A 144,179-nucleotide genomic window follows, 5' to 3' on the forward strand; every position below is an offset into this window, starting at 1 on the left:
CCCTAATGGAGGGGAAATGAGACAAATACACCCAGAACAGTTAAATCATGGTAGAAGAGAACACACGAGTAAATGTTTTGTTGAGTATTAGAGACAAGAGTGCTCAGAAGTTCAAAGAAAACAGAGATCAGTGGAGACTGCAGTAGTCTGGGTAATAAATGTTCATTGATCTGAATTGACTTGAATTGTTTGTCCAGTTCTGTTGAGACAAGTCTTGCTTTCCACTTTGGGGCCCTATCTCTCCCTGCTTAAGGGTCTAGATACCAAAGTGAGTAATAACCTGGCACTTGATTCACTGAATCATTCAACAGAGTATTTCCATGGCAGACACTGGTGCTAAGTACCTGGGGGAGTATGAAAAACAAATGAGGTCTGACCTCTGCCCTTGAAGAGCTTCCAATTTTGTTGATTAAATATGACTGAATACATGGAACAAAGTTAAGAAGCATATAAACACTATTGAGCGGTGTGATTCAGAGAGTCACACTAGAGTTGAATGGGGAGAGAAATCATTGTGGACTAATGTGATCAGTGAAGGCTTCCCAGAAGTTTGATTTATCTAGGTATCAAAGAATGGGCATACATTTAATTGATAGAGTAAGGGCAGCAGTGCACTTGATAACTGACCACAAATCTGACAATAACTCTTTTCTGGAAATAAGCTGAATGTTTTCAAACTCTATTTCTGAAAAACGGTTGCATTTTTTTCCTAGGCACAGTTCCATTCAGTATTCATTCATCCAGCTATGTTGAATAAAATTAGTCTAAGTTCAGTCACACTTTTTAGTGAACTTAATTTTTTTTTTTTAACAGTGCTGTTTGACCATAAAAGTTCAGTTTCCAGAGAATTTGTCTTTGATGGTATCTTAAGAAGCAATTGTATAGGATTCTGAATAAAGGTTTGTAGTCAGTAATGAAAGGGAAGAAGTATATTAGGGACTACCAAAAACCAGTTATGAAGCAGAAAAAGAAAATTGGACAACTGATTAGATCAGGGGTCCTGAATCTACTGGTATCTATTCAGGGCTCAAGGCTGATTCTAAGAACCTGGGTAAGTTGTTAGCAACTGTTATTTCTAAAGGATTCCATAATTGCCTATGTGTCACTGAGCTTAGTCAGAACATCAGTGAGACTTAAATATTCTATTACACGATGGAACAAAACCCCAATTAAAAAACATACATCAGGGCTTTCCTGGTGGCACAGTGGTTGATAGTCCGCCTGCCGATGCAGGGGACACGGGTTCGTGCCCCGGTCCGGGAAGATCCCACATGCCGCGGAGCGGCTGGGCCCGTGAGCCATGGCCGCTGAGCCTGCACATCCGGAGCCTGTGCTCCGCAGCGAGAGAGGCCACAACAGCGAGAGGCCTGCATACCGCAAAAAACAAACAAACAAAAAAACAACAACCAACAACAAAAAAAAACATTAAGTCAAGTAAGAAATTCAAAGATCAGAAAGTTGGTGAGAGATGAGACCATATTCTCTATTGAGGCAAGTCAGGAATCCTATTCAATGCTGGTCATGTTGCCCAAGTGAGTCTTAGTAACTGGTTCCCCCAGAGAGTTCCACTTACCTTGATTTTAAGCATAATCCTTTAAGCCAGTTATATTTCAGTAACTAAGTTTGTATATCATGATTGCTTTCAATTTCATTTTTCAATTTACCTCTTTTTCTGTACTTTTTCCATCTTCTTTCCACGCACGCAAATTTCTTTATAAACACTTGTTATGTGCAAGCTACTCTCTTAGGAAATACTTAGAGACAGGGCCCAAATAACGAATTTATACTTGCATCTATAATCATGGAAATCATTTTTTATTAAATCCTAGTACAAAACAGTCATCCCAAGATGTGCACATATGTCTACTGGATATAAAGTACACATGTTTCTATTGGGTATAAGGTGCCCACGTGTGTCTGTTAGATACTCTTGCTTATTTTACATTAGTGCATACAGCTCCATTAGTGTTTCTAAGACAGGATAAAGTTAGCTTCCTGCTTATTACAAAGCAGATGTAATTTAGAAATACAGATGTTTATTAAAGAGGAAGAATATTAAGTTTCTCCCAATTTTTAAGGGTGAAAGAAAGAAATATGCTCTAAAAATGGTCTAAGTCCAACATTATTAATATATTCCCATACTGTATAATTAAAGAGCCTCAGGACTAGATGTCAAAGCACAGACTCACAGCCAGAGTGCCTGGGGTTGTATCTGTCACCTCCACTTATTAGCTTGCCTTGTGACAGTTATTAATCCTTTATGAGATTTTGTCTTTTTATCCATAAAGTGGGCTTAACAGGTATACTACCCATTTTATATGGTTATTAAATGAAGGTACTATTAGATAGTGCCTGGAGTATAGTAAATACTCAAAAGTTATTATCAGTGTCATTCAAAGCATTGTTACTGTTCTTAGCAACTCCTCCTACTTCCTCAGTGTTTTCAGTGTCCAGAGTGGGAGGCTTGAGGATGAGGTTTTGTAAGGTGAAAAAATGATAGAGATTAAAGAATTTTTTGAGATGGTTGGCTATCAATGAATAAAAAGGACTTGTGTTTCAATAGAGTTTGTATCCCTCAGCATCACTTGGGACTGAGCCTAAAAAGGAGCAGGTGATTAATAATAAACTGTTCAGTTCCATAGTGCTCGGAACTCTCTTTCCTAAGGAATTTGTTCATTTTTCCACATGAAAAAGTTATGAAGAAATAATGAAATACACAGCATTTGCTTAATACTTAGTTATGATGTAATTTTAAATATATTATTTCCTTTGCCTCTCCTCTGTAATATTAAATGAGGTGTGAAAGGGAGAATACCTAGCATCGTGGTAGTTACTAAGTTCACTCTCAGTATAATGATAGTTTCCTGCCTTCCTTTCTAGATGAAAGTCAGAACCCAGAGATAACACAGAAGGTACTTCATAAAGAGCCCTGTGTGTGGAAGAAGGATGTCATGTCCCAGTTTGGGGCCTTGTAGACATTTAGGCTTTCAGAGGAATACCATAAGCTTATTTTTTTAATTAAAACAATCAAAGTTTAAATTTTCTTCTACAAATACTCCAGTATGGTTTTTTCTACAAGGAATCCCACACTGAATTAGAAGTCAGTACCATGTGTATACAGCTATCATATTATTTTTCCATTTTACAACTGAATCAACTGTGGCCCAGAGACTTAGAGGGACCCCAATAGAGATAAAAGCTATTGTCATGAGTTATTTGTATATTAAAACTATTCTGGTTAATTTTTTTTCTTAAAGATTTAATTTTTATTTATTTTTGGCTGCATTGGGTCTTCATTGCTGTTTCTTTAGTTGTGGCGAGCGGGGGCTACTCTTCATTGTGGTGCACTTCTCCTTGTGGTGGCTTCTCTTGTTGCGGAGCATGGGCTCCAGGCATGAGGGCTTCAGTAGTTGTGGTGCATGGGTTTATTAGTTGTGGCTCTCGAGCTCTAGAGCGCAGGCCCAGTAGTTGTGGCGCATGGGCTTACTTGCTCCACGGCATGTGGGATCTACCCGGACCAGGGATGGAACCCATGTCCCCAGCATTGGCAGACAGATTCCTATCCACTGCACCACCAGGGAAGTCCCTCTCATTAATTTTGGATATATAAAAATAATTAACTATTTTTCAAAATATACTGTGTATCTATATGTGTGAAATCCCTGTACCATGGGGATATAAGCAAGGATTGGATATCTCAGAATGCAGTAACTCAACATAATTCTCAATACCTCCATCTGCAAGGAAAAGCAATACTTTTTTTTTTTAACATCTTTATTGGAGTATAATTGCTTTACAATTGTGTGTTAGTTTCTGCTGTATAACAAAGTGAATCAGCTATACATATATGCCCATATCTCCTCCCTCTTGCATCTCCCTCCCATCCCTCTAGGTGGTCACAAAGCACCAAGCGGATCTCTCTGTGCCATGCGGGTGCTTCCCACTAGCTATCAGTTTTACATTTGGTAGTGTTTATATGTCCATGCCACTCTGTCACTTCATCTCAGCTTACCCTTCACCCTCCCCATGTCCTCAAGTCCATTCTCTGCATCTGCGTCTTTATTCCTGTCCTGCCCCTAGGTTCTTCAGAACCTTCATGAACCTAGTCATGTGGTACATGACTCTTTTTGAATTATGGTTTTCTCAGGGTATATGCCCAGTAGGGGGATTGCTGGGTTGTACGATAGTTCTATTTTTAGTTTTTTAAGGAATCTCCATACTGTTCTCAATAGTGGCTGTATCAATTTACATTCCCGCCAACAGTGCAAGAGGGTTCCATTTTCTCCACACCCTCTCCAGCATTTATTGTTTGTAGATATTTTCATGATGGCCATTCTGACTGGTGTGAGGTGATACCTCATTGTAGTTTTGATTTGCGTTTCTCTAATGATTAGTGATGTTGAGCATCCTTTCATGTGTTTGTTGGCAATCTGTATATCTTCTTTGGAAAAATGTCTGTTTAGGTCTTCAGCCCATTTTTGGATTGGGTTGTTTGTTTTTTTGATACTGAGCTGCATGTGCTGCTTGTAAATTTTGGAAATTAATCCTTTGTCAGCTGCTTCATTTGCAAATATTCTCTCCCATCCTGAGGGTTGTCTTTTCGTCTTGGTTATGGTTTCCTTTGCTGCGCGAAAGCTTTGAAGTTTCATTAGGTCCCATTTGTTTATTTTGTTTTTATTTCCAGTTCTCTAGGAGGTGGGTCAAAGAGGATCTTGCTGTGATTTATGTCATGAAGTGTTCTGCCTATGTTTTCCTCTAAGAGTTTTTATAGTGTCTGGCTTTACATTTAGGTCTTTAATCCATTTTGGGTTTATTTTTGTGCATGGTGTTAGGGAGTGTTCTAATTTCATCTTTTACAAGTAGCTGTCCAGTTTTCCCTGCACCACTTATTGAAGAGGCTGTCTTTTCTCCATTGTATATTCTTCCTCCTTTATGAAAAATAAGGTGACCATATGTGTGTGGGTTTATCTCTTGGTTTTCTATCCTGTTCCATTAATCTATATTTCTGTTTTTGTGCCAGTACCATACTGTCTTGATTTCTATAGCTTTGTAGTATAGTCTGAAGTCCAGGAGCCTGATTCCTCCATCTCCGTTTTTCTTTCTCAAGATTGCTTTGGCTATTTGTGGTCTTTTGTGTTTCCATACAAATTGTGAAATTTTTTGTTCTAGTTCTGTGAAAAATGCCAGTGGTAGTTTGATAGGGATTGCATTGAATCTGTAGATTGCTTTGGGTAGTAGAGTCATTTTCACAATGTTGATTCTTCCAATCCAAGAACATGGTATGTTTCTCCATCTATTTGTATCATCTTTAATTTCTTTCATTGGTGTCTTATAGTTTTCTGTATACAGGTGTGTTGTCTCCTTAGGTAGGTTTATTCCTAGGTATTTTATTCTTTTTGTTGCAGTGGTGAATGGGATTGTTTCCTTAATTTCTCTTTCTGATCTTTCATTACTAGTGTATAGGAATGCAAGAGATTTCTGTGCATTAATTTTGTATCCTGCTACCTTACCAGATTCATTGATTAGCTCTATTAGTTTTCTGGTGGCATCTTTAGGATTCTCTGTGTATAGTATCACATCATCTGCAAACAGTGACAGCTTTACTTCTTTTCCGATTTGGATTTCTTTTAGTTCTTTTTCTTCTCTGATTGCTGTGGCTAAAACTTCCAAAACTCTGCAGAATAATACTGGTGAAAGTGGGCAACCTTGTCTTATTCCTGATCTTAGAGGAAATGGTTTCAGTTTCTCATCATTGAGAAAGATGTTGGCTCTGAGTTTGTCCTATATGGCCTTTATTATGTTAAGTTCCCTCTACGCCTACTTTCTGGAGAGCTTTTATCATAAATGGGTGTTGAATTTTGTCAAAAGCTTTTTCTGAATCTGTTGAGCTTATCATATGGTTTTTATCCTTCAATTTGATAATATGGTTTATCACATTGACTGATTTGCATATATTGAAGAATCCTTGCATTCCAGGGATAGACCCCACTTGATCATGGTGTATGATTATTTTAATGTGCTCTTGGTTTCTGTTTGCTAGTATTTTGTTGAGGATTTTTGCATCTGTGTTCATCAGTGATATTGGCCTGTAATTTTCTTTTTTAGTAACATCTTTGTCTGGTTTTGGTATCAGGGTGATGGTGGCCTCGTAGAATGAGTTTGGGAGTGTTCCTCCCTCTGCTATATTTTGGATGAGTTTGAAAAGGATAGGTGTTAGCTCTTCTCTAAATGTTTGATAGAATTTGCTTGTGAATCCATCTGGTCCCTGGGCTTTTGTTTGTTGGAAGATTTTTAATTACAGTCTCTGTTTCAGTACTTGTGCTTGGTCTGTTTATATTTTCTATTTCTTCCTGTTTCAATCTTGGAAGGTTGTGCTTCTCTAAGAATTTGTCCATTTCTTCTAGGTTATCCATTTTATTGGCATATAGTTGTTTGTATCTAATAGTTGCTTGTAGTAATCTATCATGATCTTTTGTATTTCTGCAATGTCAGTTGTTACTTCTCCTTTTTCATTTCTAATTCTATTGATTTGAGTCTTCTCCTTTATTTTCTTGATGAGTCTGGCTAATGGTTTATCAATTTTGTTTATCTTCTCAAAGAACCAGCTTTTAGTTTTATTGATCTTTGCTATTGTTTCCTTCATTTCTTTTCCATTTATTTTTGATCTGATCTTTATGATTTCTTTCCTTCTGCTAACTTTGGGATTATTTTGTTCTTTTTTCTCTCATTGCTTTAAGTGTAAGGTTAGGTTATTTAGTTGAGATTTTTCGTGTTTCTTGAGGTAGGATTGTATTGCTATAAACGTCCCTGTTAAAACTGCTTTTGCTGCGTCCCATAGGTTTTGGGTCATCGTGTTTTCATTGTCATTTGTTTCTAGGTATTTTTTGATTTCCTCTTTGATTTCTTCAGTGATCTCTTGGTTATTTAGTAATATATTGTTTAGCCTCCATGTGTTTGTATTTCTTACAGATTTTTTCCTGTAGTTGATATCTAGTCTCTTAGCATTGTGGTTGGAAAAGATACTTGATACGATTTCAATATTCTTAAATTTACCAGGGCTTGATTTGTGACCCAAGATATGAGCTATCCTGGAGAATGTTCCGTGAGCACTTGAATAGAAAGTGTATTCTGTTGTTTTTGGATGGAATGTCCTATAAATATCAATTAAGTCCATCTTGTTTAATGTATCATTTAAAGCTTTTGTTTCCTTATTTATTTTCATTTTGGATGATATGCCCGTTGGTGAAAGTAGGGTGTTAATATCCCCTACTATGATTGTGTTAATGTTGATTTCCCCTTTTATGGCTGTTAGCATTTGCCTCATGTATCAAGGTGCTCCTATGTTGGATGTGTAAATATTTACAATTGTTATATCGTCTTCTTTGATTGATCCCTTTATCATTATGTAGTGTCCTTCATTGTCTTTTGTAATCGTCTTTATTTTAAAGCCTATATTGTCTGATATGAGAATTGCTACTCCAGCTTTCTTTTGATTTACATTTGCATGGACTATCTTTTACCATCCCTTCACTTTCAGTCTGTGTGTGTCCCAAGGTCTGAAGTGGGTCTCTTGTAGACAGCATAAATACGGGTCTTGTTTTTGTATCCATTCAGCCAGTCTATGTCTTTTGGTTGCAGCATTTAATGCATTTACATTTAAGGTAATTATCCATATGTGTGTTCCTATTACCATTTTCTTAATTGTTTTGGGTTTGTTATTGTGGGTCTTTTCCTTCTCTTGTGTTTCCTGCCTAGAGAAGTTCCTTAGCAGTTGTTGTAAAGCTGGTTTGGTGGTGCTGAATTCTCTTAGCTTTTGCTTCTCTGTAAAGGTTTTAATTTCTCTGTTGAATCTGAATGAGATCCTTGCTGGGTAGAGTAATCTTGGTTGTAGGTTTTTCCCTTTCATTACTTTAAATATGTCTTGCCACTCTCTTCTGGCTTGCAGAGTTTCTGCTGCAAGATCAGCTGTTAACCTTATGGGGATTCTCTTGTATGTTATTTGTTGTTTCTCCCTTGCTGCTTTTAATATTTTTTGTTTGTATTTAAGTTTTGATAGTTTGATTAATATGTGTCTTGGCATGTTTCTCCTTGGATTTATCCTGTATGGGACTCTCTGCACCTCCTTTACTTGATTGACTGTTCCCTTTCCCATATTAGTGAAATTTTCAACTATAATCCTTCAAATATTTCCTCAGTCGCTTTCTTTTTCTCTTCTTCTTCTGGGAGCCTTATAATTCAAATGTTGGTGCATAATTGTTGTTCCAGAGGTCTCTGAGACTGTCCTCAATTCTTTTCATTCTTTTTTATTTATTCTGCTCTGTCTTAGTTATTTCCACTATTTTATCTTCCAGGTCATGTATCCGTTCTTCTGCCTCAGTTATTCTGCTATTGATTCCTTCTAGAGAATTTTTAATTTCATTTTTTGTGTTGTTCATCATTGCTTGTTTGCTCTTTAGTTCTTCTAGGTCCTTGTTAAATGTTTCTTATATTTTCTCCATTCTATTTCCAAGATTTTGGATCATCTTTACTATCGTTACTCTGAATTCTTTTTCAGGTTGACTGCCTATTTCCTCTTCATTTGTTTGGTCTCGTGGGTTTTTATCTTCCTCCTTCATCTGCTGTGTGTTTCTGTGTCTTCTTATTTTGCTTAACTTACTGTGTTTGGGGTCTCCTTTTCACAGGCTGCACGTTCGTAGTTCCCATTGTTTTTGGTGTTGGCCCCTGTGGCTAAGCTTGGTTCAGTGGGTTGTATAGGTTTCCTGGTGGAGGGGACTTGTTCCTTTGTTTTGGTGGATGAAGCTGGATCTTGTCTTTCTGGTGAGCTGGACCGTATCCGGTGGTGTGTTTTGGAGTGTCTGTGACCTTATTATGATTTTAGGCAGCCTCTCTGCTACTGGGTGGGGTTGTGTTCCTGTCTTGCTATTTGTTTGGCATAGGGTGTCCAGCACTGTAGCTTGCTGGTTGTTGAGTGGAGCTGGGTCTTAGAGTTGAGATGGAGATCTCTGAGAGAGCTTTCACTGTTTGATATTACATGGAGCCACGAGGTCTCTGGTGGACCAATGTCCTGAACTTGTCTCTACTGCCTCAGAGGCACAGGCCTGACACCTGGCCGGAGCAGCAAGACCCTGTCAGCCACATGGTTCAGAAGAAAAGGGAGAAAAAAAGAAAGAAAGCAAGAAAAATAAAATAAAATTTTTAAAATGAAAAATAAAAAAATTATTAAAAGTTAAAAAAAGGAAAGAAGGAAGGAAAGAAGAGAGCAACGAAAACAAAAAACAAATCCACCAATGATTTCAAGTGCTAAAAACTATACTAAAAAAAAAAAGGACAGACAGAACCCTGGGACAAATGGTAAAAGCAAAGCTATAGAGACCAAATCACACAAAGAAGCATACACATACACACTCACATAAAGAGAAAAAGGAAAAAAATATATATATATATCTATATATTAAGAAAAAAGGACGAGAACAACCAAATCAGTAAACAAATCTATAATGATAATAAACTCTAAATACTAAGGTAAGCATAAAACCAGAAACAAATCTGATGCAGAAAACGAACCCAAAGTCCACCACCTCAATTTTGGGGTGATTCATTGTCTATTCAGGTTTTCCACCAATGCAGGTACAGCAAGTTGATTGTGGAGATTTAATCCACTGCTTCTGAGGCTGCTGGGAGAGATTTCCCTTTCTCTTATTTGTTCGCAGAGCTCCCAGGGTTCAGCTTTGGATTTGGCCCCGCCTCTGCGTGTAGGTCACCTGAGGGCAGCTGTTCTTTGCCCATATAGGAAGGGGTAAAGGAGCCGCTGATTCGGGGGCTCTGGGTCACTCAGGCCGGGGGGGAGGGAGGGGTACAGAATGTGGGGTGAGCCTGTGGCCGCAGAGGCCAGCATGACTTTGCAACAGCCTGAGGTGCGCCGTGTGTTCTCCCCAGGAAGTTGTCCCTGGATCACGGGACCCTGGCAGCGGCGGGCTGCACAGGCTCCCGGGAGGGGAGGTGTGGATAGTGACCTGTGCTCGCACACAGGCTTCTTGGTGGCTGTAGCAGCAGCCTTAGCGTCTCATGCCCGTCCTTGGGGTCTGAGCTGATAGCCGTGGCTCGTGCCCGTCTCTGGAGCTCGTTTAGGTGGTGCTCTGAATCCCCTCTCCTCACGCACCCCGAAACAATGGTCTCTTGCCCCTTAGGCAGCTCCAGACCTTTTCCCAGACTCCCTCCCGGCTAACTGTGGTGCACTAGCCCCCTTCAGGCTGTATTCATGCAGCCAACCCCAGTCCTCTCCCTAGAATCTGACATCTGAAGCCCGAGCCTCAGCTCCCAGCCTCTGCCCGCCCTGGCAGGTGAGCAGACAAGCCTCTCGGGCTGGTGAGTGCTGGTCGGCTCCGATCCTCTGTGCGGGAATCTGTCTGCTGTGCCCTCTACACCCCTGTTGCTGCGCTCTCCTCCATGGCTCCAAAGCTTCCCCACTGCCCACCCCTCGTCTCTGCCAGTGAAGGGGCCTCTAGTGTGTGGAAAGTTTTCCTCCTTCACAGCTGCCCCCCCAGAGGTGCAGGTCCCATCCCTATTCTTTTGTCTGTTTTTTCTTTTTTTGTTTGCCCTACCCAGGTTTGTGGGGAGTTTCTTGCCTTTTGGGAGGTCTGAGGTCTTCTGCCAGCGTTCAGTATGTGTTCTGTAGGAGGTGTTCCACATGTAGATGTATTTCTATGTATTTGTGGGGAGGAAGGTGATCTCCACGTCTTACACCTCCGCCATCTTGAAGGTCTCACCAGCAGTACTTTCTACGAATGTATTCTGAATGGTTATCAGCAACAAACAAAAACATTTATTGAGTACTGAGTATATTAGAAAAATTAGTTTTGATTAACAGTCATCTTTTTAATGTGTTTACTATTCCAAAACATGGATTATATCTCCAGATAGACCTGCTATCATAAGATGTATTACACTCGTGCCTTCTTTTCTCAGAATGTAATCTAATTCTTGATTCTTGAAGTGTGTTCGTACATTCATTCATTCAATTCACATTCTTTGATTGTTCACCCTATACTAGGCACAGTGTCCTTTTTTAAAATGTTTGGGTATTCAAGTCAGAACCTTTAAAACCCTGTTTCAGTGAAGTTATTTCACAGAATAAATTTTTTCACTGCTATTTTCTAGAGAGTGTTTTCCAGTAATTTCAGTGCTTATCAAGTTAGTGCTTAAACTTACATATCAGCACACCAGTATCTCATAGCAGGTAATGACACGCTGACCTTTTTCTGCTAAGATTTCCTGAGGCTCCTTGCTGAAATAAACTGTTAGCTTTGGATATACCTTTCCTTTAGGCAAAACGAAACCTAAAAACAGGTCTAAGTCTTTGGAGGCATGAAAGAGAAAATAACTTTAAAATAGAGGTCAAAGAATGGACGAATTATCATAAATACCTAACAGAGTCTCAAAAGATGAAGCCAACCTGTGATTCTTTAAGACCTGACCCCTGGTTGGATAGATTTTTGAGGCTTGGGGTATATCTAAAGCAGTTATAAAAAAGTTGAGGGGCCATTTTCCAAACAGTATCTCTCACAAGATTTTATTGCAGAATTGAAATTTAGAATTGCAGGGGAAGATCATGCTATTACTATGCTGAGCAATTGCTCAAATCCTGTTCATACACAAAAAGAGGAAATGTGGTATTAATTATATGTCCTGTTCATTCTGCAAAGATTTATGACTAAGCAGTTGTTCTCAAAAGTTAGCATGCATCAGTATCAGAGGACTTCTTAAACATAGATTTTTGAGTCCATTTCCAAGATTATCTGATTCAGTAGGTCTGGGCAGACAGAGAATTTGACTTTCTAACAAGTTTGCAGGTGATGGTGATACTGCTGGTTCAGGGATGACACTTTCAAAACCACCAGATTAAAGTGACGAATAGATTTCATTAGAAATTGGTTTCAGCTGTAAGGTAGAACTCAATTTTGAAAGGTTGGAAAGATCATTTGTTCTGAAGCCAGAAAAAACCTCCACTAGATTTCTAGTTTCCTGTTTCAATGACCTTGACCTCAAAAAGCTACAATTACATCACTGCAAATTAAGATTATAACATCTAACATCAGGGGCTATTGTTGTGAGGATTACTAAAACATTGTATACAAAGTACCTGATACATACCAAGTGCTTAATACGTTGTAGTTAGGATTATACTATTGGTGGTTGCGATGATACTATTTTTATAAAATACATATGCATTTATCAGTTGTCAGAATAAGTGGATCTAGTAAATTTATCACGAATAGCTGTGCTCTTTGCTACAGTGGCTGGGCAGAACACTGTTCCCATATTGGCTGGTACCTGGCCTTTCCACCCCAGATTGTTGCTTCTGATATTTTTGCAGTCCCTCAACACCTTCAGTCTAGAGGGTCATCCCAGTCAAAATGAAATCTTGTCTCTTCTTGCTTTTACCAAAAGTTGAGGCCTGAGGTTCATTGCATTATTAATAACCAACCTTTCCTTTCGCCCCCATCTTTGTGCAAAGCCCAAGCAACCTAGATCTTCAGTCATCACACAGACATTTATTCCCATATGGCACCAGACATATTCTACCAAGACCCATCTCCTATTCTCACCTCTTCTCCCCAAGCCCTTATTACTATGTCCTATGGGATTCAGGGTCTGTGATCAACAGACTTCTCTACATCCTTACATTCTTCTCCAAAGATCTATTTTCTAACTAATGGGACCATCTCCTGAGGTCCTAGCTTCCCCTTTTTGTTCCCTCCCATACTCAGTTGCATGAGCCTCAAAGCTCTAAGCCTAAGGGGTTGTATGCTCCCAGTTTTTATGTGCAAAAAAATTCTCCTTCTCCCATTTTCACAAATTCTAGTTTCTTTGGAACGTGTCATCAGATTTTACTAGTATTATTCTGCCTTGTTTTTGTTATATCTTTGTCCTCTCCCTCATTCACCAGATAAATGTCTTCTCTTCCACACGAGCCTGCCATTATTCTTAGGGATTTCAACATAGAAGCAAATGATCTAATAAGTAGAAGATGGCTTGACCTCTATAGAAGTAAGAATTATTTCCTCCATAAGGATTATTTCCTCCACCCCAATCCAGTCACTTCCTCACACAATTGCAGTCTGGATCCTGTCATCAGCAATAGCACCACATGAAGAAAGTTGGTTTTTTTTTTTTTCATTTCCCCAAATATTGACCATCCTCTGATCATCCCTTCTCTTCTGTCCATTTCATGCACTCTCACTCTTATGTGGGACTGAAGTTCTCTTATAAAAAATACTGATGCTTTCTGAAGATAAAGTCTGTTCCATCTTCTTTGTTAATGTTGTCTGGAGCATCTGTGGCAGTGATTTGCAGAGAGAAAAGATTCAGTTAACATGCAGACCTGACTTTACACATGCAGACCTGACTTTACACAACTCTTAGTATTTGATGGAAGAGGATTCAAAGCCAGAAAACTTGTTTATCTTTTCAACTACAGAAATCAGGAAATTAGATAGTATTTTTTCCTGGCTATATGTCTCTGTAAGAGGAAGTTAGCCAATTTCAGAATTTCTAGGAGAAAACAAGCAAGGTAAATATCATCAACTAATTCTTCCTCTCTGCTCCTCCGTCCTACCCCCCCCCCCACCAACAGTGATAGGCCCTGGTTGAATTGGAACACAAATATCCATCACATAGATAACCAATAAAGCAAGTGAAAAGTAAATATTTTAGTTTTTCTGAATCAGCTTGCTTTTTTAGACAAAACCCACAAGACTTGAATGATGGATGTGATGGAAATCTTTTCCCGTTTTAACTCAGCAATTAGCTCTATAAATCATATAATTCCTTAATTTCAGTGACTGAATTGAACCAATTCCACACATGGAAATGAGTTTAAGGGCTCATGGAGGAAGATGATTCTCCTTACTGTTTATGCAAAGTACAGGACCAGAGCCATGTGCCAGAATAAGTGTTCACAAAAATTTCCCAGAGGGAATTACAATGACCTTTCCTTTGTTTGAACCATGAAGTTCAACCCACCCCATGTGGTGAATGGTCAAAGAAGAGATGAACTCCTTCTGAGGTTGATGTGGATGGGGGCTCTCGGGCAGTTCCAAAAGAGTGGTTAAAGACTGTACCGTGACCTCCCTTATCCCCTAACCCCTTTCTACATTTTGGATAGAAAACAAACAAGAACAGAAGATGAAAACTATAGAAAACTACCTTGAAATGACAGATATGGGCTGCTAATGTTTTAGAGCTGTCTAGTTGCCTCAGGAAAGATTATTGGAAAAGATTTTTTTTTTTTTTTAAAGCTGCTTCTCCTTTATATAATACAGAGGGGGTAGGTCAGGGAGAGTTAAAAGAGACCTCAAAGAAATACCTAGGAAGACAGATGCTTGATGATCAGATTCTATTTGTTGGATAATAGGTTTTCTAGGTGTATGCTAGGATTATAAGCCAGAACTCCCTACTGATAACTATCAAAGGCTTCATTGGATTGAGAGAAACAATATTTATGAAGAATTGCTTGAATGTATTACAGTCCATCCATTCCCTTGGATGCTCTAAAATAGTCCGTCCTTGAATTTGGCAGAGACCAACAGACAACTCTTCACCTAGAATACAAGACGTTGTTCTGCACCCGCCCTCTCACCTCCACCACCAGCTCCACACTGCCTGGGTGATCAGCCATTTGCTGAGTCATGCTTTGGTACACTGCCCTTGGTCTTTGTTGAAAAAACTTGATAAAATGCAAGCCAGGGAAACAGAGAATAATCTGCTGTGAGGACACTGTTCACAGGGCTCATTATGAATACCCTTGGGAAACAAAAACCTCTTATCTCAGTATCAAGAAAAAATTTTGCTTGTGTTGATTCACTTGTTTGTTTTTATATTTTGGATGTGATGGAGCATGCAATGGATTGTTTTCCCCCTTTTTCACTGCCTGCTAAAAAGCTTAGAATTAACTTTTATGCCTAACTATAACATAGTGTAATTGCCTTATTTATTTTAAACTTTATTTTTTTGTTGTCAATAATCTGCTTCTGGTACAAATGAGAATAAAATATATTAAATATTTAAGATAAGATAAACTACTTATGTTGATAAGGGAAGTGATCCAGGGTGCTGTGCAATTAGGTGATGCAGTCCACCATTTCCTTACCATGCAGCTTTCCCCCTGTACTGGTGTACCACAGTGCCACAGGAGGTGGTCTAGCATAAAATAGTTAAGAAATGTGCCTGGAATTGGACAAGACTTTAATTTCCAGATTCTTGGGGGTTTAATCACGTTATTTTAGATTTATGCCCTAATCTCTCTGAGTCAAAGTTTCTCTTTCTATAAAGTGCAGATTATAATTATGCCTACTTTATGATTGAGGATTTGATGCAGTGGGATGTTTAACAAAAATACTTAGTATCACCTTCATTTATAAATATACTTAACACAGTGACATACACACATGATATACATATAAATTATGAGATGATATAGGATAATATATTATAATGATATAATAATTATTTAATAAATGATAGCTTTACTACATTGCTTTTCTTCTTTACTGTTGTTGCTTTTTCGTGCATGAGCTCTAGGTGGCATTATATGAACTGAATTCATTTCCAGCTCCTTTAGATGGACACCCCCACTGCCACAAAGGAGACTTCATTGAGGGACAATTTTATACACAATGCAATAGAAGTTTTATGGGAAAACATGGGTTATAAGATCAGATAAGTTTGCAAAACACTGTACAAAGCAAAGTAAAAACTAGTCTATTTATTTAAGTAATTTTCAGTGTCTTCATTATGTTAGTATATACATGAATTCTTCAAACCAGGGACATAGAATGCAGCCTTTAACGAACTTATTTTATTGCAATAAAAAAAAAATCTCTCCAGAATCATTCAGGGGACTGGATTTCTGGAGAATCAATTTTGGTAAATGCTACACCATGCTAAAATTCCTTTTCTAGTGACCTATTAAGGTGCTTGAAATTCTCACTTCTTTGTGATAAATCATTCCTTGAAGAAGAACTGAAAAATCACACCTACTTACATCAAAACTTTTAGGCCTCAAAGTATAATTACCTGAGAAGTTTACAAGCTCTCATGTAGGATAAAAAAAGGACTCGGACAGATGGAAACACAGCATATTATCCAGCAGTATGGGTCATGGTCAAGAGAGCAAACCCAGATGGAGGAACCACGGAAGTTGGGGCATAGCATGAGGGCACCATGAGAAGGAGGTGGTGGAAAGGGGAGGAGATATGGAAGAAAAGTAGTAGATAGGAGAGCCTTGGACAGACTTTATGAGCTGCATAATGACAGGTCATGGACAGATGTGAAAACTACCTACTACATATTAGGTGGTAATGGAAGGGTTAAATATCTATCCCTGATAGTTTAAGAACTCCTTTTCCACAAAAGGGCATATAGAGTTAGCTTTTTTTGGTTTTTTTTAAACATCTTTATTGGAGTATAATTGCTTCACAATGTTGTGTTAGTTTCTGCTGTATAACAAAGTGAATCAGGTATATGTATACATATATCCCCATATCCCCTCCCTCTTGCGTCTCCCTCCCACCCTCCCTATCCCACCCCTCTAGGTGGTCACAAAGCACCGAGCTGATGTCCCTGTGCTATGCAGCTGCTTCCCACTAGCTATCTATGTTACATTTGGTAGTGTATATATGTCCATGCCACTCTCTCACTTCGTCCCAGCTTACCCTTCCCACTCCCTGTGTCCTCAAGTCCATTCTCTACGTCTGCGTCTTTATTCCTGTCCTACACCTAGGTTCTTCAGAACCTTTTTTTTTTTTTTTTTTAGATTCCATATATATGTGTTAGCATACGGTATTTGTTTTTCTCTTTCTGACTTACTTCACTCTGTATGACAGACTGTAGGTCCATCCACTTCACTACAAATAACTCAATTTTGTTTCTTTTTATGGCTGAGTGATATTCCATTGTATATATGTTCCACATCTCCTTTATCCATTCATCTGTCGATGGACACTTAGGGTGCTTCCATGTCCTGGCTATTGTAAATAGATCTGCAATGAACATTGTGGTACATGACTCTTTTTGAATTATGGTTTTCTCAGGGTATATGCCCAGTAGTGGCATTGCTGGGTCGTATGGTAGTTCTATTTGTAGTTTTTTAAGGAACCTCTATACTATTCTCCATAGTGGCTGTATCAATTTACATTCCCACCAGCAGTGCAAGAGGGTTCCCCTTTCTCCACACCCTCTCCAGCATTTATTGTTTGTAGATTTTTTGATGATGACCATTCTGACTGGTATCTTTTACTCTCTCCACTTGTCAGCTAACATCTGTAGTTAAAACTAACTCTAACCGTTTTGATTGGTTAGAGTTAGAACGGTTACAGTTAGTTTTAACTACAGATGTTAGTTGACAAGTGGAGAGAGTAAAAGATCCCAGTATGTAAGCTAATGTTTCTCATCCCATGCTGCACATCCACAGCACCCAGGGCACTCTGTAAAAGAACCAAGGCCTGGCTGCAGTCCAAACCAATTAAATCAGGATCTGCAAGGCTGAGGCCAAGACACTAGTAATTTTTAAGCTTCCTCAGAGATTCTAATGTGCACACATGGTTAGAACCACTTCCTTAGAGAAGAGACCATCGGAGAAATAGTGGGGAGTAGAGAAGGATAGTTTCTTCAAACTGGCACTTAGGGATGAAGTGGTTTCCTTTCTACCAAAAAAACTGTCCACAATTTATAAATCCCAATGCAAAGATAGAGAAAATTATGAAATTCTTTGAATGTACTTCACAAGCCTTTATCTGCTATACCTTTACTTTATTCTCTTACCAAATTGCCAAAGGGCAGTTACTCTGTGGATATGAACCATCTCCAGTCCCACGCTCCACACTTTAGAATCCTGTTTACCCTGCGACTAGTTGATGGAGTGAAGATGAAATTTCTCCCCAGAGTTCTGTCATCATATTTGCATGAGTCATCTTTTTTGGAAAATCCAGCTGATTATCAAATAGCATCAGTTTTATTTTAAGATTTTGGTGGCTTGTGTCTTTCCCTCTTCAGATAATCTTCAGGTTTCAGCTGAGAGCACCTGGAAGAAATGATGGATTTAGGGATAGTATTTAAGTGATGGTGACTTGAGGTAGGAGGCACATCAAGGGGGAAAAGGAAATCTGTCAAGTATAGGGCCTTTCTTCAAAGTGTACCTAAGGCTCTCATAATGGCTGATTCAATGATAGTGATGTATTTTAATGAGATTTACATGACTGAGTTTCTTTGCCACCTGGAATATTGATCCTTGTTTGTAACTTCGTCTTCCTCCAATGAACTTTCTCCAGTGAAATGATTGCTTTGCTTCTTAAACAATCCAAGGGGAAAGGAAAAAAAATCCAATAACTGAAGGAAATTTGATAGCCTGTACCATGATAATAGTCCTATACCTATCATCTAGATGAATTTTGATGTGCTGGGGAAGAAAGGAAAAAAAATTTTTTTTTAGCCGATTGTAGTTGAGTCTTTTTTTGCCAATGAGTGAAAAATAGCAAAGAGACATACCTATACTCAAAGTTTTACCTAAGAGAACATTTTTTTTCATTTAAAAGAGTCATGAAAACTTTAGAGAGGCAGAGTATAATTATCACAATATGTATCCATCCATGTCACTGAAATTTTATACCATGCCTTTTTATTCTTCTCTTGGCTGATTCCTACCGTGGCAAGTATTTCTCCTTGGGAAATAGTGGGAAAATGGAAAGAATGTCAGTATAAATACTGTATTAGTTAAAATTAAAAACATTTATAGTTGGTATTAGCCTTAAGTGACAGTCAAGTGCAGAATGGCTCCTTTGGTAATTTCTAAACAGCCATAATAACACAGAAGCTCCAGTGATTTGTTTTTCCCCATTAGAATTATCTCCACATCTTCATCATTTATAGATATGACCTCCCAAGACTAGGAGGCACAAAGTGGCATGTTCTTCTATATTAACAAGATATGTCCAACCAAACTAATTTATTGGGATTTGTTCAGACAAATTAAACCAGTATTTCTCTCTGCGTTCCTCATTTTTATTTTCTATCTTAGCAGAAGCATCCATTTTATCAAACAGTATAAATCCACCATTTAACTAGCTGTGATTGTAAGTAATAAACTTTTTTCTGTTTCTGTTAACTTTTTTCTTCTTTCTGTTAAAAGGACAGATGTAAAAGGAGAGAGAAGCGTATTGATCTAAGTATTCTGATCTTTCATTTTAAAGCATAAAATTGTATACATTTATTCAGAACTATTTATTAAGAGCGTATAATGTACTTGCTGCTATTTTAAGTCCTGGTTCCAGAGCAGTGAAGAAAGTTGAACAGAAACCCCTTCCCTCGTGAAACTTACATTCTGGTACTATTTTTTTTTAATGGGAGATAAAGTTAAAGGAGTTGAAGAAAACAGGTCTCAAGAGAATTGTTAAAAGTATGATGTTTAAGGTGTGATGCCACATCATAGACAATAATAGTATTGTTAATAGTAGTTGGCTCGAACTATGGGCCACGAATTACTCATTAAATAGAGCTTTTTATTTAATGATCACAGCTTCTTATGAATGTGGTACTTTTAAATTCTCATTTTGCAGTTAGGAAAACTGAGAAAATTTCAGCAACTTGCCCATAGGCATGTAATTAAGAGGGACCCCAACTCATAGAGACTGAACTTCAGATCTGTGCTCTTTACCCCTTCAGTTTGTGGCTCCCTTGTGTACAAGGATCCGAACCAAGGTACAAAACTAAGTATTTTCATATAAACCTAGTATTTTACCTGCAGTGCCAGGTTTTAGTTATTTTAAATATTAACCAAAAAATTAATTATTATTAAAAATCATGTAACAGAAAAGGATATGGACAATTAGATAAAGGGCCCATATCTTCAACTCTTGAGTGTCAAAGAATTGTCCAAATCATTGTCATTATTTTAGAATCCAATAATATAACACAGAGCACAAACTTTTTACACAGCTTAGTACCGTATGAGATAAGCTTACTGTGTTTTTCCATTATTTTTCTACTTACAATCCAAATATTAATTGAGACTCTGATCTAAAATTGATTAGTATTTATATTGCCAATCTGTACCTTTCAAATAAGATTGTTTCATGACCTTCATTGTATTCTCTCTTCTTGCCTTTGACTTACAGAATGAAGTGAGGGGAAAATTATAGAATGATTATGATTCATGTAATAAATGACCTCTGCTGGGCAGCCCTGGTGTTAGCCAAATCTAGTATTTATCTCAAATTAAGCCCCATTCCTTTCTTCCTAGTGGGAATTCCAAACATTTTCCATGCTTCTTTAGCCCCCAATCTAACTTCTATCGTTGCTGTTCTCCCCAAATAGCATTCATTGAAGTCATTTAACACGAATTCCTTCAATTACACATTTATTTTGAAAATGTTTCTGTATTTTTCAACATGTCATCTTGCATCCTTTTTTCTTTGACACCACATTCTAACGTTTTTCAGCTATTTCTCCCCCAATTCCTTGAATTATTCTTTTTTATCTTTTTCTTTTTTTTTTTTTTCCTGATATTTAAACAGATACTGGTGGAGTTATTTTTTTAAAGTAAGGAAAGGGCTCTGGGAGTTTTGCCTTCTTGAACACTTTTCTTCAAAACCTTCTTGGAATCTTTCATACTAACCACATGTTCCTGAATCACCCCCGTGGAACCCTCAAGTACTAAGGAACATAGTTTGAATACCACTGCATCAGACCACACTCAGACGTACTCTAACAGGCTTGCACTAACTCTTCAGGGGGGATCACAGTATGCAATGGATTATAAAGGGCACAGTGACAAACCCTGGGTTGAGCAGGAAGCCAATCCAATTACCCAGGAGAGATCACCCTAAAACAGTCCCATCAACAGAAGTAATCTATTTGGGTTACCCAGTCATTCAGTTTTGTTACCCTGTGCCATTTGCTTTTTTTTTTTTTTTTTTTTTTTTTTGCAGTACGCGGGCCTCTCACTGTTGTGGCCTCTCCCATTGCGGAGCACAGGCTCCTTGACGCGCAGGCTCAGCGGCCATGGCTCACGGGCCCAGCCGCTCCGCGCCATGTGGGATCTTCCCAGACCGGGCAAGAACCCGCGTCCCCTGCATCGGCAAGCGGACTCTCAACCACTGCGCCACCAGGGAAGCCCCATTTGCTTTTTTGAACTAAAATTCTGCATGGTTCTTCTCTATTAGATTCCTTCAAAACCAAGTTGAAGTTCCCCTAAAAGTAGCTGATCTGAAAATGTAGGATCCACAAAGTAGGGAGAGGAACCTGTTGATTTATGCTTGCTTCTTGCAGTTTATTCTGAATTTTCTAAAAATTTGATTGCTATGTTTCCCTGCATTTGCAGGGATCATTTCAGTTAACCAAGTGGATTTTCATCTACCAGTTAAACTGATCCTGTGAGGCTGGTAAAACAGGAGGAAATCAAGGTGAAGTCAGTAAAAGTTGCAGGAAGAACTTAAAACCATTGCTCTCTGTGTTTATTCAGCTCAGTGGTTTTGTCTCTACAAGAAAGAATTGTTTTATTGGCATTTGCCCGCCTCCACAATGATGTTTCTCTTGCTTGTCTCACTTTTCTGGAATACAGTAATACATCATTGATGATTTCAAAATGACACTGAATCACGAGAAAAGATAAAATATGTCATTCTTATAGTCTCAAAAAAGGGAAAGTTATATGATATGTATTTTAGAAAGTAGCTAAAAATTTAGCTTTTCAGGAAAAAAGCTCTGTTCCTTGAAAGTCACATCTATGAATATATTGACTAATAGCATGTAAATGAATTGTATATTTTTTATATTGATAAGTAATGAGTTGTCATTTATTACTTGCCTATTATTCATGAAGCTAGACAGTAACCACCAAGCCTGACAATAACTCCAGAATTAAGTATTAATATTTCTGATTTACAGGTGGAGCTTGTATTTTTCTTCATTTTTTCTACAGACTTATCTCTTTTTTTCCCTTCAGTTTATCCTCCAGCTTATCCTAAGCTCTCTACTCTTTTGCCTAAGAAACAAATCCTTCTGGAATCTGATTTCTCTCTGCTAAAATATATTTTTCCTGATTCAGCTGCACTTCCAAACTACCTTGCCTTTATTGCTAGTATCACAAAACAGGAGTATCTATTCCACCATGGTTTCACAATACACTCGGCCACACCACACCATCTGGTTTTCCACAGTTCTACTCGACTGATACTGCTCTCTTAGAAATAACTGGTGGCCTTCTAATGACGTCTTCATGACTTTAATTCATAAAATTATTGAACACCACCTTCTACCTTTTTTAATACCTGTACTCATCTACTTCTATAAAGTACAAGTAATACCTGTACTTCCTACTTCTATAAATTTTCTATTGTAGATGCCTTGTAGCTTCCTCCTCTAATTGCTTAAGTGTAAATTCATCCTTTATTTGAATATCAACCTTGTCTATTTTTGCCTCACACTTTGCCCTTGAAAGTATCATCCACCTTCAGAGTTTTAAGTTCTACTTTTAACTTCATGACTCTCAAGTCCGTATCATCAACAGCTCCACAATCACAACAGAAGTGATGTCATTACCTACTTTTCCAAGCCTTCTTGTTTCCTTTTACTCAGTTTTGAGTCACCATCACCTTTACTCTCTGATTCACTTTTTAAACTCTGTCATTTCTCTCTTAACCACACCACTTGTTTCAGTGATCTCTCTTTTCTTCCCAATGCTTCCCAGGACTATTATAATAGCTTCCTAATTGGTGTATTGATTTCCAGTCCCTTGTTTTTTCAATCTGTGATTTATATCACCATCACATTTCTCTTCTTAAACAAAGAGTAAAGTTGACAATTTCCGTTATCAAAAGCCTACATTGTTTATCTCTTCTACATGTTTATGTATAATTGAATCACTTTGCTGTTCACTTGAAACTAATACAACATTGTTAATCAACTATATTCCAATATAAAATAAAAAGTTAAAAAAAAGGGCTTCCCTGGTGGCGCAGTGGTTGAGAGTCCGCCTGCCGACGCAGGGGACGCGGGTTCATGACCCGGTCTGGGAAGATCCCACATGCCGCGGAGCGGCTAGGCCCGTGAGCCATGGCCACTGAGCCTGCGGGTCCGGAGCCTGTGCTCCGCAACGGGAGAGGCCACAACAGTGAGACGCCCGCGTAACGCAAAAAAAAAAAAAAAGTTAAAAAAAAAAACCCTACATTGTCTCCTATTACATAGAGAATGAAATACAAGCTATTTGGCCTACCATTTAAGATTCTTTCTTATCAGGTCACTGAAAACTTCCCTACCTACCTAACTTCAGTCATCAGAGTCTTTAACTACTAGCCCTTAAATTGCACCAACTTTCCTATCTCACTGATTTCATTTATATTCTTTTTTATATGATTTTATTCCCTTAGCCCTTCTCATAGTTCTCTCTCTCACCTTCCTCACCTTCCAAGACCTAGTTAAATCTATTTCTGACATTCACATACTTTGACCTGGCCTAGTACGTATTGTGTTGAATGAAACTGAATAAAATATTTTTTTTTTTCTTGAGTACATTTTTTTTTTTTTTTGTGGTACTTGGGCCTCTCACTGTTGTGTCCTCTCCCGTTGCGGAGCACAGGCTCCGGACGCGCAGGCTAAGCGGCCATGGCTCACGGGCCCAGCCACTCCGTGGCATGTGGGATCTTCCCGGACCGGGGCACGAACCCGTGTCCCCTGCATCGGCAGGCAGGCTCTCAACCACTGCACCACCAGGGAAGCCCTTGAGTACATTTTGAACAGTGGAAAAACCTTTTTTTGTGTCTGTCAAAGTGACAAATATCAACTCTAGGAATTAGTTGCCAATGGAATAGTTGTGATTTTAAAAGCACTTTAAGGAAGATTATAGTTAATCTCTACCTGGAACCTTATAATACTACAAACAATAGTTCATCACAAACTATTTTTCAAATGTATTAATTTTGAGATACTGATAAGGAAGTTTCAGAAAATGAAATTTAAAGATATATATACATATATATATAACTACAGTGATGTATTTCTATCTATATCCTTAATATATTTGAGGTTAACAGTAAAATTGCCTGATTATACAACCTAATTTATATGTTAAAAAGAAGGTTGCTTTCTACATTTTAGAGCTGAGTTTGAAGTTTGAAAATGGTAGTAAATATACACTGAGATAGAGTACACTCTGACAGAGTGAAGTTTTGTCTTGCCATGAAAACTCGGTCTAAAGTTTCAGTAGCTAACTCTGCTGTACTTATAGTCCACATTAATCACAGAAATACATACATACTTTCATTACTAAAATAGTGAATAGATATCATAAATAATAATTAAGTAAAAATAATCAATACAACTGAAAATTTTCTCACTGGCCATCCTTTTCCCCACATCATTAGGTAGTTAAAATTGCTGATACCAAATAAATGATAACTTCCCCTGAATTTTAAGTCCATGGATAAAGATTCTCCATTTGCCACTTGACTCACTTCCTTCTGTCATGCATTCATTTAATGCATATAGTTTTAGCTTTTTACTTAGTAGGAGTAGTTTCTAACTCTGGGTTCTAGTTTTAGATGTGTCACCAAGTTATCTTGAACTTACTGTTTCATTAACCTGTAGTTCAGTATCTTCATCTATGGTAAGTTTGATGTGAAGATGAGGCTGTGAAGAATAAACTGGCCTTAGTAAAAGTCTTTGAAATGTGAAATTGTGTGTGTGTGTGTGCGAGAGAGAGAGAGAGAGAGAGCGAGAGAAAGGGAAAATCAGTGAGAACTGTAGTTAAAAATAAAGTAGTTTTGACAGAAGAAGATTAATCAACTAAATTAGAAATGCATATCTAGCAAGCAGCATCTATTAGATTGTCTTACTCACTCTCCCAGAGTACAATTTGTACAATTACACAATGGCATTCTCAAGCAGTTACTTCATCATGCCTATCCATAGCTTGTCTTCTCATATAAATTGTCATGTGACCATTTTACACAGAATACTCATCACAGTGGGACTGGACAGGTGCTGGAAGTTGAGTTCCATTTCTCATTTGCTCTCCACAAAGTCCAAAACGCACTGATTTTGTGAAGTAGGTCTTCTTTATTGTCTGGAGCTTGGAAGCCTTGCTAATTAGCATTTACCTATAAGTAATGCAGGGGTTAGCTGACATTATGTAGTTCTCTGTGTGATGCTTTCACTCGGTGTAAAGTTGAAAGAGGTGGTAAACAATCTCTGTACAAACCATGTTATCTGGAAATTATATTAAAACCTTTATTAGTACTTTAATGCCAGAATTGTGTTTCCATTTGTCTTTGCAGTTCTAGTCTCATTTACAGGAAGTTTAATAGCAGTTTCTAAAACAGTCACTTTCAAAGCATTCAGAACCCTCCTATGCTGTTAATCCTCTCCCTATTTGCTCTATTTCCCATTTCAGAGGCCCTTCATGTTCTAAGGGAGCCATAACCCCATATCCCCAGTGGGGAGTTGGGGGTTGAGGATGGATAAACTGAAGCTAAGAGAATTGGGAACACATTGCCCACAGTCTAATTTATACAATTAAAACCACTTCTTCCACCAGTCATAATTTGTCATTAGGGATCTATATCCAGGGTTAGACCTTTTGTTTTCTACCACTAAGTCATCAGAATTCCTTCCTAGTTGTGTGCATTAACTTCTAGCATTCTTCCATCCCCATTCCCTGAGACAAGGTTGAATTTTGTCTGAACCCCATGTTCTCACCCTTTTGTGTTCCAATTAGCGGCTAACAGCAAAGGACCACCCTGCCCTTTTTATTGTCAGAAAAGACCCACCTCTACCCTTCCTCAATGACTCATCTCCATCCATCTTCATGACTCCCTTAAGACTCACAGATGGCTCCCTGTTTACCTGCCTCTCTAAGACTCCAGGTCTCCTTCCTTCCTTATTTATTTATTTTTGAGAAATTCCTCATTAATGAATGTTTTCCCTATTGCAGTAGCCTGAATAAAATCATCTCCTTAGTTGTCCAGTGCGGCATTGCAACATTTTATCTTTTACAGCTGCAGCAAAGTTAAAATTAAAACAAAAAAGGAGAAGAAGGTTGTCTAAAACACACATGCAGCCAAAAAGATCTATATCTTTTTTTCTCCATGGAACTTATGAGGCTGCTCTAATGGCATAAAGAAATATTTCACTGAACTGGCAACATATAGAATTATGGAAAACATATTATTGCATATGTATTTGTGGCATTAGATGTTAAAAGTATAAATACACGAGAAAGAAAAGACTTAAGGAATTTCACATATTAAAATAGTATACTGTAGTTTGAAAGACATGTACATTTTTTTTTCTGAAATTAATGAGCTTTAGCAAGTTTTAATGCACCTTGAACAGGAAAATTTGGAGAAAATCTTGCTAACTATAGGGGGTTTATGACTTCTTTTCAAACTGCTTTCTAGGTTTCTGAAATGCATCATTAATATAAATGTTTATTAGACATTTTTTTTGAAATCTAATGTGGAAGAGATGATTCTGTGTTTAAAATACGTATCACTAGTCCTTGGCATAAAGTAGGGATTAATTAGATTGAAGCAACAAAGTACTGTAGAAATCCATTAACTTCAGTGAAAGTTAGGAAATATATAATGTTCTTATCTCCCATCTTAAAAAAGTATATCCAATTTGCCATGTAAGAATAGGCACCTGAGAACAAATTGTGTTTGGGAACAGCCTCAGTGGAATTATAAAATTACTAACAAAATTAAATCTCATTACATCATTTCAGAACCTGATTGATATAATGAAAAGAGCCAGTGATTAAAGATATCTAGAAATTATAATAGACTTGATACTAACAGTAAGTAATATTTTTTAGCTGAATTGTTCCTTTTTTATAAATTGTTATTGGTCACCCATTATGTCCCAGCTCACTATATAAATATCCTAGGGACACCAAGAAAAAAATAAATAAATCATTGTCTTTCAGGGGTCATTTTAAACATTTGAGACAATGTTAGTAAAAGTATAAACAACAGAGAAAAGTAAGATAGGGCAATTGCCAAATGATTGGTAATAGAAAGCATTTGAGAAAATGGAGTGAAACATGATATAATGTATGTAAAGAGCTAAGCAAAGTGCCTGGCATTGAGTGTTCAATACGTGATATCTAGGAACATCATATTTAAATCCTAGGAAGAACACCTAGGGAAAAGGAATTTATATGCTTCTTGACTGAAAAATAATTTGACTCTGATAAACTAAGAGGAAGCAACAGAAGACAGTATTCTAAATAGTAAGAATAGAAAAAGCAAAGATATTGAGGAACAATGTCTATAACATGAAAGTTTAGAGGTTCTTAACTACATCTATGCCCTTTATTGTATTTTAAGGATAGCCATAAACTTATCCACTGCACTGGAAAACGGAATCAATGATTCTCCAAGGCGTGCTTGGGTTCGAGGTGAATTTCACAGAGTAGACATGTAATTTGAAAATGACCCTGGAGATTCTTCTAGTTCTTTGCTGTTGAAATTCACAGGATTTAGTAAACCATTTGTAGGAATAGTTGGAAATAAATACGTATATGTAGGTGACAGAGAATAAAGGTCAGTAAATATCCATCTAAGGAGGGTGGACTACCAGCAAAGGGAAGGCAGGATATATTTGTGGGGGAGGAAGACGTACAGAATGGCAGAGCAGGGATACACGTTTGTAATTAGCTTTGTAACTAGGTTGGATGGAGGGAGGAGAGGGTCAACGCAAGAAAATTTATTAGGAGACTCGGGATACTGGAAGTATCTAAAATTAAACATACAATATGAATATCTTCACAGTTTATAACTGGCAATGCTGCCGCAGTTTATAACCCAACTCTGGTGCTCCAGTTGTCAATTGCTGAGTAACAAACTAACCCACAGCTTACACTTAGTGATTCTGTGGGTCAGATATCCCAAAAGGACACAGCAGGGCCTTAGCTGTAATGATTCAAATGTCTGAGGTGATCAACATCTAGGAACTGGAATTATTTGGAGGTTTTTCACTCATTCTGGCACCTGGGCTGGGATGACTGGAAGGGTAGCCTCAGCTGTGGAGTGGGGCACCTAATCAAGGCACAACCTCTTCATGCAGCTTGGACTTCTCAGAATGTAGGGTCCTGTGCACCTGGGTCCTGTGGTGAGTGAGTGAGCGTTCTGAGAGATGCAGGCAAAAGCGTTAAAGCTCCTTCTGATGTTGTCTTGAAGTCAAAGTCATGTGACATCATTTCCTTTGAATCATATTAGTCAAAATAATCACCCAGATTCAAGGGAAATGAGCATAGACATCACCTCTAAATGGTAGAAATGTCTAAGAATTTGAGACCATGCCTTAAAATTGCCACATGTAGATAATAACAGAAAAATGTGTATAATATGAAATAAAGCAGTGTTAACCATTGTTTTCAAAGAACCTTTGAAAATGGCATATTACTTACTTTTGATATTACTCATGCAATTCTGTAATCCTCAGGGTTAGGAGGCATATATGGGACATGAGATATTAGCAGTGCCAATAGAACAGAATTGTTAATTGACAATTAAAACCCGTATTCAATTCAAAAGTCTCTTATTAGGAGCTCAAGGGTTAAAGGAGACACCATTTAAAAGACTGAAATTTCTTAGAAGTGCATGTTTGAAAATATGTCTGGCCCTGCAAAACAAAACTCATACAGTTTTTTAAATGATGCAATTAATTATCCAGATGTTTCAAATACCGGTGTTTATTACTTCCACAGTATCACCCATCATTTGGTTTACATTTTTCTTTACATTTAGGTGTTCTGAGGTGCAAATTTAGGTGAAGAATGTGGCCCACCCTTAAGAGAGCCCATCACCATGTGTTTTGTTTGGGCACGAAAAATGAGAATAATCTAAACCTTTGCCACTGAGAGAGGTAAAGGGTTCCCATCAATGGCCATTAAGTCTAAGTAATGGGGTTTTAAAGAGACAGCTTGTAGTGTTGCTCTTCAGGAACCTCGACAGCAGTTGTGCTTTAGCTGCAGGTGCCATGATCCAGCAGTGTAGCTTTGGCTCCACTCAGGCCCTTGCCTGTGTCACCACTGTTTGAGCCCCCTCTGTGGTGTGCATCTGTTACCAATTCTCTTTCAAAGAACATCTGCTGCCAGAAGAGGCAAGCTTTTAATATGCTGATTTATCATTGTCAGATACAGGGTTTCATGGCTTGCATTTGAATATTGTATTTAAGGTGCTTTTGTGATTACAGATGTTTTACATATAAATTGCTTTATATTAGAAATATCATTTTTTTCAGTATTTTTAAGGAAACTTCACATTCACGTGTTTTACATTTTAATATCATCTTTTGCATTGCTGAGCACGTGTGAATTGCTTTTTGTCTGTAATGGCAGTCGGTATGAGCAACAGCATCTGTGATTGTTGCTGCTTCAAAGGAGAAAATTAAATGTGGATATAGCTCTTCTTTTCGAGGGAGCCAGAATTCATTAATTACTAAGGGAAGCTTTCATTGTTATTTTATCCCTCAAAAGGACAGAATAGGTCACTACATAAAAATAGCTTTCCACTCCATAACCTTTGCAAACTAGAAAACGGTGTCAAGTTTCACACTTTTCTCTCACTTGTTTCTGTAGTCTTAAAATAATCTGAAAGTCTTTGGTACTGTATGGTCTTTGAAATAATAGCACCATCTACTGTCAGATCCTGAATTCATTCATCGTGTAAAGGAAAAAAATGAAGATGGAGGAGGTGCTCTGAGTCGTTTAATAATATGGCAGTAAGTAAATACTATATAACTGAAAAATGGGAAAATTCTTACTTAAAACTAGAAAATAAGACTAATGTGGAGTTCATCATATTAAATAAGCATTGTGGGGCTTCCCTGGTGGCGCAGTGGTTGAGAGTCCGCCTGCCGATGCAGGGGACACGGGTTCGTGCCCCGGTCTGGGAAGATCCCACATGCCGCGGAGCGGCTGGGCCCGTGAGCCATGGCCACTGAGCCTGCGTGTCCAGAGCCTGTGCTCCGCAACGGGAGAGGCCACAACAGTGAGAGGCCCGCGTACCGCAAAAAAATAAATAAATAAAATAAATAAGCATTGTGAAATACCTTTTTTCAAGAAAATCCATAATACAGTATAAAAATTATAGATAAGGTAATGTCCTTATTATCATCACTGTCATTATAATTTTAGTTTCCCAGTTCCTTTAAGCTTATTGTATATTCATTTAGATGACAGTGAGGGGTAGGAGAGGTGGATTTAAAAAGCACTGTCTTTAAGAATTCCCTACCTCTCAGCAAGGCGTTGATGCTTCCTTTCTGCGTGGAGAGCCAGCCAGCTCTCAAGAGCACCTCTCGTAGTGGGAGTTGCTAGTAGGCCTGATTGTTCCCTGTCCTCAAATCCTTTCCCCAAAGGAGTAATGTCATTTCGTTAAAGAAACTCAACTGTCTGGGTAAAGGATCAGTGAAAATATGTCTCAGGGCTCTCATAAAAATAAGCTACTAGCTATTTCAAGAGCATAGTGTGAAATTCCGGACACCTTCCAACCCTCCTTCGTACTGATTGCTTTCAGTGAGCGAGAGGCCAGTTGTCACCGTGCCTCCTGCACAGTTACTTCCTTAACCTCGTAGCTCCCAGAGGACTGTTGTGCCTCCCACCCATCTGTTGCAGACGGTACGTGGCTCTTCCTGCCTCTGGAATTGGCATCAAGTTATTCCATCTACAGCAGTACTTCTATGCTTTCCGTCCAGTTTATTATCTCATTTTGAAAGCAATTCAAAAGGTTTATTTTCTCTACGTGGCCTTCTGCTCCCTATCTTTCCCCTTTCATTCTACTTTATTGTTATTTTTATTTCAAAGTGGAGCCTGAATTAAATTTCCTCCCTTTAAAAATTTTTTATCTCCACAGTTTTTAATAACCAGTGGCCTGTGCCTAAAATGTGGAGAAAATATATATTCTCATGATTGATATTTCTTTTTCTGGTCGATTTTTTTGAGATGCTACAAAACATAGTAAGTAGGAAGTAAATGACATCATTAAAATACCAACCATGATTCCATAGTTACTTACCAAATATATTTTAACTCTCTCCTATCTGCCAAAATACATGAAACACAACCTATACCTTCAGAGGTGCTTACAATCAACTATTTCCTTATCCTCTTGTTTTTTTTGTTTTTTTTTTAAGGACGTTATTATCTGTTCATCTGCATTGTAGCAGCCAGATACTGGCAAACTACTCAGTTTTCTACCTAGTCTAACCTTATCTCAATTATTATTGTAAACTATAGTAAGGTAATATTTTCAGATATTAACTGTGTTTTTATTCACTGGGAAAATATCATGGCTTTTTCATGCACCGTATATAGGCAGAGAGTGGATATAAATGGAAAACAATAATAGTAATAATAATAAAAAACAATAACAACACATTCAACTGAGTTGCCAAGTACGCTTTTTTCTTAACTCACTGAAGAAAACAATAATCATGAAAGTCAATACATTCAATTCACAGGGCTAGGGCTTTTCTTCTTCTTTGTCTTCTAAATGAGGAAAAGGCATTTGAGAATCAAGAAACCAAGATCCAAAAAAAGCAGAGTTGTAAGATCATCAGTAGCAAGTGTATGTAATGATGATGCATGATAATTTAAATGCTAGTTTCCCACTCAAATGGAGTAATAGATCATTTGCTCTGGGGAGGAAGGAGAAAGTTGGAAAAGATGATATGGCTGGGATTCGAGTGAGGTGAGCAAGCCACTCAAATAGGGTGCAAAATTTAAGGGGTCACCAAAAAGCATTAATCAAGATGTCATATTTTAATGCAATTTTTTAATCAAAATTAATGCAAAAAATTCATCATGAACAAAATAGAAAAATTTTAAATAAAGACAAAAACCCTGTGGATGAATGAATTTCTCTGAAAGGACCACACGTCATGACTCTATCCTAAGTGAGTCTCAGGGGAAGGATGAAACCATAGATGGGATTAGAGTGAATTGGGGAACAGTAAGCTTTTGCCTCAGTCCCATCATAGACCAGGATACTCTAAGCGTTTTGGAGAAGCCATGCCTACATACAAGACTAGTTTGTTGATTTCAGGGAAAGCCTCAAGTCCCTGACTACATCATTCGAGAGAGTAAACAGCTAGGGGTTTTATGAGGTTCAGAAGGGCTGAGAAAGGCCAGACGAAAAAAGGGTTCTGAGCCTGGAATAAGGAGAAGTTAGATGGGATGACCCAAGTGACTGGCTGTGTTATGAGACCACAGATCCAGACTTGGCAGCAGAAGCCCAAGCTGATGAAAACATAATGGAAGAAAAACCTCAATGAATGCCATCAGAGTAAGGCAGAAAGGCATGCCAACAATACCTAAGATACCTGTAAATTTCCCCAGCACCTCAGGAGTAAAACCACTTTGCCAAAGAGTAAGAAAAAAAGAGCTGTGCCTTTGACTCAGTTGTTACTGTCAGGTGGTGGAACATGCCACTTCAAAATATACCTCTTTGACGCAAGGATTATTTTGAGCTGATTATTTTGAGAAAGAGCAGACACAGGAGAAGCTCTGAAAACAAAGTAGAAGTTACCCTTTTATGAGGGAAATTTACATTCATAAAGGAAATCTCTATTTGTAAGGTTATCTCCCTCTCTGAACCTGGAAGAGGAGAATGACAAAATCAAGAGAAATTCTTATGGATGGAGGTGTAAACTTAAATCTGCATAACAAATCTTACACTTGCTTACCATACTTTTTTTTCTGGTCTCCCCACAATAACTGGCCACTCCCACACCCACTCTTTTGTCTTTAGTTGAAGATTGTATTTAAGCCTGAATTCTAAGCCACTTCTGAGAGTTACTCATTTTTCTCTAGGTATCTTCCACATATACATGAGGTACACATGTTAATTCATTTATGTTTGTCTTTCTCTTATTAATCATTTTTATGTGGAGTTCCCAGCTGAGAACTTAGAAGCCTGGAGGAAAAATTTTTTTTTCTTACCCGACATTACCCAAAAGAGACTGAATTTTAATTGCAAGTGACTTGGAATAGAAATGGGGTTTTAAAAGCTAAATTTAGTTTTAGAAAATCTAAAACATAATAATTCTATTTGAATTTAGTAACTCAAAAATGTGTTCCTCAGAATATCAGCATCACCTGCATCATTCTTAGAAATGCGCAATCTTGAGTGCCTCACTAAGTCTACCAAGAAGAATCTATGTTCTAGCCATGTCCTTACTGTGAGGGGAAAAAAAAGAATTCTAACAGAAGACCCCTCCGTACTAATGTAGAAATTATGTGTGTGTGTGTATATATATATATATATATATATATATATATATAGAGAGAGAGAGAGAGAGAGAGAGAGGACATCATTTTAATATTGGGTAAGCATTATGAGAGGCCTATGCAGGTAAGGTAATATGTATAGCAGAGAAAAACTAATTTTCCCTTCACCCTTCTAGGTTCTTGGCTGATACTCCCCTGTATTGAAAGACAGATAAGCAAAAGAGAAATAAGCAGGAATTTAATAATATATATACCTTGGTTATACATGGGACTTACACAGGAAAAATGAGTAGATTCCCAGAAGTGGCCAAAGCTACCACCTTAAATACCATCTTCAGCTAAAAACAAAAGAAAGTGTTGGAGGTTGGGCAGGGAAGCCAGTTAAGGGATGTTAGCAGGAAAAACAGAGTCAACAGGTAAAGGTAAGCTTTGTTACACAGACTTAAGTCCATGCCTTCTCCACTGAGAGAAGTAACTCTTGATTTAGTCCTTCTTTTCTTCCTGGTACAGAGAGGGAGACACCCTTAAAATAAAGATAGCCCTTATAAATGTAAATTTCTTTGTTTAGTATTTTTATTGATGTATATTTGCTTTACAATGTTGGTTTAGTTTCTACTGTACAGCAAAGTGAATTATCTATATGTATACATATATCCCCTCTTTTTTTGGATTTCCGTCCCATTTAGGTCACCACAGAGCATTAAGTAGAGTTCCCTGAGCTATATAGTAGTTTCTCATTAGTTATCTATTTTATTTATAGTATCAATAGTGTATCTATATCAATCCCAATCTCCCAAATCAGCCCATCCCTCTTTCCCCCCTTGGTGTGTAAATGCCTTTATAAAAGGTAATTTCTACTCTGTTTTCAGAGATTTTCTTCTTTCTACTTTTTCTCAAAAATAATCAACTCAAAATAATCCTTATTCCAAAGAAGCATATTTTGGGGAGGCATATTCTGGTACCTTTCATATGAAAGTGACTACAAAATCTGGACAGAATTTCACACAAATTTATATAAAAAGCAGGAGAGAGAACAATTAAAACTTCTCTTACTCCCTTGAGAGACAAGAGGACAATCTTTGTGATTATGGCACCTGTACCCATGCGAGACCCCTGAGTTAAATCTGTAGGTAAATGTTCACAATTCCCAAGGGTCAGAAGACCAGGCTCTTGAATTGTATAATCCAAACATCAAGTCTTTTTATCAGATCTCTTATGTTTTCAAAGAGACACTCTTAAGGCAGTGGACTCCTTTCTTAAAACAAAAATTATTTTTCCCTACACTACACAGTTGATGTTCATATTCACACTTGAAAAGCATTGTGTTACAACAGCAACCTAGGTTAATACCCAAGTCTGTGGTTACAGATATAAGTCTAATGGTCCAATCGTCTTTCTTGCTTGACTTCTGAGAGGTTTCCAGTGACATTGGTAAGACAGTGATCTAGAACTGGGTCAACAAACTTTTTGGGAAGGGCCAAATAGTAAATATTTTAGGCCACACAGTCTGTTTTACAACTACTCAGCTGTGCTGCTGTAGCACAGAAGTACCCAAGGGAATGAGCACAGTTATATTCCAATATAACTTTATTTACAACAACAGGCAGCATGATAGATTTGGCCATAGTTTTCCAAATCTTGTCCAGAATGTTCTATGGAATTGTTCTTCCAAGTATAAGGCAGTGGTAGCTAATGAACACGGTTGTCTCTCCTCTAGAATCATTTCTTCATAATTCTTAAATTCTCTAGCAGTCTTTTGGCACATGGCCTCTACTAGCATAGAGTCACTCATCTCTGGGTTGTGCAGTCTTAGCACACACGCAAACAAGGATGTGGCTTTGCTCTTCTCAACTCCAGATTATAACACATTAAAACATTTAAAATGCCCTTTTACTTATGCTGCTAATGAAAGTCCTTGCTGTCAGCTTCTTACATGTTACAGTGGATGTGTGGCATCCTTAAAATCAATATAGAAATATTTCATAGGTTAAGTACAGTGTGCCAATTGTATAACTTTTGAAAAAAGAGCTTAACAACATTAAATAATAAAGTAATAGTACTTGCAGTATCTTTCGAATATATAATGATTTCATATCTATCTCTCCTTTGTTCCTTTGTCCTTTGATTGTTAAACAGTTGGGTCAGGTAGATAGGAAAATATTTCTGGGATTTTGAAAAATTAAATGAGATGGTCAAGGTCACAAAGCAAATAAAAGTTGGGCGTTGGCTTAAACCCATGTGTTCCTACTTCCTATCCTAGTCTACTTTTCACAACAACATAATGTCTTCAACTAGTAATAGGACTATATATTTATGTGGTTGATAAAATCTGTAGTTAAAAGCCACAATAGTCTACTAAAAATCTCCTCAAATTCATTCGTAACCTAGACAGAACTGTTACGTGCGTTTCTATTTTCTTTTATCTCACCTTATCTCATGGCACATTTCCTTTCTACAGAAAAGATTTAAATTTGTTTTCAGGGATCTATTATGCACATTTTATTTTTATAAAAATATAGCAGATTATCAATTGGTCGATAAGCTTCTCCCTTTGAGTAAGTTGTATTCTTTGAGATACTCACAAATGAGTTAATTTACCCAGTGAAGTTGAGAACAAACATTAGTCTTGCACATCCCTTTAAGATGTATTTGATCTCTCATATTCACACCCACCTATTGGAGATCATCTGCTCTAATTACCTAATTCTTCTCTGAGCAAATATTAATTGCATCTGAAAGTATATATTATTGAGCTTTAAATTCCATTAGGAGGGTCTAAATTTTTTATCTGTGTTCTCTTTCTCTTTCTTTTACTGCCCTATATATCTTTGGAAGATATTTAATGAAGTTGAGACAGAGACTTTAAAATTTTTGACATGATAATCTTCCTTCAGGAACTGGGAAATCTTTCAGACACAGTGGTAAATATGGATAAGGTATGCAAAGAATGAGAGGGGTCTCTCTTATTATCTTGCTTCCTTCTCCCCAAAATACTCTCAGTTCTTTTAGAAAAAGAAGATGTAGGTACTGGAAAATGACATTATAATGCAGTTCTTTCTTGTTAGCACTAGTGTGATTCTTTTGATACTTGCACGTAAAAGTCTCCCAACGTGTTTATGCTATAATGAATGGAAATGTATTCCCTCAGAAACCTTTTAACTTTCTACTTAATAGGGGGATTCAAAAGGAAAGTGAAAACTGAAAAAGACTGGAAACAGTAAACTAGAATTATAGGCACAGGTACACAGTTCTTATGTGTATAATGCACTTAGGTTTTATCTCTGAAATGATTCAAGTTCTCTGTATTGACTACTCATTTTTTTTTCTTTATGTATTTTTGTCTTGTTTCGGAAAAGAAATTTGAGTCATCTAACAATCAGAACATGAATAATAAAATGTTGGCAAAAATAAGTAAGAAGCAAGAATCAGAAACAGGGGAAATATAAATAGAAGTAGATAGTTATCACTGGGTAGAGTTGATAAGAGAAGCAGGTGGAAGAAAAAGGAGTGGCAGAGAACCAACTAAATCCATGCCCTCAGGCCCTGTGTTCCTTGAACTGGTGATCATTGAACCTTAAGTTAGACTCATGTTTACTAACAGCTAGAGAAAAAAGCAATATAGCTGTGATTATTGTAGAGCAGAACAACATCATTCTGTAGGTGATCAAAGCTGCATTATTGAAACAGGAGGGAAGGGGACAGGGCACAACCTTTAAAAGAATGACATAGCCATAGTACATGACAAAAACTATTTAGAACCAACTGGGTCCAAGATGGCAGAAGATTCAACTTCCAGTAGACCTTGAGCCTCATTATACACTCATTGTAGTATATTAGCTAAATGACACACCTACCAGTGCCATGACAGTTCTGAAGCTAACCATAAAAGATCAAAAAATGGGTGGTGGCCCAATTCCTGGAAATCCACGCCCCTTCCCCAAAATAATTGGAATAATTCTTCCACTCATTAGCCTATGAAATTACCCAGCCCATAAAAACGAACCACGCCATATTTTGGGGCTGTCTCTCGCCTTCTGAGATGGCCCACACTCTGTCTGTGGAGGGTGTTTCTCTCTAGATAAATCTGATTCTTACCTATCACTTCGTCTCCGAATTCTTTCGCGACAAAGAAAGAACCTTAAATTTACCAGGAACATTATGACACTAAGATCTAAAAGCAAAAACAAGTTACCTTAATATTTGCACTCAATTATGTCCCCCAAAATTCATATGTTGAAGTCCTATCCCCTGGTGTGACTGCATTTGAAGATAGAAACTTTAAAGAGGTCACTAAGATTAAATGAGGTCATAAGGATGGAACCCTAATCCAACAGGATTGGTGTCCTTTTAAGAGAGAGTAAGAGACAACAGGAATGTGTGAACACAGAGAAAAGGCCATGTGAGGATGAAACTGAGCAAGACCCTGTGGGGCCCTCCTGAGTACAAAAGCCTTTCCATGTCACTTGTTTCTCATTTGTAGGAAAAAGGCTTCAGCCACAGAGAGCTTCCCTGAGTTCCAAAGGGCATATTCAAACATTTGCTAATTAGGGAATGCAGAAACAAAGGGAAGGCAGTCAAGAAACAATAGTGCAGCGATGGGGCAGGGTCCTGGTTCCTCCTTGGGGATGTGAATAGCAATTTTCACATACTGAAGAGCTGGGGCCCCCACCCAGGTGGAGGATGGTAACATCAGGCTGAGCATAAGCCCTTGACCCCAGACTGCTCAGAACCAGAAGGCAGATGATTGAGATTCCTGGAACACCACCCTGTCACCTCACCACCAAGCAGTCAGAAGAAAGTCACACATCCAGCTGCCCTTCCCCCAAATTTGCTTTTAAAAGCTCTTTCCTGACACCCATCAGGGAGTTCGAGGGTTTTTGAACATAAGCCACCTATTCTCCTTGCTTGGCCCTTGCAATAAACCTTTCTCTGCTCCAAACTCTGACGTTTCAATTTGTTTGGCCTCACTGTGCATGGGGCACACAAGCTTGGGTTCGACAAAATAGACTCCGTGAGAAGGTAGCTACCTATGTGCCAAAAAGAGAGTCCTGGTCAGGAGCCAATGCTGCCTGCCTTGATCTTGGACTTCCAGCCTCAGAACTGGTAGAAAATAAATTTCTGTTGTTTAAGACACCCAGTCTGTGGTGTCTATTATGGCAGCCCTCACTGACTAATACACTTAGAGACAGCAATATGAGCAATGTGGTAAATGAGTTCTCAGTTAGCATTTCTATACATCAAATAGTAATATTTTTCACGTGATAGATTACTGGGATTCTTTTGTAAAAGCTAAGGATAACACATTAAAAGGCCACTTATAGGAGACAGTTTTGCATGAATCCAAGTAAATATAACCTCATATAAGGTTTTTTTGCTCTAACTCCATCTAAGGATAGAATTTGGAGAAAAAAAGTAAACAATATAAGAGCATAACCTCCAGATAGATAGATAGATAGATAAAGGTTGAACAGATGGACAGATTTAAAAATATAAATTTTCTTGATCTAGCTTTGCATACATGGATATTTCATTTTTATATCATTTAAAATGATATTTGTTATTTAAATAATATTATATAATGTAATAATATTTTATTAATAATATTATTTAGTGACAATATTTTATCAACTTTCTGAGGAACTGCCAAATTCTTTTCCAAAGTGGCTGTACCATTTTAAATTCCCATCAGCAGTGTATGAAGGCTCCAGTTTTGATTCCACTCCCAAGTATCTACCCCCCAAAAATGAAGATATGGGTCCACACAAAAACTTGTACAATAATGTTCATAGCAGCATTATTAATAATAGCCAAAAATTGGGAACAACTTATGTCTATCAACTGATAAATGGAAAAGCAAGATGTAATATATCCATACAATGGAATAATATTCACTAATAAAAAGGATGGAGTGCTGATTAATGATCCAACATGGATGAACCTTGAAGACATTATGCTAAGTGAAAGAAGCTAGACACAAAATTCACCTGTTATATTTGAAATGTCCAGATTTAGGGCAAACTTGTGGAGACAGAGTGCAAATTTGTGGCTACTTAGGGCTGGGGCAGAGGTAGGGAAATAATGAGAATTGACTTCTTACGGGACAGGGTTCCTTTTGTGAGGAGGAGGAAAGGCAAACATATTCTAAAATTGACTGAGGTGATGGTTGCACAACACTATAAATATACTAAAAAAACGTTGAGTTATACAGTTTTAAATGGGAGAATTTTATGGTATGTGAATTATATCTCAATAAAACTTAATCTTTAAAAATAACGTGATACAGAATATCTGAAAAATTCACATTAAAATTTGGCTGTAATTTCAACAAGACACAAGCAATCACTGTATATATTTAGTCTCATTTTTGCTTATGTAGGGTTACTTTTTTAAAAAATTAGATTATAATACACTGTAAAATAGTAAGAAGTACCCAATATATATATTGGTCTTCGTCCCCAGTTCCCAACACAGAGCTCCTAAAATCCTTGTAAATTTCTAAGTGATAAGAACACTAGGAACATTCTTATTCTAATATCTGTCTTTGACCCCATCCCTGACACAGGGCTTCTAAAACCCTTGTAAAATGCTAAGTGATAAGAGCACTAGTAGCATCTTTTGTTATAAAGAGGCCCCTCTGGGTGGGCTCCTGGATGGCTTCTGGATGGGGGCTGGTCACCAAAAAGACCAAGCCATGATTAGAAGCTTGGGATTTTCAGTCTCCCCTACCCCAGTTCTTCAGGGACAGGAGAGGGGCTGGAAAAGAAATTAATAATTGATCATACCTATGTGAGGAAGCCTCCATAAAATCCGAATAGTATGGGGTTCAAGGAGCTTCCAGATTGGTCAGCACATCACACCAGGAGGGTGATTTGCTCCAACTCACAACCAACTCCACTGGGTAGAAGCTTCTGGGCTCAGGACCCTCCTAGACCTCACCATATATATATCTTCATCTGACTGTTCACCTGTATCCTTTATCATATCCTTTAATAAACCAGTTAATGTAAGTGTTTCTCTGAGTCCTGTGAGCCGCTCTCTAGCAAATAATCAAATCCAAGGAGGAGGAGGTCACGGGAACCTCCAATTCCTAGCCAGGCAGACAGAAGTTGTGGGTAACCTGAACACCTACTACTTGCAATGGGCGTCTGAAGTGAGGGTGGGCAGTCTCTTGGGACTGAGACCTTAACCTGTGGTGTCAGACACTCTCTCTGGATGTCACAATTGAATTAAATTGTAGTTGGTGTCATGGAGAATTGCTTGGTGTGGGGAAAAGTCTCCACATACTTGATGACTAGAAGCAAAGTGTTTTATGTAAGTAGTAAAGGAGACTTACAGGGAAGACAGAGGTAGTAAGAAAGAGCTGGGTTTTTTCCTACACAGGAGATAGATAAAGCTGAGTACTTTAAAACATATGCAAAACACTTTTAGCTTTTCTTTTTTTTTCTTTTAGAAAAAAACCATGATAATTTCTTATACCACTAACCATTCTTCTGTAGGAATTCATGGTGAATTCTTCAAAGACATGACAGAATCATCTAGAAGGCCAGCAATTCATACTGGCTCTTCACATTAAGAACTCCCTTTATTCTCCCTACTCTGGGAATCCTGTTATTGTGAGCTATGATTATTAATGGAAGTGTCAGATCCTTTGTGTGTACTTGGTTAGAAAAAATGTTGACAACCACTAAAAAGTAATTGAAGAGCATGGTTGTTTTGATCAGTCTGTCCAAAGGTAAGCGTGATTGCCTACCCAGGAGTTTATTTGGGTGTCCAAACAGATGACATAATGCACTCAACAATGAATATGAATAACATGAATTTAGTACAGATCCATCTTAAGTTGAAAATTGTAAGTCAAAATGTATTTAATACACCTAACCTACCAAACATCATAGTTTAGCCTAGTGTATCTTAAATGTGCTCAGAAGACTTCCATAAGCCTACAGTTGGGCAAAATCACCTAACACAAAGACTGTTTTATAATCAAGTATTGAATACCTCAAATAATTTATTGAATACTCTTCTGAAAGTGAAAAGCAGAATGATTGTATGGGTACAGAATGGTTGTAAGTGTATCGGTTATTTACCCTTGTGACAGCATGGCTGACTGGGAGCTGCAGCTCGCTGCTGCTGCTGCCCAGTATCATGAGAGTATCGTAGAGCGCATCACTAGTCTGGGAAAAGATCAAAATTCAAAGTATGGTTCTACTGAATTCCTATTGCTTTGGCACCATCATAAAGTAGAAAAATCATAAGTCAGGGATTGTCTGTAGTCACAGTAAGCTGGGGCTTCTCAGGAGGGTAGGGGCTCAAACAGAAGTCTGATGAGCAGTCAAGCCAAGGGCCAAGGGTAGGGTTTAAAGTGTGGAAGGTAGCTTGTGGTTTCATTGTTGTTAGGGAGTGGAGCCCATGTGGGCTAGAGGCTGCACTACTCAAAGTTCCTTTGGCGTGAAGAGACAAAGGGTCTTTGTTGACCTTTTTATCCAGTTTGCCCAGATACAGAGCAGGCAGGGAAGAGTGATGGGGATCTAAAAGATGTCAATGGTGAAACATCAAAAACGGTCAACTTCTTTATTACAATGGCCAAGACAATATTTTAGCAAATATTGTTATCCCATATATAAACAGCCATAGAAATATTTGTATAATATTACTAGAGAATCTTCTTTGAGGCAATATGATATCCTTTTAAGTTAGTCTGAATGAATTAAATATAAAATATATCTCTTAATTAGACAAAATAAGTTGCTATATAGGTCTACGGGACAGAAACTCAATAAAATTTGGAGGTCATCTTCCTAAGCAACAACTTTAGTTTCTGTGAAAGTAGCCTACAACTCTTCATGTCTATGTCCTGAGCCACAGAAAAATACTGATAGAATCTTTGAAAATTTTATTGCCTTTATCATCCATGTTAATGGAGTCTAATCCATAATTACAATAGCCACTTCTACCCCCTGTAACATCACAAGTCATCATACACCTGCCCTAGAAGTAACTGTATTTAGAAGGCTATGAGAATAGTTGCAGAAGCAACTTTCCCTTACGACTTAAATGTCTGTCCATTAAAACTTAGGGCAGGAGTAGTAGTCAGTATACATTTTGAAAGATGCCAACATTCCTGAAAATTTTATCATTGATATTAATTCTTTTCTTTCTGTAAACACATTAGCTTGGCAAATGAAGCCTTCCATGATGAAAGCACAATTGATTTTAGCATCCTTCTAGCTAATCCCCTTCCTACCAAAATTCAGACATGTTATACATAGGTATTTCCCACATGTGTCATGCTGTGACACCTACCAATTAATTTTCTTATGGTATTTTCCCTACTTAAAATACCAATCATTGCCTTGCTCATGTGACAAACAATTTAAAACTCAGCTTGTATGTTCAAGCTGAACATCATTTCTTCCAAAGCCTTTCTTGACCATCTCAACAACTTTGAGAGTCAGTGGTCCTTTGTGTATCCACTTTATGCTATTTATCTATGGAGTTCACTTGTTTATATCTTTGATACTCCCTTTCATGCTATGAGCTCCTACAGTGTTGGGACTGATCGTTTTTACTTATGCCCATTATTTAGTACAATGATTGCTGTCTGTTAGATGTTTGATATTAGGATGGAGGAAAATACGGATGAAAGGAAGGAAGGAAGGGAATTTAACCTCATCAAAGGTTAAATTTGAGGGCTTCCCTGGTGGCGCAGTGGTTGAGAGTCCGCCTGACGGTGCAGGGGACACAGGTTCGTGCCCTGGTGTGGGAAGATCGCACATGCCGCGGAGCAGCTAGGCCCGTGAGCCATGGCCGCTGAGCCTGCGCATCCAGAGCCTGGGATCCGCAACAGGAGAGGCCACAGCAGTGAGAGGCCCGCGTACCGCAAAAAAAAAAAAAAAAAAGGTTAAATTTGACTTCCATTTTGATAAAAATAGAGCTCCTCACTCTTCTAATGTAACTATACTCTGCCAAATTTCATTCATATTCTCAAGTGCATTCTACGTCAGACTAAAATAAACAAAGGTGTCTTCAAAAAAACTCTGTTGTTTGTCCCTTCTACATTCTAAATTTGTACATTTTCCACCCCTCCATCACCACAATCTTGTTAAAGGCTCCCAGGTCCCTCAAGCGACCCACAGTTTCCATGGGGTGCACTATGCCTTCTTTGGGGATTGAACTCTCTGTGGATTAAATCTCTCTCTTTTCTTCATTATTTTCCCTTTCCATCAGTCAAAGCTTGCTCTTCTTTTGACATATATTTTAAGGGGTCATCTCTCAGCAGCTTGTCTTGGTGAAAAGTGCTCTGACATTAAACTGATTCACACAACATGCTGTCCTCTGGATCATTTTCCTGGAACAAAGAAAAATATTTTAAATGTGTAATCTCAGTGCCCTTAACTATGTGGCAGGAGATAATTTTCCAAATTTGTAACTAATATCTACGTGGATTACATCCTATAATGCTGTTTAACTATACATTAATCTTGCAACAATAATAGCAACAATTTATTGAGTATGGAAATATAATAATAATGTGAGTATGAATAATAATTGAGTATTAGTCAATCGATATTCAACATATAATAGTAATTACCTACTCTTTGTTAGCCATTGGACTGAGTCCTCCATACCTATTAACTCATTTAAAGTTCAAATCAACCCTGAAAGATAAGTACTCTTTACCCCCACATTATAGATATAGAAACCAAGCCCTGTAGAGGTTAAATTGCTATAACTCACATAGCTGATAAGTGGCAGAACTGGTATTTAAATCAGAGCCTCTCTGACTCCAAGCCCTATAAAATATTACCACCCTGATTTTAAGGAATCTTTGGCCAACCCACAAGACAAGGGCAGTACACTCATTGCCAAGCCTCAGCACTTGCAATGTGTGGTACTCTTTCATGAAAATGTTGGCAACTCTTTATTTCCCCCCAGCAATAGTCTGAATTTGTTTGATTTCCCTAACAGCTTCTCTAAATCTGTTGGCGAGGGAAAGTTCTGTTTACAAGCTAGATATTTCCACCCATGCATCCCTATGGCTGTGACGTTAGTCATGGTTGGCTGTAGCTCATTTTATGTAATTTGCTGCTGAGCTGGTTCACCCTTTCCACTTATTTAAGGTCACTGATTATAGTAAATTTTCATTAATCTATAGTTATGTAACTCTTAATTTAAAAAATGAGAAAATAGCAAATCTTCTAGAGATCATTAAAAGTTGTATTCTCACGGGTCCAAATTATTTATATATTTTTTCATGAACACATTACTTATGATTAAGAGTAGTTTTAACTGTACTTTATATGCAAAATTTTAGTAATGATTTGTTGTCTGTAATATTGGGCCCAAGTTAGTTTCTCATTAGTTTTCTAATTTTTTTTGGTCATTACTGCTGCTTTGTTTTTCTGAGTTTTGCTTGGTCTCGATGTTTGTTTTTGGACAGGAATGCTTAATTCTAAAGTTCATATCTGTTTTTCCCCTGCACAATTATGTTTTATATTTTAAAGGATTAATTTTTATTTGTTTATTTTTGTTTTTTCTACATTCTGCAAGCAAGGTCACTATTATGTCACTCCTGGGTATATGTACCTCTTTCCAAAATCCTCTGAATTCTCAGCTCTCTGGAGGAAAGTTTACAGTTCTCATCTCTGGGGCAGATCCACTGTCCTCAAAGTGTGGAAATCTCTACTCTAATTTCCTCATTGCATTATGTAGGGCCAGGGCAAAAGGAAAATGTGGAATTCCACGTTCAAAAAGCAAGGGAGAAAAAGTGCCACTAAAGATACTAAAACATAAATACTAATAATAAAGTTTTCTCTTTCCTCTCCTGTCTATCAATATATCAAGATGCTTACTTGCCATTTACTTTTGTTCTAATTAAAGAAACACTAAAAATTTAAATTATTAGCCTGAATTTTATTGTTCTTCATATTGTGCAATGACAGTTTTAAATGCAAATATGTGTTTATCTCATAAATGGAAGTGTCAAAATTAGACAATTCATGTTTCTTAGCTCACATATACATATGTACTTCATTCTCATCAAAAACAGTGGGAATTCTATACAAAACTAACCTAACGGTCTTTTATTTTACTTCTTGCTATATGCATATTCTACTAACATTCTTTATCTTCTACTTCCTGAAGAGTAAGGAAAAACTGAAAGGAAAAGGAACTGTGGGTTGCCCTATCTTTTTCCTTTCCTTCTGTGTCATCTTTTTGAGCAAAAGTGGTTGGCTAACATAGGCAAGTAATATGAGTATAAATGGCATGGACATATATACACTACCAAATGTAAAATAGATAGCTAGTGGGAAGCAGCTGCATAGCACAGGGAGATCAGCTTGGTGCTTTGTGACCACCTAGAGGGGTGGGGTAGGGAGGGTGGGAGGGAGACGCAGGAGGGAGGAGATATGGGGATATATGTATATGTATAGCTGATTCACTTTGTTATACAGCAGAAACTAACACACCACTGTAAAGCAATTATACCCCAATAAAGATGTTAAAAAAAAAAAAGGATACAATAAGATGCCTTCGTCATTGGTGGTACTTAGAACACTGATGTCTTCTTTCTGTATTTGAAGCAAGATCTGATTCAAATGTCATGTTTGGCCTCTAGAGATGGTCAGTGCTTCTGCTTACTCAGCATAGAGTTATTTGTACTCTTGAGCCTTGCTGGACAATGAAGCACTGTGTATCTACTGGAATTCTGTGCTCACATGGCAGCATGTCCTCTATATGCAAATGGAGTAAAAACATGCATATTGCATATAACACCTTTGCCTGTGTGCATGCTCCATTGCCATGCTTCATTTACAAAGCACAAGATCAAAGATAAGATTATTAAGAAGTTCAAGATGGTGGCAGCCCAGCATTAAGCCAAAGGCAGGGCCCTTCTGAACGCAGGTGCTGTACAAATATACAAGTTGCCCTCCGGGGAAGCCTATCTTGACATAGTCCTCCTAGCCCCAGTGGCAAACTTATACTGACTGTTTCTACATCTGTGTCTGTTCTGATCTTAACTGCATCTTGTTTAGTTTGGCTCTTAAGACACTCTTTTGCAAAGTCACGTTTAACCCAAATGACACCTTTGTGAAACTAGAAAAAGGTACCTCTTTCTCTAGGCAGACCCAGTCCCATGATAAGGCAAATAACCAATTCATTCCCCACTGAACACCATGGCTGTGGGCTCTTCTGAAGGATATTACATGCACATGCACACTCATATGCATTTGCCTTACTATGTTTTAACTAATATTTATGGACTGTTAAAGCCAAGAATTAACATAGGGAGCAGGTATTACCTCTGTGGCCCTGCTGCCAACAACTTGCATCTTCTTTAACAGAGACTTTTCTCTTCCCTCTGCTGCCCTGCCCCCTAAGACATCAATTTTCATTGTGCCTGGTCTTTGTGTCCTGTAAACAATTAAGGTACCTTCTAATGCTGTTACAATCAGTTGATTAAACTGGCTTTGGAGCCCTCTGGAATTCAGCTACCACAATTCCTACCACCTCTGCTGCCCATCATTATCGGCACAGAACTATTGTTGAAGATTTCCTGCTATTAGCGCTGATGGTCTGTCTGAGTTCCTTTTGGTCTGGCGCTTTCCTAGCTTTGCCTGTCTGTCGTGGACACTCTCCCCTTGTCTGAGTTAGCGTGGTGACTGCTGCTGCCTTAAATGCATTGCTAACACCAACTTCGTTGGAATTTAGAATGTGACCTGCCTTGGGGATATGCAGTTCTACCTCAGTCAAAGGGAAATTCAGAGACAAAATCATTATAAAAGGGAAGGAAAAGTTTACTTGCAAAAATGCAAGAGAGTCAGATATTACAAAGACTGGCTTGCCAAATAAAGAAGCCAGCTAGCATTTAAAAGCAAAAACACAAAATTTGCAAGGTTACCAAGTGTACATTATCATGTCCATAGTGGAATAACCTCACATGATTATCATATTCTGAAAGATCATATCATATCTTTAGACATCACCATAGCAAAAATCAGGGACAAAATTGTCTCTGCTAAGAAGTTCAGGTTAAAGTAGATGCTCAAGATTTCATTTGCAAAACAGAACTCAAGAAAATGACCCTGTTATTTTTCATTTATATTCAAGTATAAAATGCTTTTTCCTCACTGTGCATCATCTCAAGTGCATAGTAATATTCAAAGCAGAGAAAACTGTCAGCTTTTGCTTCCATACCTCTCAGCATTAGTATTCTTTGGACAAATTCTGAACAGATAAGATACATAAACAGATGTAGCATCGGGGCATCCATAATATATCAGTAGGTCTGTCTTTTATTTACAGCTTTATGTCATCAGGGTCCAGACCCTTCAGACAGTCCTTGAGAGAGGAAAGTATATGATTCTTCTCACCTCTGGGCCAGATCCATTCTCCTCCACAGGTTTTGTCAGGCAGGAGCTATCTGGTTCCAGGATCTCATGGAAGAGGGGCATATGCACACGGAGCCCAAATAGGCTTAGAGCTGGTGGTCTACCTTGCTTTCCCATTAGCAGACAAACATTTCTTACTGTTATCGAGGTGAAATTTTACTTACAAGACCCGTTGGTTTTTCATTTGACCGCTTTGTTGCTTTCTCAGAAGCTTAAGTGTCTATGCAGAAATGAGAGACCCGGTGATTGGTAATGAACTTCCGAGTCCCTGAGTCTGCGAGCACTAAGTCTCATTAAGTTTAGGCAGCCAGGATCACTGGGCTTCCGCAAACCCCGGAGTTCTTTAGGCAACAGGACCCCACATTTTAGACTTTTAAAGTGGCAGAATAGTGAAATTTCATCCCTGTATAATTCAACCTTGTCTTCTCAGACCAAGAGCATTCCTTCTGTAACCATGATACCCTTGTAACATCCAAGGTATTTAATAGTTACATCAGAATATTGTTCAGTCCATATTCAAATTTACCCAATTACCCCCAAAATGCCCTTTTATAAAAATTTAGAGTCCAATCAGAGATCACATATTGTGTTTGGTTTTCATGTCTGTTTAAGCTCCTTGAAGTAAGAAGCTGTATGTAGAACAGTACCACTAACTGTTTCTTTGTTTATGTTTTCTCATTCATGACATTGACATTTTAAAGAAATCAAGCTAATTGCTGTTCTTTAGAATCTTTTATTGATCTATCTATTAGTGTCCCGGTACCAACTTGTTAAATTATACATGTTCTATAATCTGTTTTAATATTTGGTATTAGTTCCCTTTCCCCATTTCTCTCATTTTTCAGAGTTTCTTATATCTTCTTGGATATTTATTTTTTTGTATTAACTTTAGAATCTAATTTTCTACCTCCAGGAAAAAATTCTTGTTGGAATATTTTTTAGGATCAAATTAATGTTATGTATTGGCTTGGGAAAATTGACATACAAGCTAGGCTCTTAATTATAAATTCAGGGTCAGAAGACCCCTTAATCTTTCAAAGAGGTAAGACTTTTCCCCAGCTAGCTCAGAATTCATTCTTTTGCTGACACTCTTGAAGAAGCCAGTGCTAAAGAAATAATTAATTTTATTTAATTTTTTATCATCAGACATACAAATTAGAGGGAATTGTATAATGAATGCTCCAGAACTCATCACCCAGCTTAGACAATTATCAGTGGTTATTTCTTCTCCTCTGCCCACAGTTTGTGTCCACAGTCTGGTGTTTTGTTTTGTTTTGTTTGTTTTTTACTTATGTGTTATAAACATGTGATCTAGCTTTGCTAAAATATCATCTCCTCAAGGATCATCAATATTTTAGTTTTTTCTTAAAATTTAAATCATGGCTGTAGTGGTCAAAACTATAAATGCAAACCAGTGCATTAAATTAAGCTGAAAAGTAAGTGATTCACTTGAATAAACAATTATTTCCAAATAGTAGACTAGAATGACCAGTTGTTGGGATAGATTACATAAGTAATTTGTTGTTTCAAATCCTTTCTACAAATCAAATAAAATACAAGTTATAAACGGAGGTCATAGTTGGAGCCTCTCATAATATGACCACATTTTGCTTAGGGAAATATCTTTTAACATTAGGATACTGATGGTGAAGCACAGGCATTTTTGAGAAAATTATTGGCATCTATCAGAGTTTTCACATTTAAACCAACAACTAGTTGTCTCATCACTTGTACTGAATTCATGGTGTTCATTGTTCTCACAACAAAGTAAAACTAATCCATACCCTTTATGGCCTCTACTTACCTTTTTACAAGCTCTGTGGTCCAGCTCTGTGGTTCTCCAAATGTGTTGGTCTCTCTTCATCTCTAGGCATTTAAGTGTACCCTTAAGTGTGCATCCTTACTGTCCCCAATTTCCTCTACTTCTCTCACTTAATTTGACTAGTAACAATTTCCCACACAAATGTTTAGATTGATATCACTCCTCCTGGAAACCATCCCTGACACCCATATCCCAATTTAGTACATTTCAAGTGTCGTTTTCATCTTCTGCAGACTATGTGCTCCTTGAAGAAAGAAGCTGTATCTAAGTCCCTTTATTTGCATCTTCTAATTAAATTCTCCATATAAAATAGAACTTATAAATATGTATGAATGAATATTATAATGAAAAGGTTTTCTCTATGTGAAAATATAATGCAGGGACTGTGATTCAGAGAATCTGGTAGCCCTTTGTCTGCCCAGAATGGACTGGGTGATATACAAGTCATTTCTTTCTCTATTGTATTTTTGGTAGCTCTAAAATGAGAATCAATATCAGTCATGTAAAACTTCCAAAATTGCTGTCATAGTTGGATGTATTAAAAAATACAATTGTAAGAAATTTGGGAAAACAATAAGTGGAACAGTATTAACCTCAACCTTAGACTCGAGACCCATTATATTACAAGGAACAGGCACAGTACCTGACATATAGAAGTGTTCAATATGTGTTTGTTCATGTCCCTCATATATCACTTCACAGCTAAACTGATATGTTTAGAGAGGCATGCATTGAACTTGTAATTATTGCAGTATGTCTAAAAAGCTGTGCTACAACAAGCACATTTTGTATGAAGGCTTTTCAAGGATAAACTTTGAGAGGTATCTCCCTAACATAAATTGGCACAAACAACTAGATTTTTGAGTAATTATGTAGTATACCTATACACATACAAATTATTTGGGGGGAAAACAGTTTTTATTTTTTGGCTTGGCATGTTTCTATTTGAAAGGCAAAATATTTTATGGCTGTAGCTTTACTCTGTAGCTGGCAGAACTAGTGGAGAATTATCATGCTTGATGAAACACTACTTCTCTTGATCAAACAAATGTATATCAAAATGAAAGTAAGTGGAGAGATTACTGCTTTTTAGATTAGTGTCTATTATCGATAAACAGAGTTTCAAGTGCTCTAGCTAATGCGATTTCTTTGCCGTTAAGGATAATTTATTGTTCTCTTGTATGAATAGTTGTCAAATCTTTATACAATTAGTCAGATAATTCTTTGCACAATATTTAGTAGCTCTGTAAAGAATGAGATTTGAAATGTATCGAACAAGGGAGTACCTTTTAACATTTCTTCTCAGATAAAATGCTTGCTGCTTGAACATTTGATACAGATAAAATCAGATAATATCTGCATGTGGCAGAGTGCCCAGTAGCTATTTCCATGTGGCTGCCATCTTGTCGATTAATCACGCATGATCTGTATGAATTAATGACTCTGATATGACCAAATTGGTCATGTCACCATTAATACCATGTCAGAACAGGTCCAACAAATCGAAGTATTTAATTCTGGATTTGGCTACACACAAGCTTTTCTGGCAGTGAGTGAGGTCAATGGGATGTGTTAGTGTGTCTATGGGGGTGGTAGAGGCAGGATGGGGGAACCACAGAGATACAACAGAAGTGCAATAAAACAGACCATGGCAGCATCTTCTGGTTAACCCTTGGTAAGAATAGGCCAGGCAAAGGGAGGGTGGTGTCAGGGAGATCAAGAATGAGTGACAGATTGTTATCCCAGAAGGCTGGCTAAGAATGAAACAATAGATGATGCAGAGATCCTAACAAATGGGATTTGTCACAGAGCTAAATTTTGGGGTCAAACTTCTAGATCACCTGAAGGGTAAGCAAGAACAAGGCAAACCACAGTCTTATAGGGATTAGCAGTCCTAGGAACAAGATGGTGCTTTATACATCTCAGAATCAAAATATAAAATTCAAGGAAGAACATAGAGAAAAATTGACTTGCTATTTCAAAATCTGAATTATGAACAATGGCTTCTTAAATAGTCCTTGACCAGGAGAAAAATTTTCCCAGGGGCCTGGGTTTAGATGAAAGATCTAGATGTAAGAATACAGGGAACAGGTAAGACACACACAATGCTGAAGATACACTATCAGAAGTTTGCTGATAAATGTTTGACATTTATAACATTTGCTGATTTCTGTAGTATAATACTCCCATCATGGCTGATTTCAAACTACCATCATGTTGAAGACTTGCTCAAAAAATTCCTGAAAATGTGAACAATTAGCCCTTGTGAGCCAGGAAAAGCTAGTTCCAGCACACTACTCTTATGGTGGATGAGTCTCTATCAGGCTAAACTTATCAAACAGTTCATTGAACTTTTTTAAAAATAAAATTATCAATTATTTTTAATGAATATTTTAAAAAAGATTTTAATCACTCATAAAGTAATTACTGAGTACCTTCTGTGTACCAGAGCTTGTGCTGGCCATTGCTCAAGGTTCTTTGAGTCCAATGGAGCATTTATGACAGAAGGTCATGGGTTATATTGTATATAGGGAATTAACAATCCCTGAATTGTTTTAAATTATGGATGGCTAATAATTCAACTAGAAAATTCTTGTACTTAACCTACTTTGACATTAAATATATACAGATTCGTTTCAACTCCTTCCTCTGAAAATAAAATCTAATTCCACTTTCTGTGTATCTGCCCTGGTATTAGTACTTGCTTGACCTAACTTAGGGCCTGGTATGGCATAAATATTTAATAAATCACTGGTGAATATGTCAAGTTTTTTTAATCTTTTAAAATTTGGGTCCCTTATGACATGCAACTGGTTTCCAAATAGCATGCCACTGTTCATAAAATTATTTTCTGTATTTGGATACATGCATTTTTTTTTCATGGAAAGAAGCAATAATTTTCATCACATCTTCATATTAGAGTAAATGAAAAATAAAGTTTTCTCGTTATCTCCTCCTCTCTCCCCCATAGCATAAAAGCTGTAAGTAGTGTTCCATTTTCTAAACTCTCGAAGTGTTGTATTTGTGATTTTATTGCAACCTCACTGTTTTAGAGTTGTGTAGTCATGCCTTTTTCTCTCCAGGGTCCCCTTACTTCCTGGAGAGCAGTTTCCATGTCTTATGGTCTCTGGGATCTCAGTCCTCAGCACTTATTAGTGAGCCCAATGCATGGTGTGTGCTAAATATCTTTGTCAAATTTATTTAAAGTTACAAGTTTTACAACATTGCAATTTATAACCAACAAGCAATAAAATATATAATGAGTAAATATGGTTCTGTCTAGTAGACATGCATTCTTCCCTCAGAATTTCCACTGCTTCAGATTATATTAATGTTGGTGGTGGTGTTTACATTCTGCTTGAAGCATTTCTAACTATAACATATCCAAGATATAACCTACTATCAAGTTAATATAAAGTTGTGAAGATAAGTTGTTTAAGGAAATTGCATAAGTGAAACTTACTGAGATCAAGCTGAAAATTATGACAAAGTGATAAGTGGACTTATTTGTATAAATATGGGGCAGGAATTTAGTGATGGTTTGTTACAGTGGAGACCCTACCCAACTTGAATATTAAGACCTCAAAATTCACCTAGGGAAATATGCATTGCCCAGTCCTCATATATGATGCAAGAGAGGAAAGTTGCAACTTGAGCCTTGATTTTATACTCACAATACAAAGATGAATAAACAATACACACAAAATCAAACAAAATTGAATAAAGAAAGTATGGCAGCTTAAGGACAAGAATTAAGTTCAATATATACATGATCAGATTTCTAAAAATAATTTTGCTCAGAGATAAAAACAAGCAAGGGGCGGTGTCAAGATGGCAGTGTGGGAAGACACAGAGTTAGCGTCTCCCCACAACGAGGGTGCCTGCCAGCTGCTGGTGGGGGATCCTGATGCCCAAGGAGATGGGAGGAACCCCCAAATGAACTGGTAGGATGTGGGGGGACAGAGTGGGGAGGAGAAGTGGAGGCAAGACAGGATCAGTACCCCTGAGGCCAGGGAGATCAGGAGAGGCAGGCAGGAGGGGCCCTTTGGGAGGAGTGGGAGAGAAGCGGAGGGCATTTGCTCAGGCCCAGGGAGCCTGCTGAGCTCCCAGGCCGGTCCCCTGCCCTCCAAGGCCTCCACTCCCCCCGGACGCATTGGTCTTGGAGTCATAAGAAGGAGGCTGAGGGGAAAACAGGAGAGGCAGGTGGGAGGGGCCCTCCAGGACCAGAGGAGCAGGAGAGAAGAGGAGGGTGTTTGCCCTGCCCACTCGAGCCCAGGAAGCCTGCTGGGCTCCTGGGTGAGGTCCCCCGCCCTCTGAGACCAGGGGTGGGGGGCACGCCTGTGCCCCTTCTGTTCCATTAAGCCCAAGCCCCACAGCCCCCAGGGCTTTTTCCAGCCCTGTGGGTCCTGAGCATAGGCCCCGCCCACTGCCCAAACCATGCCCTTGCTTAGGCCCTGCCCTCCACAGCCAAGGACTTGTCTCCTTGTTTTTTTCCATTTTTTTTTTTTTCTTTTCCCTCCTCCTCTTTTTTACTATTGTGGTACTGTTGTACCTTCAGGTTGTTGATTCATCTATATTTTTACATTTATATTCTAACATATCTGTTAGTTTCCTAGTCTAATTTTATTTTTTATTTTGTAACTATTCTCTCTCTTTTTTTTTTTTTTGCCACCCTACACGGCTTGTGGGATCTTGGTTCATGAGCCAGGGGTTGGGCTGAAGCTCCTGCAGTGGGAGCTCCAAGTCCAAACCACTGGACTAACAGAGAACCTTAGACCCCAGAGAATATTCATCAGAGTGAGGTCTCACAGAGGTCCTCATCTCAGCACTAAGACCCAGCTCTACCCAACAGCCTACAAACTCCAGTGTTGGTAGCCTCAGGCCAAACAACCAGTAAGACAGGAATACAATCCCACTTACAAAAAAAAAAAAGAGACAGCAAAAAAATATGTCACAGATGAAAGAGCAAGGTAAAAACCTACAAGACCAAATAAATGAAGACGAAATATGCAATCTACCTGAAAAAGAATTCAGAGTAATAAGAGCAAAGATGATCCAGAATCTCGGAAATAGAATGGAGGCGTGGATTCAGAAAATACAAGAAATGTTTAACAAAGATCTAGAAGAACTAAAGAACAAACAAACAGATGTGAACAACACAATAACTGAAATGAAAAATACACTAGCAGGAATCAATAACAGAATAACTGAGGCAGAAGAACGAATAAGTGAGCTGGAAGACAGAATGGTGGAAATAACTGCTGAGGAGCAGAATAAAGAAAAAAGAATGAAAAAAATTGAAGACAATCTCAGAGACCTCTGGGACAATACTAGACACACCAACATTTGAACTATAGGGGTCCCAGAAGAAGAGAAAAAGAAAGGGTCTGAGGAAATATTTGAAGTGAGTATAGTTGAAAAGTTTCCTAACATGGGAAAGGAAATAGTCACCCAATTCCAGGAAGCACAGAGTCCCATACAGGATAAACCCTAGGAAAAACACACCAAGACACTTATTAATCAAACTAACAAATATTAAGTTTAAAAAATATATATTAAAAGCAGCAAGGGAAAAGCAAAAAGTAATACACAAAGGAATCCCCATAAAGTTATCAGCTGATTTTTCAGCAGAAACTCTGCAGGCCAGAGGGGAGTGGCAGGATATACTTAAAGTAATGAAAGAGAAAAGCCTACAACCAAGATTACTCTACCCAGCACGTATCTTATTCAGATTCAACAGAGAAATCAAAAGCTTTTCAGACAAGCAAAAGCTAATAGAATTCAGCACCACCAAACCAGCTTTACAACAAATGCTAAAGGAACTTCTCTAGGCAGGAAACACAAGTGAAGAAAAAGACCCACAAAAAGAAACCCAAATCAATTAAGAAAATGTAATAGGAACATACATATCAATAATCATCTTGCATGTAAATGGATTAAATGCCCCAACCAAAAGACACAGATTGGCTGAATGGATACAAAAAGAAGAGCCATATATATGCGGTCTACAAGAGACCCACTTCAGACCTAGGGACACATACACACTGAAAGTGAAGGGATGGAAAAAGATATTCCATGCAAATGGAAATCAAAAGAAAGCTGGAGTAGCAATACTCATATCAGATAAAATAGACTTTAAAATAAAGACTCTTACAAGAGATAAGGAGGGACACTACATAATGATCAAAGTATGAATCCAAGAAGAAGATATAACAATTATAAATGTTTATGCACCCAACGTAGGAGCACCTCAATACATAAGGCAAATGCTAACAACCATGAAAGGAGAAGTTGACAGTAACAAAATAATAGTAGGGGACTTTAACACTCCACTTACACCAATGGACAGATCATCCAAACAGAAAATAAATAAGGAAACAAGCTTTAAATGACACAATAGACCAGATAGATTTAATTGATATTTATAGAACATTCCTCCCCAAAGTGGCAGAATACACTTTCTTCTCAAGTGCACACAGAATATTCTCCAGAATAGATCACATTTTGGGTCACAAATCAAGCCTCGGAAGATTTAAGAAAACTGAAATCATATCAGGCATCTTTTCTGACCTCAACGCTATGAGACTGGAAATCAGTTACAGGAAAAAAACTATAAAACACACAGATACATGGAAGCTAAACAGTGTGCTACTAAATAACCAAGAGATCACTGAAGAAATCAAAGAAGAAATTAAAAAAAAATACATAGAAAAAAATGACAACGAAAACATGATGACCCAAAACCTATGGGATGCAGAAAAAGCAGTTCTAAGAGGGAAGTTTATAGCAATTCAGTCTCACCTCAAGAAACAAGAAAAATAAACAAATAATCAAACCCTGCACTTAAAACAATTAGAGAAAGAAGAACAAGGAAAACCCAAAGTCAATAGAAGGAAAGAAATCATAAAGATCAGAGCAGAAATAAATAAAATAGAAATGAAGGAAATGATAGCAAAGATCAATAAAACTAAAATCTGGTTCTTTGAGAAGATAAACAAAATTGATAAGCCCTTAGACTCATCAAGAAAAAAAGGGAGAGGATGCAAATCAATAAAATTAGAAATGAAAAAGGAGAAATCACAACTGACACTGCAGAAATACAAAAGATTATGAGACTGCTACAGACAACTATATGCCAATAAAATGGACAACCACAAAGAAATAGACAAACTCTTGGAAAGGTACAAATTTTCCAAGACTGAACCAGGAAGAATTAGAAGATATAAACAGACCTATCACAAGTAATGAAATTGAAACAGTAATTAAAAATCTTCCAACAAACAAAAGTCCAGGACCAGATGGCTTCACAGGTGAATTCTATCAAACATTTAGAGAAGAGCTAATACCAGTCCTTCTCAAACTTTTCCAGAGAATTGCAGAGGGAGGAACACTCCCAAATTCATTCTGTGAAGCCACCATCACCCTGATGCCAAAGTGAGAAAAAGATATCACACACACAAAAAAAATTATAGACCAATATCACTAATGAACATAGATGCATAAATCCTGAACAAAATGCTAGCAAACAGAATTCAACAAGACATTAAAAGGATCATACACCATGATCAAGTGGAATTTATCCCAGGAATGCAAGGATTCTTCTGAATATGCAAATCAGTTATTGTGATACATCACGTTTACAAATTAAGGAATAAAAACATATGATCATCTCAATAGAAGCAGAAAAAGCTTTTGACAAAATTCAACACCCATTTATGATAAAAGCTCTCCAGAAAGTGGGCATAGAGGGAACCTACCTCAACATAATAAAGGCCTTATATGACAAACCCACAGCAAGCATCATTCTCAATGGTGAAAAACTGAAATCGTTTCCACTAAGATCAGGAACAAGACAAGGATATCCAATCTCGCCACTCTTGTTTACCATAGTTTTGGAAGTCCTAGCCATGGCAATCAGAGAAGAAAAGGAATACAAATTGGAAAAGAAATAAAACTGTCATTGTTTGCAGATGACATGTTACTATACATAGCAAATCCTAAAGATGCCACCAGAAAACTACTAGAACTGATCAATTAATTTGGTAAAGTAGTAGGATACAAAATTAATGCACAGAAATCTCTGGCATTCCTATACACCAAAAACAAAAAATCAGAAAGAGAAATTAAAGAAACAATCCCATTTACCATTGCAACAAAAAGAATAAAATACCTAGGAATAAACCTGCCTAAGGAGGCAACAGACTTATACTCAGAAAACTATAAAACACTGATGAAAGAAATCAAAGATAACATAAACAGATGTAGAAATATACCATGTTTTTGGATTGGAAGAATCAATGTTGTGAAAATGACTATACAACCCAAAGCAATCTACAGATTCAATGCAGTCCTTATCAAACTACTAATGGCATTCTTCACAGAATTAGAACAAAAAATTTTGCAATTCAGATGGAAACACAAAAGACCCCGAATAGCCAAAGCAGTCTTGAGAAAGAAAAACGGAGTTGGAGAAATCAGGCTCCCCAACTTCAAACTATACCACCAAGCTACTGTAATCAAGACAGTATGGTACTGGCACAAAAACAGAAATACAGATCAATGGTACAGGATAGAATACCCAGAGATAAACCCATGCACATATGGTCACCTAATTACGACAAAGGAGGCAAGGACATACAATGGAGAAAAGATGGCCTCTTCAGTAAGTGGTGCTGGGAAAACTGGACAGCTACATATAAAAGAATGGTACACAAAAATAAACTCCAAATGGATTAAAGACCTAAATGTAAGACCAGACACTAAAAAACTCTTAGAGGAAAACATAGGAAAAACACTCTTTGACATAAACCACAGCAAGATCTTTTTTTACCCACCTCCTAGAGTAACGGAAATAAAAACAAAAATAAACAAATGGGACTTAAGTAAATTTAAAAGCTTTTGCACAGCAAAGGAAACCATAAACAAGACAAAAAGACAACCCTCAGAATGGGAGAAAATATTTGCAGATGGAACAACAAAGGATTAATCTCCAAAATATACAAACAGCTCATGGAGCTCAATATAAAAAAAACCAATCCAATTAAAAAATGTGTGGAAGACCTAAATAGACATTTCACCAAGGAAGACATACAGATGGGCAAGAGGCACATGAAAAGAGGCTCAACACCACTAATTATTAGAGAAATTCAAATCAAAACTACAATGAGGTATCACCTCATGCCAGTCGGAATGGCCATTATCAAAAAATCTAGAAACAATAAATGCTGGAAAGGAAGAGGTGAAAAGGGAACCCTCCTAAACTGTTGGTGGTAATGTAAATTGATACAACCACTGTGGACAACAGTATGGAGGTTCCTTAAAAAACTAAAAATAGAACTAATCTTATGACACAGCAATCCCACTACTAGGCATATAATACCCTGAGAAAACCATAATTCAAAAAGAGACATGTACCACAATGTTCATTGCAGCACTATTTACAATAGCCAGGACATGGAAGCAACCTAAGTGTCCACTGACAGATGAATGGATAAAGAAGATGTGGCACATATATACAATGGAATATTACTCAGCCATAAAAGGAAATGAAATTGAGTTATTTATAGTGAGGTGGTTGGACTTAGAGTCTGTCATACGGAATGGAGTAAGTCAGAAAGAGAAAAACAAATACCGTATGCTAACGCATATGTATGGAATCTAAAAAAAAAAAAATGGTACTGATGAACCTAGTTGCAGGGCAGGAATAAAGATGTATACATAGAGAATGGTCTTGAGTACACGGGGTGGGAGGGGGAAGCTGGGGCGAAGTGAGAGTAGCATCTAGCATCGACATATATACACTTTCGAATGTAAACTAGTTAGCCTGTGGGAAGCAGCAGCATAGCACAGGGAGATCAGCTTGGTGCTTTGCGATGACCTCGAGGAATGGTGTGATAGGGAGAGTGAGAGGGAGGCTCAAGAGGGAGGGCATATGCAGACGTATGTATGCATATGGCTGATTCACTTTGGTGTACAACAGAGGCTAACACAGTATTGTAAAGCAGTTATACTCCAATAAAGATTATTTAAAAAAAAAAAGTAAGAAAAGACTCAGGGAGATAAGATTGACTGATATGGCCAGATTGACTTCAACAAAAGAATACAGGTCACCGGCAAGAGGCAAAAGCTGGTCTTCAGTCTTTCTGGGGCTCCATAAACAACCTCTGCTAATGTTACTGAACTTTTGATTATAGATAACCTCACCCAGTAAGGTACCTTCATGTTATAAATCAAGATGTTATTTAAGGACTTTCTTCTCATATTGGTCATTTTCATATAGCTCTTCCAACCTAAGCCAAAGAGAAGAGTTAATTAATATCTATATATCGTATATGGCATTCTCCCTGAAGAGGTGATGATGAAAGAGGGGGTTATAAAAGAACACCTCATCTTACAGTGCTGTGCTTATTTTGTGAAAGGTTAGAGCCACATTTAGATCCTTAAGCCCTAGATTTCAATTTTAATTTAAGCATTCTTTCCTGGTGACCTTTCCCTTTTACTGCAAAAAGACAGTGTTCAGTTTGACACTTTTGTTCTTCAAAATCTACCCGCTACCTTGATTTTTAAGTAAGAATTGAGAGAGCCTATCAGAGTCTGTTGTAAGGCAGGCATTTTTTCTTTTCTCCAGGGCTTTTGAATTGTCTTTATTGGAGCAGGCATTATTTGGCATAAAGCAAGCAAGTCCTAAGAGCAGTCTTTAACGGAGTTGGGTTGTTAATAAAAAGAAAACAGGGGAACACCACCTTGTCAGTGATGTGGTATGTACTGTCTCTCAGTCCCTACTCATTTTGTAGCCTGTCAGGTATCATGCACTTGTTAAGCATATGGGCTGATAAAAATATATGTTAATTTTAATTAACACAACATTCAGTACTCTATGAGTTATAGGTGAGTGACAAATTATTCAGTAATACTTATAGTATACTTACTAAATTTATTTTTTCTGAGCCATTAGAAAATTGCAGCAATTCACTGATTTACACCATTAGTTTTAAGGTGGGTTGATTAGAAAATATGAGCCTTTCAATGCAACTACTATTTGAATACCTAGTTAAATGTCTAATAATGGCAATTACATGTCATAGTTTGGGTTATTATAATCTGTTTTGCAAATGTCCTCTGCACAAAAATATCATGAAATTTTTAAGAACTTTGTAAGTTTTTACAACATTAACAGTTATTTATTGAGTACAAACATGAGCCAAGACAATACTAATCAAGAGACACACAATAAACATGATCGGTGTGGTAGCTGCTTTCAAGGAGACAGTGTAACAAAGGCCATGTGCCTCTGATGCCAAAATAATCTAGCTGAAAATGGAAAAAGAAATAATCACCCAGAAGTTTGTTCATCTGAACCAATCATGTTTCCATTTGACTGAGTTTTGTTTAGTTTAGGAGAAGGCTATTTGTCCAAAACTATTTTGTTCAGTGGAAAATATTTTCTTTTACAGCCACAAAAAAAACCTACCAAGCATTTTCCCTATAGTAATGATTGTCTAGTACTCAGTAAACATTCTTTCCCTTTCCCTTTCTCTTTCTTCTCTCTCCTCCTCTCCTTTTCCTCCCTCCCTTTAACAAATAGCCAATTAGCACCGAATTTGTTCCAGGCATTATGTGAAATACCTGGGATTTAAAGTATGGTACCTGGCCTTATGGAACTACTATCAAGTTGAGATGGCATAGGGAGATCTCTTTGAAAAAAACAGTGTACTTGCTTGCTTAAAATAATTACTTATATTAAACCTCATTGTAAGGACTTGAAATGGAACAATAGGGAGGTGATGAATTCTGCATGTGGAATCGGGGAAGCCTCTATAAAGGTTTCTTCACTAAGGTGTTCTGAGAGACATACGGGAATGTTCTACTCACCAGGCTTACAACAAACTGGGTCTTGACTGAGGCTTTATCTTTGCTTACCTCCTCACTCTCCTACATGCACACAAACCCGACCACCCCTTTCCCCTTCAGCAGTTTAACTACAGCCCGTGTTTAAAGGTTCAGTCCAAGTTTTATTAAGACTTCCTTGAAGCCCATAGAAAATGGTGCCGCCTTCTTTGTGGTTTCCTCTTAGATTAGTCAATAACACCTCACACTAGTTTTCTCATCGTTTGTCTGCCCACCTAGACAAGAAACTGAATAGATGGTATAGCCCTGTGGAATCTCTTGGTTCTCCCAACAGGAAATTTAGTAGTTGATAACTATGAACAACTAGTTTGATTCTTTTCCCTGAGAGTTTGACAACTAATCATCTCTATTCTTTATTTCCCTGACCCTAATCCTTACATGACATGTATATAGTCTGTTATAGTCTGTAAGTAATAAGATTTCTAACCAATTAAAGAGTGCTATGTGTCTTCTTTTGCATGAGAAGATATATCAAGAGAAAGGATTGGAACATACTGATTGTCATATCGCAAACCAAAAGTATGGTCTTGGTCTTTGTAACTTAAATGCCTTGAAAACATTTTAGTGGAATTCATCCTCAGTGGTAATGGAGCTTGTTCTGGATTTAATAGGATTCTTTGAGTGTAAAGTGTTAGAGAATGGCCTCAAAGAAAGATGATTCGTACACAGAAAATATTGTTTGTACATAGTCATTAGACATCCCAGGTACATACTGACTTGCCGGAGGAAACTGAAAATGTCACTGTTTTGATGTATTTTTTATTTTTTGTTTGGGCTTTTAATCGTTCCCTTTCTGAAGTACAAGGAAGAAAAATTGTGAGAGATTTTTAAAAAGATGAAAAATTTGACTTCAGGCCTCTTTCTTTCCTAAAGTTGCAAGTCTTTTAGTGATCCTATTTTAAAGTAGATGCACATTTATTCTGCTAAGGAAAACCACGGCATACTTTGATAGTATGTCCTTCCTGCAGCTATTCGCTTCCTTAAGGAGAAAGTATAAAAGGTTTTTCAGACTTGAAAGATTTGGATTTAGGGGGTCAGTTTATTATAGTGCCTTTATCTCCCCCTTCCTTCTGCCTGCACTGAGCATAAAGACATTTCTTTAGAAGTTTAGGAGGAAATGACCTTTCCCCTGGGTTGTTCTTGAGCTAACAGCTGCACACTTCAGATTTTCAAGATAACACATGCAGCAACACATGTGAGGAAAGAGGTCCTGCCCTCACTTAAAAGTTCAGAGGCTGTGGTAGACAAATGTGCCCGTATCAAGTGGCTTCTGAAGATGCTGGACCTGTACTGAGCTCACCAGGTTAAAGGTTGGCAAATATTAGGAGGTTAGGGTGAAAAGACTCAATAAAGACCTTCCATAAAAGTTGGCCAAAAGAGAGATGATCTAAACAAGGTCAAAGAACAGAAGAGTTGATCAGCAGGAAACACACACAGTGGTCACAAATCAAAGTAGAGAGAGGAATTGCTGAATGAGATGTCAGCTGATATTTTTGCTCCTCAAGGTATTAAAATTGTAGGTATATAGTGGAAATAAAATATTTTTTACAGTGACATAATAATGATCTACATGAGTTCAAATTGTGTATGATTCAGGACAGTTTTGCTCTAGGAAAAGTCATCAGGGACTTGGGATTTCAGGCTGCCTTATAAGTGAGGCTCACACATCATTACTTTTCTCTCCCTACTTAGACAATATAACCTCTGAAATGTAGAAGATGAATCTAACATATCAAACTTCACTGTGTCATTTAATAACAACCTTTCAGTTTAATAAGAGTTGTTCAATTTTCACAGCCTTCCGGGGCACACAGATTACTTTACCATATTGCTATGAATTATAATAAAACAAACATTTTTAATCTTCCTCCCACATTAGAGAAATTAAGCATTGAAGAGCATTGAGGGAGTCCCAAAATTGTTCTTCAGATAGCCTCTAGAATAATCTCTCTAAAAATACAGATTTTGTCTTATTATTAATAGTATTTTCCATCTTCCTTTTCCTTATAATAATTAAGAGAAGTGATATATGTGAAAGCTCCAGTAAAATGCAATGAACAAAGCAGTTTCAATAAATACTGATTCTTTTCGCTTCCTTCTCCCTGTCTTGAATGACAATATGCAGACTAGATCAAATGTAAATCCTACTCACCACGTTAGCCAGAAATGAAGCATAAAATATAAGCAGATTTCTTTTAAATGCACACCTGAAGGAGTCAAAAACAGAATGATAAGTGTGAAATAGTACTGGGACTTTAATGAAGTGGCAGTAAGGATTTTTTAATTGGGAAAAAATATATATGAATTGGGGTTTAATGGTCACCAAGTGACAGGCAATGAGGGTTTTGGTTTAGAAAAGCCAGGAAGCAGGACTCCTGCTTAAAACATTGGTCCTAGCAAAAGACCACATCCTCAGAGTAAAAGTGGTCTAAAAATAAAAACAAATCTCTATATCCATACAAGAAACATTGTATAAAACATTGGTCCTAGCAAAAGACCACATCCTCAGAGTAAAAGTGGTCTAAAAATAAAAACAAATCTCTATATCCATACAAGAAAACCACTTGTGTCAAAGGAAGCTTGACTCTCTTGTCCTGACTCTCAACTGAAAAAATAAATCTCTCTTGAGAAACTAAAAATTAACAAAATATTATTTAGAAATTCAATAGAGAATGAAACAGTATAATAAACACAGTGGAAGAAATAAATGGAAAAGCTAAAGATAAATTTGAGTAGATTATCCAGAATCCAGCACAGAGAGATAAAGCAAGGATGCCCACTCTCACCATTCTTTCTCAACATAATATTGGAAGTCCTAGCCAGAGCAATTAGGCAAGAAAAAGAAATAAAGTTCATCCAAATTGGAAAAGAAGTAAAACTGTCACTATTTACATTTGACATGATTTTGTATATAGAAAAACCTAAAGACTCCACCAAAAAACTATTCGAAATAATAAATGAATACAGTAAAATTGCAGGGCACACAATCAATATAAGGCATGGTATTGGCAAAGAAATAAATACATAGTTTCAGAGTCTGAAACTGACCTTTTTATTTGTGGAAACTTGGTATAAGACAGAGTTAGCACAGCAAATCAGTAGATAAAGTGTGAACCATTCAACAAATGGTTCTTGTAAAATTGAATTTCCACATGGAAAAGATTGGATTCATATCTCATTTCACATACTTAAACAAGATGCAAAAAAGGCCAAACCATAAACAAAATGATTGATAAATATGCCTAAATACAATTTTTTTGGAAGAGGGGGAAACTTCAGAAGCAAGCTGGAGATTTGGTAAAGTTCTATTTGTGCAACATACATATCTGATGAAATACTAGTCTTCAGCCTAGAAATCAATATAAACAAGAGAGAAAAAAAGAAAAGAAATATGAGTAAATAATACTAATAGGCATTTCTCAGAAGAGAAATTTCAAATGGTCAATAATCATATGAAAAGACGTTCAATCTCATTAACAATCAGAAAAATGCAATTTTAAACCAAAATGAGATAGAATTTGCCACCATTCAGCTTGACAGCATTCTAAGCACAAAACACCAAATGGTTATGAAGTTGTAAAGCAGTTGGCAACTCATACACTACACAAGGGAGTGTAAATTGGTAAAATTACCTTTCAGAAAACACTTTTTCAGTATCTAGTAGAGTTAAAGGGCCGTATCCTCTATATTGCAGTACTTCCTCTTTATGTATCTATCCTAGATAAATTATTACTAGGAAATTAAGGAGAAATATACAAGAAAGTTTACTTAAGCTTTATATTTAATAGCCAAAAAAGAAGTGGGAGAGGGTACAAAACAACCTACATCACAGGAGAATGGATACATAATTTGAGGTATATTTATAGATTGGAGGGGTTAAAAAGAGAAAATAAAAATAAAATATGTATGGACATGGATAAATCAATATATCTAAATCAAAAATCAAATAACATTGACCAAAAAAGGGAGAGGGTTGTTATATGATGAGGTATACAGTATAATACAAATACATTTCAGAATCACAAAATAATTCTATATATCATTTATGCATAAATGAAATTGCATGGGAATAAAGGCTAGGAACTTCAGAATGATGGTATTCATGGACAGGAGCAGAGGGCAGGGGAAAAGTTAGGAAGTTTCAACTCTTTTAAACCATTTATTTATTTCTCCTAAAGGATTTCAAGTAAACATGTCAAAGTACTACATATATGTGTATGTGTGTGACAAGTGCATGCTATGGGGCCTTTGAGTATCAATTATACTTATTCCTAGCTTTTTATGTTGAAATATTTCAATTTTGAAATTTAGTAACAACAGCAACAGCGATAATAAAGGTAAGGGTGGTGCTGCATTCCTGGAATTTCTAATATCTTAAACCTTAAGATTGAAAGTATCAGTTTTGATGTTCAATAAAAAGGCAACAAAATTCTGAATTCTTCTAAAACAATGGAAATTTTATGGGTAGCTGTTTACAAGTTATAAAAAGCCATGATATTCATATGAATATCATTCCAGAGTTATAAGACATATCAAATCTTTCATGTCAGTTGAACTAAATATATTTTAAATTTAAAGACTTTATAGTAATAGTGACTTCATTAGAGAAAGACAATTTGTCCACCCATCTTTATTATTAGGATGTTAGCTAGATTATCTGTAATTATGCCAAATGAATAGGGTCTCTAGACTCTTGAAAAAGATAATTTAATCAATGAAAGAAATTTTATAATTAGAGACAGATAACATAGGGGAAAAGGGTATGTATTATGTTTGTGTTCAAATTCCAGTTTTGCTACTCAGCCATGTGATATTATAAAGCTTGATTAACTTCTCTAGGTTTCCATAATCTCATTAATAAAATAGAAATATCTATTTCAGTTTTTATAAAGGTAAATGACATAATATATACAATTTACAGTTAAGTTACTGTTGTTTATAGGCATTTAATAAGTGGCAGCCTTTTTTCATTTATTATTTTATTTACTTATTCATCCTTCTTCTTATGTGGAAATATTACACATAAACCTTATCAAAGGCAGCTGGGAGTCTTTCAAATTGGGAAAAGTACATAAAGAGCTAAAACTGATTTTTGAAAGTTGATGGCTAAGGGGACAATTAATTTGAGAATAAAATAAAAGATTATTGAAAGAATTTCCTGCTTCAGCCTGAGTAGAACAGTATTAATGATGAACTTAACAACTGTAGTATTGTAGCTGAATATAAGTTGAAACAGTCTTGTCAGTCACAAGTTGTAAACAAAGCCAGAGACATTTCATAAGTGAGAAAAAGATAATAGGTTAATGTTTGGAGAAAAAAGGTGGTAAAAAGTTTAAGGTGATGAAAGAGTAGATAGCTGTTTTATTTCTTCTAACACTTGCTTGCTTTAGCTAGTGCCTTTTATATTTTAAGCATGGTTTAAAAATTTAAATCATATATATGTTGTTGTCTATTTAAACAGTTTATTTCATTTTTAAAGGAGAGGAGTGTGTGTAATTATTAGATGCATTATCTGTTTTTAAAATCCATGCCTGAAATAATTCTAACTGCTGAGCCTGTAGTACTATAATCAAAAACATCAATCAGAAGCAACTACCACTCAAAAGAAAAGACAGATGGAGCTCAATTTCTCTATGACTTGCCCTGGAGCATCAACCCTTTTTAAAGTAATAACAACAAACAACAAAAAAGATCATTAAGGAGAAAGAATTATCAAAGGAAACTTGCTATAAAGTGGTATCTTCTAGAAAGTGGCCTTAGGGTGTAGGTCCTAAGAAATGTATTACTAAGAAATCACTGAAAAAGATTACAAAGTTTTGTTTTGTTTTTCAAAGTCTTCCTCATTTACACAATCACAGAGGCTGAGAGGAACCTTAGTCCAAAGGTAACATAGTCCATATTCCTGAATCCTGGAAAGACCAGGCTAAACCACATGAGCTTGAGAGTTCTAACAGACTCCTGAGGCAGTCCTTTCCTTTGCTAAAAAACCATGGCTGGGAGAAAGTTATTTATAAATTTAAAGGTCCTCTTTTGATTATCTTCCTCCCCTTCAAATGGACCTTCCCTATATAACATACAACTTTATTTCCCGCTGCCACTATCCCTCCAAAGATGTACTTCTATGATCAACATAGGCACATAAGCCAAAGTTGAAAAGCAAGTTCAGAGACTATAAAAACAACGATGTCTTCTTTAGTATCCCAGCCACTAAACACACAAAGCTTGTCTTACCTCCAGGTTTTCAAGCATGTCAGTTCTCTTATAGAATCTCCTCCTTTCTCATTGTAGTCTGGACAAATTTTTCTCAGAATTCTAGATTCTGGTCAAGACTCAAGTTTATTATCAAGCTTGCGTGACAAATTTTTATATTTTTCTGTAATTTTCCTTTCCTTCAATTGAGGCATTGTTTGAAATACAAACATACATACACACCACTTTAGAAACATATAATTACAGATCTTTCTTGATTTATGATGAGATTACTTCCCAATAAACCCACCATTAACTTGAAAATATCTTAAGTTGAAAATGCGTTTGGGACTTCCCTGGTGGTGCAGTGGTTAAGAATCTGCCTGCCAGTGCAGGGGACACAGGTTTGATCCCTGGTCCAGGAAGATCCCACATGCCACAGAGCAACTAAGCCCATGCACCACAACTACTGAGCATGCGCTCTAGAGACCGTGAGCCACAGCTGCTGAGCCCTCGTGCCACAACTACTGAAGCCTGTGTGCCTAGAGCCCATGCTCCACAACAAGAGAAGCCACTGCAATGAGAAACCCAAACACTGCAACGAAGAGTAGCCCCCACTGGCCGCATCTAGAGAAAGCCTGCATGCAGCAACGAAGACCCAATGCAACCAAAAATAAATAAATAAAATAAATAAATTTATTTAAAAAAGAATATGCGTTTGATACACCTAACCTATCGAACAATATAGCTTAGCCAAGCCTTACTTAAATGTGCTCAAAACACTTACATTAGCCTACAGTTGGGCAAAATCATTTAGCATAAAGCTTATTTTATAATAAAATGTTGAATATTCATGCAATTTATTGAATACTGTGCCGAAAGTGAAAAGAGAATTGGTTGTACGTGTATCGGTGTTTCCCTTCGCAGTCATGTGACTGACTGGGAGCTGCTGCCCAGCATCACAAGGGAATATCATACTGCATATTGCTAGCCTGGAAAAAGATCAATATTCAAAGTATGGTTTCTACTGAATGTGCATCACTTTTGTACCATTGGAAAGTCAAAAAATTGTAAGTTGAGCCATCTTAAGTCAGGGATCATCTGTATATAAATGTAGAAGCAACTTTTGTCCAGCTCAAACCCAGAAATGTTGCCTTTTAGCACAGTGAACGTCAGGACATAACTTTCCATTAGACTTTGTATGTGGGTTGGCTAGAAATATTGTTGGACATTCCCATCCTTTCATCAACAGGGTATAAAAGTATAGCAGACTCAATAGCTGTACTTTTGAGTGCCCTACAATTAGAATAGGAGCAGGTCCCATGTCAACCCACCTATGGAAGTATATTTTCACCTGAAATAGAATAGAAATTTGGTTACCTTGAGTGAATTTTCATGCAAGTTGTTAGTGGAGTACCTGAAAGGGCAGAGAGAGCTGACACTCCTCCAAGCTGAGAGGACAAATTTTATGAATAAATTTATACATGCTTAATGATCAATGCCTACATGTATGAAAGAATTCATTCCGAGACTTGTTTCTTTCCTTTCCTACCTTGTAGTAAAGTTGAAAAAAGGAAATATGTAATCCTCACCCACCTTCAACTATTGGGGGTCACCAAAATCTTACGAAAATCTACCAAACATACTCCAGCAATTGTGAATGACCAAATTTTATGATTCCATTCTTACATTTCCAATCATCAGATGTCACAGGTATTGTTAGCCTAGAACACACAATGTGGCACTTATTACAGAAATACATCTGTCCTCTTCCCTTTTGCCATGGTTATCTATCCCTTCTACAAGCTTCCTAGCTCTCACAGACACCTGCTTTATCTGTTTTATTCATTATTTCACTCCTGTTTAGTTTTCTCACCGCCAAATTGAAAGCAAACTGAACTGGTGCGGGTAAAAATATTATAAACTCTAGAGCCACATGGCACTAGATTCAAATTCTAACTACACAGTTTCCTAGCAGTTTGACCTTGGGCAAGTAACTTATTCTGCTTATGTTATGTTCTATGTAAAATGCATACAATTATATCCAATGTACTTGAACTTTCTGAGGACTCAGTGTGATGGGTTGCGCAAAGCGCCTACCATAATGATTGACAAACGGTACACTCTCTAAAAGTATTGGTCACCTTCCCTTTTTCTTCACATGGTACTAAGCACAAAGTAAGAACTTCATAAATACTTGCTGACATTGATAGATGCAAATGAATTTTTGTTCACTGTGGGTTAAGTACTATTTTCATTTTGGTAAGATGTATTTCATTATTACCTCCAACATTGTATCACTGTTTTCATGTCAAGTGATTGTGGGAGTAAACATAGACCACTGATTATTCAATACCCATTTTTCGAAGAAGGCATTGCTACCAATAAGCTGAGTCATCAAACAACAAGAAGAAACAAATGACCAGCATCTTTTCAACTACTTCACACTTGTAAGAATAATGTGCTTAGCATAATAATCACTGACAGTGGTCTACCCAGTTGACCCTAGAACAGGTGGGGGTTAGGGGCGACAGCCCTCCATGTAGTGGAAAATCCCTGTGTAACTTGTAGTTGGCACTCCCCTCCCTAGCCAAGCTTCCTCAGTGTACATGGTTCCACATCTGTAGATTCAGCCAATAGTGGATCTGAGTCCTGTAGTATTTATCATTGAAAAAAATCCATGTTTAAGTGGTGGCTTGCAGTTCAAACTCATGTTGCTCAAGGGACAACTGTATATTTTTTTTTTAAAGGGAATATGCTCCTCTTGCTTGTTTCATTATATTTCTTAGCTAATGTCAAAAATGCAATTAAACTCCAGATATAAAAAAATTAAACAATGACTTTATCGTAATTATGCTAAGAAGAGCAACTAAAAGAAAAAAAAATCATTCACTTAGAATCAAATAGTTTAAATCATCTAATATTTATGAGAAGGCAAAATGTATGTAATTTTTACTTTTACATCAACCTAACTTTCAAGTCCATACATACAAATCAAATGTCAAAAGAGCCAAAAGCATTTAAACAGATAAAGTGTGGTACGTGTCCATTTTCCTTTCTTGCTTAGTGGACCGTAAGTCAATTATAAGCTCTACCTTTTCTGCCTAAAATGACTTCTGTAGCATCTGGGCCAAGGTTGGTATCTTCAGAGCTAGGAAAGTCGCTAGCTTTGACTGCTTCATATTCCCTGTCTCATCTTTCTCTGTTCGTCATTCAGGCCCAAATAATGTAATCAGGCAGGAAAATTATAGCTGTGTATCACACCAGGCGTGATGAGCTTGATTGCTGTGATATGCTATTTCTTCTGTTTGTCACTATATCTTTGGAACTGACATCTTGGGGTGAGAATATTTGTGTATGCGTGCAGGCTTGAAATATGTGGCTTTTAAAAAATTTATGTCTAAGCCACTTTAATAATTTTTAATATTTTGTATACATTCAATCCATATCAGAAGTAATTCATTTTAAAATTAGGTTTTTTTCTTAAAAATGTACTGTTAATTTATTGATACCAATTATGGCATGGTACTCAAATTCTCAAACACTGGATACGGATTATGGTCGGGGAATTGACATTTTTTCAATTTTTGCATTTTGGGATACAGATTTTATGACAGTCAACATACTTCAAGAAAATATTGCCATTGATAAGAAAATACTCAGCACACAGCAAGCGCCAAAACAAACTGGCCAAGACCAAATACACAGTTGGTGTGGAAAATGATAGTTTTGTTTTATTGTCAACAGGCTAAGAATATATTCGGGGTGTGTGTGTGTGTGTGTGTGTGTGTGTGTGTGTGTGTGTGTGTTGGTTTTTAGGCTGTGTATTAGGAATGATGATTATGTTGGTATCCTAAAATTGTAAAGAATTCTCATATCTCTGTCAGCGTGCTCTCTCACACAACTTAAAGTAGACATCAACATATTTAAAGCACAGAAGATGGAAATCTGTCTATCCCAGTATAAAAGAATTCTTAAGTATATTTACCTTGCTATTCTTGACAGTGGATAAGTGGGTCAAAACTCTGGTTTCAAATCCTAGCTCCTCCCTTATTAGCTGTGTGATACAGCAAGAGCTATATCAGGATACACACTGTGTGTTTGAATAGATACAGATATAGATATAGAAATACATATAGATTTCAAAAATCTCCAAAACTATTGTAAAATGATTAGGCTACCTGTCAAACTGGTAAGATTATGAATAAAACCTAGGAAGTATTTCCCATAAAACATGAAATCAAGAAAGTAGGTTGCCGATGGAAGACCCAGTATTGGGAAGGCAAAGTATTGGCTACTGGAGTTTGGCAATGTTCTGTATTTGACCTGGGTGTTGTTTGGTGATGACTCAGTGAACTATGCATATTTGTCCACTTCTGTCTTTTTCAAATGTTTCAAAATAAAAAACAAAAGTTTTGAAAGAGTAATGTTGAAAAAAAAAAGACAGCTGACATTTGTAAAGCACTTAGGACATTGCCTCAGAGCACAACCTCCCAGTGTTATTCCATGGGTTCAAATCCTAGTTCTTTCACTTTCTGGATGTGTGGTTTGGGGCAAGTTACTTTAATTTCTTTTGGCTTTAATTTTCCATCTGTACTAAAAGGATTATCATTGTACCTTCATTACACTTTGAGGTTTAAACGAGTGAATCCATGTAAAAGTGATTAGAATAGTTCTGGCACACAGGTATTATTAGATATTAATGTCATCAGCATCTTCATAACCATCAGAGCATCAGAAGTGCAAAGGAAGGAGAACAGTTGGGAAATAAGTTGGACTAAATAGGTGGAAATTTAAAAGTTAAGAGCAGGTTAAGTGCTTTGTGCTTTATTCTGTGACAGTGCGGCACTCAATAATATTAATAACACTATTTTTAGATGGTATTATCATAATTTTACAGATGAGAACCTAAAACTTAAAGGAATTCCATGTCTTGCCCCTAATCACACAGCAAGCAAGTGAAGAACAGTCATTCAAACACTTCAGAAAGCTTAATGTGGCAATAGGGTGTCAAATGGATTGGAAGGGAAAGAGTCAGCCAGCAGGAGGGCAAATTAAGAGACTTTCAAATATTCCCTCCAAGTGAATAAAGGCTGTGGTAGTGGGCATAGAAAATTGGGGATTTGAATCAACAGGGTTTGCAAAGAGATCTACTGTGGCATCAAGAGAATAATCAAAGAGGAGTCCATGCTATTTAGGGCTGGGAGCCTGGAAAAAATGGCGGCGCCATCAACAAAAATAGGGATCACAGGAGGAGTAGCGTTTGCACTGGGAGATGAAAAATCTAATTTAGACAAAGTATAATCATGGGGTCCGTTAGCACACTCATCATCGTAATGAGAAACGTTTATTAAACACTGCATTATGCATGCCTAGGCTTAACAAAGCAAGCTCAGTGGAGCTGCCGGGGCCAGACTCACCGCCAGAGGAAGGAAGGTAAATGCTGCTCCACGGAGCACAGTGGGATGAGTGAGGGAAAATGAGACCAAAAGTTTGACTCGAGCATTTGGTCAGCTCCCTCATGGTGAAGCCCTGGGCAATTTAGAGGCTTTTTGGAATCCATGGGAAACAAAAGGCAAAAGGAAGCTTCTGGCAAGATGGAAAGAAACCCATGACAAATTTTGCCTGTGATGTGTCGTGTCAGAACTCCCTGAGCCTGGGCCAGGTTCTCTGGAGCCTGGGCTCAGTATCGGAGCTGGCTACCAGGCTGCAAGAAGGATGCTAAAAGGTCTGTCCAGGAACGAAGCTGGAATCTAGCTGAGCTGTGAGGCGAGAGCAGGTGCAAGGCAATGAGGAAGCTAACTCACCTAGGCGAGAGCAGGCGGGCTGGAACCAGAGAGAGAAGGCAAAGCAGCAGCGTGTGGAGACCTTCCACAGCGATGTGGGCTTTCAGACTGCGTCTTTTTTATAAGGAGCCTCAGGACTTGGCTACGACTGATAAGAGAGTTTGTTACAGGAACTGAGCCTGTTCAGACACGGCAAAAATGGCCAGAGAATTCCAGGGTGGCAAACGGACACACAAATGAAGGTGAGGAGGAAGGAAAAAAAAAAAAAAAAAGGGACCGTAGCTCACATTGTTCTCGAATTAAGCAGGAACCCCAAAAGACACCTTTCTAAATCTTCTCCAACTTATTTTTACCCTTCTAACTACTTTGTAAATCCCAGCACCACCACCCCTTTTTAAAGAAAGCCTATCTTGAAATCTTATCCTTTATAAATGACACTCTCTTCTACAGAGCTCTTTCTCCAAGATTTGAAAGTTGGCATACGGCTGTGAAGAGGGATGTTTGAGCTCCCTCTGCCTGTATCAGTGTGCATGTCACAGATAACAGAGGACTGTCTGCTCCCTGGCTGCCAATCTCCCATCTTTCATCTGCCCCAAATTCACAACAATGAGGAAGAAAGGAAAGCAATTTAATTCTCAATGGTACTTCATATAGCTGCCATAAAACATCATTTCTGCTTTATACCAAGTAAGCAGTAATAACATAGGAACACTGAAAATTGTCAGTTGGATGGTAAAAATGGTGGAGGGAAAGTTTTATAGAATAAATCTGGGTAACAAGGAAAAAAAATATATATGTCACAGTGGGTTTTCATCAAGGATTCCAAAAACACCCACTTATCCTCTGCAAAGAGCTTGTTACAGCTCATTTTCTATCTGTGTATGTAACTACATCCCAAGATGACCATCTGTCAAGCCTGGAAAGCATAACATTTATAATATTGTTTTCATTCTTGACTAAACACGTAAAAAGCACAAAATCTAGTTAGAAGAATGGCATATGTGTGTGCGGATTTTCTCAAAGCCATTGCCACAGGCTCTTGCAGGCCCTCGTATAATTTACAGGCTACTGGTGGGTTTTGCTTTGGGGGTTATGAGAAAAGTAAAATGAATCATTGGCGTTAGTCTTCAGGGGGCTCCAGGAAAGGCATAGGAATGACAGATGTTACCTAACTCTATGTAATCTTCACATTTTCATTTTTAAGTGTCTCATTATCAGCAGCTGCAGTTTCAGTTTTCCTCAACCTGGAGTACAAAATCCCGAAGCCTGGCTAGATAAGTTCCCGGCTTCCCAGCCAAAGTTCCACTCTGTGGTGGCTTGATTCCGATTTGGATGAGGATGCTGCCGGCTAGGCAATTCACCTTCCGTGGCTCTAGTCAGGAACTGTAATGCCATTACCCATCTCTATTCCTTAACCCCATGCCAAGACCCACATCTGGTATGATCCCAGTATTTGGCTTTGAGATAAATGTATTTCTTTTTCTAAGGCAGGTTGTTCATCTTCATGTTGTAATTCTCAAGAAAGATATATCCTAAGACAATCTGTTAATGTAGTTGGAAGCAGATGGGGAGAAGAGAGAAAAAAGAGAACTGGTAGCTTTCAGTAACATGTTCTTGCTCCTTAAAACGTTACTTGAGGTCTTTGTTAGTGACAGTTTTCCCTCTGTAAGTGTTCTTCCCTGGCACCCGACTTGGCCTGACACCCCATCACAGTAGTACAGTGGACATGGATTTGTAGTCCAAAAAACTTGACTTTGGATACCCACGCCTGCACTTACCAGCTTTGCGATCTTGAATACATCGTCTCATTTTTCTCCGTCTACTTCTTCATTTGAAAAATGGTGATAAAAATACCTACTTGGAAGGATTTTATGAGGATGAAATGTGTTAATGTATGTGAAGCATCTACGTCAGTGCTGCATTCAATAATCCACCCTTAACACATTATATTTATTGTATTATGGTAGTTATTTAACAATATTTTCTGATGTACTCAATAATTATTGCCTGAGATCAGAAGTGTTGGAAGCATAGCAAAAAATCAGCTGCAGGAATGATTCTGTAACTCCGCTTGCACTTCTAAAGTGTGGTATTTTCCTCCAGGGGCTCCTCTAGGGCTTCCTGTTGTTTTCCTTTGCCATAACTTAGGGCCATGAGAAGAGGAAATCAGGAGAAAAAAGCATTACTCTCCTGCAGAGAAGCAGCTGAGAATCTCTCTCATCCTATTAGGCTACGTAAACCTGTTTCCCCGATAGCAACACTCATATGCTTTCCTGTGATACACCCGTACCTTCTATATGCCATTATGATTTTATCAAGGTAATTTTAAAAGAGTCCTGTGTATTCCTCAAAGCACTTTTCAGAGCAATACTTTGTGTAAACGGTCAGTTAAGTTATCACTTCTCTTACTTTTTCACTTCATTTTGGGTGTTCTGCTTTTTCCTAGAGCAGTGTTCCTCAGTTTTGGTTACACATTAAATTCATTGGAGGAGAATTTTTAAGTGCCATGCCCGGGTTTGCACCCAGAACTTGGTATATCCCAATCGCTGGAGATGAGGTGCAGCCATAGGTATATTCTAAAATCTCCCTGGGAGATTCTACTGTGGACACAGGGTACAGAATCACTATTCTGAAGGGAATCACCTATTTTTTCTGGGCTAATAGCTAACCTAGCTGACTTATCACTTTAGGTGAACAACCTATAGCTGGGATGGAGGCTTTATTGGATCCTTAAGGCCATGTGATAGGTGAGTCGTATTTGTTGAGAGCCTGTACACCTCCCTGGACTTATTATTCTCATTGCCTAGATCTCTTAACAATGAAATTTTCCCACTCAGATCTCACCTTCCAAGGGCTTAAGATTTGTTTGTTCTCAGGAATCTGATAAACTAATTCATGCTAATAAGAGAAGGGGGCAATATGCACATTTTAATTGATATTTTCTGAGGATTATACCCATTTTTTGTTGCCAATACAGTCTAATGGTGAGAATTTGGTATAAATAAAAGAGTAAAGATAGCTAAAGCAAGTAGAGTTTATGAGATATTGGAAAGCCTGTAATAATAAAAAACTGAGGGCTTCCCTGGTGGCGCAGTGGTTGAGAATCTGCCTGCTAATGCAGGGGACACTGGTTTGAGCCCTGGTCTGGGAGGATCCCACATGCCACGGAGCAACTGGGCTCGTAAGCCACAAGTACTGAGCCTGCGCGTCTGGAGCCTGTGCTCTGCAGCAAGAGAGGCCACGACAGTGAGAGGCCCGCGTACCGCGATGAAGAGTGGCCCCCGCTTGCCGCAACTAGAGAAAGCCCTTGCGCAGAAACGAAGTCCCAACACAGCCAAAAATAAATAAATATATTAATAAACTCCTACCCCCAACATCTTCTTTAAAAAAAATGAACAACTGACTTTGGTACAGTGGGAAAAGCATGGAATTTGAAGATCAGAATTTGAATCCAGTCTTTCATTCAAAAAAATTATTGAATTATAGTCACTCTTGCAAGCTCTGGATACACAGACATGAATAAAACGATTAAGGTTACTACCTCCACGGAAGTAGCTAGACAGAAAAGAATAACAATAACCCTTCTGCTCTGCTCCTGCCCCAAAGCAAAACATTTCATATTGTGATAAATGAAACTAAAAAGTAACTAATGAGACACCAGTAAGTGGACTAGAGAGTGAAAGGAGCAGAGAATGTGGAGGTGGTTAAGAGTGTTCAGGGAAAGGCTATTTGAGGTGATGCTTGGTTGAAACCTAAGTGATGACGTGAATCCAGACATGCAAACATCTGGTGGCAGAGATCCCCAAGCAAAAGGAGACTGGTACAGAGACCTCAGGCCAGGAACAAGTGTGAAGTGTTAAAGGTACAGAAAAAGGTCTACTACATCCAAAGGATATGGATAAAGTATGAGTGATAAAGGATCTCCTCACTATCTTCCTCCAGACAGTCTCAGCCTGATCTCATTTAGGTATCTGCTAAGTGTCACCCCATCAGAGACAGGAGGTTTTCCTTGACCATCCTACCTTTAAAAAAGATCAGTTACACACACACACATGCACAGGCACAGGCACACAACTCTTCCCCTTTAGTTTTCTCTTCCAACCAATATGCCAGTTCCACGTGAGTAGGTACATTATGGATCCTTAGGGGCATATGCTAGGTAGAATAATAAATATTTTTTAGCAAATGAATGGGTAAAAGAGAAAGGCAGAAGTCACTTTTGGATATGTAGCTCGTGGTAAGGAATTTGGACGTCATCAGAGTGTACTAAGCCAGGTTTTGCTGTGGTCTAAGACATAGTTTTAAAAGGTCACCCCGGTTTCTGTGAAGGGAAATGATATGTAGGGAGATAGGAGTAGAGCTAGAAGTAGAAGTTAAGAGCTTTCTGCTGTCATCTAGGCAAGAATAATGATGTTTCGGGCAGTAGCATTAGCAGATCTGAGTAAAATCAAGTGGATTATTTAGGTATTGGTAAAGTTTGAAATGCCTAGCAGACATGTAGGAGGAGGGGAAGAGTTGTGTAAATAGATGAAGGTAGTGGAGGCTTCAGGGCCTGAAATAGAAATGTGGGATGTGTTACCCTTAGATGGTATTTAACAGTCGTCTGACTAGTGAAATCATCCAGGGAGAGCTTAGATGGAATACTAAAGAATGTCGGGTACCAAGGCCTGGGTACCTCCATCATCTGGAGGTTGGGCAGAGGAGGAAGAGCCAGGCAGGCAGACTGAGAAGTAGTTGTTGAGATAGGAGGAAAATCAGAAGAATCTGGTGTTGTAAGAGTCAAAAAAAAAAAAAAAAAGAACATGATCAGGTGTGTTGAATGATTGATGCTGGAAGGAGAAATAAGATGAGCATAGAGAACTGACCAATGGGTTTGGCAAGATGCTGATCTTCAGGCCATCACAATAAGAGACATTTGAATAGAATCATCTAAACAAAGATTACTGAATAGAGAATGAGATGGGTATTGGAGTCTATGTGCTTAAGTCCACTTATTAACCGAATAAGCTTGGGAAATATTTTGAGGCTCAATTTCTTCTTCTCTGAACTGGTAGTAGCAATATAGCAGGTGCTCTCCTGACTTCACAGAGTTGTGAAAACTTTATGAGAACCATATATATGAAAGTTTCTCTCCACCACCTTAAAGCATATGCAAAATATGTACTATTTTTACTATTATTATTTTGTGGAGGATGGATACTGTTATTCAGACCACATGATAAATTGGGACAAATCAAAATGAAACATTTGGTATACTTGACATTTTATTATTCTTAAAAGAAATCCCTTTTAATCATATTTGAAAGAAAATAGCCAACAGTACAGATGTTAGTTTCTTTCCTTCTTTATATCTATCTTTTAAAGTCATCATTTGGAACCTAGTGGCAGGGCAGGAATAAAGACGCAGACGTAGAGAACAGACTTGAGGACACGGGGGAAGAGGAAGCTGGGACAAAGTGAGAGAGAGGCATGGACATATATACACTACCAAATGTAAAATAGATAGCTAGTGGGAAGCAGCCATATAGCACAGGGAGATCAGCTCGGTGCTTTGTGACCACTTAGAGGGGTGGGATAAGGAGGGTGGGAGGGAGACGCAAGAGGGAGGGGATATGGGGATATGTGTATACATATAGCTGATTCACTTTGCTGTGCAGTAGAAACTAACACAACATAGTAAAGCAATTATACTCCAATAAAGATGTAAACAAATTTTAAATAAAAATTAAAAAAAAAAATTAAAGTCATAATTTGCCCAAGTCTTCTGAAGCATCTGAGGGCACACTAGTAGGAACCAATAAGTTGAGTTTCGTCAGTCTCTAAAACATCAGGTGAGATGGAATGCTTGTAGGTGACAACAGAGGAATAATATGTCATCAGCAATACTGCCCCAACTTCTTGGGTGAGCAGTATGACATGATTACCAGTGAACAGAGTGTTGATTGTGGAAAATGGCCCTTAATGTAGTTTCCCAAGGAGGTGGAAGGGATTTTCCAGAGCAGTGGATCTTGGCCTTGGCAGCAAACTGAAATCACTGGGGGAGGTTTAAATAATACTGATGCCTGGGTCTCAGTCCCAGAGATTCTGATTTAATTGGTCCCTGGTGCAGCCTGGGAATTGGAATTTTTTTAAGTTCCCCAATTGATTCTAATGTGCAGTCAAGGTTGAGAATCACTGGAGTAGAGGCAGAGATTTATATGCACAAAGTAGCCCAAAGAGGACATTCTCCTATCAAGGCAATCCAATAAATCCTCAGGTACAGCCCAGGCTCTTTTTGCCTTGATTTTGTTGCCATACATTTTGTCGTTTCTTTTTTGCAGAGCACTACATTCTGTTGCTCTTTAAAGGCAGTAGTAACTGAAAAAGAATGATTAAAAGAATGATCAATGCACAGTGTTTATAGAAAAAAAGAAAAGAAAAATCCTAAGTTGGCTTTTAATACAACAGTTTCCTTTGCTGGGCAAGTAATAACAGCTCAAGGGAGAATGGACAAAACTCTACACTAATAGCTTTAACTTATTAATTTGAAAGTTATTTCCTTCAATTCCCCATTGGTGATTTTTAAAGCACCTTTTTCATTTACTTTACCAGAGGCTGCTCATATTTAATCTGAGGTTACAGTGATTTCAACATTTAATTCAAAAAGAAGTACATTTAAAATTTTTTCTCTATTTATATTCCCTTCAATAAACATGTGAAGATATGTCTAGCACACTAATTTCCACAATAATGGAACAGTTTTCAATTTCAATAGGGTTAAGGTTTTATAGCTAAGTTTTTCTCTGTGTTTGAATATTTAGTTAATATACTGGATCAAAAAACAATGTGTATTCCATTTATATTATATGCATCATTAGACTATTTGGTTTAAAATGTGAGTAGAGAAGACATTGAAAAGTACATGGAGTCTCAAAATTTTGAACTACTTGAGGATGACATAGCTTAAGTTAGTAAACTGTCCAAGTTATAGCTTGTTTTAAAGGAAATGCAGTCAGACATTCAAAATCATCCCATCACTAGCCAAAATGAAAAAATACAGTGATTTTAGCTAATATTTACATATGTCAAGTATGTTCTCTGCACATATAATCATTATATAATGAATACATATAACCCTCGTATGAACCTTGTGAGGTAGGTATTTGTGTATCCATTTTACAGATGAGAAAATTGAGGAACAGAGAGGTGAATAATATATTCAAGTTCCCACAGCTGCTAAGATGCAGGCTAGGATTCCCATTCAGGCAGTGTGGCTGCAAAGTCCACATCTTAATCACTCTTCTGTTTTGTGTTAAAGAATCCACTTTGCATAGAAACAATCACATACTGACACCCCCGAGGTTCACTCCATTTAAAATACATTCTAATGTACTATAAAAGATTGAAATTATCTGAGCCACAAATATTTTAATCTCATTGTATATTTGACTAAAGTTCACAATAATACAATAGATGTTTCCTTGACGAAGAAACTGACTGCCAGCTGTAGGCTGAGGCCTATGCGACAGCAATATCTTGACATTGTCACCACATATACTCCTGTTCTTAATTTTACAGATATGAAAAGTCAGTTGTGTAGAGGTCACTGTGCTATACAGTAGATCCTAAATGATTCACCTTGCTGTATGGCAGAAAGTAACACAACATTGTAAATCAACTATACTCCAATAAAATTTTTTTAAAAATTCAATTGTGTTTGTGCACTCAGAGCTTATCAAGCTGTTGGAGACTAATTTGTTCAATAAAGCTCCAGAGTGACAATGTATCCACTGTATGTTAGGGGTTATATTTATCTTTGTGAAGATTACAGTATTCATGTCTTCTGCTTAGGGAGTTTTCAGTGCTCCTTGGAAACTACATCCAGATAATGTGGTTTCCTGTTGAACATAGACTCAATGCAAAGGAAATTGAATGCCACTTTCCAAAATAAGGATCTTTTAAAATAAGACATAAATTACTTTTATTGTAGAGAACTAGAATAAACAAAAATATACCTCAGAAAAAACTACTTCCTGAAAGATTTACTATAAGTATTTTAAGGTATTTTTTATATGTTAAAAAAAATAGTTAATATAAAATAATTTTATTATAAGTTAATTTTCATCTGATGACATAAACATGCTCAGTAGAAGTAATTAAATTATATAATTTATTATAATTACACATTATATAACTTCTTCTGATCATAAAAGTAATTCAACAAGTAATGCATGCTCATTATTAAAAAATGGAAGTTTCAGAGAAACAAAGATTTCTTATAAACTCTAAACTTTGATTCAGTCCACAAATATTGATTGTGTACCTGTTACGCATTAAGCAGTGCAGAAGGCACTCAAAGAGATGTCAGAAATATAAATGTTCAATTAGCATACATCATGATGTGCTATTATGACATAATCATAAGATGTATGGGAGCATAAAAGAAGGAAACCTAACTCAGAGAAGGCTTTCAGATTCAACAACATCCAAGCTGAGACCCAAAGATAAAACAGAAATTGATAGAGGAAGAGTGTGTTAACTTATTTAAGCATACTTAGGCAGGCATGTTGAAAAACAGTCTGGCAGTTTCTCAAAAGGTTAAAGATAGGATTATCATATGACCCAGCAATTCCACTCCTAGGTCTATACCCGAAACAGTAAAATCATGTCAGCACAGAAACTTGTACATGAATGTCCATAGCTGTATTATTCATAATAGCCAAAAAGTGGAAACATCCCAAATGTCCATCAACTGATGAATGTATAAATAAAATGTGGGATATCCATACAATAGAATATTATTTGCATAGAAAGTAATAAAGCACTGATACATGCTACCATATGCATGCACCTTGAAAACGTTATATTAAATGAAAGAAGCCAGTTACAAAAGGCCACGTACTGTATGATACTATTTATATAACCAAGAGCCTGGTTGATATAGTTTCTCTTGATTACAGTAGCAATGATTTGCAAACAACTATTATGAGAGGAGAGAGATACTACCTTTCTTAAATAAAGGTGATAAAGGGAGAAAAACTGGAAACAATTTCATAAGATAATTTCTGCTGTGTGATGTGAGACACACTCATGAAGTTTGATTGGAGAAGGGCTCCGAAAGAGAAGGTGGCTGATTAGAGGGAAAATGCAGACTAGCATGAAGATCCTATCAGGAATTGATCAGTGAGGATTTCATTTCATGCTTATTGTCTGTGCCAGACAGACATGGTGCGGTTATGGTGCTGTGGATGTAACAATGATAAGGAAGCTGGACATGATCTCTGTCCTGAAGAATAGAGGCATTGTCTCTGACAGAGGAAGACACATGTACAAAACCTCAGAGGTGGTGGGGTGAGTATGAGAAAGAAAAGGAGAGCCCATTTCAGTAATTAAAATAAATTTGATGTACTTGGTAAGTTTGATAGAGTGCAAAGTTAGAAGAGGTGAGACATAATGCTAGCTTGCATCAATATTTGCATCATTACAGTAGAAAGGGTACAATATGAGGCAGACAGGAAGACTTTGAAAAGCATGGGATGAAAGGGATATTAGAATCTGTGATCAACCATACTGTCTTCCTTTCAGCTTCAAACTTTGAAAGTAAAATTTTAAGAAGTCCACACTTCCAACAGATGGAAAGAGATAATGATCTAACTTGGAACAGCCCTTATTTTCTCTACTTGTTAAAAGTTACTTTAGACCCTGGAATTTCCTGGATACACTTTGATAGCAGATTTGATTTCCTGAGTAACAAACTTGAATTTTGAGGTAATTTGCCACTTGTTTGTATGTTTCAGTTAGAAAAAGAAGTATAATTTTATAAGAAAGAATGAGTCACCAAAAGAAAATGATTTTTTTAAAAAAATTAAGGTAATATTTGAGACATAGAAAATGTGGGTGTACAATTAACAATGTTTAGACACCCATAACCATAAATTAAAAATTCACCTGTTAAAAATTCTTTGCAATTTAACCCAGAATCAAAATCATGCCTGGAGAAAGGAGACAATGTATTAATATATTTGTATAGAGTATCTCCATCATGGCAGTTGTAAAACTCTGATGAGTTTACACACGTCTGGTGAAGTGTTGGCACAAGGTCCAACAGTGTGTATTTTATTCAGAGCTGAGGAACCTTCCAGAGAATAATGCCACTGTGACTTCAGTTGAGGTTGATATGTGTGGTCTAAACAATCTCTAGGAAGCCTATCTCTGTGTCTGATTCTGGAACTTGAAGTCTACTGGTCAAGTAGTCAGGAAAGGGTGATAGAGATGATATTATCCCTTTTTGTATATTTGACTGTATTAAAATAATATGCCCCTATTTTGAAAATGTCAGTCAAAGTAGGTGTTTCAGAGCAGTCCCTAATGATGTTTTGTGCTAAGCACTTTGGCCTAGAAGAGCTACACCTCATTAATGGGTCACAGTAGCACCAAGTTCCCTAACCTTGTGACTGTGGGGAACAGGCTAAGTTTTGGAGAACATGTGAGACTCTCCCAGGAAATCAAGAAATATTTGTAATGCACATGTGGGGATTTGCAGAAGACTGGACCTTCTCTGTGAGTAAAGTTTATGCTGTAGGGGCAATTCAGGTTCCTTATAATTTCTTTCATATATTTTTCCTCTGATACTTAATAGAGAACCAATAAGCTAGAATTTTAAGTTTTGTTCTTTGTCAAATGACAGCAACACGCTGATGGATAATGGACTGATGAATGAGCCAGTAAATATTTCTTTGGTATTGAATTTTCTAGGTTATTTTAATTCCCTAACATAGTTAATAATACCCAAGATTTCTACTTACTATGAAATACTCTGCCTCGTAGAGATATGAAAAATAAATGTAATGAGACATTGACACTCAAAAAGAATACACGTATCATGGAGTCTGCATACAAAATAACAGTGCTTCACTATAGAAAATGTAATGTAGTGTTTACAAAAGGAATTCATGGACAGTATTTTAAAAGTAGAAAGATAAAGGAATTTAAGGTTCTCTCATTTGAACATCAAAGGATTTACCCCTAAGGTTTACAGGACAGAATGCAGGCAATGCGTTCATCCTTTTCATCTTCAAATATCACAGTTGATTTCAGAACCCTTTTGAAGGGTTGCCAGTTTTACTAATGTGCAACAGCCCCTCATCCAGAAGCACAGGTTTGCACCAAGGATGAAGTGACTTTTTTAACTCTCACAGCAAAGCAAAAACTTTTCTTCCCCAAGTTGCTTACTAAAGATAAAAATGCATAGATATATTGTACTTAGTAGGAGATACTAGGGAAGATTAGAGAAAGTTTTATGAATTGGGAGTAAATTAAAATGTGTAAGGTGTGTGTCATTTTTTTTTCCTAAATCCAAATAAATAGGAGAATTCGTTAAAGATTATCTCCTATCACATTTTTCCTTGCTGAATTATAGAGTTTAATAAAATTCTCTTTCACTTCCTCAAAAACCGCTGATTCCATGGGAATTATACATGAGTGCACACACACACACACACATACACACATGCATATGTGTTCTTGAGAAGAAAAGCTTTGCATGTATCTAACTCTCTTGGTAGTAGAAATAGATTGCTGTTATTTTATTAAGTGTGGAGAAGGTAGAACTCTTTCCAGTTCTACTTTGCATATTTTTTTCATAGAGTACATATAATACATTTTCTCTAAATTTGTTGACCATGAGCAAGCTCTCTACAAAGGCTTGTGTTATCCTGAGTTGGCAGACAAAATAAAAGTCATTTCTTAAGCCCTACCTGGGGAGTTGGGAGATATAAATGAGCTTGTCAAACACTATATAAAAATCCAATAAGTCAACTGAAGGAGGTTTGTTTGTTTTTTTATTTTTTTTTAATATTGACTGGATGAAAATGTGTCTCTTTGGAAACATTGTCAAATATGTGAACTGTGTAAACCTGGCACTTCATCTGTTGCTCTTTGTTTAAAATAAGCAACATAGAAATTAATAGAAGGGTTTACTCTTCCTCAATTTATTTTTGAAATAAGGAAATATACTTGATTAGCTACAAAAGGAATAGAAATCGCTCTAGGCCCTTTTGATGAGATCATGCATTATGTACCCTTTCTTTACTTCTCCTCCCATCCTCACTTGCTCACAGCATTCATAGAACCTTCTAGAAAGCTGGGGCACTGTAGCAATTTCACTCTTCACAGGAGGTACCAGAAACTCTCAAAATGTTGCTCTCACAGTTTTAATAGTCTGCCTCTGAGATTAATAGAAAATTAGTTTTCAGAGACCACCAAAGACTGGAAAACCGTATTCCTTCTCTAAAGGAAATTTACTGACCGACTGGAAAATGCTTTGACAATTTTATGCCGTGTTCTCAGTCATGAGGAGGTAAGCTTGAAGGTGGAATTTTATCTTACATTTCTCTTTTATATCCAATTCCTGCTTGTTATTCATTTAACCAACATATATTGAGCCAGGATTATTGATTTAACATTGGAGTGGTAGAGGTGAATGACTCATGGGAAATGGCCTATTACGCAAAGAGCACATCTTTAGAAGCAGATGAACGTAAGTTTATGTGACAGCCTCCTATCTATTGGTGAATGACCATACTGACCCTCAGTTTTCTCATTTGAAAGATGGAAATTAAAAATAGACATCTCATAGGATTCTATGTGGTATCAGGTATGAGGGTGCAATTTGAAGAAATTGAATAGAGATAGGGAAACTGGAGGCAGATGTGCTTCCCCAGATGTGTGGGGAACGTGCTTAGCTAGAAAGTTTGGGTTTTACTCTTTAGGCAGCAGCAGGTGGCTGAAGGATTTGAAAGACACTGGCATCTATGGTTACTTTGAAAGCAGTGGCAGGTTGGCAGGTTAGAAAGTAAATCAGCATGCTCCCAAAGCACCACAAGATACATCATAAAAACAAGCATATGGGGCTTCCCTGGTGGCGCAGTGGTTGAGAGTCTGCCTGCCGATGCAGGGGACATGGGTTCGTGCCCCGGTCCAGGAAGATCCTGCATGCCACGGAGCGGCTGGGCCCGTGAGCCATGGCCGCTGAGCCTGCGTGTCCGGAGCCTGTGCTCCGCAGTGGGAGAGGCCACAGCAGTGGGAGGCCCACATACCGCAAAAAACAAACAAAAAAAAACAAGCATATGCATACAAGTTAGATTACCCAGTATTGTTTTAAAAATCTTTGTCACGGCTTCACTTGATGATGGGAACAGTGATTTTCAAGCTTACTCTTGCCACAGAATCCTCTCTTTTAATGAAATCTTAGCCAGGAGCATAAACAAATAAAATAGATAAAAGCAGAGTGATCCTGTTGAAGATGAATAAATCAAAGGGCTTTTCAGCTGTAAAGTACTAAGTATTCTCTTCATCGTATGAATTTCCATAATACTCACTGTCTGCATCTATTACCTCCTGCCAAATTAGACGCACCCTGAAATTTTATTTTTATGTAACTCTATAGTATCCCTTTAACTAAATTGTGAGCTCTCTGTGACAGGGATCACAACTTCTAAAGCTTTATATTTCCCCCAACATGTCCAGCAATGTCTTTCACATAGTAGATGTTTCCTACTATGTACATGTTTTCAAATTAATTGAATATAATGATGAATATGAAGGCTTAAAAATGAAAATTCAATTCATTTATCTCTACATTTTTAGGAAGTATTCCCTTAGGTTCCTTAGATCCACACAGTTAAAAAAAAAAACAATCAAAGTGATATGTGTCAGAAATATCAAAGTAATATATGTCAGAAAAATGAAATGGGTGTAAATTTATCAAACGAATTTCTCAGGAAACTAATGCGTAAAATCATCCTTGATAATGCTTTACATATGATGTGGGCACATAAAAAGTAGTATAGTAGTTATTCCTTTTAGATTATGGCTCAGATAAAATTCTTACTGAACTGGCTTACCTTTCACTGGGGGAAAAGCCGGCTTACTGTCAAACATTTGTAGTTCTCTGAAGAGAGAGGAGGCCGGTACAACTGGCTTAGCACAAGTAATCAGGGCTTCAACTAAGAGGATGGCAGTGAGGATGAAAAGGAAAGGGAAAAGGCAGGAGTTGTTTTCTTCCTTGTTCTTAGCTCCATATTAAGCTAAGCTCGTACTACACACAAAAAAATAGGCACACGTATTTAGATGAGAAATTGCCTGCAATTGTCACATTTGACAATTTGATTTGATTTTGTTAAGTATTATTTTAAGACTTTCAGCAAAAACAAGTATATTCAGTTAAATAGATTATTTCAGTGCCTATTATTTCAGTTAAAATAGATTCCCTTGGTAATAAATAGCAGGAGTATTATAAGGATCCATTATGAATTTTAAACAATTCCCCACAGAGAAACGTACCCACACAGACACAGATGCACGTGTGCGCGCGCGCGCGCGCACACACACACACACACACACACACACACATTCCTTGCTTGCCTGTACAGAAGTTAAAGAAACGATCAAATATATGGAATCTGTATTTCATTTATTTTACATGCTCATTGCAAGTGGTACTTTGCAAGGCTTTGCAAGGCTTTCCAAATAATTGGATGATTTATGTTGGCAAACCTCCTCAAGTATCTTTTGAAAAGGTTCACTGGAAAAGTGATGGCAATTAAGATTATTGTAGCCACATTTCATATTTTGTTTATACAAGTTAGCATCTTATAGGTGCTCTATTCCATTCAGAAATGTAAAGTGTAATCTTGAGCTCTAACTACTTCTCAGATGTTTTCATACAAGCATTCAGTAATCTCTGTAATGACATAATTAGAGCATGTCTTCAAGAAGGGGTTTTAGTAACTTGTGCTGCCCCCTTCAATGGGCTAGAGACCACAAACAGGATTTGTACACCTTGCCTTTAAGAATTGTGTGTTCCTTGAGTGAGCTTTGGTCTTTAAGGTGCTGTATATTTTTTAACTTCTTCTTTTATTTTTGCCTAAATATTTTGTGAAATAATGTAAAGTCAGAGAGCACATTTCTAACAGTTTAGTGAACACTCCAGAAGCCCCTTTGCACAGAACACTTTCGGATAAGACCCCCCGCCCCCCCCCCAAATTTACTGGTCTGAATAGCTTATATTTTACTGGAACCTCTTATAATTACTTAGAAATTTCAAGATCATGTGGCCAAGATATTAGCACCATCTTCATTAAAATATAAGAAATATGAAATCTTCCTTTTGGAATCAAATGGGATTTACAATAAAGCAAAGAGTTAACAGCCAAGATATAACAGTTTCTTAAAGAAAACAGCAAAGTCAAATAAAATGGTCTGGGTTTTGAGACAAGAAGGCAAATTTGTTTTGGTTTTGCAAAGGAAATTATGACTTTCTGAATAGTAACTTCTAAATTTCTAATGTAAAATGAAATAGAGATGGTGGAAACAAGGGCAAAAGCAAGCAACAAGTACATGTGAGACTCAAAGGGTAAAAGTGCAATCTCTTGAAAATGTAAATTGGTAAAATATATCAAAATTTAAAGTACTTCACCTGCCTATTACACTTTTGAACTTTTCCTCTATAGGTATATTTTCTCAGATACACACAGATGTACAAAGATTCCACTGAGGCATTCCTTACAATGATTTATAAAAATGGAAGTAGCTTAAATATACAAAAGTTGGGAAACTGTTAAATAAAATGTAGTACCGTATATCCACGTGATGGAGCATTATGTGATCATGAGAAGAACAAGAGAATCGCAACAATAATAAGGTTACCAATGACATTAATCATCTTTAGTTGCTGTGTGTATTTAGGAAGTGGCATAGTGTAGTTTTGAGGAGAGTGTTCTGGAGTCTGACCGCTTGGGATAAAATCATATTCCTATCAATTCTGAACTCTGTGAGCCTCAGTTTACCCATCCACAGTGAATTTAACTAAGTTTCTATTTTATAGGTTGGAGAGAAGATTATATGAGAAGTCTGTTCAGTACATAATAAGTATTAGCTATTATTATATTTACTAAAATAATATTCTTATCTTTACCCTTACCATATGAGATAGGTAACATTATTATCCCCATTTTTATGTATGAAGGATAAGGTTGGTTACCAGAAAGTCACCCCTTCGACAGTCAGCAAATTAAATAATTGTTGCATTCATCTTTTCAATAATATTTATCGAGAATCGAATTTATATTAGGCCTTGGAGAATAGGATCGTAAGAAAACCTGCAAAATCGTTATCATCCTGGAGCCCACATTTTAGAAATAAAAGTAAAAAATAAGCAGTTAAATATGTAATGTCAAGGAGAGTAGTAGTAAGTGCTATCAAGAAAAATGAATTGGGGCAGTGGATAAAGTGTGATGGGGGAAAGTCGACAGAGAACAGGGAACTATATTTATAAAGGGGCTTGGAGATGATTGAGAAGAGATATGTACTGAGAAGTGAGGCAGACTATGTAGTTGAAGAAGGGGCCTCCCAGGCTAAGGGAACCACAAGTGCAAAGCCCAAAATGAGGGTGTTTTCAGTATGTTGAGAACCCAGGCTTCAACTAAAGCTCTGTGAGTCCAGAGTGCGAAGATGCACAGACACTGATTTGGAAAGATATCCAAGACACATCCAAGAAGTGAATAAGCTAGTTGTATACAGTATGGATTATGTTGTTTATATCGTAATAAGTGTTTTCATGTAAAAATCTATACCTATGTTTATATGTCAATGCATGCAAAGATTTCTGGATAGGCAGGTCAAATTATTGTTATTGCCCTTGAGATCCCTGACATCTCTGGCTTGAACTGCTGACATTCTGCTGTTGAATGTGGCCCAAATACTTGTTCTCCCCACTGCTTGTGGGCTGCTCCAGGAGATGGCTCAGAGCTCACTTGTACTTCTTTGCAGCTTGTGACTGATCTCCCTCAGTCTGCTGTTCTCACAAATGTCACTCATCTCAGGCACTTGACAAATGCCTTCTAATGCTGGACAGCCTGTGCTTAATTTATAGTGTGGGTAAGGAAATGTCTCCTATCACTTTATGGTCCATTCTCTTTATAGGGGTGCTACATCAGAATGACTAGGGTCCCAAGGCTTAACTACTTTTTTTATAAGCAATCCTTTCTTGCTTATTGTACGCATATGCTGCAATATTGGCTGAGTCAAGGATGTATTCAAATGACACGCCATGATACCCTCCTTTCTAAATTCACCCCAGTTGCTGAGTCCTCATGGCCATATTTGTCTCCTTCTCTAATAGTGACCGTGTCCTATGGGCCCTGGTGTCCTGCCTACCACTTAGTTTCTGCTGCTCTCCCCCAAATTCACTTTACATGTTCACGTATTGCCAGACCCCCAAAGCTCTCACACAGTTTTTATCTCAGCAAACTCATAAATATCGTGAAAATCAGAGAATATATATAGGTATAATGGTGATTGGAGTATACAACTGATCTCTTTATGATCACCACTTAATTCTCTCATATGTTGGAGAAAATAACAATTTTCCTAGAGCTGGGCAAAATTCCATAGCATCTATGGCTTGGGTTAAGGAATTGGAATAGTCTTCATTGAGGAACTTGGCAACCAAAGTTCAGCAAGAATCAAAGGCACAGGTCTTCTGATCTTTGATATCATCACATAGGGCTCTCACAGGATGTGTGTCTGCCTTCCAGGAGAAGCACTTAATCAGGCCATTGCTCTCCCTCCTTATAGAGCAATTGGCAAATAATCAGACTACTTACATGCCAGGCAGCCAGGGTAGGACATCAGTGCTCTACAGGAATTATCTGGTAAGGCATCATCGTGGCTCTTCCTGCTGCAGAAAAGAAGCCATCAGTCCTATGAGAAGTTCAATTATGATGAGCCCAGTTTGGATGTAATAAGGTATGAGTGGGGAAATAAGGGTTCCCTAATAGCTCAGTGTCCAGAAACCCAATGTAAGCTCCCAGGGTGATTTTCAGACAAATCTGCTTGTTGTGCCAGCATACTTGAGTTCTGTGCTTGTCCAGTTGTCTTTCCTGCTATAAATAGTCCAGAAGATTGAATAACGTAATATTAGGATGACAAGTAGGTCAGAATAATTTTGTTCTGAAGTAGAAGTTTTAACTTCTTAGGAATTGTGGATCACATTAAGAATCAGATGAAAGCTTTAGATGTTATCCCCTAAATATGAGTTTAGGCAAATAGACCAAGTGTTCTACATTATAGAATTTTGGGGGGACATTAACATGATACTTCACATGTAAACTTAATTTTGTATGAACCACACTGTAAATGTCCAACCTAATTTAGAGTCCCAAGCCTTCTCACGTTAAGAAGATTTCATTTATCAATTTACACAACTCATATTAAAAATTACAAAAATATCTAATATCTGTATAAGTGGTCATGTGAAATGGTATATAAGATTAAAGTTATTCTTGATAAAGCTTAATTGCAGTTGTTTATTGCATAAATAGCAAGAATTCAGATTTGATAAATCATTCTTTTTTAAAATTAATTAATTAATTTATTTTTGGCTACATTGGGTCTTCATTGCTGCGTGCAGGCTTTCTCTAGTTGAGGTGAGCAGGGGCTATTCTTCGTTCTGGTGCACGGGCTTCTCATTGCGGTGGCTTCTCTTGTTGCGGAGCGCAGGCTCTAGGTACATGGGCTTCAGTAGTTGTGGCATGTGGGCTCAGTAATTGTGGCTCACAGCTCTAGAGCACAGGCTCAGTAGTTCTGGCACACAGGCTTAGTTGCTCCGCGGCATGTGGGATCTTCCCGGACCAGGGCTTGAACCTGTGTCCCCTGCATTGGCAGGCGGATTCTTAACCACTGTGCCACCAGGGAAGTCCTGATAAATCATTCTTGAAAAGCAACTCATTGCTTTTCAAGGTTGTGGTTCTTATTTTATTAATTTTATTGCATGACAGTGAAATACATTAATCCTCCCTCTCAAATTAAGATTTCACAGAGACATATATCAAGAAAAACTGTAAAAGTTTTGAAAATGAGCAAAAATGAGTAATGGTTTATTGTCCAGAACACTCAGATCATTTTAGCCTTTCATGGCATTCAATCTGTTTTTCTTGGACATGTGATTTTAAATATTTGTGTATAAGATCCTCCAATTTCATAGCTCCTATTTAGTGTCATGATCTAGGAAGATTAAAAAAAAAGGTTGACAATTTTAGTTATTTATTATGTTTTAAATTTAAAATGTGAAAGGCCCTACTCTAAGGTGGTAGGATTTACCAAGACTACCATCCTGAAGTTTTCTGCACTTAGCCAGTTGCAATGTTCCTTGCTATTATATGTTTTGTTTGTATATAGGAAGTTTAAGAACACAATTCACTTGCTACCAAATTCAATGAGACAAGGTTATCCTGGGCACACTTTTCTTTGAATATTGCTGGATGTTATCAAAGACAGAAAAGAGTAAAAGTAAAAATTATATTCACAAGATACATTTTTGTTTCAAATATATATTTATCACAGGTGGTATTTATTTATTTTGCGGTACGTGGGCCTCTCACTGCTGTGGCCTCTCCCGTTGCGGAGCACAGGCTCCAGACGCGCCCCAGTGTTTTCATTACAGTTGCATTAGTGTTTGTTAGATGATTGGCATTCTGATCATTTGGCTAAAATTCAAATGAGGTAACAGTCCTATTTTTTGATTTCTGTGGAGTAACTGAATCTTCAGGGAAATGGATTATGACAAAGTACAAATTCATTTCTGTTCTTTCAAAATAACAAGCTTCAATTAAATGTTAACACCCCAGGTGTTTTACATCTCTTCAACATTATCACTTCAGCTATTGAGACAGAGGGATGTCAAAAATCCAGATGCTGCTTACATTTCCTTTGGAATTCAATGAAGAAAATTAAGAAAACTATCTGCATGTGAATTACTTTCAACAGTGGACTGCATCTTGACACTGATTAATTGCTAAGCAAAAACCATATTCACTGGAATGGCAGTTACATGCAAATATCAGAGGCCAACTGAAGAAGGCCTGGAATGACATACTACTTACAAGAAATTTAATTTTCAAGAATTAACTGCAGCATACTGAGATAGTAAGGCTTGGAGAAAAATAAACCAATATAGCTTAGAGGTATAATTTTATTTTCTTCTTTTCAAATTGTTTCTCACTTCATATGTCCATGAAAATGATGTACATCTTTTTTTCCCCCCAATACAAGGCATTTTTATTGATCCACAGGACTTTTCTGAAACAGGAATAGCTAAGATCTATTATTTTCTCTTGGATTATGAAATCAAGAGTAAACAGGTGTACTAAAGAGACAAATGAGAGATTATGGAATTTAAAATATAATGGGTCCCTGTAATTATAATTTCTTTTGAGGAATGTGAGGCTGACACACCAGTCTAGTGCTAATATAACACCAGCACATGATCAAATGCTAGAACTTTCAAAAAGAGAAATTTCTGAGGGGGATCCGAATAAACCACTCCAAACTATGCTTATATTCTGAGCTGAAGGCAACTGAGAAATAACCGACGTAGTAAGAACCCTCTTCCTTCCCCTTTCTGCTTAAGAGTAGGGCATACATTTCTCTTTGTGAATGTGACATAAATTTCCGTTTGTAAAGGTGTTGCCCTTCCCATACCCAGAAAACTACAGATGACACTGAGATAAGTTTGCTTAACAAAGCTTACTAAAAGAATCTTACCATATATTTACTCATCTTATCACAATTTCTATTCCTTTGTTAAAATGGTATATAAAACCTTTAGTCTAACCACTTCTTTGGGTTTTTCATTTCTTTTCTGTGAATCCCCTGTACACATAAAAATTTAAACATTACATACAATTTGTATGTTTTTTTTTTTCCTGCTAATCTGTCTTTTGTCAATGTAATTCATTTACCCCTTCAAAGAACCTAATGGGGTTAGAGGAAAAGTTTTTCCATTCCTAAATTCCATGCAACTCAACGTGTATTAAACAATTATTTTCTATTAAATTCTTTTTAAGCTCTAGGAGTACGTAAAAGGAAAATTCTGCAACTGTATGGTCCATTTTGAGAATAATGTAACCACCAAGCGTAGTGTGGCGTGACTGAAACAGAGTATATACAACATCAGGACTAATTATGGCAAATTCATGAGTTGGATCATGGCGGACCTTAGGCTATAGAGTTTTGTCTTAAGCAGATTTCCAGAGGTTCCCAGCCTGGAGCTTAACCACTCATTTGCTCAACAAGTATTTACTTACTTATTTATTATATAATCTGTATATTTATTATTTATTATACTTATTTATTATATAATCTGTATTTACTGACCACATATTATGTGTCTATCTCTCTTTTAGGTGCTAATAATAAGATGAAACATCACAGACAAATTCTCTGCCCTTAAGGAGCTCACAGTATATCAGGAGAACTAATAAACATTTATAGAAAGTTGATAGTATTGTTTATAACAGGGAGTGTTTAGGGAATATAAAAGAGCTTGACATTTTTGTTGATATCCTGGAAATAAAGATACCAAGGATACACTTGAAACTAACACAACATTGTAAATCAACTATACTTAAATATACATAAAAAAAATAACCAAGGAAAACTTCCAGTAATTTACAACATATTTATTATTTGTCTTTTCATCTATATCCAAGACTTATTAGTGCATGTTATTAATACAAAGTGGTATGAAATTATTGTACCAGACCCTAGAGGAAAATGTGCATCAACCCTGGCACAATAGACTGAATCATAGGAACGCCAGCCTCATTACAAATCTAATCTGCTACTCTGCTCAAGTGGTAAAGAAGGAAAGTTGTAAAACAATATCTGTAGTTTGCAGGAATGTTTTCTCCTTCATGATCATAAGCCTCCTGGTCCATGTATCACTGGGATGATGGTCCTGATGGGGTTCAGGACACACTACCCAAAATATGGTATCTTGGCATATATTTTTTTTAACATCTTTATTGGGGTATAATTGCTTTACAATGGTGTGTTAGTTTCTGCTTTATAACAAAGTGAATCAGTTATACATATACATATGTTCCCATATCTCTTCCCTCTTGCGTCTCCCTCCCTCCCACTCTCCCTATCCCACCCCTCCAGGCGGTCACAAAGCACCGAGCCGATATCCCTGTGCCATGCGGCTGCTTTCCACTAGCTATCTACCTTACGTTTGTTAGTGTGTATATGTCCATGACTCTCTCTCGCCCTGTCACAGCTCACCCTTCCCCCTCCCCATATCCTCAAGTCCATTCTCCAGTAGGTCTGTGTCTTTATTCCTGTCTTACCCCTAGGTTCTTCATGACTTTTTTTTTCCCTTTAATTCCATATATATGTGTTAGCATATGGTATTTGTCTTTTTCTTTCTGACTTACTTCACTCTGTATGACAGACTCTAGGTCTATCCACCTCATTACAAATAGCTCAATTTCGTTTCTTTTTATGGCTGAGTAATATTCCATTGTATATATGTGCCACATCTTCTTTATCCATTCATCCGATGATGGGCACTTAAGTTGTTTCCATCTCCGGGCTATTGTAAATGGAGCTGCAATGAATATTTTGGTACATGACTCTTTTTGAATTATGGTTTTCTCAGGGTATATGCCCAGTACTGGGATTGCTGGGTCATATGGTAGTTCTATTTGTAGTTTTTTAAGGAGCCTCCATACTGTTCTCCATAGTGCCTGTACCAATTCACATTCCCACCAGCAGTGCAAGAGTGTTCCCATTTCTCCACACCCTCTCCAGCATTTATTGTTTCTAGATTTTTTGCTGATGGCCATTCTGACTGGTGTGAGATGATATCTCATTGTAGTTTTGATTTGCATTTCTCTAATGATTAATGATGTTGAGCATCCTTTCATGTGTTTGTTGGCAGTCTGTATAACTTCTTTGGAGAAATGTCTATTTAGGTCTTCTGCCCATTTTTGGATTGGGTTGTTTGTTTTTTTGTTATTGAGCTGCATGAGCTGCTTGTAAATTTTGGAGATTAATCCTCTGTCAGTTGCTTCATTTGCAAATATTTTCTCCCATTCTGAGGGTTGTCTTTTGGTCTTGTTTATGGTTTCCTTTGCTGTGCAAAAGCTTTGGTGTTTCATTAGGTCCCATTTGTTTATTTTTGTTTTTATTTCCATTACTCTAGGAGATGGGTCAGAAAGGATCTTGCTGTGATTTATGTCATAGAGTGTTCTGCCTATGTTTTCCTCTAAGAGTTTGATACTGTCTGGCCTTACATTTAGGTCTTTAATCCATTTTGAGCTTAGTTTTGTGTATGGTGTTAGGGAGTGATCTAATCTCATACTTTTACATGTACCTGTCCAGTTTTCCCAGCACAACTTATTGAAGAAGCTGTCCTGTCTCCACTGCACATTCCTGCCTCCTTTATAAAAGATAAGGTGATGATATGTGCGTGGGTTTATCTCTGGGCTTTCTATCCTGTTCCATTGATCTATCTTTCTGTTTTTGTGCCAGTACCATACCGTCTTGATAACTGTAGCTTTGTAGTATAGTCTGAAGTCAGGGAGCCTGATTCCTTCAGTTCCTTTTTTCGTTCTCAAGATTGCTTTGGCTATTCGGGGTCTTTTGTGTTTCCATACAAATTGTGAAATTTTTTGTTCTAGTTCAGTGAAAAATGCCAGTGGTAGTTTGATAGGGATTGCATTGAATCTATAGATTGCTTTGGGTAGTAGAGTCATTTTCACAATGTTGATTCTACCAATCCAAGAACATGGTATATCTCTCCATCTATTTGTATCATCTTTAATTTCTTTCATCAGTGTCTTATAATTTTCTGCATACAGGTCTTTTGTCTCCTTAGGTAGGTTTATTCCTAGATATTTTATTCTTTTTGTTGCAGTGGTAAATGGGAGTGTTTTCTTGATTTCACTTTCAGATTTTTCATCATTAGTATATAGGAATGCCAGAGATTTCTGTGCATTAATTTTGTATCCTGCTACTTTACCAAATTCATTGATTAGCTCTAGTAGTTTTCTGGTAGCATCTTTAGGATTCTCTATGTATAGTATCATGTCATCTGCAAACAGTGACAGCTTACTTCTTCTTTTCCGATTTGGATTCCTTTTATTTCCTTTTCTTCTCTGATTGCTGTGGCTAAAACTTCCAAAACTATGTTGAGTAAGAGTGGTGAGGGTGGGCCACCTTGTCTTGTTCCTGATCTTAGTGGAAATGCTTTCAGTTTTTCACCATTGAGGATGATGTTGGCTGTGGACTTGTCATATATGGCCTTTATTATGTTGAGGAAAGTTCCCTCTATGCCTACTTTCTGCAGGGTTTTTATCATAAAGGGTGTTGAATTTTGTCAAAAGCTTTCTCTGCATCTATTGAGATGATCATATGGTTTTTCTCCTTCAGTTTGTTAATATGGTTTATCACATTGATAGATTTGTGTATATTGAAGAATCCTTGCATTCCTGGAATAAACCCCACTTGATCATGGTGTATGATCCTTTTAATGTATTGTTGGATTCTGTTTGCTAGTATTTTGTTGAGGATTTTTGCATCTATGTTCATCAGTGATATTGGCTTGTAGTTTTCTTTCTTTGTGACATCCTTGTCTGGTTTTGGTATCAAGGTGACGGTGACCTCGTAGAATGAGTTTGGGAGTGTTTCTCCCTCTGCTATATTTTGGAAGAGTTTGAGAAGGATAGGTGTTAGCTCTTCTCTAAATGTTTGATAGAATTCGCCTGTGAAGGCCATCTGGTCCTGGGCTTTTGTTTGTTGGAAGATTTTTAATCTCAGTTTCAATTTCAGTGCTTGTGATTGGTCTGTTCATATTTTCTATTTCTTCCTGATTCAGTCTTGGCAGGTTGTGCATTTCTAAGAATTTGTCCATTTCTTCCAGATTGTCCATTTTATTGGCATAGAGTTGCTTGTAGTAATCTCTCATGATCTTTTTTATTTCTGCAGTGTCAGTTGTTACTTCTCCTTTTTCATTTCTAATTCTATTGGTTTTATCTTGGCATATTGAATATTTTAAGGTAAAGGCATTTGAGCAAAAAGCAGAAGGAAGAAAGTTCTCTCTGACCTTCCCCTTGCCTTTCTCCCCTGAAATAGGTCATAAAGCCCTCATGTGAGTTATACCCTGTCTATGTTACTGAACCAAACTTGGGTCCACTTGCCCACATGCAGTAAAGCCAATCTACTGACACCTGGTTGTGGTGAAGGAAAGTGCAGCATTTATTGTAAGGCGCCATAGAAAGAGTCTGGGACAGCTAGTGCTCAGGAAGCATGAATTCCCTAATGGGTTTCAGCAAAGCATTTTTAAAGACAAGGTGAGGGAGGGGCATCCCAGGGTATGTGATCAGGTCATGCATGCACAATTCTCTGATTGGTTGCACAGGGATTAACATTATCAATCCTTAAGGTCTGGGGGCTATGTGCTCATGGTCATCAAGTAGTTAATTTCTTCCATTCAGTGGGGGTTTTAGCATCTGTAAAACAACTCAGGAAATGTGCATCAGATACTATTATCTAGGTACTTTAGAGAGGAATGAAAGCAGAACATATGGGGGAGGGGTCTGTCCTGGAAAGACCCCATAGGGTCCTGCTCAGTTACATCTGTACCCAGAGGAAAGGAGCATCCTTATTTCTGAAGAAAAGAGACACCAAGAAGAATTCCAGCAAACAGGCCTTGCTAAGTTTCCCCCAATTTACTACATTTACCTCGTACTCTTTGACTTATCATATTTCTCCAGGATTATCCATTCTTTAACAGACCTAACATAAAAATACTCAGGTCTGTTTCTTCAGGTCTTCATTTCCTTATGAAGCCTCCAGGGTCACATAAAACTTGTGTTAAATAAAGCTGTGTGCTTCTGGTAATCTGCCTTTGTCAGTTTAATTTTCAGATCCAGCCAAGAATCCTAAGAGGGTCCAGGAGAACTTTTTTCCTCTCCTACAGTCCAACTGCTCCTAGAATAGTCAAGATTGTGTATGCTTTCCAGAAAGCCCAAGAATTGACATTTTCTCCAGCTGGAATAGCTCTTCCAACAAACCAAAAAATTAAAGTATTTTCTATAAAGTATTTATAGTTCTCCTGTTTCAAAACTTACGTTAAGTACTTTGGGGTACTTTTACTTTTTAACCACAGGTGGTCCTTGACAAATATATTTTATTTTCAAAAATTCAAACTCTTATAAAAGATGTGCTGTTCTTCCTAAATCATACTTAACATGCTGAATTGAATCTTTCAGTAAAGAAAGAACAGAAAATGCTGGTTATGGTGATTTGTCTAATATAAATAAATGTTTTACATAATATCTTATTTTACAAATAAGTGATACGTGGGAAAATAAGCAAATCAAGATCCTATCAGGAACTTCAGGATGTGTCTATATCCTGAATAATACAGTAATTGCAACTCCCATGGTTGAAAAGATGCTTTTCTTTGCTATTAGTAGCATCAGCTGCCAGCTCCCCAACCAGAACAACAAAGTAAACTGTTGACTGAGGAAAGTTCAGTTTATTATAATAACTTATTACAGTAAGGGAGAGTATCACCCTAAGAGAGACGTAGTTTATTAAAGGCGGAAGGTGGGCAAGAGGTATTTCTAGGGCTTAAGGCGTTAGTGATTGAAATCAGGTGTTTAATGCCTGAATCTGATTGGGTTTGGGCACAGTTTTTGATATAATGGTTTAAGATCTGTGACCAAAGACAAGTGAGGGTCTTAGAAAAGTGTTCCTCAGTTTTTGGTTTTCAGCTGAATGATCTCTTTGCCCATTTGAGTAACCTCTTGTCTTGAGAAGAGGGCTGTCTACCTGCATAAACAAACAATTGTCCCAGAAAGAGGCTGGTTGAGCTTATGTTTTTCAGATAATTAGGTGTGAGGGCAGTACCTGAAACAATTCATGAAGCGATTTACTGATTTACTCCTTTACCTTCTTAGGAAAAAATTTTCCAGAGTAAATAATAAAGTCATGTAGATGGAGGCAGCCTTCCACTTTTAGTCCTTTAAGCTCTGGGCCTGCAGGTCTTCTTTGTCCTTACTAGACTCACAAAAGTAACATGAGAAGCGGCTCCTAAAGAGAGTAAGGTTTGCGTCCCATGATCCAGTAAGAACAACAGACACTCCTAAAGTAATTGCCAACTGTGATCAACATGACCAGCCCTGGGCAAAATCGTAAAGAAAGCAAAGTTCTACCACTTTTTTCAGTAACTTTGTAATTTTATTTCTCCTCACCCTCTTAGATTCCCACAATTTTTCAGTTATGCCATTTTCTTCGTCCACCAAATTCTTAGATAACACTTCCCCAAGATCTTCCTATGAGAACCTGAATAGAAGCCAGTAAACTTCCTTTTTAGTTAGAAGAACTCCTTGCTTTCAGTATTTTTACTTGGTAGTTGCTGTACTACTTTAATAAATACTTCAGAAAAATATGAACATACATAACTACTTGCCACAATTTGTTCTATTAAACAGAAAATATAACATGCAGAATTCATGTCTTTGGGGAGGATGAATTACTTAGTAATGCATAGTATACTCTCTAGAAATATTTATTAACTGCATAATAGATTAAATACTAAATTTCTTCAATATTTTTAAGTTTTGATTTGATCCCTTCAGTTTTAGTTGGCTTCAATAAAATTTTGAATTTGTGTTTTAAGACCAACGTAGGTTGGATTATATGATCATAGCTCATCAGTCACCTTTTGGTTGTTCTTTAGAGTAATGTAGTGAGAAAGCACTGGATTGAAAGTGAGGAAATCTTGGTTTTAGTCTTGATTCTGCCACTAAGTGACTGTGGAAATCCATATATCGCTTAATTATCCTAAATTCCAGTTTATTCATTAATTGAAGAATTGGACTAAGTGATCTTTAAAACTAATAGTGGCTCCATCTTCTCTGATTCTAAGTTGTGTAGCATCTGAGCTGCTTAGGTGGGAACAGTCTTTGTTTTCTAACATGCATTTGTTGGTGATTTGTGCCAAATCTGAAGTGTCATTTATCATACATAGCTGGTTTATCCTAGTTACTTCTGTACATCTGTTTAAAGCGTCTGCAATGAACATTTCATAGCAATTCAGGGAGGGTTAGAACATTCTGGAAAAAACAAGAAGCCTCATTTGCCAAAAGCACATTGATGAACTTATTGAAATAATGAAGATTATTTGGGAGAAGGGGAGGTGCTGATGTAATGAACTGTTCAGATTAGCTACTCTGAATGGACTGTTCAGATTAGCTACTCTGGCTTTTAGGTCCATCTCAGTGAAGATAAACTAGTGTAGAAATATGCTTGTCTTCTAAAGCAGAGATAGCTGGGGATTAGGAGGGAAGACTTGATTAACTCCAAATATTACTGACTCTCAGGTCTAGCTCAGTGAGAATGATGTGGCATTGGTGTAAAATGTTAAGGTGACCAGCAATTAAATGGAAAGAGATACCTACCTTCTATATCACTATAAATGGTAATAGTAAACATAATAAAACAAAAATTTCAAAACAGAGGCAAAATTCAGCTTTAGATCTTTATTCTACCACAGCCAGATTTCAGACCAGGAACAGGAAAAAAGGGAGTACTTCATCACTACCCACTCTTTTGCACTTCCAGGTTATATTTTGTTTTCTTTTATTAAAAAAAATATTTTATCAGTCTTTGCTCTATGTTAGGAGCAAAAGGGATGAATAGAATCAAACTCCATAGCTAAGGAATTAGAACTCACTAGGTCATATAGGCCTAAAGACTACACATATAGTGTATGATAGACTGATTTTAAAAAAGTGAGTTTCATGCCCTGAGTATCTAAATCAAGGTCTAGCGCTCTCTGCTTGTAGATCCTTCACAGCTGCTGCCTGGAACATGACAAGGTGAGAGAGGACGGGCAAAGATAGAGATAATGGTTGCTCCTACAGTGGTCCACACAACTGAGTATTCCATTGCTGGCCTTTGAGCCCTCTGTGCTCCCGGTAAGCACCAACACCTCCATGTGTGCCCATTCTTGATGACGATTCTGCCTTTTTGCAGCAAGAATCTCCTTCAGGCATTCTCAGTAGTCATTTCCTTCCTCAATTCTCCTTCAACTATTTTGGACTTATAAGGAATCTCACAGTCTGTGGGCCAATAAGCGTCCTTCTTGTGTTTTTTTGTTTTTTCTTTTCCTGTTTGTTTGTTTTGCTGTGATTTTGGATTTATTGCCACTCTTTTGAAACATTTGGAGAGACCAGGAACATAAGGGAGATAGGCTACAACATGTGTTCAATCCATCATTTGGCAACCATGGTAATCAGATAGGTAGAAATAAAGTGAAAGTGGAAATGATGTTAAAAGCAAGTTGAGGGCTTCCCTGGTGGCGCAGTGGTTGGGAGTCCGCCTGCCAATGCAGGGGACGCGGGTTCATGCCCCGGTCCGGGAGGATCCCACGTGCCTCGGAGCGGCTGGGCCCGTGAGCCATGACCGCTGAGCCTGCGCGTTCGGAGCCTGTGCTCTGCGGCGGGAGAGGCCACAGCGGTGAGAGGCCCCCGTACCGCAAAAAAAAAAAAAAAAAAGCAAGTTGAAGAGCAAATAAGCATACAGAGAAATTCCTTGTAGTAATAAACAGAAATCATGTGTCAAGATAAGAGGCTTAGAGCACAGGAATGAAGGGAAGAGTGGTGCCGTGGAGCACCTGGGTCTATGTATATGTAATGGGTATGGCAGGCTACCATGCTTGTAATACCCCAAATCACAGCTTCACTCACACAAAAGGATAAACATTTAAATCAAACTACCTCAAGATAAAATAATCTCATAAATTATTTCATAAATAATGTCAACTGTAAACCCCAACAGGCCCTCTTGCTCTCTGATTATCTATGGTTGAACTTGACATCCTAGACATTCTCTACAGTCGTGGCGTGCCCCAGCATTTTATCTCTCATGTTACCCCCTCTCCTTTAAGTTGTTTTGACTTTAAACTTGTATCTGAGTAAGTTTTAAAACAAGGAATTAGGGAGGGTTTTATTGTAGGGAAAGGGCTGAGTATTTTTCACAATCCTGGACAAGTCAGTGCTGGGCTCTCTGTCTTATTTTTATCTCAGTTCAGATTATCTTGAAGGTAAAAAATATTTGTTGCATTAGACAAAACCCATATAGATTATTGGAAGTTTAAAAAAAATCTATCCTGCTTGGTAAAATAAATAAAATAATTAATAATTGTATTTATTACAATGCCAGTACTATATCTACATCTATTTCTGCATCTGTATTATAGCTAATCTTATTTGGTTTCCATTTACAGACCTACCTCATATGACTGTTCAATTATCAATTCTTCTTTTTTTGTCACAACCATTCTGGAAAATTTATACGATTTGGCGATAAGGTCCTTTCATTTTCAGAATAACACACTTTTCACCCTGCCCCCCCCCAAATATACCACATCGATATTCTGAAGGAAGTAACATTTTGGCTCTCAGTCAAGAAACAATTGCACTGATACCTGTTTTCTGCAAGTTAACCACTATTCTTACAGAGTTGAAAAGTATGTTAGTTAATAGTTAAAAGGTAGTTTAATAAAGATAACCACCCCTAGACAATTAGATAATCTTCATTCAGGTTAGGTGCCATAATCAGTGCTCAACATGACATTGAAGGGAATGATCTCTTTTGCTTATGTCAGTGTCTTAGATAACACATTTTTTACCCATCCCAAAAGTAGAGAATAAAAGTCTGTGTTTTAAAAGTGTTTATGTTTGTGTGGGCATAGAGGTTGGGGCAGATGAAGGCAAGACAGTATTAGGATTATTAAACCCCAAAGGCAGAATTAATATTTAAGTTTTGATACCCAAAGTAGTATTTTTTTAATAAATTTATTTATTTTATTTTATTTATTTATTTTTGGCTGTGTTGGGTCTTCGTTGCTGCACGCGGGCTTTCTCTAGTTGCAGCGAGCGGGGGGCTAGCTCTTCGTTGTGGCGCACAGGCTCCTCATTGCGGCGGCTTCTTTTTTTTTTTTTTGGCGGTACGCGGGCCTCTCACTGTTGTGGCCTCTCCCATTGCGGAGCACAGGCTCTGGACGCGCAGACTCAGCGGCCATGGCTCACGGGCCCAGCCGCTCTGCGGCATGTGGGATCCTCCTGGACCGGGGCATGAACCCGTGTCCCCTGCATCGGCAGGCGGACTCTCAACCACTGCGCCACCAGGGAAGCCCGCAGCGGCTTCTCTTGTTGCAGAGCACGGGCTCTAGGCACGCGGGCTTCAGTAGTTGTGGCACGCAGCTCAGTAGTTGTGGCTCACGGGCTCTAGAGCGCAGGCTCAGTAGTTGTGGCGCACGGGCTTAGTTGCTCTGCAGTATGTGGGGTCTTCCTGGACCAGGGCCCGAACCCATGTCTCCTGCATTGGCAGGCAGATTCTTAACCACTGCGCTAGCAGGGAAGCCCCCAAAGTTGTATTTTTGAGAATTAAGCAAGACAAAAAAGTTTGGAAACAAGGTTATTTCGAGAGAGATATTCCTTTATGTATTCATTTAACACAGCAAAGAGAGGTCTGGAGAACACTGTTGTTGCATTTCACCTAAGGAACATCCCAAGAAGAGAAATGGAGTAATATCCACCACCACCTACAGCGCTGGTGGATTAAGGAGATGACAGGGGACAGCGTGGAGGAGGCAGGCAATCAGGTATATGTAGTGGGGGATGAATTATTTTCATTTAAGGGAATGCCGAGACCTCAGGAGCTTCTGCCCAGTTTCTCATCAGGTGTCCTGGCAGAGTCAGCATGGTAGACATCCCTAACATCCCTACAGACAGCCATATAGGAAAAGCTTGGTCATACAATATACTCAGTCAGAGAAAGGGTCTGGATTCTTTTCAGTCAGTGCTTCTTTACAGTTTTTGCGGACAGTGGTGGTATCCAGAAGTTCTCACACACCACTGCAGGGCATCAGTCAGGTACAGGCAAAAAATTCCTGTAACTGTACCTGATCCTAGGGCTAGATGGAACTCACACTCATACCGCAGTAGGCTCACTTCATAAACATTGAGGGCCAAGATGTGCTTGGTTTAAAGGAGTGCTGCCCGCACCCTGACTAAGCTCGAGAAAGGACTGTTTCCTCGTCACAGATTTTAGCAGAAGTTATCAACAGGTGGCTTTGAGGTGGGAGGTGAAGACCACTTACACACAGCAGTCGATACCTCATATGAAAGTCCAGGTCAGCTATGCTGCGGGGAAATCCAGGGATGGAGGAGGGCCCCAAGGAGGGGTGGGGATGAAGGTAAAGAGAAACTTACGGGGATTGGAGACATGTGTCTTTGTTTTTAAAGCTCAAGCCTCCATACACTCAGATACCATCTAGGAGAGAAGAAGACTGGAATAAAATTCTGAAATCTTATCCAACGGTGTCTATACAGTTACCTAAAAAGACTTAAAATGTAAATCAGACTAATTTTACTGAATTAGAAGTGTTTTTTTTTCTTTCCTTCCCTAGCTCAGATGGGTCAGAACGTGATAAAAATCAGATTGCTATGGCAATTAATCTATATTTCTTTTTTTTCATTAATTTTCATTGGAGTATAGTTGACTTACAATGTTGTTAGTTTCTGCTGTACAGCAAAGAGAATCAGTTGTACATATACTGGGTTGGATCCCTAGGTCACTAGTAGGGCTTAGAGAGATAAAGCTGTTTCCCTTAGGGTGGAGCACATCCCAGGGAGACTTCACCCAAACCATTCATAGGTACCACCTCTGCTGAGCAGAGGAGACAAAATAAGCACATCAGTGGTGCCAGAATTAAAGAAGGGGTGCAGAGACCATCAGAAATATAAGGCAACTCAGAAACAAGGGAAAAGAGGGAGAATGAGAGAAGAAATGTAAACCCTGGGAGAGAACCTTAGTCTCAGAATAAGACTAAACTACAGACTTGAATGAGAAATCAGTCACTGCATGTACACAAATTAAACCCAGAAATGACTAAATTAAATTGACCACAATAAGCAAGCAGATAACTCTGAGTCAGAGTTTGAAAAACAAAGAATAATACCCTTTTTTTCCAGTACCCAAGTTTGCACCGGAGTTGTAATTATTAAATATCTATACACTTGCATTTCTTATCAAGGTAGGTGAACTAAAACCTAAATTGTAGTTTAGCTGCTTACATCATTATGCACACCATTGTGTGTGTGTTATTTTTCACAAGCATAAGAATGCAGTGAGGGAGCCCAAGCCTATTATTGCATCACTACCTGCCAACTATTTTAACTTGAAGTAATTGAAAGTTCTTTTTTTTCAATTTTTTTATTCTAATGCACAGTAGTATGTGAGAAGCAATGACCACAAAATAAATGAAAAAAAATCCACTATAACTGAGAGATAATTATATTTGTACTAAACCATAAGAAAGCCCAGCATATACCTGAGAAACAAAAATTATATTTACGAAAGAAAAAGAAGGAAGAAAAGGGAGGGGACAGTTTGACAGAACAAAGCAGCATATAGCTAAATGGGAAAGATTTGATTTGCTGAAGACCAGCACCTCATGCCTATTTTGAAAATTATTACCCCAGAGTTTTATTCTTTATTAAGACGACAGATGCTCTTTCTTTACACAAAACTATACAAACAGTAATTACCTTTTCAGATGCTGCCAATAGCTGATAAGAATGAAATTTCTTTTCCCACACATGGTAGGCCATCCACATTAGTAGAAGGATGCTACTTAGTATAAATCAAGTCATGACTTGTTTAATTTGGATTAAAATATACATAATATAAAAATAACATCTTAAAGTGTGCAATTCAGTGGCATGAAGTACATTTAGAATGTTGTACAGCTATCACCACTATCTAGTTCCAGAATTTTTTCATCACTGCAAAGGAAAGCCCCACACCCATTAAGCAATTTTTTCCCCATTCTCCCTTCCTCCAGACCGTGGCAACTACTAATTTACTTTCTGTCCTTATGGTTTGTCCTATATGGGATATTTCATATAAATGGAATCATACAATATGTGGTCTTTTGTGCCTGGCTTCTTTTAATACTTAGCATAATGATTTTAAGGTTCATCATGGCTGTAGCAAGTTTTAGTACTTCATTCCTTTTTATGGTATAATAATATTCCATTGTACAGATATACATATTTTGCTTTTTCCATTCATCTTTGATGGACATTTGAGTTGTTTCTGCCTTTGGCTATTGCAAATAGAATTGCCCTGAATATATGTGTGCCAGTTATTATTTGAGTACCCGTTTTCAATTTCTGCATATGCACTTAGAAGTGGAATTTCTGTGTCATATGATAATTCTGTTTTTATCTTATTGCGGAACTGCCAAATGGAAGCTCTACCATTTTACATTCTTACCAGCAATGTAGGAGGGTTTCCATTTCTTCACATTCTCACCAACACTTATTATTTTCTGTCTCTTTTTGAAAATTTTGTTCATCTTAGTAGGTGTGAAGTGGTATCTCATTGCTGTTTTGATTTGCATTTCACTAATGACGAAGGATGTTGAAAATCTTTTCATGTGCTTCTTAACCATCTATATATCTTCTCTGGAAAGTACCTATTCAAGCCCTTTGCTCATATTTTTAGTTAGATTGGTTGTTTTTTTGTTGTAGAGCCATAAAGTTTTGAACGTGAAGGTAAATTAGAAACCATCTTGATGAACATGCTAATGTTGCAAACGAGGAAACTGAGACGATGGGAAGTTACATGATATGACCAGATTCACCGAGTTGTTACTGAACCTGGGACTCAGATGCAGATGTCCTGTCCCCTACATGGTAAAGCTGTCTCTAGCTACATCCTTTTGTATGCAATATCATAAAACCAACAGAGGTTTTTAAGATGGTTGACTGGGATTAGAAGCACAATCCATAATATTGAAAGAACCATGACCACCTGAGGCAGTCTAAATACTTTACAATTATGAACACATATTTTGACTTAGAAATGAAATTTAGTGTTTAAGGAGTTAAAGGTATACATGTAAAACACAACATCTGGATCCCTCAAATGTAAACTATCTATTTTAATTGTCATTTTGTGATTTAGGCAATTACCAAAGAAAATGCAAATCATAAACGGATTTTAATGATCACAGCCTAAATCCAGAGTTTAAAATGGCTAACAGACAAAACAAAATAAAAATGGGAGATTAATTTATGTTGTAACATATATAATATAAAGTATTAAAAATGAGTTCATTCTTGTCATCTTTAATATGTGCTTAAGCCTTTTTATTCAGCTTTAAAAATTTTTTCAATTAGTTATAAAACAATGAAGAAGGGCACACAATAAATGAAAAGCTTAAATTTGCTCTTTAAAAAATGGTTGATAGCTCTCCTGAGATTAGACTTCTTTTGGCAAGGTATTAAGTGGAGTGCAAGGAGGCCAGGCCTGTCCCACTCTGGGCTCTAAAGCCAAATTTGCTGTTTTGTGTCAATCAAAGTGTGGAGGGAACATCAGAAACATTGAGGCCAAAGGTCTAAAGCCACTGAGATGGGAGATGAAAGATGGAGCTAATCAGATGCTTAGATGGTCCAGGAACCAAAGAGTGGATTTAGGATGAAAGCACTCAGCTATTTCAGCCACAGCAAACAGAACAGAGCGTGACCTTCGGGCTGGGAAGAGATTTTGTGTCAAGCCCAGAATTTCTCAGAAGTCAGAGATTACAAACGGAGGACCGTTGATAAAAACATGGACAGGAGTAAATTGCCGTAGTGCCTCATGACCTGAGAGGTATATTTGCCCTGCTATTCTTTCCTGTATAAGAGAGATCATCCTTTAGCTCAGCTACCAAAAAGCATTCTAACATTTTCTCCTGGAGTCTCATTTTTTCATAACTTGAACATAATCAAAATTTGTTGTTCCATTTATATGAGAAAGCCTTACTAATTATCAGCAGTTATTCTTCATCTTGGACTTCTTCATAATTTGAACAATATAAATAGAATTTGGGGACTATTCAAGCATTCCCAAGTGGCATCTTCCTTTCAAGGGAGAGGGAGTAGGGAAGCAGCAAGGGAAGCTAGAGATGCTACCTATGAACTGGAATGCAATGGGAATCACATTTCTTCCAGTTAGATAGTTCATTTGCTTTGAAGACAAGTGAGTAAACTGTGTAGGGACTCAATTTACCATTGAACTCTTATAAATTTCTCCCTATAGATTATGTAGACCATCAGTTTTAAACAACGGGCTCTACCTTTTAAACACAAAATATGTTTTCATTTGCTATCTGGCCACATGAAAACAAAATCGTGTATTTGGTTGCTGAAATTAAAATATGAACACACTTATTTTGCTATGGAGAGTAGTATAATTCATTCATATATTTTCTCTGCTACCTTTGCAGGCATTATTTTATTTTTACATTTAAGTAGTTGTCTTATGTCCAATTTATAGGTCCAACTCTAATTCCTAGATATTATTGTGTAATGTCCCCACAGCTTCCCCATTTGTCAGCTAAAATGTAGTGCAGAAGGAAGGTATATAGAATATGCAAAGCTGGGAGTAAACTTGCTTGATGTATCAATTTTTGCTCCCCCCAAAATGATGTAGGATATATAGCATATTGTATATGCAAATCCAATATAATATGCAAATCCAATATCGAGGTATTACTTGCTGTATAGAAACACTATTTGTTCAGATATCCAGCTTTCAAAGAAGATGAGCCTTGCTCTAGTTCAGAGGTAAATTCTGATTTTCCTAAGGTTCCAGCACTCTTCAATAGGAATTTCTGTGATGACAGAATATTCCTTTTCTACACTGTCCCTATAGCAACCATTAGCCTCATGGGGCTGTTGAGTACTTGAAATGCGGCCAGTAAGACAGCAAAACTAAATTTTATATTTTATTCAAATTTGATAAATTTGAATTTAAATTTAAATAGGCACTGGCTATCATATTGGACAACCTATCACAACTAATCATGGCAATCCCATTTCCATTGCCAATAATTGGATTGACATCAATTATTATGAAAAAATGTTGGCCAAAAGATGGGAAGAGAATGTTGCTGGCAAATGAAATGGTCTGTTCTTCTACTAGCAATGCCCTACCTAGCATTGTTGCCTGAAACTCTGACACTAAGTTTTTCACACCATCAATAGTAACATGTCATGGAGCAAGGCTCCAGCATTACTTCGAGACATCCAGTAAATGAGATAATGAATTTTTCATATTGTTTAAGCCATTTTGATCTGTGTGTCCTATTATTTGCAGAGGAAATCATCATAGCTAATATAAACATCTAGATTATTTGATGAAATTGTCAGAAGAAGTATTTTTTTAATCTTTGAAATAGACTAAACTATTACTTGAATTTTAATAAAGATGACTTTTTTGTATATAGTGTATATCTTTGCTACGGTAAGGGTAGAGTACTTATGTAGCAACAACAACAGTGAATATCATATTCATAAAGGTATTCATATACCTTTATGAATTATCAATTTGTTCGAACTTAAATTGATCTTAAAATCTTATGAATAGGTAGCACAAGTGAAAAATATACTATTTTGTACATGAATAGATTGAAATTAGGAGAGGTTAATGAGTTCAGACAACTCTTAATAATGAGGATATATCTCAATCTTCGATCTTTATTTTTTCAAGAAAATACTCCTTTTAATTAGATTAATTTCTCTGTAATTATCCTCTGTGTAAGTGGATTCCAAGAATAGAACACAGATCATTTATATATTTGTATATGTAATGATCTAGTTGTTTTTGTGTTCAGCATATCTCTAGCTGTTTGTAAAACCAGAACATTTTTGAGTCAAGTCAGTAGAGTGGAAAGTGTCATATTGACGAGAAGAGCAATATCTGCTTTAATTATATTAAATACAATTTGGGGGAAAAAAAATCGAAGTAAGAAGTGGGTTTCTAAATAATCTATAAAATAAAAGATATAAACGTCTAAAGTTACATGCAGTGAATGATTCACTAAATTTAACAGCTAAGAAATTTAACAGTTAAGAAATTCAAGAGATCTAACATTTACTACTCCTAAAATTAATTATTCATACCGTATGTATCTGCTATTAGTTGCCAATGTTTAGGTAGAATTTAGAAAGTGTGTTTAATAATGGGAGTGGTAGGTTTTGCTTTTGTATCTGCTTGCATTCAGAGAAGTAAATGTTGGTTTCCTTGACTTTCAAGGGGAAAAACACAATCTTTGAACAGTAGCAGAGGCTTCTTAGTGTAGGTGTTACTTTTGTAAAACCCTAGAATGGCTTGTTGAGGGAGACTATGCATCTCTTTTTCTAAATACATTTAAATATATATTTGATCCTCATTTTTCTGGAAAATGATGTTTTCACATGATGTGCTACATGAAGATAATGCAATAGACTAAAAAATCATTCAGTGTTTTTCCCAGCCTTATGATTTTATCATTTAACTTTATCATTATCAATATAAGGTGATCAGCATATTCAGGTGATGTTGGAATTTAAATATTTTAACCCTTCTAGTTTACCACTGAGAAGCTTTACTAATTTAGCTCATAGAAAACAATTCCAAAATGCTAATGTGAGACTGACTCAAGTGAGGGTAAATGAAAAAGGAACCTTTGCTATAGAAGGAACCTATCTCTAGGTATCACTAAGATATAGCAACACTGAGCAAAGAGCTATAAAAATAAAGCTAAGTAATTATAATAATTATTATTACTAAAACAGTGATAATGACATAAGAGATAATATCTATTAAACTTTTCTTTGTGCTATGCACTAAGTTTTTTAATTAATTTTGTATAGCAATCTGATGAGGTAGGTACTAATATTATTCCTGTTTTATAAGAAACTAAAGGGTAAAGGAATTAAACAATTAATTTTAAATCATGAATAATAGTGGGAAAGCTGGAGTGATTGTTGGGCTGGTCTTCTCTGTTTCTTTCCCTTTTCAACGGCAGAATCCTGGTTCTGCCATTGTCCAGTGTTTGAAAACAGTGTTGTTGTTTCTTTCATTTTTCTTATCATGTACAGTGGAAGAGTAAGTCAGGATCCTGTGGGAGGGAAAGCAATCTCAAAATGGATTTGAGAATTCCAAGATCAGTGAGAAATTTTTTCTCACTTCCCATTTAGAGTCAAGAGACAGGCTAGGCTGCACCACTCTCAAGAGAAAATGGCTGGGCAGGGAAGCATGGTTGATAGGGTCAAAGATAGCCTCACAAAGATTTCTGTGCCTTAGAACAGGATGCAAGCTGGGGATTGATTTCTATACCTTAAAACATGGCACATAACTCATGAAAGAGTGACTAAAGCTGCATGAATGAAGAGGTATTTTAGCTAATACATTGCTCCCCAGTTGACTTCCCATCTAACCAGTATTTTGGTAGCATGTAGGCCTCCGTCACTCAAAATTTAGACAAAGCCCTGGGGGAAAACGATCCAAAGTTGCCTGTGTTTAAGATTCTGCTTTGCTGAAGGAATGGGAACTTAAATTATTAATTTGTATAAAAACAAATTTTACTTTGGCATTTCAGAATTGTGGACTTACTGATATCTAATTCACTGACTTGGTGTAATTTCTAAAAATTGTAAACATAATGATGATATTTGGCCTGATACCTGAATATTGTAATCAATTTATATATCATCTCTGGGTTTAAAGGTTAACTTAATATGTGATGGTTAATGTAAGTGAGCAGCTTGAAATGATTAAGTCAGTATTGTGATATTCTGATTATTGCATACAGTAATGTAGGATGTGATTGCATCCTTTAAAACCCAGTGTAAACTCCATAGCTCCATATGACAGTATCCTTAGCACCTAAGGAGGTCCCTGGTCATCAATTAATATTGAGTGAATACATACAAAACTGGATACACAGATATATATATATATGCCAAATATTTAGTCTGGTAAGAGAAAAGTTTGTGTGAATAGTATAAATCAAGTTTTTCTTTACTTTTTGTTTTACCTTCATTTTAAAATGTTCTTAGGAATCAGAAAACTCATACTGGGTCTTTTTCAAGTAAAATACTGTTCTTGACTCCTCTTGAGTCATATGTCCTCAGAATTTTGCTGGATGAAACTGATAAATCTAATAAATTAATTTCAAAGTGGTTAATGAGTAGTTTTATATTTACTATTCCCTAGTAATTCCTGAAGATTATTCTCTCTCTTTTTTTTTTTGGTAACATGGGCTTTTTTTTTTTTTGGCTGCGTTGGGTGTTTGTTGCTGCGAGCGGGGGCTACTCTTTGTTGCAGTGCATGGTCTTCTCATTGCAGTGGCTTCTCTTGTTACAGAGCATGGGCTCTAGGTGTGCAGGCTTCAGTAGTTGTGGTGCACGGGTTTAGTTGCTCTGCGGCATGTGGGATCTTCCCAGACCAGGGCTGGAACCGGTGTCTCTTGCATTGGCAGGCGGATTCTTAACCATTAGGCCACCAGGGAAGTCCCTGAAGATTATTTTTATCTGTAAGCAATATCTCTAATACATGGAAGGTAAGATGAACATAGTTTGGGTTAAGAAGTTTTTCGAGAGACCTTACAATCACTCTATATGAGCAACTTTTCTGACAATCAGTTACTTGACTCAAGCTAACAAAATTAAATATACATACATTATTCTTATAGATATTTCAGCTAATGGACAATTTTTTTTAACCAAAGTCTACCTGCACACTCTCCTCCCAATAATGCCTGAGGTTTGTGAACATGATCATGAAAACATATCTCCTACATTTCCTAAACCTTTTCAGCCTGCCTTTCACTGAGGAAGATAGTAGATTATTTGTAGATGGGGAGACTTGTTAAGTGGTTTTCATTTCTATCACTGTAGTTTTACATTTTAGTGATTAAAATACTTGGCAATGAATTGGTATTTTTTGAATTTGGAAAATATGTATGGAAAATATGTATTCACTGCCATGTTATCTAGAAGTTTCACAATTATACGTCATACTTATTTAAAAAAATAGGTATTTATGACCAAAGGGGAAACGGTGGGGGAGGGATAAATCAGGACCTTGGGATTAACATACACACACCACTATATATAAGATAGATAACCGGGACTTCCCTGGGGGTCTAGTGGTTAGGGCTCTGCACTTCCACTGCAGGGGGCACAGGTTCGATCCCTGGTCAGGGAACTAAGATCCAGCATGCCACGCGGCATGGCCAAAAACAAAGTAAAAAGACAGAGATAACCAACAAGGGCCTTCTGTATAGAACAGGGAACTGTACTCAATATTCTGTGATAATCTATATGAGAAAAGAATCTGAAAAAGAATGAATATATGTATATATATAACAATCACTTTGCTGCACACCTAAAACTAACACAATAATGTAAATCAACTATAATCCAATTAAATTATTAAAAAATAAATGCACCAAAAAATAAAATAAAAATTAAAACATTTTAATCAAATGAATATGCATCTCGTCGTGTAAATTAAGCCTACATGGAAAAGTATATAGAAGTGGCACAGGAGAAACAAATAAAGATAAGAAAAACCTTCGACTTTCTCACTGTAACAAAAGATTGCTACTGTGCACTAGAACAAAAGGATAGCTGTTTTAAGGGCCAACTGGAGAAAAAAATCCAAAAGAGTAAGTTTAATTTTTTTTAATTGAGTTTCATCAGTGACATTGATTAAATCCCTCCCCCCCACCCAAGTAAAATCATTGTTATAGCTATAAATGATGGGGCTCCTGTTTTGAGCACCTACACTTCCAACAGGTAAATGACTCTTTAAGCTGTGTTCATGTTTTCTTTCAAATCCAGAATAAGAGGAAATAGGGCTATAATACTTAGTGATTTAGAGCAGACATAAGGAAAAGCACTACTCCCTGGTAGTTTATATACTCATAGATACGGGGTTATGTGACCAAGGTGATATACATCTGGCCCTGCCCAGAAGCCAAGTGATGTAGTACATCATGATTCTGGGTGTCACCAAATGAATGGATTGGCAACAAGAGACATTATTGTGTACTTTGGGTGGTGGGTCAGGGGGCAGTTGTGGAACATACTGGTTTTATTCTTATCAAATTAAGCATAAATACCAGATCTGGGATTCTTAATTCAGTGTCCTAAAGCAACAATGGATGAGCTTCAGGAAATCTATAAACATGTTGAAATTAAGTATACACAGTTGTACATGCATACATATGTGACATTTTTATAATGGAAGAAGATCTATTTCTTTTACAGCATTCTTTGTATAGGCTATAGTCAACACGTATACACACACACAAGATTAAACACCAAGGTAACTTGGGTATTAAGAAAAGGATGATTCACATTTTTTCAATGTGTTGTAAGCTATTAAGAAAGGAAATTATTCCACAACTTCTGGTTCTCATGTTCCAACTTACTTTTCCTTCCAAGCATACTCCCTTTCCCTAAGGAAATTCTGATTTGGAAAAATAATTTTCTAAGTACAAGTGCACTCTCCCTGCCTGTGACTCCAGCCTCCCTCTCACCACAGCTTTGCCTCCGTCAGGCTCTCTGCCCCAGGCCTATTGACCCCTTGCAATTTCCAGTGTGTTTTGTGTTCTCTCTGACCTCTTACCCTTTGCAGACACAGCTTTCTCTGTCTGAAATACTATCTCCACTTCTAGTCTTCAACTGATTAACCCTACTTGTCCTCCAGGATTCCTCTCTGGTGACCTTTGACCAAGTCCCTGGGCAAATCTCTGTCAATGCACATATCAGACTGCACTGAAATAATCTGCTTTTACATTTTTTTTCACTCTTACTAAATTACAGAGTTTCTTGAAATCATATGTGTTTAGTACTCTATTTACCTCAGTAAGCTCACAGTCTCTCACAGCATCTGGTACATAAAGAGTCAGTAGTCTTTATTGAGTGTTGATGGTTTAGAAGTGAGTTAACCAAAAAGGTTCAATGAGTTTTCTTTTTAGGGTGTATGTGTTTTTAAACAAAGGAAAATATAGGCTAAAGGAATTAATGACTACTTTTGGAACTGATTTCATGCAGAAAGAAGCAATGTAGAAAGATATCTGGTACTAAGGGAACCTTCCTGAAACCACTGAAGTGTTTAAATTCGCATCACATAGTTGGTACCTTAAGAGACCTAGACCATCTTGAATCATTAATCCCATATCCCGCTTGAAAGTACCTTAGAATTCACAATTTTTGTAAACAGTGTAGTTGAAGTTCATAATGAAGGGATGGAATTTATATTTTGTCAGACAGCTATCCTAGCAATATTATTTTCTCAAATTAGAGTTTAGACAGATTCCATCTACTTACTCTCTTAATAGTTTTCTTAAGACCAATGATTTTCAACTGGTTGTGCAGTAGATACAGTGATGTTCCTAAGCACCTGCCCCTTCAGAACTGGAGGACTTAGTCTACAGTTGCTGGTAGTGCTGCTGCCTGATAGCTTTCAGCTGCCAAACTTTCCTGTATTTGCCCTCAATTGAAGGAAATCTACTCAGCCATAGCCTCACTCTGTCTCTGGGGGAAGCCTACACTCAGTGAATGGTTGATGGGAAAATAAAGGCCCTGCCACTCCTCAACGACAACTTAGAAAGGCCATTGTAGTTACAGAGATTCTTATGGAATTGAGTGACCTTTTTCAAGACTGTGTCACAGCCCACCTTCTCCCTTGCCCAAAGATGCTTTGCCCCTCACCATCCCTTGCCCCAACAGGAGCTAATTTTGGGAGTGTTTCCTATCAGACTCTGACTCTTGTGTTGAGATTATATTCTAATGGACAAATTCGTAAGTAAAGGAATCAGTTGGGAGGCTATTTTGTGGGAGTGATGCTGAAAGCTCGGCCTCTATGCAAGGGTGCTGAATCAGATCTCAGAGACAGAGCTTTTGGATGAGGTGAAAAAGAACAGCTTTATTGCTTTGCCAAGCAAAGGGGGACAGAGCGGGCTCCTGCCCTGAAAAACTATGTGTCCTAACCCAGGAGGATTTGATGAAGAGTTTTATAGCAATGGTTCAAGGGTGGGGTTGCTGATAAAACTGGATGTGTGCAGGGCCTGATCTCCTTTAATTTCCCCTCAGGTGGTCGATCTCCTAATCTTGATGAGCTTTTCTGGTCCCTTTAATCTTGCCTCATGTGGTTTCTTGGCTGCCCCTCCCTTGATTAGCAGCTGTTCGAGTCTGCCCTTTGGAACTCAGGGAAGGTCATGGAGGCTGGAGTTTTGCCTACAAGAAACATGAGACAGAAAGGCTTCTATGCCCAGGAGCCCCACAGGGTCCTGCTCGGCTTCAGTAGCGGTGGAGGTGGTGAGAAGCGTTTGAATTTTAGATATATTTTGAAGATAGGAACAACAAATTTCTTCACAGATTGGTTGTAGGTTGGGAGAGAAAATGAAGATTCAAGGATGATTCCACATATGTTGGCAAAAGCACTGGAAAAATGGTGAGGCAGGGCCTATAACTGGAGCAGATTTGGGAAGAGATAACTGAGAATTCATTTTAAAATATGGTGAGTTTGAGATGTCAGTTGGACATGCAGTGGCGATATCAGTAGACAAGATTTATAGGTCTGCAATCTAATGTAGCACTATGGATGGGAGATGTAATTGTAGAAGTCTCTGGCATACACTTATTTATTTATTTATTTTTTTGCGGTACGCGGGCCTCTCACTGTTGTGGCCTCTCCCGCTGCAGAGCACAGGCTCTGGACGCGCAGGCTCAGCGGCCATGGCTCACGGGCCCAGCCGCTCTGCGGCATGTGGGATCTTCCCGGACCGGGGCATGAACCCGTGTCCCCTGCATTGGCAGGCAGACTCTCAACCACTGTGCCACCAGGGAAGCCCTGGCATACACTTATTTTTAAAGCTTTGAGAATAGGTGAGATCTCCAAGACAATGAGTATAGATAAAAAAGAAGAGAAGACCAAAGACTGGGACTTGGAACACTCCAATTCAGAGACTGGGGAGAAGAGGAAGAACCAGAAAAGAAAATTGAGATAAAATGACAATTGAGGTAGGGTAAATACCAGGAAAAATAGTCTTGGTAGAAGTGTGAGAAAGTATATAAAAGAGAAGGGTGTGGGCAACTACTTCACCTGCTTACTTACAGGTCAAGTAAATTGACTTTAGTTACTTTGATGGTGATATTGATGACAGTATTTTTAATAGGGTGATGAGGTAGAAAACATGTGAGGAGAGAAAATAAAAACATCTCTTGCTAGATATTTTGCTATAAAGAGGAGCAGAATAATAGGAAAGTAGGAAAGTGTCCATCAACAGATGAATGGATAAAGACGTGTTGTATATGTATACAATGGAATATTACTCAGCTATAAAAAAGAATGAAATTCTGTCAGTTTCAACAACATGGATGGACCTAGAGGGTATTACGATTAGTGAAAAAGTCAGACAGAGAAAGACAAATACTGTATGTTTTCGCTTACATGTAGAGTCTAAAGAATAAAACAAAACAAATAGAACAGAACAGAAACAGATACACAGATACAGAGAATTGACACTTGGTTGTCAGAGGGGAGAGGGATATGGGGAAAGATAAAATGGGTGAAGGGAATTAAGAGGCACAAACATATAACATATATATTACAAGGATGTGATATACAGCACAGGGAATATAGCCAATATTTTATAATAACTTTATTTGAGTATAGTCTATAACAAAGATCGAATTACTGTGTTGTAACCTGAAACTAATATAATGTTAAAAGTCAATTATAGGGCTTGCCTGGTGGCGCAGTGGTTGAGAGTCTGCCTGCCGATGCAGGGGACATGGGTTCGTGCCCCGGTCTGGGAGGATCCCACGTGTCGCGGAGTGGCTGGGCCCGTGAGCCATGGCCGCTGAGTCCATGAGCCATGGCCGCTGAGCCTGCGCGTCCGGAGCCTGTGCTCCGCAACGGGAGAGGCCACAACAGTGAGAGGCCCCCACGTACCGCAAAAAAAAAAAGAAAACAAAAGTCGATTATATTTCAGTTAAAGAAAAGAAGGAAGGATTTCTGGAGGAATGAAGTTGGGTTAAGCAAAAGAGAACAGGGCCCACTACACAAGTGAAGAAAGTGGCATTAGATGTGAGCATGATATTATAGCAATAATAATAAACATTTTTTCATGTGCTGGAAATAAGCCAATGTACATGTATAAAGAACTATTTATGGAGCTATGATTACAAATTATAATTTGCAGTCATCTCTATAATTTTATCTAGAAAAATGTACAATATATTCAGATAAACAGCTGATTTTTTTAAGTGTAAAGTGAGGGAATTTCAAAGATTATTTGAAACTTTTTTGTCAGTATTATAATTTTAGCATGGTTAAATTATACCCTACCTTTTTAACATACAATGGGTCCAGAGCAAAAAAATTATATGTGCCATTAGAAGTGTAATTGAGAATATAGTATGTTTTTCTACTACATATTAATTTAAGGTAAACACTATACATCACATGTTAATGGAGAAAAAAGTGAAAAATGTGCCTAGGAAAAATAAGCATATTAAAGATTTTATTTTATTAATGTTCAAAAATAGAAATATAAAATGTTTTGCTTAAAGTTAGATCTTAATCATATATCACACAAAAATTAAATGACTGCTATTTCCAAAGGCATTCATAATATATTACCAAGAATGGGAATTTAATGTCAAAACAGATTGGGAAAAGGAGTTAGCATCTCACATATATCCTGAATTAACTAATAAGTTTTATGTAAACCACTAAAACATCAGTCAGATTACAGTAGCGAATTCTGTAGCACTGGGCCATACCACTTACAAATAGGAGCATCTGGCAATGATTAACCTGAGTGGAAATTTCCTTTTCCTTTTATTATTCATATAGGTTTAAACTCAATTTCTATTAACATTTATATTTATTCGAGGGCAAAATAAAGGAGACTACATGTGAAAACACTGTCCTTTTCTTCTACTTCCTGCCCATGTGTTAAAAGATTTTATTTTAGTTATATCTTGGCCCCATTTCCTATTTAGGTTAAATTTTCTTCTTTATGGATTTGCTAAACACAAACACAATAATCTTGACTACTCTCACTTACACCAGAGGTGAATTATTACCATTAAGTGAAGGAGTATTGGTTGCAGTAGGAATGTCCTATTTGTTAGGCAAAGCATTCTGTTCCTCCCAAGATCTGCTTCTTCTGTTAATATAGAAAAAGGGCATTAGAAGGTATTACTTTGCAGGTGGTATAAAATTTGCAATTTGTCTTGACGCTTGCTTGCGATGTCAATCCATATCTTTGTAGAGATAACTCCAATCAGTTTGTTCATGTGAGTTTCTGCAGAAGGAGTGACTGCCTCCTGGTCATTTACTCACTGTTGAACATGTGGTACAATTTCTGCAATTGCTAGCAACACGGAAGAGTGGTCAAAATTATGGTAAACTGAGATGTCTAATTTTTGCTTCCCAAGAGGTGTTGGTGAGTTGAATTACATTTATCAGGGAAGAAACAGAAATCTATCTTTCTATATGTATGTATGTATCTATCAATCTATTTATCTAGTCTGTCTCTCGTGATGTATATGATATATATTATCTGCTGAGGCACTTCCCCTAATCTCTTATTTTTAAGAATTCCTGCTTACAAACATTCACAGTAACTAAGCACGAAGAGGAATGGGTGCTAGCATTCTGTCTGGGCATTTTACCAAAAAAAATCCATTTTTGAGCATTTGAATGATGAGTATTCAAAACACATCTGCAAGATTTGGGGATGAATTTTGTATTAAATCCTTAAGACATTGCTTTTTAAAAATCCTTTGGTCATGTTTCTTCGAATTGAAAAGTCCCCTTAAAATTGAAAAGCCCTTTTAAAACAGCACCATACTTTCCTTGCCATTTCTGCATGGTCAAGCACTGTCAGGCTTCTGGTCGCAGTGGCATACTGTAACCAAGAAAAGAAATAGAAAATATTATTCTGTTGGTGAGATGCTGCATTTATCTATAGGTCCTGACCAAGCAACCCCATCGTTTTTATTCTTTTACCATTTCTGTAGACCTCTCTCTCAGACTGGAGCCTCTTACTCATTGGATAATCTAAACAAGAGTCATATTAATTATATTTGCTTCTTCAATATATCGAAAGTAAGAAGAGAATGATGAAATTATGTATTGGAAGATAGTTTTTAGGCAACAGGCTAAATCTTGAATTACTTGTTGCCATTAACATGGAAGGCAAGTATGGGAGCAGAGTTGAAATTGTATCCTTTAAATAAAATAGCCTAAGAGAAATAGTTCTATATTTTGCTGAAACATCTCTTCAATATCTACTTAGACTGATAGCCAGGGCAATTTTCTTGGTCTCAAAGATTTATGCTAACTTTTAAAGCTTGTGTGTGTGTGTGTGTGTGTGTGTGTGTGTGTGTGTTTACATGAATTCATCTACCAGCATTTGAAATGAAAACTTCTACCAGTCTCTTACCATATAACTCAAATACTATGCATAATATAAAACCACCATATAGAAGATTCACACACTATAGGGTGTAAATATCAAACCAACTGTCTTGAAATATTTAAAGCCATATGTGGTAACATATGCTTGCATCAGTAACCTAGATGTAAACTGAATTTTTGGTTCAGCATTCTTATCCCCTGGCTTAATTAACCTGTTTGACAATATAAAAATTTATGAGTGCATTTCAATGATTGCTCACATATTTTCTTGTAAATTCTCTATGTTTTAGTAACAATATGAACTCAAATTCTTTGGCAGAATATGTTCCAGTTGGATATAAAAATGTGTTCTGAGTTGGGGAAGGCAAGATGGGCTTGAGACAGTGATGTCATCAGATACTTTTTGTCCATGGTTCATAGAAGCTTCATTCCCTCTTGTGAAAACTAGCATGATATCATATCACGCATTCTGATGATAGAAGGTAGTGACAAACAGGTTACAGATTATTTAAGTAGTGGAATGGGAATGTCTCAGATTATGAATTTACATTAATATTTTAATTAAACCCTATATTTTAAGAAATACATTATTTCTTCAAAAGTTTAAATAAATAGGAAGGGTGAGCCTTTAAACTGTGAGGCAGCTCTGAAAAAACCTGTACGCAGCCCAAGAGGGAGTTCAAGGGCAGTGGACACCATGCCTTAAAATACTTAACCATATTTAGTCATTGGCTGGGACCTGTCCAGGAAGAGTGTGTATTTCCCTCAGATACTGAAATGGATCCCAAAGGTACAACAACTCAAGGCTGTTATCTGACTAAACTCTATGCAACAGGTTCATTCTTGAAGGTATATCTGAGTGGCATACCTCCCTTGCCTTCACATTAGTAAATGAATGATTTTTAAAAATTGTATTTAAATAATACCATTTATAATATAACAAACATTATGTGATACTAGGTATAAATGTAACAACAACCACAAAATCCTACAAGATCTTTATGATAAAAAAAAAAGTAAAACTCTGTGGAAATCATAATAGTATAACTAAATTTAGAGGTATACAATGATCATGAATGGCAAGAGTCTACAGAAATGATTACTCTTTAGATTCAATAAGACTCAATCAATATCCTAGCAAGATTTTGTAAAATATTTATGAAATACCAGAGCTCAAGAATATCCAAGATGGGGGATTAGTTCCAAGATGGTAGAGTAGAAAGACCCTGAGCTCACCTCCTCTCATGGGGACATCAAAATTACAACTATTTATAGAAAAACTATCAATGAATAAAGACTAGAACCTACCAGAAAAAACCTTCTACAACCAAAGATATAAAGAAGGAACCACAACAAGATGGGTAGGAGGGGTGGAGTCACAATATAGTCAAGTCCCGTACCCCCAGTGGGTGACCCACAAATGGGAAAATAATTACAATTTCAGAGGTTCTCCCCAAGGATCAAGGCATCTAAAGCCCACGTCGTGGTCCCCAGCTTGGGGGACCTGCACCAGGAAGATGAGCCCCGAGAATGTTTGGCTTTGAAGGTCAGCGGGGCTTACTTTTGGGAGTCCCAGAGGACTGTGGGAAATAGAGACTCCACTCTTAAAGGGTGCACACAAAATTTCACATGCTCAGGGACACAGGAACAGAAGCAATAATTTGAAAGGAGCCTGAGTCAGACCTACCTGTTGATCTTGGAGAGTCTCCGGGAGAGACAGGAAGCAACTGGAGCTCACCCTGGGGACAAAGACACTGGAAGTTGCTATTTTGGGAGCTGAGGCCAAGTGACTGATTGTGCAGGGACATAGCCCCACTCACCAGCACACAGGCTGCCTTATGACCCTCTGAGCCCACAGCCACCCCTGGACATGGCCCCACCCACCAGAGAGACCAGGACCTGGCCTCATACAGCAGTGTGCAGGCGCAAGACCCCAGACACCCAGGGCCCTGCAGCTGGAGATCTCAGGACCTACCTTAACCCATCAGGGACAAGCAGCAGCTCCAGAATCCCCAGGGCCCCAGCCGTGCCCACCAGCGAGCCTGCTATAGCCTCACAGCTGCATGGACACCAGCTCCAGGACAACAGCAGCCCCACAGCCTACTGTGGCAGGACCAAGCCCACCATCAGTAAGCCAGCATCAGCCCTGGAACCAGCTGTATTATCTAATACTTCTTATGGCTGTATGTTGAGGTATAGCCCATTCTAGTTATTATTTTATAGCTGATAAATCTAGGAATTAAAGGTGTTCAGAGAAATATTTATAAACTAGTTCTTCTGACAAGTCCATAGTCTTTACCACTTTTTCATACCATTCCTTTTAATCTTTTAGATAATATAAAATCTGTTTTCTCTATTATTCAGACATGTGAGGAATGTTGACTATAAAATAAATGTGCTAATGAGAAACAAAATATACCTCTGTAAAGAACTAAGCATTTGTAAATCCCCTTTCCAGCTCTTGGGACAGTGAGTTCTCAGACATTTAGTCAACATTATACCAGTTGAAATGTCAGTCATGGGCTCATAAATAGAAAAACAGGACAGAAAGAAGCGTCAGTTAAAACTACTAAGACCTGATGTCGCAGCCAGATGGCTGACCTTTCTCTTCATGCCATCTTAGGGTATCCAGATTCTAATGTCCTTATTTCTGTCCCAATGGCAAGGCATTAGCATGGTTGGATCAGCCCACACCAGACTGATGTACTTTCAAACTTTATGCCAGCTGGAAAGAGATGCTCACAGTTCTGGACCCCAGTTCTGTGCTCTGAGTCAAGCTGTGAGGATAAGGCGAGAAGCACTTCCTGCATTGTAATGTCTTGGCCACAAAGAGAATATATCCCCTCTTTCAATATTGCTAAGCTGTTTTCTCACCCACAGGTATATTCAGTGATGCTGGGCATGGACAGGAGGTCTGTTAATTGAACATGTCACTAGACAGAAAGAAATGGTTACAGGCTCATGATCTAATCTGTAGGTAATCCAGGTTTCCTACTTCTTCTAATGCTCTTTTCTGAATGCTCTTTTTGACAAGTCATTCAGTGTTTCTCTCTCACTATCAGAGTGAGAAATTGTAACTTATAAGAGCTCAGTATCTGTTAAAAAAGAAAGAAAAAGAGATAAAATTAGGCAGATGTCTAGTGAAGAATTAACTCTAATCAACAGGTCTGGCCTTAGTCCTGGCTCCTGGGAAGTAACTTTTAAACCTTCGACATTTCCTGAGTGAATGGAATGTCTGTGTCAGTCATGGTGGGTCTGTGGAACCAAACCTAATAGCTTGTGCTAACAAGATGACACATGGTAGGCTCCTCAGAACCCAACTGATAGTTTAGGCTAAAGAAATAACCCACTGTAGGGATTGGCCACTCCACAAATACCAACCAGGTAATTAAAAAGTTGGGATTTGGGGCCCCTTGAAATCAGCCTGACATCCAGGAGTTGCAACTAGAGATTTAGTTCAGTCATGTGGGCAGCAACTCAGTCAACCATACCTGCCTAAAGGAGCCTGGATAAAATCTCTAGACACCAAAGCTAAGTGAACATCCTTGTTTGGCCATACATCATTCACATGTTGTTACACTTCGGTGCCAGGAGTGTAACATATCCCTTCAGATATGGAAGCTTTGTATTTGGAAACTTCCTCCCAGTCCTATATTCTGCCCCAAGTGTGTTTCTAGGGTGGTAGGCATATAAAAATTATTATAAAATAATTTCTAACAATAAAAAAAGAAAGACAATGACCAAGTAATTCAACCTTTTTTCTTATCAATATATTAATTCATATTTATTATGGCTTGGGCACTGGGTTAGATGCTCAAGGATAGAATATTGAAAAAGATAGACGTACTCCCTGTACTATAACACTAACGTAGGAGATAGTCTGTTATTCATTTTGATGAAAAGACAGTTTTAGTATTCTAAGATAACTTCCTTGATAAAGAATAAACCTTCTGCCATTGAATCAAGTTAGAGTAGTACCCAGGCCTGGGAGTCCAGAGCAGGTTATTCAAATGAAGTGAACACATTAGAATAAAATTGACTGTAAAAAATATCAGTGATTTTACAAATAAAAATGTTTAGTCATTAGATAAAACAAAGATTTAAAATAAATAGTATCAATAGTAAAATAAGACAAGAGGTAGGCAATACCAGATTTGGAACAAAAGCTCAGTGATACCGTCAAGAACCAGTGATATCATAAAATACGTCATTCTGTTTTCTACTCTGCCATCTTCAACATGCTGGCTTTTCAATCCTGGTAAGGATGGTTGCTGCAGGTCAAAGCCATAACAATCAAGAAAAAAAAGAATGGAGTGGGACCATAGATTTCCTCTTCAGGAAGTTCTGTCTTTTCATCAGGGGAATACACTAGTGCATTTGCCGGAATGATGTTAAAGGTCTCATTAGTGAGAGGATGATAAAGTGAGGTTCTGGCATAAGGAAATGGGATTTTCATGATTAACTTAATTTCATAATGATTCATACTCCGGTACTAGTGGAGGGGCCATATCCCTTCTGAAATCAAGGAACTTCACCCTTAAGTAAGATCAAGTAGGATTTGGCTACTAAGGAACTGACAGTATCTACCAAAGGAAATACCCTGTAAGCTAAGACATGGTGGACAAATAGGATTAGCTAGACAAATATGAGCATCAGAAGGAGAAAATGAGACAGAGAATAACACGTGTAGTATTTTGTAGAGACAAAGCTTGATAATTGTACTGAAATACCAACAATTTGAGAGCACAATGTAAAAGGTGATTGTTGAGAAATGAGATTATGAAAACTAAGAAAGAATCAAATCATAAAATACCACAAATTATGTACTTATAATGAAATGTTACTAATGAATCAAAAGGATAATTTAAAAGATTGTATGAAACATGCCCATAGATGTGGATAAAATTGAGGAAAATAAAACAAATATATGTACTTTGGTGGAAAGCAAAATACAAAATAAATGTGTAACATACAAAACAGATACAGTTGGGCTTCCCTAGTGGCGCAGTGGTTGAGAGTCCGCCTGCCAATGCAGGGGACACGGGTTCGTGCCCCAGTCTGGGCAGATCCCACATGCCGCGGAGCGGCTGGGCCCGTGAGCCATGGCCGCTGAGCCTGTGCGTGCGGAGCCTGTGTGTGCGGAGCCTGTGCTCTGCAACGGGAGAGGCCACAACAGTGAGAGGCCCGCGTACCACAAAACAAAAACAAAACAAGACAAAACACAAAAATACAGATACAGTTGTGAGAAGATGGTAGGATTATAGATGCTATATCACTCAGTTATTTTAAATATTTTTGATTTAGTTGATTAAATTAAAGTGCTAATATTTTAAATATTTTTGATTTAGTTGATTAAAATGCTAATGAGTACATTTTTTGCCCCGACTGTCAATTTACAATGTAGAGTTGTCAAGTAAAATTTTTTTAATTCAAAGTTCAAGCTACCGCATGTGGTTGTATAGATTGTGCACTGTGCAAGGTCATTCAAGAGGCAAGTGGTAGTTCTTCTCACTCTTCCATTTGTGTTGATGCAGGACTACACCTGCCTGGAAAGTTTCCATTTATAGTTCCCATGAAGTTATTGCATGCGCTAGCCACAGGCTGCTCACAGTGGAAGATTACCTTATTATTTGAAATGAGATTTGAAGGTATTCATTTTCCGTATTCTCTTCTTCTCACTCAACTAGCATGGCTGTTCGAAGTTAACTATAAAACTCAGGAACTCACAAAAGGAGTGTGTAGTTGAAGACACACAAAAACAGAACAGTAGCAGAGTTCATAGAATAATGAATACCAATATTCTTATTGGGAAATGAGAAATCTTCTAAAGAAAAAATATGTCAGGCAACTGCGGTCCCTTGAATGACCTCTGGGGATTCCTATAGACGCTCTTCACAGAGAGCTCTTTTTTCTGTTCATTTTAAAATTATTTCCTAAACTTGCTTAGATTCTTTATAGCGCTGTTTGACCTACAAAAAAGGTATTGAAATAGAAGTTTCTTTTCCCTTCTGACCAAATGAGAAGGGCAAGATTTGTGAAAGCTTTTCAAAAGAGGAATGAACTTATTATGGTGAATTATGTGAAGCAAAGGGCCAAAATATAATTTGGTTTCTGCTCTTCCTATTTAATCCTGTTAGTTCCGTTCTTTGCAATTCGTCTTCTGCACTTTCCTGAGCAGTCAGAATCCTCCTTTGCTTTGAGCTGGTGGCATGACCAGCTGAGTACAGTCAGAACTTAGGGAAAATTCCTTCTTTGGGTTTCATGTAAGAAAGTATGAGAAAGCTTTTGTCAAGTAGGATGAAAAACAGCTTAGAAGTTATAGACATCTTTTTTTTTTTTTTTCTTTTAGACATCATTTTTTGAAGCAGATGCCTTTTCTCCCCAAGGTGGTCCTTGCCTTATAAACTGCCTTTCCTATTCCTAGAGGGAAGATTTAACCAACATGTCCTAACAAGATCAACTTCATAGCTGATTTGAATTAGAAATTTTCAGAAACTGGCATTTTTCTGAAAGCGATTTAGATTCACCTCAAAAGTTGGTAATCTAACCACCTAATGGCCTCAGCCATTTCTGTCCCCATATGGAAGAACTAAAAACAATAATTCTACATTTATTAAATGCTTACTATGTGCAATGACATATTTAAGCATTTTACATGTATTTACTCCCTGAATACTCATAAAACACCATGTGGAGTAAGTAATATTGTCACCCACAATTTACATATGAAAAATTGAGGCATTTCGAGGTTAAATAACTTGTCCACAGTCAACTAAATCTTAAGTGATGGAGTTAAATTCAAACCTAGGAGTTTAGCCCAGAGTGTGACCGGTAACCTCTCTGTAATGATAGGTCTGATTGATCAGACTGAACATTATATTTAAGGCAAAGAATTACAGAAATTTTTAGATCATCAATGCAGATCTGCTAACTAGTGTTTAAATTACTTCTGCATTAACCCCTCTAAGCATACACCATTTCTAGGAATTCTTGTAAATCTGGACGTTTTATAGAGTTGGAAAAAACTTAACCATTTCTTGTGTTTAAACTGCCTGGTTGACTTAGGCAAATATAAGAACAGAAGTGGACTGGTTGCTGGTGTCTGTTCTTATTAATGAAATGAAAAATGCCAGCAATGTGCTATCCAAAGAGCTGCATTCACACAACACATCTCATCCAGATGAAAGGTTTTGTTTCATTATTTGCAGAGAACAGTGTATTCTCAAAGACTGCAAAAGTCCCACATGCTCCAGTAGCATTTGTGCAGTTTGTAGCAACACCTTCATTAAAAGATTGAGTGAAAACTCTGATGTTCGTAGGGAAAGTATAAATGATAAAGCTTTAAAACCTACCTGAAATATGAGGTCACCTGGAAATTAGCAGGGATACGGTACTATCTGTAGACAAGCATGTGGTGTTAATGTTTACAATTTTGTATCATAGAAAAGAGCCTTCGTGCTAAGCAGATGACAGCTGTGTTATACAAACTGGATGGGAAATGTGTCTTTGCTTATAACTTTTCTCCAGAAACTATATACAGTTATTTATCAGCAGTAACTATGCTCTTTTGTAACAGATATTAGAATGAGTGGGAAAAATAAAACCCCACATAAATAAACACTCTTACCATGCACTCACATGGCCTTATGAATTAATTTAACAATTTCCTGATAACTCCTGTTTTCAGTCATCCTCTTCTTTCCTTGTACTTGGGCTATTGTAATAGCCTTCTAATTGAACTCTGTGCCTGTAATCTCTGCATCACATCCAGCTTCCACATGTCTGTCTGTGTTGTTTCTGAGTCATATATCTTATCTGATACTTTCAGTGCTAAAAACTTTCAATGGAAGCCTGATTGCCTGATAGGATCCCACATTTTTAATATGGAAATCAAGAAGCTTTACATGGAGATCCAACCCTCTCCAGTCTTCAGTATATAAAGATTCTGAAAATCTTTTTATTTACGTCATGATTCATCCAACAATATGAGGATAGCAAGGTAAAGCTAAGTGTACAGACTCTCCTAAAGAATGCCATGCAAGGCTGTACGATCACAACTGGTTAAAAGTGTTAAAAAAAAAAAAAGTTAAAAGTGGTTAAAAGTGTTTATGTGGGGTTAAAAGTGGTTAAAAGTGTTTATGTGGGGCTTTGTATAGGTAGTGAGTCATGGGCAGGATTATCAAGAATTAGAGAATTGGGAAAAAAAGTGGAAAGGCACAAGATTTTCAAATATAGAAACATGCCACTGAAGCATTCATAGTCAAAAATACTTTGAAAATTGGACATTCCTTACGAATTAACTGACACTGCGTGAAATAGGGATTATATATCACTGCCTTTAGATGAAGTCAAAGAGTTCTGTAAAGTTGTCATTTAAAATGCAGTTTGGAAGACAGCCAAATAATGGGTTTGATAATATTTTAAATATTTTTATCTGCTTGCAACTGCAATGATTTATGAGAAAATAAATGAGAATGAGTTAATTGCCTGCAGTTGCTTTATGTACTAATTCATGTAAAGATTTTTATTGCTTTATTAGATTTTTATCAAATACATTTTAAACTTCAATCAAAACAAGTTTTAAAATGTCAGTGGAAAAGTATACACATGAACTGTCCATTGTTTTGAAACCTTTCATATAAGTTTAATTGAAATATTGATTGTCCTCTATAGAAAATAAATTGATTTACATCAGCACCACCAATGTTTAAGAGGTCCTGTTTCTACACACCCTCCTGAATGTAATGTATTATCAGACATTTTTTTTTTTTTTGCGGTACACGGGCCTCTCACTGCTGTGGCCTCTCCTGTTGCGGAGCACAGGTTCTGTGGCCATGGCTCACGGGCCCAGCCGCTCTGCGGCACGTGGGATCTTCCCAGACCGGGGCACGAACCCGTGTCTCCTGCATCGGCAGGCGGACTCTCAACCACTGCGCCACCAGGGAAGCCCTATCAGACATTTTGATCTTTGCCAATCTTAGAGATGAAAAATGATAACTCATGGTCATTTTAACTTCAAATTTTCCTACTGTGAATAAGGCTGAAAATATGGGTCATATGTTTAAGATCCATTTATATTTATTTTCTGTGTGCTATCTGCTCATCTTTTGTCCCTTTTCAGAGAAGGAATTTTTATATAGTAAAAATATTAGTCTATTGTCTATGATATGAGTTACAAATACATTTTTCTGTGGTTTATGGGTTTTTTCTTTTTTTTTTTTTTTTTACTGTTGTCATGCTTTTTTTTCCTTTTAATATTATGTGGTCAAGTTTTATTATTCTTTTCTTTTTGATATCTGAGTTTAGGATGATACTTAAAAATATATTTTTACATCAAGAGTAGATTTTTCTCTCAAGTTTTCTTCTAGTACTTTTATGGTTTTATTATTTTACATTTAAATCTTTGATATTTCTTGCAATTTTTATGGTCTAAGGAAAGGGTTGGAAAACTTCAACCCATGAACCAAATGTGCCTTACAGTAAGCCAGATTCAGCCATGCCAATTAGTTTATGTAATGTCTACAGCAGCTTTCATACTACGACAGTAGAATTGAGTGACAGAAACCTACAAAGCCAAAAAGATTCACAATTTGGCCCCTTAAAGAGAAAAAGTTTGCTAACTCCTAAGATAAGTAACACAAAATTATATATATATATATATATGTGTGTATATATATATATATATATATAAAATGTATATATGTTTTAGGGAGTTAAACATTATTTATTTCACCTTTTAACCACTTGTTCAAAAGCTACCTTTATAATGTACTAAGTCTTCAAAGATCTTCAGAAATGGAAAGCAAACAGGCTAGGCATAAACTCCCACATTTCAGAAAGTCTGGTTAAATGGCTCCCCTGTGTTCTCTTACGTGAAAGAGTCCCTGGTCTTTCCTTACAGGGAGGGACTCAGGCCTGAGTTCCAGAGAATGTCAAAAAAATCACGTTTTACTGATTCCTCTTTCTGTATTAGGCAGATACCAAATGTTTGTCATGGAGTCATATTTTCCTTCATCCTATCAGTAGAGGAATGCTGGATTTCAATGCAGTACAGACACAATTGGAAGATTACCTCTCAAATACAATCTAACTCTGGTTTAAGACATATCATCCTTGGCATTATCTCTGAATTGAGAGGACTGAGCAACAATTAAGGAGCCACTGCCCTTTAAGAAAGTACTTTTAATTATTTTGTCATTAGTCTGATTAGATCAATAAAGAATTATTAGTGAGCCTTCCTCTTGCTCCTCTTGAGATCCGTGGCATCTACTTGGTGACTGTGACTTGAATACCTGAGCGTGGAGATGTCAGTCTGTGATAGAGGGTCATTTTTCTCAGTGCAAAGATGTTTCTCATGAGATACTTCAGAAAATGTTATGTCATTATTTCTGGTTACTAGGAGACTGGAGTATATCTAAGGAATCTACGATTAACTTATGGGCTTGGGACCATGCTAATTTAGGCACATTCCAAATGGAGAATCTACCCATGACCTTCTTGTCACCATGAGTCATTTGAATTTAAGGTTCCAAGCACAAATATAGATGACAACCAAGTGAAGACGTCACTTGCCAATAACTGACCCACTTTCTCTTGTTCATGAATCAGAGAAAGGAGAATGTCTTTTTATTTTTAATTCCCTAAAATATTTAAATAAAATACACTTTATTGCCTCTGTGACTTTTATTGATGACAAACTCACAAACAACTCACTCATACGCACAACAATCCTCACCTCCAGGGGAAATAAATGACTACATTATGTCCAGGCATCCAGTAAATGTCCAACATGGAGAGAAAACAGAAGATTAGTAAGTGAACTGATACTATAAGGAAAAGATAGAAAACTTTATACGTCAAGTGAAAGTTCTTTAAAGGAACGGTTAAAGCTATAGCTTTCAGGTAGCCTAGGAAGTTTTAAATGGCTGCTCATTGTGAAGAACTCATTTTGAGTACATTTGAAAGGCAGAACATCTAAACGTGCGGTGGCCTTTCCACCTCTCAGGAAATTTGATTGGGCCCTGACTGCGAAGGAGAATGCAGAGAACTGAGTCACCAACACAGCTTCTATAGCACCCCGGGGTCCTTTGGAAACAACTCCGTGTTCAACCTCAGTCTAGGATGGGTTAGAACAGTGACTCCTCCAGGCAGGGGTCTGAGATAAACGACCTCCGGAGTCCTGGCTCAGCCTCACGAGTCTTTGATTTGGAACTGACGGAGTGCAAGCTGACTTTAAGTAGGTCATCCAAAGAGCTCACATCCTGGCATGTAGTTGGCAGTCACTAGTATGGTACAGAGAGAGAGAAAGTGTGAGAGAGAGAGAGAGAGAGAAATAGAGGGAAAGAAAAGTAGAAATGGATGTTTTTTAAAAGCAAATCTTCCTACATATTTTTATTGTTCCTAAAGATTCTATATTTTTCTTCCTCCTCTGGGAAGCTGCTTCTGTGAGTAGTAGCACTGAGTATCATGAGCATGAGAATGCAACTGTATGTGATTGTTCATGATACCTATGTTCACAAAGCTACCATGGAAAAAACAATTGATGCTTCTGCCTGTTATATAATTAGCTGAGGGCAGATAGCACTTGGATTCTTTTTACCTTTGCGGCCAATTCTTTTCATTGCAACCCATAATTATATCATTGGATTTTTAAGTGCATGGATTTAATTCATTCTGGGACCTCAGTGAGTGACTAATAAGTTCTCAATCATTTAACTCCTTGGCAATTATTGTTTCTTTCAACCTCCCACAAACCCTCTTGGTATACTACCATCTATCTTATATACCATCATATATGTAGAAGAAAAGTCAGATGTTATCGTAAGTTATTTACATCTTTGTAGCTTTTGTGAGCTATACACTTATGCTTCATTAATAACTTACATAACTCCTCATGGGATTTTAACGTTACAAGAAGTCTTTGTGATCATCTAATTCAATGCTTTTATTGGTAAAAATGGGGAATTTGATATCTCTTTGTGTCAGTTTTTCCATCCCATGTACCAAAGCCATTGTCTTTCATTTAATAGTAAAATGTACTTTGCACCATTATTTCTAATGAATTATTTTACCAACACAATTTCTTATCAAACCAGATTAGGGCAACTTTTCTTTTAAAAATGTTCTTCATAAAAGATAAAGATGCTCACTCATCATGAATCAATGCAGGGTTACATGAGATGATGTTTTTTACAGTAGAAGTAATTTCAAAAGTATGCATCTATTCTGCATTTTTCTTTCCTCTTTGTTATTCATTCCTTAGCGAGAGTTGGCTTGAGTTGGGCGGCCCTCTGAGGTTCTTTCTGAAAAAAAGCAAACAAAACTCATCCCTCTGAGTCAGTATAATACTCATTTCCTTGACCTCATTAGCATGGTCATTTAAAGAATCATAGGCTGTGGATCTTTTTTTTCCTCTCACTCACCAGCTTTACTTTGGTGACTTTTCCGAGCACTTCACTAGTATGACTAGCATAGCTGACTCCAGCTTATATAGTTCAGGCAAGAGTCACTATTTGTCTCCTGAACTATTTACCTCAATGTATATGTTTATTTGGTGGGATGGGGAAGGCTCCCTCTTTATGGCTAATGAAAAAATATGCTACCGTGAACTAAATTCACACAAACCAATAAATCTGTGAAAGAATTATTTACAGAGTAAGAATATTTATTTTTATTGCAAAATGTCTTTAGAGAGAAGGAAATATAGTAGCTTTTTTTGGTTTTGTTTTCTAGATGTACACAAACTATTTCAAAAAGTTGGGAACTATGTAATTTGATAGTTTGAATAGCATAATATAAGCAAAATAATATTTAGATTGTCTAATAAAATAGTGTGGATGAATCTGTTTTTCAAAAAAATTTAGAAATAGATTCTATCTATTTATTATGGTGATTCTAGTAAGGCTTTGTTTTTTTTCATTTTCTCCTTATAATGTACTTATACGTAACAAAATTGTTTCTGAATCTACATTTGAAATGTGATCAACTCAGCCTGGTTAGAAAGTCAAATACTATGAATTAGAGGGGATTTTTGGTAGGTGGCCTGTCTGCTACTCATATCCCAAACATCATTTCTTGGAATTCTAAATCCCATTAGCTAATGATGGCAAGAAATAGGAAAGTTGAAGAAAGTTGCCATCAAACATGAGCAATTACAAATTTACTCAGAACATTAGAATAAGTGATGTAAGTCTACTGCCCTTGAGATAAGTAAATTCCACTTAAATGGCTTTGCCTATTTTTAAGCAATTGTTTTTGCTTTAACCAAATTTATTGCTATTGGTAAATTTTAAGTGGAGGTTATATAACCCATGTGAAGATTGTCTTGAACAATATAGACAGCCAAGTTTTCTACTGAACAGAATAACAAAATATATATCCATCCAAAAGATATTTTGTTTTTTAGATTTTTTTAAAATTCATAGGTGGCAAAGACATGCTCTTTCATGTTTTTTATCTCTGTAGTAACCGGTAGGTACAGGCTCACAGAAGACCATTCCCTACTCTCATCAAAAGTATAAAGAGCCCCAAAGAAACACCACATGGTTATAGGGAAACTGCCAACAGAAACCAAAATCATTTTGTTATTATTTTAATTATAAAATACAAGAGAAAACTCAAGCATTTGAATATTCAAAGTGAATCATTACCATGTGTATAGGCAGGACATTTGGCAAATGCTGAAAAATGGAACACTGAGGATTTGTGATAAACTACCGTTGCAACAAAGCTGTTGGAATTAATGTTTTAATTTGTGCTTGGAAATATAAAGTCATAGCTTATCATGCTGGCCAGACAGACTTTATTGAGTGTTTCTGTTTTTGAACCCTTTCATTGACATTCTAAAAGCTATTCCAACATGACAATATGGTTATCTCCTCCTACTATCTGCTACGTGCTTAAGCAGTGAGAACTCTTAGGATAGATGATCAACACACATCAATTCACGTCAAACAATTTGAAGGGGACAGAAACCAAACAAAAATATTTTAGACAATGGAATAGAACAAACTTGCACAAATAAATAATTTTTTAAAATAGTTATATTGTTGCTCAAGAACACACTAAAATTCTCAAAGGGAAAGCAAAAACATGTATTTTATGAATGCTTTGGTTTCTCCATTCCAGGAATGGTAACACCTGGAGAAAAAAAATCTTCTCTTATTCCACAAAAGACATTTGTTCAACTCACGTGCATTAAAACTTACCATGTGTCAGGCCCTCACTAGGCTCTGGGGAGAAAATAGTAAACACAGTCCGCAAGGAGCTTACACTTTAAATGCAGTGAGGCTGATTTCAATTAAAAATAGTGCAGTACAAACATCTCTCAATCAATCTACCAGTCACTGGCTTTCCCTAATGAATAAAATGTAAGGGGCTGACAAAATGAGTAGCATTACAGCTAACATAAGCTCTTGGAAGAAATGGGACCGTACCTTGTCTTTGAATCCTGCCTTCCTAGCAGAGGTACTAGACGATGTTTGCTGAACTGAAATGAACTGGTGAAAGATAGGTGCCATGGTTTTTTGCCATAATAGACATGAAATATTTTAAGAAAATATTTACGTATATTTGACTAGTCAGCCTTCACAGGATTTCCCAAAACTCAATATTATTTTTATATATTGTCAGAGCCAGAGGTAAGAATATTGAACCAGATTTAAGTTCTGCTGGAGCAGCATGTGATACAGGCTTGGAGAAGATCACAGCTCAGTGTTGGGCCATTAAAAAATTGATTTCTGTAGCACTGTTAGTCTCACTTATTCTGTAAATCTGGGAAAACAGTTTGTGTGCTATTTTTTGCTCAGGTCTCCAAAATGGTGGCAGAACTTGCTTTTTAGAACCAGCAGCAAGGTAAAGAATCATTTCAAATACCTTGCAAATGTTGCTAGAATTCACTATTCTTGGGTAAACTCTGAATACATTAGATTCATACTCATTAATTAAAATCATGTAAGAGTAACTGCACTGGAGACACACATTCTCAGTAGGAGAAACAATAGAAATCAATTTACTTCACACTGGAGCCCTCTGGGCTCAAGAATCAAAACACCTTAGTTCATTTTGCTATTACTCTAGGAAAGCAACACTTGAAGATGTATCTTTAGTTGAGATTACTGGCAAGAAAAAAAACCTTTTGTCATTTACTCTCCCTTTTTCATTCTTAGAAAGAGAAGCAGAAAAGGGTAATCAATAATTATAATTAAAATTTTATTTTTATCAACTCCTCAAATGCTTTCTGATATGTCATCATTACCTGTAAAGATTACAACCTTTGCAAATCCATGAGGCATTTTCCTTTCTTTTCCTGACAAAGCATGTATCATTGATTCTGGTTACTTAAATGCTGCACAAATTAGTGAAATGGTGACAGTAGTTATAAATAAGGTTTTAATAGTCATTGAAAGAAAATAAGTTTATTCAAGGTAAGGATACTTTTCTAAATGTAGTAGTAATTAAAGGTGAAAGAATTAGAAATACAAATGAAATTTTCTCTATCACTGCTTTATTAAAAATGAAATGTTGAATTCTGACTGTTAACAATTAAGCAATTCATTTTACTCTTCCCCAAGTCCTATTTCTTCACCTATTGCTGAGAATAGGTGAGATAGTATAAAGCGTAACATCTGGCATCACATAAATGGGCACTAAAATTTTTTTACTTCTCTTTTATTTATTTTGCTTCAATTCCTTCTACCTAATGTGAACGTATATCCATTTATCCATTTAGGGAATATTTACTGATATATTCTATGTGTCAGGTACTCTGCCAGGTACTTGAGATTCAGCAGTGAGTAAAAGGGAATTTTTCATAGCTTTTGCTAACCAAATTGACATCCACAGTGTGAAAAGGAACACAGATGTTGAAACTTAATGGAGTCTGATACTCTTCTGTAACTGTAATTGTCAATGATGACACAAAATACCAGAATTATTGTTGGGATGTATATTAATGAAAACCATTTGCTTGATGTCATTTAAATATTATTTTTAATTACTTGAATCAGCTGTTTATTCCTGACTATTTGGGAAATGTGATCGTTTGGGAACAACATATCGTGAAGTGTATTGTTGCTGCTAAGTAGCTCTGTAGATTAATTATTCTAGGTAGTCTGTATTCTCTATGGGAGGAAAAGGGACTTATTAAAAAGTAGAATGTTACAGATGAAAGAGGCCCTAGATAACACATGTCTAGATGTAGACAGAGGCCTCAAATATTTGAGGTGAGTATCCCTTGTGATCAAGCCAGTTGTTAACATGTACAAACAAAGCTACTACTGTACTGCTTGTACATTTTTGTATCAGTTGCTAATTCTGAAAAAAATTATTCATAATTGCATCTATCTTTACAGATTCTCCATAGATAATTCATTTTATACTCCTGCCAAATTAAATATGGGCCAGAATATCTAAATGAGTATGCTGTATATCAATCAGAATTTTGTAAGCTTCCTAATCAGAACTTTTTTATGTTGAGAAATATTTTTAAAAGCACAGCTTTTAAATGACTTTTTAAATGTTTGGTTTTTGAAAATGTCAGGTTTCTAAGTAAACTTTTTCTTAGGAATGAAGTGCTAGGAATCCCTGTTAAGTGGAATATTTTTTACTAGACTATTCACAGATCTACCACTGTTCCCATAGTAACTCATTCTTAAATGAGCAAGGAAGAAGAGGGACTATTTTCTGTATTTAATAAATATGACCCAGTGATATTTGATAAATACTCACTTATATCTAGGACATAGTAGGAGAGTAGTTTTTTGTCAGAGACTGTAAACATACTGATCAGTTGTCCCAAACGAGGCATAGAAATGATGGTGAGGTGTGCTTTTCTGCCTTGTGTCTGAATTTTCACTAGATGACTTATCTGGTGTCAGGAAAAGTTTTGGTTTTGAATTAAATAAGGAGAAAAATTACTTTTTGCAGAAATCTTCAGGATCTTGGTAATACTGGTACAATTTTACAAGTACTAATTATAAGCCTGGAATTATGGTTCATGATTTTATGGATCTATACCAACAGGTGACTCTTTCAATAAGACTGGAATCCTTAGAGAAATAAATGAGCCTGTTAAAAACCGGATACTTATTAATCTGTTGAAAAACTAGATAGATAATTGTCATCTGAATTTAAAAAGATAAATAATAACAAAATAAGTAATTAAAATAAAATTTATTGCTTCTGAAGTTTGCCTTGCAAACACCTTAAAGACATTCTGATGTCTGTAAATATCTAGAAGCTCACACCTTCATTTCCTGCAATCCTTTTTGTTCATTGCACTTCTTTTTTCTTAGAACCTGAAACAGGAAATGCAACATTTAAAAATATCCACTGTCTTACACCAAACGGTAACTCCCCTATAGAGTTTTTTTTGTGCCCCTTATTGGACATAGAGTATGGCTTCTATTATCAAATAGTGTACATTTACATTGTATCACTCTAATCATATAATTGTAAATTCTCTCAGCCTTAGTTGTTCTTTGCTTATACTATCAGGATAACCTGCCCCATACTTATTTGTGTAAAAGTTTGCCACTCCAGTAGACTTGGAACTCCAAGCGAACCATGAACTCTATTCTTTTTTTAAAAAATTTTTACTGGAGTATAGTTGATTTACAATGTTGTGTTAGTTTCAGGTGTACAGCAAAGTGAATCAGCCATACATATACAAACATCTAATCCTTTTTTTTGGATTCTTTTCCCATATAGGCCATTACAGAGTATTGAGTAGAGTTCCCTGTGCTTTACTGCAGGTTCTTACTAGTTATCTATTTTATGCATAGTAGTGTGTATATGTCAATGCCAATCTCCCAATTTATTCCTCCCCTGCCTTATCCCCTGGTAATGATAAGTTTGTTTTCTATATCTGTGCCTCTACTTCTGTTCTGTAAACAAGTTCACTTGTACCCTTTTTAAAATTCCACATATAAGTGATATCATATGATATTTGTCTTTCTGGGTCTGAATTATTTCACTCAGTATGACAATCTCTAGGTCCATCCATATTGCTACAAATGGCATTATTTTGTTCTTTTTTATGGCTGAGTAATATTCCATTGTATATATACGTACCACATCTTCTTTATCCATTCCTCTGTCGATGGACATTTAAGTTGCTTCCATGTTCTAGCTATTGTAAATAGTGTTGCAATGAACATTGGGGTGCATGTATCTTTTCAAATTGTGGTTTTCTCTGGGTATATACCTAGGAGTGGGATTGTTGGGTCATATGGTAGTTCTATTTTTAGTTTTTTAAGGAACCTCCATACTGTTCTCCATAGTGACTGTACCTATTTACATTACCACCAACAGTTTAGGAGGGTTCCCTTTTCTCCACACCCTCTCCAGCATTTATTGTCTGTAGACTTTTTGATGATGGCCATTCTGTCTGGTGTGAGGTGATACCTCATTATAGCTTTGATTTGAGTTTCTCTAATAATTAGTGATATTGAACATCTTTTCATGTGCTTTTTGCTTATCTGTATGTCTTCTTTAGAGAAATGTCTATCTAGATCTGCCCATTTTTTGATTGAGTTGTTTGTTTTTTGGATATTGAGCTGAATGTAAATTTTGGAGATTAACCCCTCGTTGGTTGCTTTGTTTGCAGTATTTTCTCCCATTCTGAGGGCTGTCTTTTTGTTTTGTTTGTTCAACCTGATTTTCAGTGGGGGCTGGGAGGTGGGAAAAGGGTTCTAGCACACTGCTGTGCATAGCGTTTCTCAATGAAGGTTAGTGAATGTCAGGTAGAGATAACCGTAGATTTCACAATTTTATAATAGAATATGGACTTTTGACAAAACAGTTGCTTTCTCCCTAGGATTGGGAACAAGGCAAGGATGTCCCCTTTCATATTCTTATTCCACATTTTACTGGATATCCTAGTTTATGCAGTAAGAGAAGAAAACGAAATAAAAGGCATACAGGTTCAGAAGAAATAAATAAAACTGCCTTTGTTCACAAATAACATGATTGTCTAGGTAGAAAATCTGAAAAAAAAAAAAAGACAAATATCTCCAAGAACTAGTATGCAAATATAGCAATGTTTCAGGATACAAGGTTAATATACAGAAGTCAATTGATTTCCTATATACCACGAATTAAATTAAAACCACATTACCATTTACATTAGCATACACCCAAAAATGAAATACTTAGGCATGAATCTAACAAAATATGTACATGAGGAAAACTATAAAACTGATGAGAGAAATCAAAGAAGAATTAAATAAATGAAGAGATATCCCATGTTCATGTATAGAAAGGCTTAATATTGTCAAGATGTCAGTTATTCCCAACTTGTTTTATTGATACAATGTAATCCTACTAAAAATCTCACCAAATTACTTTGTGGACATTGACAAACTAATTCTAAAGTTTGTGTGTAAAAGACAAAAGACCCCAAATTGCTAAAATGATATAGAAGAAGAACAACAAAGTTAGAAAACTGACACTACGTGGTTCCAAGGTTTACTTATAAAGCTATAGTAATCAAGAAAATGTGGTATTGAGAAAGAATAAACAGATCAGTGGAACAGAATAGAGAGCTCAGAATTAGGCCCACACAAATACAGTCAATTGATCTTTGTCACAGAAGCAGAGACATTCAATGAAAAAAGGATAGTCTTTTTTAACAAGTATTGCTGGAACAACTGGACATGCTCATGAAAAAAAAAAAACATCTAGACACAGACCTTTTACCCTTCCCCAAAATGGACTCAAAATTGATCATAGTACTAGATAAAAAACACAAAACTATAAAACTTTGAAAAGGCAATGACTTTTTAGATACAATAACTAAAGCATGATCCATGAATAAAATAATTAAAAGTTACACATCAGTAAAATTAAAACTTTTGCTCTGTGAAAGACATGGTTCTGAGAATAAAAAGACAAGCCAAAGACTGGGGGAAAATATTTGCAAAACATATATTTGATAAAGGACTTAACACTAATTATGAATTAGATATTAATAAGGGAGAATGTGAGAGGGAGAAGAAGGGGTATATGGGAACTCTTCAGATTATTTGTTCAATTTTCTGTAAAACTAAAACTCCTCAAAAAATAAAGACTATTAATTTACAAAAACAAAACAAAACAAATGCATGGGGATCCAACCAGGAGCCTGAGTTGTGAACACATTCTAGTCTCATTTCTTCTGAAGAATATGGCTTCCTGATCATGGCATTCAATTACCACAGTTAATCAATAGTCTGATGCTATGCTCATCAGAAGAGCATTACTTAATGGGAGACCGATATTTGAAGTCAGTAGAGTATGCAAGAACTCTGACCCAAAAAAGAAATGATCAGATTTTCATTTTTTGTGAGGTTTCTGCCATGAAAGAACTTTCATTTTTAAAAGATTTAAAATCTATAAGGCAAGGAAGTAATTTCAAGTCCACTGTAGATTGAAATTAGTGCCAAATTACTGGTGGCAGAACTGGTCCAAAGATAAACTCTTTTTGTAGACAAAGTGAATCACAGCGTGGTGCACATCTCTGTTGGAAATCTTGGAGACCCTAGGTGAGAGCCACACAGCATACACTGTTAGTCTCTTGTCTTCATGAGGACATCCCTACTACCCTGATACAAAATGTAATTAGACGAGCCATGTTATAAGATTCAAAATAGGTATGTATGCACATAAAAATCCACATACCTAGAGAGACTACTTGCTTTTCAAAGTGACCCAACCTAGGAAGCATGTCTCTGAAAAATAGCAATAATTTGATTACAAGCTCACGCACTGCCTTTTGCTGTTCGCTAAGGCACAAGAACAATTGTCAGGTTGGAGACCTTGCCACAATGCCCTGAGTGACATTAGCGTCTGACTTCTGTCCATAAGTGATAGCAAGTGAGATTCTTTTTCATTTCATTTCATTCAAAAAGAGACTATGTGATTTAGCAGGAAAGTTGCATATTCTGAGAAAGGAGCCTTCTTAGATAGCGCTCTAGCATGTGCTATCAAGTCACACAAATATGTCTGTCACCTGTAAGAGAGAGGCAAGAACTGGAATAAAGCTGATTAATTATTTGGCCTTTCCCCGACCCCTAATTTATAAATTATGATTTTCCTGATGCTGTCCTAGTGCCCAGAGAGGTAGCATTAGTTAAAAGCATCTTATAAACGTAACAAAGTTTTTTAGAAATGTTCTGCAATAGAATTGACATCTGACCTCTTTAGTCTATAAATTTCTGTAGTCAGTAAGACCAATTACATTTTCCCCAAAGGAATATAACATCTGTTTTGAGAACAGGTAAAGCATACAAGAATAGGTGGCAGATATTTGGAATGTTTGTGTTCTGTCCATTAAAAAGGGAAAAAAATTCCAAAAAAGTATTATCTTTTGTTTTTTAAAGTAAAATAAGAAAATGTCTAACATTTAATGTGCTCCAACCAGGGACCAAGCACCACCTCATCTAGATCCTCACAACATTCTTGTGGAAACATATTATCACCATTTTATTATTGAGGACACTCAAGCCCAGAGAGGTTAAACCGCATGAGAAAAGTAAATGGTAATAATAATCATAATAAAATGGAAACTAGATCCTAAGTATGAAGTCCAGGTTCTATATCTTTTGAATAGACCACTCTGCCTCTGATTGACAATGAATTCAGTCTTCTTTCCTTTATATCTCTTCAAGATCGATTTCTCATTCTCTATCAGCCATTTCCTTTGTATTTAATTCTTTCTTTACCCCCATTCTTACATCTTTTACTCACCAGGAGGATGGTGTCAAGCCAGTTAACCTTGGTGCATTCATGCCCTTAGGGAGATGGCAGGCAAGGACATGCTCCCAGGAGACAAAGAAGGCAGGTGACCAAATCTAATCTCCTTATCAACTGGACCTTCAGGTAAATTGACCAAAGATATTTGCTAGGAGGAAGATATTTATGTAGGAAACACTCTTAACAGGACCTCTCTGGCTACTTATTATCTTTAGTAAACAGGAGGCAGGAACCATGGGGCATGGCTCCAGTGAGAATGTTGTATGAGCCCTACAGCTCTCTAAATGCTTCCTGCTGTCTAAGAAACTCCATGAACCTCACTTAGAGATCTCATTTTATCTGGATCTGAAACACATGTCTGACACAGGAAGGAAAAACCTGAGGATCTGCCTTGAAAATTCAAGATTTCTTTTTGCTTTGTGTGAGCCTCTCAGTACATAGTCAATGTTTTGACATTTTTTTCGTAAAGCTTAATGTATACTTCTGATTTGTATCAGAGTTGACAACCTGAACCTGTGTGTTAGCTTATTTATTGAACTGATGATTGTTTACCTATATCTATAGTTGAAGTATGATTGGGAAGAACTAGTAGACTAAGATCTCTAGAGTAGTTGTACAGGTTCTTTATCTATGGCATGTCTACAGCCCTGTGTGCGTGTCATCTCCTGAGACCAAGACTGGGTCTCTGGAAATGTTTTCATATGGTTCTGTAAGGCAGCAACCACTGATTGCAGGCTGGTAGCCTGAGAGACTGGTAGCATATCACTATCGACAGATGGCGGAAGAAAATGAACATTATGGAGTTAAGCTCCAAGGGAATTTTAGTCAGGAAGGTTAGAGCTATTCAATTATATTGTAGTGGGAATTGAATTCTTCCAAATATGATGTGAGCAGACCGCTCACTACCT

General features: G+C 37.2%; 1 long non-coding RNA gene across 1 annotated transcript; it reads right to left on the minus strand.

Moving 5' to 3' along the window:
• Positions 1-64,668: 64,668 nt before the first annotated feature.
• LOC137225887 (uncharacterized) lies at positions 64,669-91,084 on the minus strand. The gene is made up of 3 exons (XR_010944072.1): positions 91,023-91,084; positions 65,035-65,134; positions 64,669-64,751 (listed from the first exon to the last, which is right to left on the minus strand). It is a non-coding gene; the product is annotated as an uncharacterized lncRNA (long non-coding RNA).
• Between the last annotated feature and the right edge of the window lie 53,095 nt (positions 91,085-144,179).

The sequence above is a fragment of the Pseudorca crassidens genome, chromosome 6 (genome assembly GCF_039906515.1).
Source record: "Pseudorca crassidens isolate mPseCra1 chromosome 6, mPseCra1.hap1, whole genome shotgun sequence".
In the NCBI taxonomy this organism is placed as follows: Eukaryota; Metazoa; Chordata; class Mammalia; order Artiodactyla; family Delphinidae; genus Pseudorca; species Pseudorca crassidens.